The sequence below is a fragment of the Alnus glutinosa genome, chromosome 4 (assembly GCF_958979055.1).
Source record: "Alnus glutinosa chromosome 4, dhAlnGlut1.1, whole genome shotgun sequence".
NCBI classification, from domain to species: Eukaryota; Viridiplantae; Streptophyta; class Magnoliopsida; order Fagales; family Betulaceae; genus Alnus; species Alnus glutinosa.
This window is the reverse complement of record NC_084889.1, coordinates 30,787,493-30,931,671: the sequence shown is the minus strand read 5'-3', so window position 1 is coordinate 30,931,671 and position 144,179 is coordinate 30,787,493. Positions and strand designations below refer to the sequence as shown.

The 144,179-nt window shown below is 35.4% G+C and overlaps 6 protein-coding genes, 2 long non-coding RNA genes and 1 pseudogene across 8 annotated transcripts; 3 read left to right on the top strand and 6 right to left on the bottom strand.

The window, feature by feature from the left end:
* The first annotated feature begins 1,336 nt into the window (after window positions 1-1,336).
* On the top strand, window positions 1,337-2,068 carry LOC133866302 (cysteine-rich repeat secretory protein 38-like). The gene has a single exon (XM_062302828.1). It carries the CDS (start codon window positions 1,337-1,339, stop codon window positions 2,066-2,068), a length of 732 nt encoding a protein of 243 aa, XP_062158812.1.
* Window positions 2,069-9,387: 7,319 nt separating this feature from the next.
* LOC133866301 (cysteine-rich repeat secretory protein 38-like) lies at window positions 9,388-10,119 on the top strand. The gene has a single exon (XM_062302827.1). It carries the CDS (start codon window positions 9,388-9,390, stop codon window positions 10,117-10,119), a length of 732 nt encoding a protein of 243 aa, XP_062158811.1.
* Window positions 10,120-23,797: 13,678 nt separating this feature from the next.
* Window positions 23,798-25,381, top strand: LOC133866618 (F-box protein At5g07610). The gene has a single exon (XM_062303203.1). It carries the CDS (start codon window positions 24,068-24,070, stop codon window positions 25,271-25,273), a length of 1,206 nt encoding a protein of 401 aa, XP_062159187.1. The 5' UTR covers window positions 23,798-24,067; the 3' UTR covers window positions 25,274-25,381.
* A 773-nt stretch (window positions 25,382-26,154) lies between these two features.
* LOC133866826 (serine carboxypeptidase-like 13) lies at window positions 26,155-31,023 on the bottom strand. Its single transcript, XM_062303478.1, has 14 exons — window positions 30,766-31,023; window positions 30,176-30,321; window positions 29,605-29,681; window positions 29,374-29,496; window positions 29,183-29,285; window positions 28,413-28,450; window positions 28,145-28,246; window positions 27,952-28,038; window positions 27,729-27,860; window positions 27,439-27,510; window positions 27,236-27,354; window positions 26,638-26,751; window positions 26,454-26,508; window positions 26,155-26,364 (listed from the first exon to the last, which is right to left on the bottom strand). Exons 1-14 carry the CDS (start codon window positions 30,921-30,923, stop codon window positions 26,281-26,283), a joined length of 1,410 nt encoding a protein of 469 aa, XP_062159462.1. The 5' UTR covers window positions 30,924-31,023; the 3' UTR covers window positions 26,155-26,280.
* Window positions 31,024-32,205: 1,182 nt separating this feature from the next.
* On the bottom strand, window positions 32,206-37,789 carry LOC133865719 (uncharacterized). Its single transcript, XR_009899795.1, has 3 exons — window positions 37,751-37,789; window positions 37,578-37,644; window positions 32,206-32,430 (listed from the first exon to the last, which is right to left on the bottom strand). It is a non-coding gene; the product is annotated as an uncharacterized LOC133865719 (long non-coding RNA).
* Window positions 37,790-38,224: 435 nt separating this feature from the next.
* Window positions 38,225-45,226, bottom strand: LOC133866745 (serine carboxypeptidase-like 13). Its single transcript, XM_062303373.1, has 14 exons — window positions 44,976-45,226; window positions 44,675-44,820; window positions 43,757-43,833; window positions 43,504-43,626; window positions 43,287-43,389; window positions 42,350-42,387; window positions 42,080-42,181; window positions 41,301-41,387; window positions 41,048-41,182; window positions 40,187-40,258; window positions 39,841-39,959; window positions 39,167-39,280; window positions 39,009-39,063; window positions 38,225-38,516 (listed from the first exon to the last, which is right to left on the bottom strand). Exons 1-14 carry the CDS (start codon window positions 45,146-45,148, stop codon window positions 38,433-38,435), a joined length of 1,428 nt encoding a protein of 475 aa, XP_062159357.1. The 5' UTR covers window positions 45,149-45,226; the 3' UTR covers window positions 38,225-38,432.
* Window positions 45,227-48,167: 2,941 nt separating this feature from the next.
* On the bottom strand, window positions 48,168-49,031 carry LOC133865212 (uncharacterized). Its single transcript, XR_009899669.1, has 3 exons — window positions 48,784-49,031; window positions 48,573-48,655; window positions 48,168-48,467 (listed from the first exon to the last, which is right to left on the bottom strand). It is a non-coding gene; the product is annotated as an uncharacterized LOC133865212 (long non-coding RNA).
* An 18,075-nt stretch (window positions 49,032-67,106) lies between these two features.
* On the bottom strand, window positions 67,107-99,320 carry LOC133865674 (probable LRR receptor-like serine/threonine-protein kinase At1g56140). The gene is made up of 24 exons (XM_062302105.1): window positions 99,140-99,320; window positions 94,242-94,431; window positions 85,838-85,909; window positions 85,550-85,621; window positions 85,386-85,457; window positions 85,036-85,107; window positions 84,633-84,704; window positions 84,444-84,515; window positions 84,163-84,234; window positions 83,982-84,053; window positions 83,790-83,861; window positions 83,213-83,302; window positions 83,058-83,123; window positions 82,389-82,454; window positions 82,149-82,193; window positions 76,904-76,968; window positions 76,056-76,399; window positions 75,497-75,695; window positions 75,236-75,397; window positions 71,281-71,399; window positions 69,282-69,492; window positions 68,966-69,197; window positions 68,697-68,847; window positions 67,107-67,881 (listed from the first exon to the last, which is right to left on the bottom strand). The coding sequence occupies exons 1-24, from the start codon at window positions 99,285-99,287 to the stop codon at window positions 67,510-67,512; spliced, it is 3,108 nt and encodes a 1,035-aa protein (XP_062158089.1). The 5' UTR covers window positions 99,288-99,320; the 3' UTR covers window positions 67,107-67,509.
* LOC133865561 (VAMP-like protein YKT61) lies at window positions 73,989-74,583 on the bottom strand (annotated as a pseudogene).
* Window positions 99,321-144,179: the final 44,859 nt, after the last annotated feature.

The window sequence follows — 144,179 nt, the reverse complement described above, 5'->3', positions numbered from 1 at the left end:
CGATTTGTTTGATGCCTAAATTAGCTTACGAGAGAAAAGTATGCTAAATACATAAAATAATCAATCTTTCGTTTATACGTATATATGGGTTTATTTATAGACAAAGAGGTGGAGTTCAGCCTGAATTCGAATTCCTGCTCCTACTTGATTTATGAGTGCTTATCAGAGTCTGATTTGAACTTGGATTCCTTACCAAACCTGGAGTGTGATTCTTTCCTAATTAGTTTTGTAGTATGATTCTAATCCCGAATTTTCGGGAATTAAAATTGAATTGGAAGTCTTATCACAATTCAACTTGGAGTAGGACTATTGACCAGATTCTTCGACGAGTCATAATTGGACATGGATTGTGACTTCTAATCCAAATTTAATCCGATGACTGAGACCTGAGTTCCCAAATATGCTTGTCCCGAGCTTTGGCTAGCTGAGTTGACTTTCGGTCTTAGGATGTTTGCATTCCTGGGATCCAATCAGGATATACCTCCTGTCGCGTATTCTCAGAAATAGCTGCTTAGTGTCTATCTGCCAAAATAGAACTACCCAGGAGTCCTGTTGTTTCAACTTTACGGCCGACAATTCTCCTTGGGCTAGTACTGACCCGAGAGCCCATGATTCTTTAGATGGGTTGATATGAGTGGAATTATTTCCAACATTCTTCTATACGTCATTTTTCGTTATTGTGATTAGGTAAAATTGAATTCTAGGTTCGTAAGACTCGTCTACTCCATCTACCTCTTTACAACTATATATTTAGAGAAATGATCAATTATTGTACAACTCTTAACATAATTTTTGTCCAACTTTGATTACATACATGGCAGTTTTTTTTTTTTTTTTTTATCAAAAAAAATGATGAAACCACTGTTGAGAAAAATACGTACTATGTATATTTTTTTTAATGGACCTATCAATTAAAAAACCCTTTGCAGTGAAGTAAACCAATTGGCCATAAATGTTCTTTAATTTTTCCTTCTATACGAAGAAGGAACAATCCCAAAAGAAAAAATAAAAAACTGAATAATCACCTCAAAGGTAAATTAGTAGAACTTGGTAATTATATCTTTTTATTCGTTTATAATTAAAATAATGTTTTTAATTGTACCATTTCGACCTTTACCATAAGCCAATAAACCAAACATCATAATTAATCTAAAGCAAAAGTCAATTTCTCGAAACAGCTCTTCGTAAAAGAAAGAAAATATTAGATGTAAAATTAAAACAAATTTCAACCCAAACTATTGTTTTTCATTTATAATTTAATGCAACTCACTGCATATAAAATGTTGCATGCATGCATGCTTGAAGCCTGAACTACCATACCCACATATACTCGACAATGTCTTCCTTGAAACTTGCCTCCCTTTTCTATCTTCTAAGCTTTATTCTTCTTTTCAAAGTTGCATTTTGTGACCTCCCTCTCCATCACAGGTGTACAAGCCCTGAGAAGTTTACCACTAATGACCCTTTTGACAAAAACCTACAACAGCTCACAGGGAATCTTTCAAACGAAACACCAACCAATGCAGGTTTCAGTCTTGGCTCCAGGGGTCAGGGCCCGTATGAAGTATATGGACTTGCTCTTTGTCGCGTTTATGTCTCATATGCAGACTGCCGGAGCTGTGTTGCTAATGCAAGCAAAGAGATTCTCAACCGTTGCCCAAATAGCAAAGGTGCAACCATATGGTATGAGAAATGCTTATTTAAGTATCGAAATGAGAGTTTCTTTGGCCAACTTGACTTCCATGGCGTGGCTTTTTGTTCCCCGAATAATTTAAGCCAGTCCATTATACCATTTAACGAAACCAAAATAAATTTGTGGAGCCAACTTGCCGATGAAACTCTTCGATCGCAATATTTGTATGCAGTCGGAAGTTCAGAGCTCAACGGATCAGATAGACTGTATGGCTTTACTCAGTGCACGAGGGACATTTCTAGCTCTAATTGTGAGGTTTGTCTTCGTTTTGTACTCACGAAACTTTCCCAATATTGTGATGGGAAAGACGGAGGACGCATTTCGGTCGTGAGTTGCAGCGTAAGATATGAGATGTACGAATTTCTCAATGCTTGAGTGTTATGATCATAATCAAGAGTATAAGAATATCTTTAAGTATTATCACTTGTAAGGGAATGGACTATCGCCCAATTTATGAATCATCTACAGTATAACCATTCTCATGTACTGTTTAATGAAATTTCCAACATATCCCAATCGTCTATATCTATTGGGTACCGGCCATATCCATTAATTGTCTCCTCATCTCTCATCCAATCCTCGCCACATAAAGAAAATGAAGCGTGCGACTTGATGAGAAGGCATGGGATGCAATTGTTATATTGGGCTTGTTTGATAGAATACATAACAGCATAGTATTATTATTGTTTACATGTTTTTGTTTTATTATTTTTTTATACTTTTCATCACCAATCAACATCAAAACATTCTCATTTTTTTCACTTTTTATGTCACTTCAATAATTTTTTATTACTATATATTCAAATAAAAAAATTTACTACAATACAAATTTTTTTTTTCACTTTTTTATATAAATTCTTTTTATTTTATATCACATCATCACTTTTTACTAATTTCAAAACTAACAACTCACTACTCTGTTCTGTACATATCTTTGCTAAACAAGCCCATTAAGTCACCATCTAGCTAACATAGCAAATCACTCGAAATATCTCGTCCATGTCTCATAATGTTTTATCACACCAAATCAAACATCTTTAATCTCTCATGAATTTACAGCTCAAAGGAATACTCGACCCTGTACTATATCTAATATTCTCATAATTATATCAAAAACAAAAAGGACATAATAGCCTGGTCTATGAGCCATAAAATAAAGGTTTGCTTCAAAAAATCTACGTACGTACCCTCTAGATAGTCATGTCAATTCATTTAAACTTGACCGCTTCCCTAAACATGGCCCATGGGACCGAATTAATCATGGTCCTAAAATAAGATACTACAGTAGCGACGTCAAGTATCCACTTCATGACATAGTTCTAGGTTTAAATGGCATAAAAAATCAATAAATAAAAAAACCATCATTTTGGTTTCAGGACGGGTTGTGCAGAAGATTCTTGTTTCGCTGTTGTGTCCGGACGACATGTGGATGGGACTTCTAATAAGTCCTAGTTTTTATGCGTGTCTGGACAAACAATTATGGTCCAAACAAACTTACTCGAGAGCGGTAGCATGCACACTCGTGTCTGGATAGCCCACTTGTCTGTCCGGACAGGCTTGTATTAAAGTTGTTGGAGCGAGTTTCCCCGACCAGCTCACTTCTCCCATCTCTCTCTCTCTCTCTCATAGGGTTTGCCTACAAACCCTAAATTAATTTTAGCATTTTGAAGCTTTCAAACTCAAATCTGACATCAGAAATGTGATCCTCAGGGTAGAATCTACGTTTGCACCGATTAGTTTGAGGTAGATTCGAAAATTCTAATTCCATTTATATTTAGTGTTGATTTTTGAGAGTTTAAACTTTATCTCTCAATTTTCTTTAGGTATTAAATAATTTGAAGTGTTCTAGACAATCTCCAAGTGTTAGGTTTCAACTTTTGGTGAGAAATTAAGGTAAAACACAAAACCCTAAATTTTTCTGTGTTGTAAATTATCAATTTGTGTGTCTAATCCTAAGATAATCTTATGGGTTATTGTTTTTAGTTAATGGGTTGTCAAATAGAACCTTAGAAATTTCTGATTTTTCAAAAGGTCTTAGTTCTTGAGCAATTCAAGAACTATGTGGGAATTTAGAGTTTAAAAATATTATGTGTTGGTTTTGATGTGTTATACAATGTAATAATGCAGTGGTGCATTATAAGGCTTTCGTTGGGATCATTCTTTAAGCCAATTACCGAGCAGTTAAAGTGAGTATTTTACTCACTAAGAAAATATGTTATGTTTTAAGATGAGAAAATGTTATGTTTTACGTCTGTAAAATGGATATTCTAAAAAAATTTGTTGATATGGATCAGCTTTAAGATAAGGACGTAGGATTTTGTTGATATATGCATACATGCATATATTATGCATATCCATATATATAGTATTAATTATAGGTTTTTTAACTTTGTTATGTTGCATTTTTTTTTTTTTTTTTTTTTCTAAACGTAGATGGTGTACAAAACCAAACCTTAATTTGAACTATTTGGTTTAATTATATATATATATAGCACCAAATTTGGTTTAATTATGCATATAGTACAATATGTAAATTAGGTTAGGGTTTACGTACTTATCAGTATACCATATATATATATAAGGAACTTAACATGTAAACTCCAAGTATAGAATTTACATATAGCATATAACCCTAAAACCTAACCTTATGTGTATATGCTATGTACACCGTAATTATATATATATATATATATAGCACAAATTTAAGATTATGATATATAGTTAATAAAATAAGATTTTTTTTTTTTTTTAAAAAAAAAAATTTAATATATATTTGGAAAAAAATAACATTTGGCCGCGTGTAGTAAATACACGTGGCCAATTGTACACGTGTATAAAATACACATGTCTGATTGGACACGTGTACCAATAGTCATGTCTATTTGGACACATGTATTAATACACGTGTCTGATTAGACACGTGTATTAATACACGTGTCTAGTCAGACACATGTATTTTATACACGTATACAATTGGCCGCATGTATTTACTACACGAGGCCACTTGTTTTGCTTATACAATCAGCCACGTTGTCATCAAGAAGTACACGTGGCTAGTTGCCCGCGTGTCTACAATAACCGATATTGTAGACATGTGGCCGATTGCACCTTTTTTTATAGTGTCTCTTTATTCTTATCTCTTTGGGGTCTTTAGTCAGACACCTTTGAGCTAGTTACAAGCCATAGGATTTGGTTTAATGTATTTAGTCGGAGATTTGGGTAACTTTTAATGCACGTGAGAAAGGAAGCAAAATACCATGGTAAGGGGTTAAAAGAAAATTTAAGAAGGCATAACCTTACTAGTTTTTACTTCTCAAGTAGTTTTAGATACCTCTTATGTTGTGTAGCTTAGCTTGTAGCTTGTTAGTTTTTACTTCTCAAGTAGTTTTAGATACCTCTTATGTTGTTTAGCTTAGCTTGTAGCTTGTTAGTTGTTTCTGACTGCAGCCCAACAAAGACATTTGTCAATTCTCCCACCATCATAATGTGAGCACCAAGCTTAATTATTCCCATAAGAACGGGAATGATTTAGTTATTTATATAAAAAAGAAAATTACTGAGGAGTTCAATTCAGATTCGATTATTATATAATGATTTTAGTTCTCTAATAGAGTGTAAGATGCAATTTTATAAAATTTGTTTTTACTTTTTCGTTTCTTTTCGTATTAATTAGTGGCTAGCTGCATGTTATCTTATGATTTAGTATATGAATCTTGGTACATATTTATGAAGTTTGACAAATTTACTTTTTGATACACACATATTGTGTTAAAAAATAGTTCATTTCTATTTTGAATTGTGTTACAACTGGAAATTATCGTCCGATTAATTATCATCCAATTGTGCAAGATGAACACGTGCCGGCCACCAAATTGTGTAATTCTATATATTGTAATCATTCACAGACCGTGTCCATTGCAAGAGATTTTGAAGTTGGAGGTGCATTTTTCTCACATAATTGTGAGGCAAAATTAAAACACGGCTCTCATATGCTTCGATCAATAGTTTCTCGCAACTATTTATCTTGGTCTTTCCTTTCCGCATCCTACTTTGCTTCAATTGTTGCCACCATTTAGCTACTCGCCTCCCATCTACTAGCTAGCATTGTTTGGCACCAAGGGGCGTTCCCTTCTCGCTCTACGCTCCGCAAATTCGGTTAATTAATGGGCTCATCCTCAAGGCTAAAATTGTCATCCTCCTCCACGAAACGCAGATTTAGTTGACAGCTACACCCGTTAGCGCCCCCTCCCCCCATATTGCAAAAAATTGCTCAGTCTGTGCGCCTATTTGATCCCAAAACCGCTCAAACTGGGCATCTCATCATGTTATGTCCCATCGCGCTCATACACATTGCTAATGATTTCTTGTTTATTAACTCTTCCATGTGCTCCTTTGCGTGCCACATTAAGAAAGAAAACCTAGGCTCTGATGCCAACTAATTCAGTGTGCCGTAAAGGGTTTCTGAATCTACAAGCACACAACTCGATCACTTCTCATTTACAGAACCAAGAAAAAATCAAGGGATTGTAGGAAAATTGGAGAAAAATCACTCATAGTACGTGTTTCTTATTGAAAACTAACTAAGTACTAAAGTTTAGCGGCCAAACCTTCCTTTTTAGCCTTAAATTGAAGTAAAGCAGAAAGGAAAAAAAAATGTTACAAAACTACCCTGTCACAATCTCGTTCGAATGTGACAACAAATCTTACTATAGTTCGAATGACAATACAATCGACGCTCCTTGAAACAATGTCGTTCTAACGGTGTACGATTGCTCGAATTACATGCAATCGAGCTAGCGATTGAAGCTTTATGACCCAAACAATATCCCACAATGTTAGCCTCGTTCGAACGCGAGATGATGTCCTTCGAATGCTACCTTCTTTTTTCTCAAAACTCTTAATGTAATTATGGGCTATTCGATCTACATCACCGGGTATTATGGACATAGACCTGGGCAAGTTGTAAATTGTTGGTACAATTTTCTAATGGTGACGTGTCAACGTACGAATGGTCTTTGTTTGGTCGGGTGTTCGAGCAGAGCTTCTAAGCTTTGTTTATTATGACTTACAAAATAATAAAGGCTTGCCGGGGGTTGGCCGACAATACTTCCTCCAATATATGGTAAAGTCAGTGAGAAATTCTTGAGCATAAGAGTAAATGCTATCAGATAAGTTAGGTGATACCAGATTCATGGCTTTTATTTATACCATCCATCTTTCATTATTTTACATGTGTGAGCATTTTCAATCTCCAGTCTACTGTTCACTCAACGTGGATAAACAATGGTTCGAACATGACATAAACGATTGCCATTTATGGTGCTCTGACCTTTCGGCATGATGAACCGGCCTATAGAACGGTGCATGATACTGCTATCCATCCTGTTTCCTGACCTGATTTGACCTTCTAATCTCGTCTAATAAATGCTCAAAGATCTTAATAAATGCGGGATTCTTCCATCTTGGACTCTCCATGACGACCTTTATGAGATACATACTCTTACCCTCGGCATAATCTTGGAGTTCCGACCACTAAGACAATTGTAATCATTTGGTGTCAGCTTCTCCCTGAGGAGCAGGTTCACCATCCGAGCAAGATCTCACCTTCTGGCCAACCTGTTGGCCCTTGTTGTGCTGGACCATTTCATGGACTCATATTCGGCTTGTGAAGGTATAATTACCCAACATAAATATTATGCGTAAAAGTAAAACTGCCGCTGAATACGAGACACATTTCAATCTTGATATATGAATGAATCAAACTAGCTAGCCTGTTCCGAAATAAGATTTTATATAACATTCAGTTTTGCAGTTTAAATATTAAAATTTTGTTTGGATACATATTTGCAGTTGTTATTGTGATTAGTAAGATGTAACCCTACTGTATCCATGCATCCCCACCACACCAAAAAAGTCACCCCCAAAAAACTATTCAAATTTTTTATTTTATGGACAATTGATCAGAGGTATCAATTAGTTCAGTCGTAATAGAAGTTTTTTTTATTTAGCCAGCTTTACTTAATTTCTGGAAACACTCCTAAAGCCTTCTTCTTTGGTTTCTGATATTTCTCTCCAAAGATTTAAAGTTGTGTCTAACAAGACTTGAGTCCATCAATGGGGTCATGCGTCCTTTCGGGCTAATTTAATTATTTGTAGTTAAGTGTCCCTTTAAATTATAAAAAATTACATTTCTTCTGGGGACCTTTTGGTTTTGGTGGAGTTGGGCAACAATAAAGTAGAAAAAAATAAAAAATAAAAAATAAATCTGAATAATCAAATTCGTATCATCTTATTTTTTGTTGGGACAGTTTTCGGTATGGTGTAAATTGCATATTCTTCAATGTTCTTCACGCTCCCTAAGAAGGGTGTTGATCTGATACTTAAATTAGCTTATGAGAGAAAAGTATGCTAAATGCATAAAATAATCAGTCTTTCGTTTATACCTTGGTATGGACCTATTTATAGGCAAAGATGTAGAGTCGAAGCTAAATTAGGATTCATGTTCCTACTTGATCTAAGAGTGCTTATCAGAATATTTTAGGCTCGAATTCCTTACCAAATCTGGAATGTGATTCTTTCCTAATTCGTTTTATAGTATGATTCAAATCCCGGATTTTCGGGAATTAGAATTGAACCGGGAATCTTATTCCAATTCAACTTGGAGTAGGATTGTTGACCGAATTCTTCGAGGAGTCTTGATTGGACATTGATTGTAACTTCTAATTCGAATTTCTTAGGATGATTGATACATGAGTTCCCGGGACATGCTTGTCTCGGTCCCGGGGTGTCTGCATTCCTGAAATCCAATCAGGATATACCTCATATCGCATATTCTCAGAAATAGCTGCTTAGTGTCTATCTCCCTGGATAGGACTACCCAAGAGTCCTGCTGTCTCGGCTTTACGGCCGCCAATTCTCCTTAAACTAGTACTGACCTGAAGGCTCATAATTCTTTAGATGGGTTAGTTTGAGTGAAATTATTCGCAACATTCTTCTATACGTCATTTTTTGTTATTGTGATTAGGTAAAATTGAATCCTAGGTTCTTAAGACTCGTCTACTCTCTCTACCTACCTCTTTACCACTATAATTTAGAGAAATGACCATTATTGTATAACTCTTGAGATAATTTTTGTTCAATTTTGATTACGTGGTAGTTTATTTTTTTTTCAAAAAAAAAATGATGAAACTACTGTTGACAAAATACTATATATATATTTTATGGACCAATCAATTAAAAAACTGTTTGTAGTGAAGTAAACCGATTGGCCATAAATGTCCTTTAATTTTTCTTTCTATACGAAGATGGAACAAATCCCGAAAGCAAAAATAAAAAAACTGAATAATCACCTCAAAAAATTCGTGCCATCGGATTGCTACTTCTTCACGTGATTTTTGGTAAATCAGTAGAACTTGGTAATTATATCTTTTTATTCGTTTATAATTGAAACAATGTTTTTAATTGTACCCTTTCGACCTTTACCATAAGCCAATTAACCAAACATCATAATTAATCTAAAGCAAAAGTCAATTTCTCGAAACAGCTCTGCGCCAAAAAGAAAATATTAGATGTAAAATTAAAACAAATTTCAACCCAAACTATCGTTTTCATTTATAATTTAATCCAACTCACTGCATATAAAATGTTGCATGCATGCTTGAAGCCAGAACTACCACACCCACATATATTCGACAATGTCTTCCTTGAAACTTGCCTCCCTTCTCCATCTTCTAAGCTTTATTCTTCTTTCCAAAGCTGCATTTGGTGACGACCCTCTCCTTCACATTTGTTCAAGCCCTGATAACTTCACCACTAATGACCCTTTCGACAAAAACCTACAACAGCTCGCAGGGAATCTTTCAAACGAAACACCAACCAATGGTTTCAGTCTTGGCTCCAGGGGTCAGGGCCCGTATGAAGTTTATGGACTAGCTCTTTGTCAAGTTAATGTCTCATATGCAGACTGCTGGAGCTGTGTTGCTACTGCAAGCAAAGAGATTCAGAACCGTTGCCCAAATAGCAAAGGTGCAACCATTTGGTATGAGAAATGCTTATTTAAGTATCGAAATGAGAATTTCTTTGGCCATCTTGACTTACATGGCGTGGGTCTTTGTTCCCCAAATAGTGTAAGCGAGTCCATTGTATCATTTAACGAAACCAAAATAAATTTGTTGAGCCAACTTGCCAAGGAGACTCTTCGATCGCAAAATTTGTATGCAGTCGGAAGTTCAGAGCTCAACGGAGGATCAGATAAACTGTATGGTTTTACTCAGTGCACGAGGGACATTTCTAGCTTGGATTGTGGGGTTTGTCTTCGTTTTGTATTCAAGAAACTTTCCCAATATTGTGACGGGAAAGACGGAGGACGCATTTCGAGCGGGAGTTGCAGCGTAAGATATGAGATGTACGAATTTCTCAATGCTTGAGTGTTATGATCATAATCAAGAGTATGAGAAAATCTTTAAGTATTATCACTTGTAAGGGAATGGACTATTGCCCAATTTAATTATGAATCATCTACAGTTCTCATTTAGTACTATTTAATGAAATTTCCAACATCTCCCAATCGTCTATATTGGGTACCATGTCAATTAATTGTTTCTTCATCGATCTCTCATTCATCCAATCCTCTCCTCGTACCGTGTAATTTGAAGAGAAGTTCTAACATATGATTGAAATTAAAAAAGAAAAAAAAAGAAAAAAAAGAAAAAAAAAAAAAGTGAAAGATGGATACACTAAATTGACACTTTTTAAAGTTTGATTTTTTTTTTTTTTAAAAAAAAAGATGAAAAATTAAGAGTTATAAGTGAAATTTTCTCTTATTATTTTGAATTGTGTTTATCATATTTTAGTTTGCCTGCGTAAAAAATCAATTGTTGACTCCGCCACTTATTATCATATGTGATTAAAACTTCCTTTTTATGGACTACCAATTATAAAAAATAAAAATAAAAAATTGCTTTGTTGCGAAGTAAACCGATTGGCCGTAAATGTCCTTTCTCTTTTTTTATCAAATTCATGCAATCGGATTGCTTTCTACACGTGATTTTTTGGTAAGATATTGGATAAATCAGTCGAACCCTTGATTAAACATTTTCATTCGTTTATAAGTATAATAACTTTAATTTTAAATTGTATTTTTTTCAACCTTTACCAAAAGCCAGTTAACCAGAAAATCATAATCATAAGCCAGTAAACTATTTCGTTAACACATTTAAGCAAAAAGTCAAATTTTCTCAAAACAGATCTTTGTAAAAGAAAGAAAATTAAAACAAACCCCAAATGCTAGCTCAATCAATTGGGAACCACGCCTCATGAAGCGGAAACCACTAGTTCGAATCCCTCTCCCCCTCTTGTGTAGTGTGAACATGTTAAAAAAAAAAAAAAAAAAAATTTAAACAAATTTCAACTCAAACTATTGTTTTTATTTATAATTTAATCAAACTCACAACATATAAAATGTAGCATGCATGCTTGAAGCCTAAACAAACACACCCGGATATTCGACAATGTCTTTGTCGAAATTTCCCTCACTAATAACGATTCTATCTATCATTTTTGTTGAAGCCCTAATAAATGCTTATTAAAGTATCGAAATGAGGATTTCTTTAGGCAGATTTGTTAGGAAATTAATCTATTTTTCAAGATCTGAGAGAACGAAAAAATAAGAAAAAAGCGTAATGAAAGACTTACAGAAAATCATACAAGAACTCAAGATTTATGTGGTTCACCACTAAGGGCTATGTCCACAGAGTTGTAGCAGATTTCACTATAATTGAGAAATAATACAAAAGACTTTTACAATCTAGAGACGTTGATTAAACTACTCAACTCTCAAACCACTTATAGAAAATCTCTTTAAAAAACCTAAAAAATACCTCTCAGTGTTTATACAACTTTTTCATAACAACAGAGTCTCAAAATAGGTCTTTAAATAGAAAAATCGGAATTTCCAGGTGGTTGTGTCCAGTTGCCCTCGCGGCATGTCTGGACGCGACTAGGGTTCTGTAGCTTCATGCCCCGCGTTTCTAGACACGCCAACGCGTTGCCTAGACATTCCTCAAAACTGGTGCTTTTTGGAACTCCTGTCTAGACGGGCCCTTCTGCCTATCTGGACGAGCTTGGCAAAAAATCACTTCCTGGGGTACCTGTCTGGACAGGGTGTGCTGCCTATCTGAACCAAACTCCACAAGCCAACAATCTCCCACTTGAAGACTGGTCTGCTTGCCAACTTCGTGCTCCGCATCCCTCCATGCCTTAGGCACTGCTGCTGCAACTCTTCCCCTTGTCCTCAACCTTGAAGACTAACTAAAGTTGCGCACAGCTTCAGTTTCTCAATAGTTATACCTTTTTGTCAACATGTTTGTCGGATTCTCCTTTTCATGTACTGCGAATCCCTGTAGTTGGCGCATGTAACTATCCTCCTCCAACTCATCATGAAAGAATGTTGTCTTCACATCTAGTTCCTCAAGATGTAGATCTTCTGCTGCCACAATCCTCGTCACTATTTTGATTGTTGTCAACTACACCATTGGAGAGATTATGTCTGTATAATTAGCACATTCCTTCTGCTGAAAACCCTTGACAACCAAGCTTACCTCGTAACCCGTGATATCAGCATGTTTACCCTTTATTTTGTACACCCACTTGTTATGCAAAGCCTTCTTTTCTCTTGCTAGCTCTGTCAACTCCCTTATTTGGTTAATCATCAATGAGTTCGTCTCATTCTTCATGGCTAACTCTCACTTGATTGAATTTTGAACTTGCAAGGCTTCATCATAAGTCTCTTATGCGCACCTCCTCACTTAGAATCAAATCCTGAATATCCTCATGCTTGAGTTTACTCTTCCCTGCAAAATTGCTTACAGCCATTCTCATGGCCTTCCAACGCAGAGAATGACAAGGTTTAAAGAATGTATAAAGTGTGAAAAAATTCAATATACGAAGACAATGTCTCTAGATGTTCAAACAAGATTGAATTCTGCGTACTTAATGTTGAGTGCGGTTGAGAAATACCAAAAAGCTTTTACTCGACTTGGAAAGGAAGATGGTAACCCTTTTATTGTTCCAAGCTATGATGAGTGGGAAAATGCTAGGGAATTTGTGAAATTTTTGAAACCTTTTTATGAAGCCACATTGAAGTTTTCTAATGCAACTCATGTCACCTCCAACTCATATTTCATTCAACTTTGTATTATTATAAAGACATTATCTGATGGGTGTATGAGTTGTAATCCTATCCTTACGTACTTAATGTTGAGTGCGGCTGAGAAGTACCTAAAAGCTTTTACTCGACTTGGAGAGGAAGATGGTACTCCTTTTGTTGTTCCTAGCTATGATGAGTGGGAAAATGCTAGGGAATTTGTGAAGTTTTTGAAACCTTTTTATAAAGACATTATCTGATGGGTGTATGCGTTGTAATCCTATCCTTAGTGCAGTGAGTTGGGATATGAAAAAAAAGTATGAAAAGTATCGGGGGACTATAGAAAAGGTTAACTTATTGTTATATGTCGCTCATGTTCTTGACCTGCGTACCAAGTTGAAGGAGTTACAATATTACTTGGTAAAATATAATGCAGTGGCTCTAAGTGGGCAAAACAAATCGAGACAAATGTGAAATACTTCTTAAACCGTTTGTGGGAGCAATACAATAAGTTATATGGAAGGCGTTTGTCTAACTTTGATACAGGCGTGGAAAGTTCAATTGTTACTTCTATAAATGTTAGTGTTGGTGATGATGATGATACACTTACAAAGACGAAATATATGAAGGGTTTCATCTAACACCTTGAGGAAGAAAACAACTTGGAATGTATGTCGGAGGCGTTATTTTTTGGATGGGTGTGAAGCATCAACAAATGAATTTGACATTTTACTTTGGTAGAGGGTTAATGCACCCAAATATCCTATCCTCGCAGAGATAGCCCGTGATATATTGGTCATTCCTATTTTTATAGTTGCATCTGAGTCTGTATTCAGCAACGGAGGACGTACATTGGATCCCTTTAGAAGTTTATTATCTCCATTGACAGTTGATGCCTTAATTTGCACACAAGTCTGGTTAAAGAGCAATGAAGACTTGGAGAATGAAAATATTATTGAAATATTTGATGAGCATGGTAAATATTTATAAATTCAGTTTACTTTTCATTATTATTAATTCATTTTAGTTATTTATTCATTTAACTAATTCTTCTTCTTCTTCTTCTTCTTTTTCCTTCTATTGTAGTTATAGTCTTATAGATGATTGAGAGCAGAGCTACAAAAAGCCAGAAATTGGACCATGCTGGGATATGTTTAATATTTGTTTATGAACTTTTTTAATGTGTATAGACTTTTGGGTTTGAACTTTTTTAATATGTTTATGGACTTTCGGTTATGAACTTTTTTAGTATGTTTATGGACTTTTGGGTTTGAACTTTTTTAATATGTAATATATTTATGAACTTTTGGGTTTTTAATAAGTAATTATGTATGGATGTGGAGTTTTCAAGTTCAAATCTGCAATTGATGAGTCTCAAGATGGCACAAATGAGAATATTTTTTCTTCTTTGTTATAGTAATTGAAATTTATTGATTGAATTAGGTCCAATACCTAAAAAAAAAAAGGGCTAAAACGTTTAAATTAGCCCAAAAAAGTTTAAAAAGGTAGGTCCAATACTAAAAATAAGCCCAAAAAAGTAATTTTTTTTTTTTTTTTTTAAAATTTTTTTTTTAAAAAAAATATCACCCGACCCGGATAACCGGTTTTACTCAGGTAACCAGGTAAAATCCGGTTAACTGGGTTAACTGGGGTACCCGGGTCCTGGTTTGGGCCCGGTTGTTGAAAACCAATAACTTGAGGCCCTGGAACCAATTTTCTATTATTATCCAAGAATCAAAAACTGGCTTCGGGTTTACATCCCTATTAAAAAAAAAAAAAAAAATACGGTGATAATTTTGGTTTGAATGAAAATTTATAGTTCTGTATCCGATGTGATAATTCTCATATACTATTTAATAAAATTGTCTTTATTCCTTAATATGCTTCACACGTCTTGATAGATGCGTGCACGCGTGGATTAACATCAATGGAGTAGATGTCATGTTGTCAGAAATTGTAAAATATGGATCCAGCTTGCATGCAGTAAGAAAAATTAACAGCAATTTGCTGTGCTGTAGTTATTTAGACGGTGGAGATTTAGTTTTGCCTTTCTAAATGAAACGTCGTCGTGGGTAAAACGAATAAAAAAAATCTCTCGCTCCTCTCTTTCTTTTCTTCTGTTTTCTCTCTTCCTTAATCTCGATTCCTCAAACAAAAACGCACTCCACAACTAAAATTGAGAAAAATCAGTCTATTATTTTGGGATCAACTCCAAAACAATGTCAGCCCAGAGAAATTATCAGTCGCTCAACAATATAATTGGTAAAGCATGGTCTCTGAGTCTGAGATGTTTGCGCCACAAACCCAAACATGAATAAACCCATCCTCAAAGGGATCAAAAACCCACATATCGGAAAACCCATATCAAATAAAAGCTACCGGCTTCAAATGTATGAACTTCTAGTGAGAGAGCACTGGGTCTTGGAGGAATGTCTTGGTGTTATCTTGACTGGGTCTGAAATGGGTTTTTGATTTGTGGGGATTTCCTGAACGGCTTTGAACGTCGACACTATTCTTGTTGGTGGGGGCCGGGGGATTTGATTGAAATCTCTAAAACTTTCATTGTTATTTGTTGCTCTCTCTCTCTCTCTCTCTCTCTCTCTCTCTCTCTCCAGGAACTGTGTATGGAACCAAGATAAAGGAAGAGAAAAAATAAAAAATAAAAGAGAAGAGGAAGGAAGAGAGAGAGAGGAGCGAGAGTTTTTTTTTTTTTTTTTTTTTAATTGTTCATTTTACCCACGACGTCGTTTCATTTAGAAGCCAAAACCAAATCTCAACCGTCCAAATAACTACAGCAGATTGCTGTTAATTTTTCTCACTGCATGGAAGCCGGATTCGTAAAATATAACATATACCGTTGCCTTTGGGTACCACAATTTACAGAGAATTTAGAGGCCCAATCACCGCAAATCATTTTCATATTGACATTCATTGTTATCACCAAACTGTGTGTTTGGTAAAAAAATTTGACGTGAATTTTTTATGTTATTAGTAGTAAACCGTGATCGATATGATATAAAATACAATATATATATGAATTTTTATAAAGAAAAGTGAAAATTTTTTGTTTTGTGGTGCGTTTTTTTTTTAATTTAAAAAAAGTAAAAAAAAGTTATTAATGTGATATAAAAATATATATATATATTTTTTAAAGTTGACTTTTGTTTAGAGAAAAGTAGGGGTAGGAAAGGATTTACCAAGAAAATCAATTATGTATGTCCTAGAAGTTGGTTAGTTGCCTCTCGGGTGTGTTTTGGTAAATGTATTATTGGTGAATGTTTTTTTTTTTTTTAAATAGTAATAAAAAATTATTAATATGATAAAGTAAAAAAAAAATTAGAATTTTTTTTTTTACAAAACAGTAAAAAAATTTTGTTTTGTAGTGTGTTTTTTTGCTTGAATAGTAATAAAAAAATAAATGGAGTAATATAAAAAGTGAACAAATTAAAATGTTTTGAAGTCGACTTCTAAAGAGAAAATTGGACATGGAGGGCAAGGTTTGTCAAACAAGTGCTCATGCAGATGTAGCAATTGGAAAAATGAATTGATTGTGGGTTTTTTTTTTTTAAAAAAAAAAAAATTAACAAAAAAAAAAAATCAAAAGAATAAAATACTAAAATCTATTTTTACCTTTATGTCACATTAAAAGATATTTTTCAAATAAAAACAAAAAGAAAAAAAAAACGCAAAAGTCAGACTGATAGGCAATGCTTTTAGCTAATATATGAGGTAATTTATGTTTGGGGGTGGTTAGATATCGTTCCGTTGTCCATCCCAGTTCATCCCTCTTGGAAATTTACTGTACGAAGATGTAGAGCAAATGTATAGCGGAATGATTTATATTATTTTTCTTTATGTTTATGTGAACTCTATGTAAGGGGATCTGAATGGCAGTACAAACTGTGAACATTAAAAAAAATGTGTTAGTTTGATGTGAACATTACAAAAAAGTGTTAGTTGTGGGTGGTATATATATATATATATATATATATATAAAAGATTTGATAATGCGTTTTGAAAAAACTTCTTGTTTTTTTAAAAACTAACGAGTAACTTTAAACACAAAATACTCAATAAAATATAAGAAAAATTACACTTTAGTCTTTCAAATTGTCAATCATTTTGCAAGTAACCTTACGAATTATCAAAGCTTAGACTCTGCCCCCAAACTACCAAAACGTTTCAAAAATGCTAATTTTGTCGAAATGTGCCTATAATACCCATGTCATGTGTCATTTTTCAATAAAAAAACTATAAAACTATAAAAAAAATTAAAAAACTAAAAAAAAAACTAAATTTTGTTTTTTATTTTTTATTTTTAAAAAAGAAAATAGGTGTATGGGGGTGGTCGCGCGGCCACCCGGCCCACCCCCGGGCCTCGCAACAACCCCCCTAACGCCCATTTTTCTTATTTATTTAAAAATAAATAAAATTTATTTTATTTAAGTTTTTAAGTCCTTTTTAATTTTTGTTATTTTTTAATTAAAAAATAACGCATAGCAGGAGTATTATAGGCATATTTTGACAAAATAAGTATTTTTGAAACGTTTTGATAGTTTGGAAGGTCAGAATCTAAGCATTAGTATTTTGTGAGGCTATTTACAAAACGACCGAAATATAAAAGGTTAAATTGTAATTTTTTCACGAAATATATATTTTTATAAAAGTAAGTACTTTAACATTGTTTTTAGGCAAATGCTTCCCCACCCATCCACCTTAATTCAAAGGAATGACAAAAGAAGCACAACTCTCAAAAGCCGAACTGATGAGAAGGCATGGATGGGCCTATGAATTTCACACGAAGAAAGGACAAGAAATACGACAACATATATTATAAAGTAAGATGCTGCTTTTCTCAAATTTCATGACTGCAATTATTGGACCTCACAAGCTTCCAAATTGAATAATTATTACGACCAGACAACAATTAAACTTGCATTTGAAATTGTGATTTCGTAGATAATAAGTGAGATTTTAAATTAAATTGTAGAATATAAATCATTTGAAAATTGCATTTTTAAAAATTACAGGTAAGATGGTACTTTTTTGAAAACGCAGAGTTTTAAAGGCTAAACTACGATTTTGTCAAATTCTTAACTGCATTTTTAAATTTTTATTTTCAAATCCACATTTTAAAATTGTTATTTTAAATCGCACTTTTTAAAATCGCAAACTCAAACGAACCCTAATTATTGCTTATTTAATTCGTTTGGGAAATATTTTTTCTTATTGAAGAGGCTACAAAAATGGAATTGTTTGTGGAAAAATGCTATATACTAAATATTTACCTAAATTTTATCTCATTATATTGACGTGCGGTAGGATTTAGTAGTTATTGGATCAGCTCTTGGTTAAAAAAAATTTTAATGACTATTGGACCATATCACGTTAGAACAGTGTGATAAAAATAGAATAAAAATATAATATATAACATTACTCTTATTTGTACAGAAGGGTTTTACAATAGAGAAAATTATTAATTGCTAGCTGCATACTGTCTAAATTAGTTACCATTAACAATTTTAGGGGTAGACAGAAGGGATTAATAACCGTTAATTGGTTTATAATATATATATATATATATATATATATATATATATATATATATATATATATATATATATATATATATATATTAAATATAATTAAAAATAATAATAATATCCCAAGGTTAATGACTACAATGAATCAAATGATCACTACTCTCTGTATCTTCTTTTGACAGATCTCAAGCCGAATATAATTGTAAAATTTATGGACAGTGATATTCATTATTCACAATGTTGATTCAAGAAAAGGCTTCTGATGATGATGATGAATATTATTATTATTATTATTATCTTTTGAGTTGAATAGAGAGAAGATATCAGGATGATGTTTTGGTTTTTTTTCCTAATAATATGACATTTTAATTTTTTTTACTTATATCAGGAACTTTTGTTTTCGTCGTGCATAGAAGGTTCCTATATACATATGGCTGATGTGTTATCGTGTATTAAATAGGAAATGGGTACGAAGGTCTTAAAAAGAGGTTTGAATATGGCTCAAAACAATAAAATAAGCCGGTTACTTGATAGGCAGTTAGCAGTTGTAGTTTGGTATTCAATAATCACATAATCACCAGTTAGTGGTTAATCGCTTACCGGCCCTAGTGGAGTGATTGTGTTTACTTAAAAGTGATAACCGTCTAAAACGATTGTGATTGCGGTTAAGATTATATAACTGCAACCGCAACGCAACTACTTGTACCCCTAAATTAAATGATTGAATTATAAAGATTGTCAATATTTATTATTATTTTTTTTTTGCAGCATGTTAATTTCATATTGATTCCTTTATTAGATGAAATTAGATTTTATAAATAATTTTAAGTGAAAATTACATTTAAGCCTCCCAAACTACCAGTAGTTTTTGAAGTAGCTACAAACTACTAACCCTTGGACTTTGGCTCCCCAAACTATCAAAAAGTGCCAAAAAGATCCCATTTGTCAAAATATTCTTATAATATCCTTGTCACGTATCATTTTTCAATTAAAAAAATAATAAAAGTTAAAACAATTTAAAAAACATAAAAAAATTTTAAATATGAAAAATAAATAAATAAATAAAGGGGGTGGTCAGACACCCCCATTTTGGCCGATGGCGATGGCCGGCCACCCCCTTTTTTGCCAAGGGGATGGCTTGGTTTAGGGGTGGTCAAAACCACTCCCAAGAGGCTAACCACCCCAATTTTGGCCTGGGAGTGGGTTTGGCCACCCCAAGGGCCAAACTCTAATCTTCTCTTCTTTTTTCTTTCTTTATTTTTTTTTTATTTTTTTTTATTTTTTTTTTGATCCTTAGGGCCAAGGCTTTTGGGAATAGTCAAACCACTTCCATTTTGCTTATTGGGGGTAGCCGAACCACTCCCAAAGGCTATGGGGGTGGTTCGGCCACCCCAAACCGGCCTTGGAGCTACCTCAACCACCCCTTTGGTCAAAATGGGGGTGGCTATATTTATTTATTTATATTTCTTTTTCCTTTGATTTTTAAATTGTTTTAAATTTTATTGGTTTTTAATTGAAAAAATGACACATGACAGTGGTATTACGGAAATATTTTGACAAATTAAGTCTTTTTGGCATTTTTTAGTAGTTTGAGAAAGGGGAAAGAGTCCAAGTATTAGTAATTTAGATGGCTACTTTTAAAACGGCCGGTAGTTTTCGGAGTTTAAATGTAATTTTTTTAAAAATTTTAAATAAATTGAATTAATCAATGTATAGTGATAGAGAAGTGTAGCTAGCGTGATTGCATTGGGTGTGTAGATTTTCTATTTTAAATGAATAAATTAAGTAAAATTATAACTTTACTAGTATTTTAGTAATAAAGACACTTTCCTGTGCGTTAACAAACGTAAAAGACAAACCCAACTTTTTGTATATTGTCACGTTGCCACTTCCTTTTGTATGAATTTATTTTAACAATTCATTAATATTTCCTAGCGATCTGTTAAAGAGGAAAATTGTAAAATCAACTGTGAAAACAGACCAATAAAAACGAGGAACTTAATCAATTAATTTTTAAGTAACGTTAAGAGTAATATTTCTTGCACAATTTTTGAACTTCTATATAATTTTAACAATTTTTTTTAAAGATAAATCATTAAATATTTAGGACTCACATGTAAAAAAACAAATATAATAGTTAATCATAAAAAAAAAGGTTAAATACCTTTCTAGTCCTTGAATTTCAAATTGTATCACAGATCAGGGGCGGAGCTACTCTTTGGCAGGCCCCCCCCCCCCCCCCCCCCCCCCCCCCCCACAAGCCAAAGGTTTTCCTCAAAAAAAAAAAATTTAAAATTTAAAATTTTACCTCTTATTTTTTTTTCTTAGTTTTAGTCCCCCAATTTTTTTTTCCTCAATTTGGCCCCCCCAAATTTTAAAACCTGGCTCCACCCCTGTCACAGATGATTCTTCAATTTTGAAAAAAGACCGAATTAGTACCTCGATTAATTTTTCATCCAAAAACTAATGGTCGACTATGTGTAAACCTCATAGGTTAATACGTGACATTATATAAAAAATTAAAAATCTTTAAAAAATAATTAAAAAATGAAAAAGAAAAAAAAAAAAAAAAGGGGGTCCTTGGCCACCATGGGGTGGCCGGCCACTCCCACTTTGGCCAAGGGAGCCACCCCCTTGGCTAGTCTGGGGTGGCCGAACTAACCCCCAGCCACCCCATGAAAAAAAAAAAAAAAAAAAAAAAAAAAAAAAAAAAAAAGGCAAGATGGTTTTGCCCTTGGGGCCCACAAGGGCAAAATAAAAAAAATAAAAATTTGGAGGGTTTGGCCTTGGAGGGTGGCTGAACCACCCTTAAGGGCAAAAACCGATCTTGAATTTTTTTCTTTTCTTTTTTTTGTCAAGGGGGTGGTTCGACTACTCCAGATTGGCTAAGGGGGTGGCCAGCCACCCCCATGATGGTCAAGAGGAGTGGCTTAGCCACTCCCTTTTTTTTTTTTTTTTTTTTTTTTTTTTCAATTTTTTAATATATATATTTTTAATTTTATTATAATTTTAATTAATTTTTAATTTTTTTTATATAGTGCCATGTGTTCACCTCAAAAGTTGACATGTGACGAACCGTTAATTTTTGGACGGAAAACTTAATTGAGGTACTAATTCGATCTTTTTTCAAAATCAAAGTATCATCTGTGATGCAAATTGAAACCTAAAGATTAAAAAATGAAGTTTTCAAAACTCAAAGATCATAAGAAGATTTAACCCTACAAAAACAATAAAAATTATGCAAAAAAACATAGCTCCTCGTACTCTTTAAAAATAAAGAAAACCACTAAGATCTTTTCCTTTTCTGAGGAAAAAAAACAAATCATGTCTGCTCACACGTGAATGTGCCGGAAAAGATAATAGCCACCAGGCCCACCGCATTGGTGCTGCACACGTTAAAAGCAAGGTGTAGGTGACTGTTTAAATCTTTTTTTTTTTTTTTTATAAATGTGATTAATACTTTCATCCATTTCCGTTCAAAAAGTTAAGGCCCGTCACGTCAAATAATCGATTGTCACATGTTTTATATGTCAACATTATTATTATTTTAAATATATATATATATTTTTTACAAAAGAGGTAAAAAACAATTAAGAAGTGGAAGACCACCCAAATGATTAAATGGGAATGAACGAAATTACTATTTGACAAAATGGGGGTGATTTCTAGGCCAGCCATAGGGGTGGTAGAGCCACCGAAAGGTTTTCCCCAAAAAGGCTCCCTCAAGTTTCAAAGTTATCTCAAAAAAGTAAATTAAAAAAATAAAATAAATTAAAATATTACCCATATACTTTTTTATATTTTAGTTTTGCCCCCTAATTTTATTTTATTTTTAATTTTTTTTTGCAATTTAAGGGACCAAATTGCAAAAGCTCGGTCCACCCATGAGTATATAGAACATATGACAATCAATGATAGATTTGACATGGCAGCCATTAAATATTTGGACGAAAAATGAATAGATGTATCAATTGTGTTTATAAAAGTACTAGCAATAGTTTGTCTAATATTTTTTTTTGAATTTAGAGAACCAAACTACTTGTTACTTTTCCATTTAAATAAACATTATATTAGTTTCTCTTATTATTTCTCTATACTATTTAAATATTATTTCAGATAAATAATAGGGGAAAGAGAGATGGAAGAAATAAAAGAGAAATTCTCTTAGATTTTGTTGGAAATAATCATATTCCAAGTTGAATTGGAGTAGCTAGTAGTCTCGGTCCAGGTCCAATAAGGACTTTTTCAAGAATCAGATCAATAGTCAAACTCCTAGTTTTTTTTTTTTTTTTTGAAAATAGTCAAACTCTAATTGAATGGGGTTAAGACTCTTATACCAAATCAAATACCAGACACTCCTAGTTTAAGTAGGAGTAATAAACTCAATTCAAGTTTGACTCTGCATTTTTACTTATAAATAGGCCCATACCCCACATATAAATGACAGATTGATTATTTTATGCAATGAGCATATTTTTCTATCATAAGCTAATTCAGGCATTTGAACTAAAATTTTAAGGTTCATTTTGGTGCGTGATTTTTTTGTATTATATCATCTCTTTTTTTGATTATATTCAAAATTGTAAATACCGATAATTTCTTTTAAAAAAAATTAGGTTAGATGATTTAGACAACCTGAAATAAAATTGAAAAAAATTAGATAAAACTAGAATAAAATTTAAATTTAAAAAACCCACTCCAATATTTTTTTAAAAAATAATCAAAAATAAAATAGTACCCAATCATGCTTAAGTACCGAACCCTTTCCAATTACACGTGAACTTTTACCCATTGCTTTCAATTCACTTTCACTTGTGGAATTATCAAAGAAAAACCCCAAGTTGAATTTTGTGTAAATGCTAATCATATTCCATATATGCCTTTGGGCAGTGATACATGCACTATAAATACATTATAAGTGTACACTTAGGGGTGGGGTCCATACTTGTGGGTCCTTTCTAATGTGCATCAGAGTTGTACACTTGTAGTGTACTTGTTGTAATTCTAGTATTTTCCTATACCTTTTAGGCATGAATAAATATCGGCTTGATGTGATAGGACAACCGAAGACTATCATATCAGTCTCCAAAAAAATTTATTAACCATATATCTAAAAGGAGGTTAATTAAGTATACGTTAATATAATGCGAAATTTAAAATTTAATAGCCACACAAATGTAATGAAAACAATAAAGACAATCGAGAGGCGGGACATTTTGAATCAGCTTTTCAACGTCACCAAATTTGTTTCGATCAAAATTCGGAATTAACGGTTATATTTTGACAATATCAATGTTCAAAACATGCGGAAACTCGAATAATCATTTTACTGCTTAACCTTTAAATTAAAATTTACAACTAAATATGTTTTGACACTGGATTTATCAAATTTACCAGCAACCATCTTCAACATTCGATCTGATGGTTGTTGTCACTAAATTTCTCCGATTTGCGGTCGTGACCATCAAATCTCGGATGGCGGTTGGAACTTGGGGTGGGGGTAAAGCAGAGGGTGTTGCAATTTATTGTTTTGTTGAACAACATCAGCGGCAAAGGAAAGTGAGAGTATAACGTACGTACGGATAGCATTGCTCCGGTATAACCATAATAACCCTGTTGGTTCGGGCAAAGAGATGCTTTACTCTTTTCTCTCAACCATCTCGTTTGGTGAAAATTGTGAGAACAACAATGGTGAGCACTACCAATACTCAAAACAATGCCTCGGCAGCGGCTGAGACGGTCGGCGGCAACGATGACATCGTAACAGAGATCCTCGTCCGTGTCCCGGTAAAGCCTCTTCTCCGCTTCAAATGCGTGTCCAAGCGTTGGCTGTCCCTCATCTCCGACCCTCACTTCTCTCGCCGCCACCACCACCACAACCACCGCCGCACATCTCTCTCCGGCATCTTCCTCCGCAGAAGAACCCCATCACACTTCCAGTTTGTCTCTCTTGATGGAACCCATTCTAGCCCTCCATTCACATCCCTCGACTTCATTGCCCGCAACATCGATGACCCTGCGGGTATCAAGATTATACAGTCCTGCAATGGATTGCTCTTGTGCCGTAGCGTCAACAATATACTGACAGACCAGACCCATCATTACTACGTTTGCAATCCGACCACCAAGCGCTTCTCAACGCTTCCTCGTCTTAGTATTGAAGGACCCATTACCGTATTTGGCCATTCCTTGGCTTATGATCCCTCCAAATCGGCTCATTACCAAGTGGTTTGTGTTCACAGCAGTACTGCCTCAGTGTATGTTTACCAAATCGAGATATACTCGTCCGAGACTCGTGCTTGGAGGCCTTGTGGCTCTACGTTCGTCGCGCCGTTCGACATTGTGTTCGACAGCGGCGTGTTTTGGAACGGGGCGGTTCACTGGCTTAGTCCCTCGGGCTCTGCCCTGTGTTTTGATGTTGACAAGGAGGTTCTTCTACGAAAAATGCCGAGTCTTCCGGGTTCAGACGCTTGGGGAAAGAGGAGGTTCAGATATTTCGGAGAGTCTGGTGGCCATTTGCATCTCGTTGAGGTCTACGGTTCTCGCACAACCCAATTCAAAGTCTTTGAGATGGCGAGGGACTACTCTAGGTGGTTTGTGAAGTACGAGGTGGATCTTAGCTCAATTGTTGTCGCATTTCCAGAGATTGTTCGGGACTTCCTCGACCCACGTGACTCTTGTTACTATGCGTTCATTATAGTTTTTGTTGTTACCAATGAAGAGGAGGCAGAGCTCTTGTTGCACCTACCTGGTAAGATCATATCTTATAATCTTAGGGACAGGAGTTTCAAGAAGCTTTGCGAGTTAACACCCTATCATAATGAGACTAGGAGTTCGTTGCAATTTGGATGGCTCGATGCATATCAATATTTCGAAACTTTGGCTTTTGTTTGATTTTTTATGTGACTGAAAGTTGTTTCATAGTTGTCACCTTTCAAGTCATTGTGGATTTCATTTGGTGCCCATTATTACTTGCATTTCCAGAAAATGTTGAATTGCTAAGTTGTGGATATGTATAAACTCGACTTGATCATGTAATGCTATGCTATTTGTATGTATGGAAAGGACCTGTTGAATGTGGAATAATATCTAATTAGGAAAATGAATTGTTGGGCCTAATTCATTAGATTCAGAAGATAGAATGTCGATTGGCTCCTTGGAAAATGATGTACTTGTCTAAGAGTGATAGGATTACCCTTATAAAGCGCACATTTTCCAACTTGCCTACTTATTTCTTGCCCCTATTTTCTCTCCTTGCGGGTGTTGCAAATTACATAGAGAATCTTCATCGTGATTTCTTATGGAAGAGTATTTGGCGGACTAAGGGTCCTTTGAGAGCAGCATTTTTTACTGGTCCGCGGCCTTTGGAAAGATCCTACCTATGGACAATCTAAGGAAGTGACATGTTATTGTCGTCAATAGATATGCTATTGTGTAAGCACTTAGATTTTCTTGTTCTTTTTTCTCTTTCTAGCTAGGTGTTTCTCTTGTATGCTGTCTTTGTACCTGAGTAGCGCTTTTCGCTTTTCAATGATATTTCGATTACTTACAAAAAAAATAAAAAATAAAAAATCATTAGATTGCTTATTGTGAACTGTGAATTTAGATATTCATCATTACACTTGTTAGTGATTGGAATATTATTAGACAGTACAGATTCAAGAAAGATAGCTTGTGTTGGCTTGTTGCTTCAGTCCTAAACTGGATCGATATCATTGCCTGCAATCACTATGGATGTGTCTTTCATGGTTATGATAGGACTAGAGAGGGATAAGTGAGCCGAGAGAAAGACTTTTCAGAGTTTCTTTATTCTCAATCACTATTGAAGTGCTAAAATTTTCAATTGAAGCAAACGTGCTTCCACAATGTCACTTCACCAAATAAATGTCAATCAGTCACACTTAAATGGGGAAATAAGCCATCCACCTATCTATCATGGCAGCACACTCCTTAACCATGTATTCTGCTGCAAAGTGGCCTGCTCCCTGCACGAGGAAGAAGAATATATGAAACTTTGTTTAGATTTCCACTTGTAGACATTTAGATTGAGGAATCAAGTTCAGGATTTTCTTGCCTTTACAGTCACAAATGTCAAAGTGAAATACTCATTGATCAACTTCTTTGTGTATCTGCAATTCCATGAGAAAGAGAAAATGTTTCAGGCTACCGACATCTTGAGATTGGATCATGGGAGAGAGAAAGTCGGGGGGGTGGGGGGTGGGGTTGGTCTTAAGGAATTAGCTACTTGAGAGACTCACCCTGTAGTTTGACCACCTAGTGACCATACTCTCCAGCTTTCATCTGTAGACAAACCGAGAGAATTTATCCATTCTTGTGTGCCAATGTGTGGAATTGACATGTCGTGATCACCGCTGTTGGAATTAAAAGATTGTATTAGCCAGTATTGTTGGTAGCTTACATTTGCTTGCATATATTGTTGAAATTTTGCTTGGCAAAAGTAAATAAAGAAAGAAGAATGTTGAAGTTTTGCTGCATATATTGGGTGTTCAAAGTTTAGGCATTAGCTATACAATCATATATATTTTACTATGTGATTGATGAAGGAAAAGGCAGGATTATGCAGTCCCAAGTCCTAGATGTTCTTGATGTGAATGGACTGTCTAAAGATGTGTCAAAAAAAAAAGGCCATGCTTGATAGATGTAAGTAGAGGTTTAGAGTCGAAATCGATTAAGAGTTTTCATGCTCAAGAAATCTATGAGAATAGCCCTAGATATTGAGAGATAAAACAATATTTGATGTACATTTTGTTGATTCTGCATATCATGGAAAAGTTTTTACATTCACTATCAACAAAAAAGTTCATGAAAAATGAAAACAGAGGTGCTACATTTTACCTGTATATCAAGAATCGTAGGTCAGCATTGGTGAGATTTCGATGATAGCCAACAACATTAGTGACATCCTTAGTATAAGCTAAAGTGGTGTTACAGTATTGCCAAAATGTTTTTGTCCCCTGGAAGAACATCGCAAAATAATTCTAGTGATTCTAGGTTATGACTGTTGGATACTATGATATATGTGATTCACTTGCATGTACCTGTCGAACACCAAGAGCCTCTTGGACACCTTTGTTATTCGCCCAGATGTAGCACAGCATATGGTTATAACTCTGACATGAGTTGAACAAATGTGTTAATCACTTGAGCTTGTATCAATTGAAATATTATTGGGATACAGTTTTCCTTCAAACTGAGTTGTGTTCATAATGCATGTGATTCTCGTCAGTTTAATAGATTGAGTTGAAAAAAATTTCTTTAACCCAGTTTAGAGAAAAACTTTGTATATGTTATTGCACACATAAAGAGAGAGAGGGAGAGAGAGAGTTACACGACACCAAAGCGAAGGGCTAGACACTTTCGAGAGGTATCTTTGGACCGACTCTACGTCTTCATTTGGCGCTGGCATTGCATTGCTGCAATATGGTTCCAAAATGTGTACCAAATTTATATCATTTGTCAGCTGCAAATTCAAAAGATCACCCATTATCAGTGGATATGGAAGTTGATAATGAAACAAGTCTAAATAAGGACAATTTTTGTGATCTTCTAACCTTACTAATGGCAGCAACGTCTGAGGTGCAGTCATAATTGGTAGCATCTATATTCACATAATTGCCGTTGCAACTTGTTTTGGCCGACTAAAAAGCATGAAAAATGACAGACTAGAGTTTAGTAGAAGATATTCATTAGAAGTAAGACAAAGAAAGATCAAAAAAGAAGAAGAAGAAGAGAACACCAAATTACCTTGTAGAGTTGATCTGATATGAGAGTAAGCCGATGAGCATAAGGGACTCTTGCATTCATGTCAGTGAATGAATCTGTCACTGGATTTCCAAGCACATACCCCTGATAAACCATTTAACATCATTTAATCAACCAAACTTTGAAGATTCAGAATCATAATGCTTGATTTTAACGTTTTTTTTTAGAAAAATGAAACCATAGAAATTTATTGTAGGAACAAGATTTAAAGTCATCCGGTTTAAATGAGAAAGATAGTTAGATCATTTACTTTGAGGTTAAGCAATGGCACAGTTCCACCTTCGTTACCTGCCACAGCATGATGAAATGAAATACCAATTTAGACAGACAGTATTTAGAAAATTATAAGTGTTTTATTTCAATGAAAAAAAAAATTGGTTCTATGGCTACTTGGGTTGTTTAGTTTGAATTAACTTACAACTAAAAAAAGAAAAAAAGCTATGCTTAAAAAATAAATAAATGGGTTAAATACACTTAATAAGCCCCCTGACCTATTAGCAATTTTTAAAAAACCCCCACGTATTGACATGTGTGACATTTGGATACATCAAACTATTATTTTGCTGTAATTAAGTCACTTTTATGTCATTATTTCAAAATTACCCCTATTTTCTTAAACAAAACTATAAAAAAAAAAAAAAAAAAAAAATTTCATGCAAATTCTTTCTGTACTAATCGAACCTTATTCTATGTATTTTAGCAAAAAAATAACATTTATTTATTTATTTAAATTCAATTACTTTTTTTTTTTTTTTTTTTTTAAAGAAAACAGAGATATGTTTAGAAGAATGACATAAAAGTGACTTAATTTTAACAAAATTGTATTTTGATGTGTCTAAATGTCACACTTGTCAGTTCTTGAGACTTTTTTGAGAATGATTGTTAGTTCGAGGGGCTTAAGTGTATTTAATCCTAAATAAAGATTAATAAGAATATATTCATTCCGAACAAAATTTTCCTTCAAAATGGATTGGAAAGAAATTCCTCAAACTCAGTCTATTAAACCGATACACGTATTACCTATCACTATTTGTTGCACAATCATCGGAATAGGTATTCCGGAGTAGGAGTCGCCACCGACATAGAGTTGATTTTCCAAAAACTGAGGGTGTAAATCCAACCACTGCAAAAAAAGTTTGAAATTAGCAAGACAATGAAAACACCTCAATCACTGCATGAAGTTTGAAACAGAGACATCTCTTCTCTCACACCTTTATTAGAAATTCATAGGCTTGTGCTACAAATTTATAGTCGTCCATTTCATAGCCTTCCTGGCTTTCTGAATAAGAGAACCCAGCTCCAACGGGTGCATCCAAATATATGATGTTGAGGCTCTGAAAATCATAATCACATTTCATCAAAATGGGGGAAAATAAAATAAAAAATAAAAAAAATAAAAAATCTATAACCATAAATTTACAAAAAGCAGTTAAATTGCACACCTGCGTCCATGCCCATGGGTTATCCTGAAGTGCTGGTAGGCTTCCATTGTAGTTTCCAAGTGTGAAAGTTAAAGGACCTATATAATAGAGACGTATAAATTTGGTTGTTCTTCATGAAGAAAATATTGTGTAGATTCACTAGTCATATTATATGTACTGCCACTTGGGCCTGATTGAAAACATGAATCCCCTGTAAATGTAGTCCGAACTAGTGTCGGCTAAAAATTAGGTTTGACCCTTATCAGAATTAAGCTTGGCCGCTCATTCATATTTCGGCCCGATATGAAAAACCATGATTCCGTCCCTGTTTTTCATACCCTTGTGAGTATGTGACAACCCAAGTCTAGAAATCCAACTGTAAGTCAACACAAATGTGACCTATTTTTGTGGGCTCAAAAAAGGATGACAGAAGAAAGTGAGAAGCTAATAAGGGGATGAGGGAAAAGAGAGGGAAAAAGTTCTTAATTTTCCCCTATTTTTGGTTGGGATTAATTGAAAGAGGGATACCATAATTAAATCATTTTTCTGCAATTTTTCACTTGATAAGGGAAAAAGATGAGTAAAAACATACCACTCTCAAAGAAAAACCCGGCGAGGCTAGAGCAACCAGGGCCTCCAGTGATCCAAAACAGGAGAGGGTCTCTCGAAGGGCTTCTTTGTGACTCAACAAAGTAGTAAAATAGCTGCACTGTCTCGTTATCTCCTACACCAATATATCTGCATTCACAAAAATCCAACGAAAAATAGATTAGTGTTTTTTATACACAGTTTTTTTAGAACTTAAGTTCTAATTGTATTTGAATCACATAGCGTTATTAGGTTGCTCTAATACCATTTTGTAACGATCCAAGAAGGCACTAGTCATGGACGGAATTAGCATTTGGAATTTGTAGGTAAAACTAAAAACAATAAAAAAAACAAATGGGAAAAACATAGTGGCTTGTGGGGTTCAAGCCGGCTTCACTCTAACGCTGGTCACATTTGCGGTATCACTCTCCCTAACAACCAATGTGGGACTAAACTGGCATATGTTTTTAGAGCACGTAATTCTTATATGTGAGAATCAAATGCTGTGATGATGAGATATATGAGTTTAATAGATTAACTCAACAAAATTTGAAACAATCAGTTGGTCTTAAGAGAGAACAACTCTTAACTCACCCAGTTTCAAGCGTGAAGGGTAGCTCGCCGTAGCCCGGTAGAGCGGTGACGATGGTTGAGGTGTTTGAGGCGGAGGCTGCTGCCACTGAGAAAACCAGTAGAAGAAGAAGAAGACGCAAAAGTGTTAGAAGTTGCTGTTTAGTTGCTTTCGGTGCCATAATTTCAAAATGCACCAAAAGAAGTTAAAACTCTGTTTTTGGATTGAGATAAAGCTGGAGAAAGATCCCAGAAGCTGGATTTATATACTTTTCTTTAATCTCTCTTTACATCATTTTCAGAATCGATATTTATGCTACCTGTAGCTGTAAGTCTCAAATCTCAGTTGTTTTTTAACTGTATTTAGCTAAAGGTCAGCGACCCCAGATGACCGTACGTTGAGCGTTGCGTTCAAGACATAAGGAAGAACCTTTGGTAACCATTTTTTTTTTTTTGGGTAATGATTGGGAGAAGCAATATTTTCAGAAATATTGCTTGTCCATGGCAAAATGGTAATATAATAATATTAGATTTTTTTGGTATTCAAGGGGTAGCTCAATCGGCTGGGGATCACGCCTCGTGAAGCGGAAGTCACTAGTTCGAATCCCGCTTCCTCCTTTTGGGTGGACATGTCAAAAAAATAAAAATAAAAAATAAAATAAAATAGACCTTTTTTGAACTTCTTTCTATAGCCTATTTTAGAATTTTTTTTGGGCATTTATCTTTGGGACAAAGATCCTCTCCAATTCAAATGAATTTGAAAGGATCCAATTAATTTTATTTGAGGGCTAAAATTGTCTTTTTATATTTTTTATAAACAATTTTGCCCTTTAAATAATACTAACCAGATCCTCCCCGGTTCAAATCCTCCTGTTCATTTGAACCGGAGAGGATCCAAATGCTTGTCTTTGGGTCATTTTTCACTCTCTCTTAAATAGATTCTCAGACAAACGTTTCTTGCAAGCCCTTTCCTTCTAATAATATTTCTAATCCTGCTTTGATCTTCTCTTAAATTGACTGTCTTATTTTCATGAACAACATTTTATAGGCTAATGTGACGACCGGGTCCCATCACTAACCTGTATATATATATAGAGAGAGGTTGTTATAATATGTATGGAACAAGGGTTTATCAATCTCTGGGACAATTAGCTAAAGCAGTGGATGTTGTAACGAAACTGATTGAAAAGAATGTGGAATTGGCCATATTAAAATTACCTTTTTGGGAGGTCCATTTGATGTCCAAAAATTGCTCGGCAACAATCCAATCAAGTGGGGGAATGTTTGGGTGGAGCTGGATTTAAATGTTGGCTAAGAAGAGTAGCTACGAACCGTGTGGACCATCCCCATAGAGGTGGTGAAGGGAGGATCCCAATTGATAGAAAAAAAAAAAAAAAAAAAAAAAAAAAAAAAACCCTGCACTTCGAAGAAGTAGAAAGATGAATAAATATAGTGATAATTTGATTCTTTGCGGTTTTAGTAAATATGATAGAATATTGACTTGTGACAAACCACGTGTGTTGGTACAATTTTCGATATGAAGACATGTCGTCTTTAGATGCGCTCTCTCCACAACCTACAAGACAAAATGATTAAACATAGGAACTTGTTGGGTGTGTCGACGGGGTTTCACTCCGAAGCCTAAGCAGTATGGTGATGTGTCGCCTTTAGATGTGCTCTCTCCACAACCTACAAAACAAAAAGATTAAACATAGGAGTTTGTCGGTTGTGCCAACAGGGCCTCACTCCGAAGCCTAAGTTAGATTTTAGTAGACAAATATCAGGGAATGTGAGTGCATAGTAAAGTCATAGAGATCAGAGAATTTTGATACCTGGGGTAGTGGCATATTTATATGCACGTAGTTCTAATACATTTAGAAATACTCCGATCGTAATTCAATTAGGATTCTAATCCTAGATTGTGTGGGATTATATCTTATCTATTGAAGAGTCCAGTTCGAGTAAGACTAGTCTTCAACCGAATTCAAACAAGTGCCTTATCTCATATCTTGTGGAATAAGAGATTATCCCAGAAATTCAAGGATATAGTCTTTTTATCCCCTTTTAGGGATTATGGATCGGATCTTCCCATAATTCCTTGCGACAATTCCGGGATAAGTATTCCAGCGTATTCCATCCATATCTTCTCGTGGTGCTCATGAGAAAGTCGTTCCCGGGACTAGTAATGTCCCGAGACTTATCAATTGTGCTTATCTTCGACCCTGATAGCCGAGGATATTCATTAGATTCTATAAAGAATATCTGAGGTAGTTATGACCGACCTGATCTTCATGGGCATTTCTTCGAGTCGGTTGGGCCGATTGGGTCCCCAAGCCTGACCGTGAATTTGTTTGGGCTTTGAGAATGATAATTTTCCCAACAACATGATATTGTTATGTCAACTATAATCAAATTTAATTATTTAGTTATTAATGTGATAAGTGTCACGTGAACTTACAAAATTAGTGTGACAGTTTACGTGAAACTATCACGTCAATTACAGTCAAATTTAATTAATTAGTAATTAACGTAGTAAGTGTCACATAAACTATCATTTCAATTTTTTTTAAAAAAAAAAAAAGAAAAAAGAAAAAGAAAAAGATGTAGAACATCTAAACAGCAATGCTGCGTGCATTCTTATGGAAGAAGATTAATAAATCACTAAACAAGTGGATTTCTAGGTGGTGATTTTTCTGTAAGAAAAAAAAATATATAAAAATCACCACCTAGAAATTGAATTGTTTAGTGATTTATTAACACATTGGAATTCCTTGTCTGGTGAAGACCTGACTATGCACGTGCCATGTGGAGAAGGACAAGACATTAGCATATGCAGTAGTCCGCGGGTGGTTACTGGAAAAGTTTATTAGTTAGAAAATTTTGGTGTGTGTATATATATATATATATATTGTTGACCTGCTGTTCACCTGCTGTTCCTAAAATGAATTACCGGTCGACTGGGGACTAAACATAATTTCGGCCTTTAAAGAAAGATCCTACAAACTCATTATTGAAAAAAATTATAAAAAGATATAATAAATTAATTAATACTATGACATTTTTTTCTTCTTCATGTTTTTGGTAAAATCGAAAATACTTTCAGTGAACCAGGAAAATCTCATTTAAGCTGCGTAAAATGGTTTCCTTTTTTTAATTTTTGTAAACCATTTTTTGAGTTTTAACTTCTTCTTCTTCTTCTTCTTGCATGTGCACTCTCTCGCAATTCATTGTCGCCAGTTTTTGTCGTCTCCACTGTTGTTGATTTTCCATACGAGCCAAACGTTAAAAGATGTTAAGCTGAAATCATTTTTCAAGATAAAATATTTTACGTCCAAAAAAATGAAACCTTAGTGTCATTTCTATCTTGCCAATAACATGGTTGCGAGATGTCCCTTCTTTTACTAGGCATCCCATAATCTATCTAGATTAATACTGTAAATCCCAATGTCAACTTGTCATTGGATCATGAACTTGTACATTTGTTTGGTTAATGTTTGTTGGGAATAATTTTATTCAAACCGGCCCATATGAAGAATCATGGGCCTTCAAGTTAGTACCGGTTCAAGGAGAATTGGCGACCTTAAAGCCGAGACAGTAAAACTCTCGAAAAGTCCTATTCTGGGAGATAGACACCCAAACTAGTCATCCTCGGAAAAGCTATTCTCAAGATTACATGACAAGAGGTACATCCTAATTGAGTTTGAGAAATGTAAACATTCTGAGACTGAGAGTCAACTCACTCAGACAAGGCTTGAGATAAGCATGTCTCGGGAACTCAAGTCTCATTCAGCCGAAGCGCGAGACAAGCATGTCTCGAAAACATAAGTCTCATTTCGCCGAGGCCTGAGACAAGCATGTCCCGGAAATTCAGGTATCAACCTCATTCAAAAAATTTGGATTAGAACCCTACTCGAAGTTGAATTGAGGTAGGAGTCACAATCTAAGTCCAATTAAAATTCCTTGAAGAATCTAGTCAACAGTCATATTTCCAGTAGAATTGGGATAGGACTCACAATTCAAATCTAATCCCTAAAGATCCATGAATCCTTAAAGATCTAAACCATATCCTACGTCTACTAAGGAATCCAAGTCCAAATCATACTCTGACGGCACTCCTAGGTCAAGAATGAGCAAGAAATCTAATTCAGGTTGATTCTACTTCTTAGCCTATAAATAGGCCTCTATACCAGGTATTAACACATACATATTATTTTATGCATAGAACATACTTTTCTATCAGAAACTGACTTACGTATCGAAACAAGACACTACTAAAAGCGTGAAGAACATCAAATAACACGTCATTCACACCGTACCGAAAACTATCCTAACAATGTCTTTATTGGGGATTAGGACCAGTGCAATACCCCTACCTTATTTGAACAATTTAGAGGGTAGGGTTATGTAAGTGTAGAGGAGGGTCTCACTTGTTTGGACATTTTGAGCCCTACTTGCTTCACCTATTTGAACACCCCTCCAAATAAGTAGAGTCTTTTCCTACGCTCACATATTCCTACTATATTGTGGTACAATAAGGCAGGATAGGATATATTCCTAGTATATCTCTAACCCTTTATTAGACCCCCTATTTTATGAGCTGTTTTCATTATTATTATTTCAAACTCAACCGCAATTCATCAAGCATATACCATGTACTTTTTAACGCAAGGATAACAGATCTTTTATCACTTAAAAAGATAAAATAATGGCAGAAAACGAATTTGCTGGCGTTTAATTTAGTCACGTTCTCCTTTTCTTTTTCTTTTTCTAAACAAAAAGGGTAGGTGGGAGAGGGTCGGCACTTGGCACCATCATCTATAAAAGAACAAATGTGTTTTAAAAAAAAAAGTTAGGTTGGAGGTTCGCTTACTTTGGGTGTTCAATTTTTTAAATCTAAATTAAACTATTATTTGGTGTGTGAATTTCGAGACAAATAAAAATTTTTGAATGATTGATAGAGTTTAAATTGTATTTAAAATCATATTTTGGTGATAGTTGTATGAGAATATTTTTTTTTTCACGGAAAACAATTGTAAAAATAATTGGAGGTATGAAAAATTGTATAGAATGATTAGAGGTATGAAAATTAGTGTAGAATAATGATTAAAATAATTAGTTTTTAATATGAATGTATTATAAACAAATAATTATTAATATAAATAAATATGTATTTTTAATCTAATAAAAATATGATTTTTTTTAAATCCAAGAAAAATCGAACACCAACACAAACTTCCAACATGTTCTCCAAGCTTCACTCTCTCGCTCTCTCCCCTGTTTCTCTCTCTACATTTTCTCTTTCAAACAGTCAACTTGACCAGATCCGAGCGGCAATGGAGGAAGCATAGGAGTTGGTACGCGAAGGACACGAAGGAGCGGATGGCGGGCGTTGAGCACCTACACGAGGTGCTGGAGGGCTCGCGGAAGAGCCTTGAGTGAGGCAAAGATGACAACGCTGGTGGACTGTTGCTTGGATCTCCTCAAGGACAATAACTTCAAGGTCTCTCAAGGGGCTCTCCGATGACCACCTCAAGCTCCACTTCAATGCACTTGTCCCCGCTATCATCGATTGCCTTGGCCAGAGACGTCAATGGAGTTACGAAGTAAATTTTACACGTTACTATAGATTTCAGTAACGCGACAAAGAATTATTACATTACTGTAATTACTCATGTGTAAAATTTAACACGTTAGTATTCCCATGTTTTTTTGTAGTGCAAGCAACCCGTCCGCGTGAATGGAAAGATCGGTGAAGTGAATGTCTCACACGTGCTCAACAACCTGACAGATGGGTTGCTTTCTTAGCTCGTTTGCCACCAAAAACCGCCGTAGCCAGAACCTCGCCAGAAACCTTGCCAGAAACCACACCCAGCATTGCCGGAGCTCCAGGCATCCCATTAGCAACAGCGTCGATGCCTTAATAGCGAGGGAGGAGGCCTTGGACAAAACAATAGGGGTGGGCAAATTATCCGCCTACCGACCGCTTACCGAACCGAACCGCCATTGACCGCCTACCGACTTTAACCGACTAATTTCGGTTCGGTAGTCGGTATAAAATTTTATTCCGAAAGTCGGATCGGCAGCCGAACCGAATCAAACCGCCTTTTAAGCCGCAGCCGAACCGAACCGTCTTTTAAGTGGTAACTGAACCGAACCCGAACCGAATGTTATTCCAACCGATTAACCGAACCGACATAAAACGAAACGATGTCGTTTTAGTAAGAACGAAATGTATGATCATTTTTTTTTTCCTTTAAAAAAATCAAAACGACGTCGTTTCATTACCCATTTTAACCGAATGTTAACCGATTTAACCGACTTAACCGACCGCCTATTAACCGCCTTACCGACTTAACCGACCGCCTATTAACCGCCTTACCGACTTAACCGACTGTCTATTAACCGCTTAACCGACTTAACCGACCGCCTATTAACCGCTTAACCGAAATAAATTCACCGACTACATTCTGACAAAAGTCGGTTAACCGACTTAACCGCCTACCGAACCGACGCGCGTTTGACGCTTTGAAGAAGTCATTGGCTGACTTGTGTTGGAATTAAAGAAGTGCCTTGGAATTTGGTGTGAATTTGGGTTAAATGGGATTATATTATATATCTGTCCTTATTTGCAAAATCCGAACACTATTGCAAATAGAATTCCAATTCTATTTGCATCCAAACATGTTATACACGTCTCTTATGTCTAATTAAAAATTAAAAAAAAAAAAGAAAAAAAAGAAAAAAAAAAAAAAAAAAGAGGGGTGGCTGACCTTGAAAATAATCACAGATTCACATATCAAAGCTAAAAGTTGAGCAAGAGAGAGGGAGAGATTAACCTCGAAGTGTGAGCTCCACGGGTCAATCACCTTAGTCTTTTGGTACGGATCATAGATATTCTTTGTTCTGGTTTGGAAAACATTTTCCAAAATCCCAACAAATATATGTTAGGGTTTGGTTTTTATCAAAGAATTGAAGAAGATAGGAAGAAAGGCAGAAAGAGAGAGCATACGTTGTGGTGGGGCTTGTATACTCGTGGAGGTTGTCATTGGCTGGCTCCAAAGCGGTTTTGTGAGAGCATATAGCTGTGGAACTGCCTCCAAATGGGGGTAGCCGGCAACTCCATTTTGTCCAAAGGGATGGCTGGAGCTACCTCCCTTTTTTCTCTTTTCTTTTCATTTTTTTTTTCAATCTTTTAAAGCCTTTTTCTTTTTTTCTTTTAAGTTTTATAATTTTTATTAGGCATAAGACATGTGTCGGTTTCTTAGAAAGTTAAAGTGGACTTCTGTCAATTTTTGAACTGAAGTACCATCTCTATTTTTAGCTATAAATTAATAAGGTACATGGCACAAAAAATAAAGTAGTTAAACAACAAAGGGTAAAGGGTTGAACGTATTTAACTATAGTTTAAAAGAGAGATGTACCAAAAAAAAAATAAAAAATAAAAAAAAATGTATGCATATTAGGCCTCTTTCAAACAATGAGCTAGTTGGAATAATTCGGATTTAGCCTCTTTATTGATAGCTTCCTCCTTTCAATAGAAGTACATGTAGAAATAATATTGATTACACAGAAAGGCTAGAATAACGACTAGGACTCTAACTAGAATGATAATTAGGACTCTGACATAATATTGGACTTAACCATGTTTTCTGCAGCAAAATAAATTACCAAATAAGTTGGATCAATCGCACCTAAAGAGGGAAATAAGCCATCCATCTATCTATCATGGCAGCACACTCCTTGACCATGTTTTCTGCAGCAATGTGGCCTCCTCCCTGGGCAAAGAAAAAGATTATATATATATATATGAGACTTCGTTTAGATTTGAACTTGTAGACATGATTTAAGATTGAGGAACTGAGTGCCGGTAGGGGTGAAAATGCGGTTATTATATTTTTATAACCACAATTGTCTCGCCTTTGACTGTTAGCAATTATTTAAAGCTATAACCATTTTTACAATTAGGCATTTTGGGCTTATTCTTGGGGTGTTGGACCTTCATTAGACCTCTTTTTTTGAGTTTATTTTTCCCCCCAATTATATGGTGTCATTTAAAATCCTATATGAAACGACGTTTGTGTGTGTATATGGGGGGAGGGGGGGGGGGGGGGGGGTGCTAGGGGGTTAGTAACTACCTCTGCCTATCCCTAAAATCGCTAACCACGGCTAGGCTAACCGCTTCGTCCTAGGTAATTAGTGGTTATTAGGCGGTTATTATTAACCAACCGCCTTTTCACTCCTAATAGTAAGTGGATGACTTTTCTTACCTTCAAGGTCGCATATATCAAAGTGAAGTTATCACTAATCAACTTCTTCGTATACCTGCAAGTCCATGAGAAAAGAGAAGAGATTTCAGGCTACTGATATCTCCAGATTGGAAAGAGGGGGGAGAGGGATTCTAAGGGATTAGCAACTTGAAACCCACCCTGCAGTTTGGCCATTAACAGACCATACTCTCCAGCTTTCATCAACGGTCAAATTGAGAGACCTTATCCATTCTTGTGTGCCAATGTTTGGAACAGTCATGTCATGATCACCACTGTTGAAGTTAAAAGATAGTGTTAGCTATATTTTAACAAGTCCTGGCCTTGATGCTATTTGTGGCCCAAATAGAAGAAGAAAAAAGAAAAAGAAAAGAGAAAGTCCTCCATGTGAAGAACTCCCTAAGATCTGTGAAAATAATGTTTTACTTGATAGATGAAAGAAGAGGTTTAGGGTCAAAAACATTTTAAGAGTTTTCATGTTCAAAAGTTGCTGAGTCTATTGCCTTAAGATATTAAGAGATGAAGCCAATTTTGATCTGCTTAATGACTAAAACATTTTGTCAATTCTGCATGTTGAAACATATAATAGGATATATGAAAGATAAAGAAAAGAGAGCGGAAGCATAGAGAGAAGAAGACTGATAAAGACCGTACCGTTAGGACTACATCTTGAATATATTGGTGTGTGATAAAATTGTATTACAATGAGTGATATTTATAGAGGGATTAGGAGTGGTGAACAAGAAAATTATAGACTAAATAAGGAAGAGATTAATAAACCTAGCCTAATTGAGAATGAAAACAGAGGTGCTTAAGTATTGTGCTAAGATTTTACCTGTATATCAGACATCTTAGGTCTGCGTTGGTGAGATTTCGATGATAACCAACAACACTTGTGACTGTCGAAGTATAATCTAAGGTAGTATTACAGTATTGCCAAAAGGTTTTAGTCCCCTGCCAAAACAGAAATTTCTTTGTCATCCTATGTTTTGACTGGATATTATGACAGAGAATTGCTGTTTTGTAGGCTGCCATACGACTTGGGTGGCATGACAGTAAAAATCAGTCATTATTGATTTAAATGCTGATTTTTATTGTTAGGTCAGCCCAATTATATAACAGTCGTATAACAGTCTACTAAATAATGTTACTCATTATAATATATGATACAATGCATATACCTCTCGAACACCAAGAGCTTCTTGGACACCTTTGTTATTCGCCCACACATAGCTGAGCATGTGGTTATAACTCTGATAAAAGTAGAACCATTGTGTTAGTTACTTCAATTTCTTTCAAATGAAATAACTTTGCTTGTTGATACAATATCCCACACACCCCACACATACACACAAAGTAGTTTGGCTTATTTCTAGTGTGAAAATCTATGGAGATCCTCCCGTGCAAAAATTAACAACAAAGATTATCTACCACAAAAAGAAAATTGGAGTTGTACCTCGTCTTTCTATTTTTACAGTTAATTTTTGCACAAGAGATCTCCAGTAATTCTTAGGAAATCTTCATTTACAACCCCAAATTTTTCATCACTTTTGCAATCATAACCTCAAACTTTAACAAGTTTCAATATATTTAGGGTATCAATCTTTTAATTTTTTTCAATTTCAGCCCTATGTTAGAATTTTCTATTAAATCCTATTAAAATTCTCAAAATACCCGTCATTTTTTTAGGAAAAAAAAATTGCAAGGATTTAGGTGTTGGTAAAAATTTAACGGAATTTGTAAAAATACCTATGCATGAATCTTTGAAATTTTTTGTAATTATTTTATTATTTTTTTTTTTAATAAAAAGTACTTTGGGAATTTTGACATAATCATTTAATGGAAAATTCTAACCAATGTTGAAATTGGAAAAAAAAAATAAAAAAAAAATGAAAGATTGACACTAAATTAATACTTTTCAAAGTTTGAGGTCACCAGAGGTCACCAAGGATTATAAGCGAAGTTTTTCCTTTCCTCTTTTACTGAAAGTAAGCCAAACTTGAGAGAGAGAGAGAGAGAGAGAGAGAGAGAGAGGGGTTTACCCGACACCACAAGGCAGAGGTAGACTTTTCTGAGAGATATCTTCGGACCAGCTCTACGTTTTGATCATTTGGTTCCGGGGATCCACTCACACAATTTGGCTCCAAAATGTTTTGGGTGTTTATGTCTCCAATCAGCTGCAAATTAATTAAATGATCACCCGTTTGTCAGTGCTTATTAATTAATTACAAGTTTTGATGATTAAATAACTCTAAAAAAAAATAATATTATATCTCTCATCTGTGATCCTCTAACCTTGTCGATAGCATCAATGTCTGAGGAGCATTGATAATTCCCAGAATCTACATCCACATAGTTGCCGTTGCAACTCTCTTTTGCCGACTACAAATTATGAAATATGTAAAGGAGTTTAATTAGAATCAAATACATTTAGTACAAGATCGAAATCTATCACAGCTAAGAAAAATTGTATTAATATTCTAATATAATATTAAATTTACTTTATAAATAATAATTTAACATAGCATTAAAACAAAGTTTACGAGTTTAAACCATGACTTTAATTACCGTTTATTCTACATTTTATTCGAACCAAAAACACCAAAGAATATTTCAAAGTTATATTAATAAAAATGCTTTACCAAAAAAAAAAATAAAAAATTGACTATTAAAAAAAGTAACAGCATATATTTCCTCGTGAAGCCCAAAATTTAGGTTACTTTAGTGATGGTTCAATACATACAACTACTGGATCTACCTAAAAAGTATCATATGATCTAGATCAAATCACTCGACTGAATTATCCTAACCGTACGTTTAAAATTGAATGGTCATGATTAGATCGCTCCGATATACTACATTCATTTACTCATTACTTCAAAGCAAATACTTGAAGTGTGTGGGTCTTTTAAATACCAATTTGATTTTTTCTTTTTTCCATGTGAGTCTCTTTATTCATTGCTCTTTAATACCTTCAATTTCAAATATTTTCCAAAACACAAAATATATATATATTAATTTTGAATTTGTATGAATTTCTTTGTAGAAAATTTTGTTCATTTTCAAGAAATTACCTCGTAGAGTTGATCTGAGATGAGAGTCAGCCTATGGGCATATGGGATTCTTGCATTCGCATCAGTGAATGAATCTGTCGCCGGACCCCCAATCACATAGCCCTGATAAAAGTTCAACAATATCACATAATCCTAATAAAATATTTAAATATATATATATAACTTTGAAAATTGAGAATTATAATGCTTCCATGTTTTCTGAGAAAAGAATAGAAAGTTAGTCAAAAGTCCATCCTCTTTGATTGAAAAAATATTGTTAGATCCCAGTACCTTTAGATTAATCAATGGCACGCTTCCAGCTTCGTTACCTGCAACACCGTGATGAAAATCAAATGCCAATTTTAGAGAGACAGTGCTTTTAGGACAAGTAGAGAATTTAACAAAGTATTAGAGTCAGACGTTTTAGGTTCGAATCCTAATTCTGTTAATTCACCTCTCATTTAACTAAAATATCCCATATGTCCGGCATTACCTATTAAAAATGAGTTTGAGTCACACGTGAATAATGGTGTTAGTATTAATGATCAAATGATGAGATTTACCCCTTCTTATGAGCTTAAATTTTTAGAATAAATGGTGATTTAATTGACATAATATCAAAGCCAGAGGTCATTTGATTATTGATCAAATAGTTCACACCCTGACTTCGTTATTTCAATTAAATAATCAACATGTTGGACCTCACCTATTAAAAATAAAGTTTGAGCCCGTATACGTGAGGGGGAGTTTTAAAATATTGATCAAATAGTTAAATTTACATCTTTCTATCAGCTTAAACTTTTGAGATAAGTGGTGATGTAATACAACACCATAATGAAAATCAAATGCCAATTTTAGAAAAACAATACTAAGCAAATTCCGAGTGTTCCATATCAATGAAAAAAGAATGATAGGATCTTAATTATAAACTAACGTGTGTGGCAGTCTACCCAATACTTACTACGTCAGCATGCAGTTAGATAATTAATAATTATATTTGATTATGATTGACATGACGATGCCATATATATGAACACTACCACGATATTTATCACGTCAACCACTAAACGACTATTGAATTTGTTTGTAGATAACGTAGCAGTGTTATTTGGCTTTGGTTCGTAGGGAAAGGAGTGGGTGGAGTTAAGTAGCTAGCGGTCTACTAAAAACATGAAGATTAAAGAGAAGAGGTAATAAAGTTTTGGTTCCAATGAACTTATATAATTACCTATCACTATCTGTTGCACAATCATCGGAACAGGCTTGCCACCGAAGGACTCGCCGCCGACATATAATTGATTGTTCAGAAACTGAGAGTGTTCGCTCAGCCACTGCATATATATATAAAATTTGAAATTAGTTAAAATAAATTTATAAGTTTGAAATACCAGACACCTGCTCGATCTTAACGAATCTCTTATATATTTTTCCATTTTATCTCGCACCTTTTGAAGAAATTCGTAGACTTGTGCCACATATTTATAGTCATCCATTTCATAGCCTTCCTGGCTTTCTGAATAAGAGAATCCAGCTCCAACGGGTGCATCCAAATATATGATGTTGAGAGTCTGGAAATCATAATCACATTTCATAAAATAAAAAAAAAAAATGAAAAAAAAAAATGAAAAAAAAAAAAATAAAAAACTCTCCAAATATTAATCAAGTCCCCATAAAATGAGTGTGCACTTAAATACACACCTGCGTCCATGCCCATGGGTTGTCGTGAAGTGTTGGTAGGCTCCCATTGTAATCTCCAAGTTTGAAAGTTAAGGGGCCTGCATAATAGTCAGGTATATATAAAATGAAAATTAAAGGATTAAATTTATTATTTTCTACTAATTTCAGTTTTTTTTTAAATAATTAATAATTTAACATGATATATTATAACAGGGATTCGATCCTCGAAAATTAAGTTTTCACGGAAATTTAGACACTTTAAGAGAGAGGAGTTGTGGAGTTCACCACCTCTAGGCAAGTAGGCTCGATATATATAATATAATGTCTTGAGTAGTAGGTGGGCTTGATACCCTAGACTACTTCGGGCAAGTGGGCCTCACAATACCCTTTTTAAACTATTCAAATTTTTATGAAATTCTAATAACCTAATTGCACAGAATCCTCATCCATCAAGACAAAGATTTTGAATTTAACTCTTGACTTCACAGTTTATCGTTTATTTTAATTAAATATTTTACGTATTAAGTCTCACAGGTTTTTTATAAAAAAAAAAATGACCTCTAGTAATAGGAACTTAATTCCTCCAACGTTAACGTACATAATCTATAAATATGTCATATGTTCTTACATATGAAAAACATATGTTTTTTTAATTGTAAGAATAAAATATATTTACTCTTCCAACTTTGCCTTTGCAATAAAAAAAATAAAAAAAATAAAAGTTGTATTTTTCACATGCAAAACAAAGCATTTTTATAGAACAGGTCAAAGGAAAACTATGTCCAAAAGCAAATATTGGGCAAGTCATTTATAACATATGCCCATTATCCCTAAAATGAATATATATATATATATATATATATATATATATTAAAAAAAACAAAAAAACAAAACAAAACAAAACAAAAGAAGAAGAGGAGGGGAGGAGGAGTATTATACCACTCTCAAAGAAAAAAGGGCCAAGACCAGAGCAACCGGGGCCTGCAGTAATCCAAATAAGGAGAGGGTCTCGCGAAGGACTCCTTTGAGATTCAACAAAATAGTAGAAAAGCTGCACCGTCTCATTCTCCCCTACACCAATATATCTACATGCGCAAAAATCCAACATTATATATTTCTTTTAATTAGATCAATAAAATTCCAACATATATATATATATATATGATTTCAAACAATCTGTTGGGTCAAAGAAAACGCAAAGTTTTATAAATCCTTCAAGCTAAGAAAGAGAATCACTCACCCAGTTTCAAACGTGAAAGGAAGCTCGCCGGAATAACCCGGTAGGGTGGTGACGATAGTTGAGGTGTTTGAGCTACAGGTGGCTATGGCGAAGAAAGCAGCCGAAAGAAGAAGTAGACGTAAACCCATCCAACAAGGTTTAAGCAAAACTCCTGCTTTTGTTGCCATATTCATTTTATGACGTCTCACGAAAAGAGCAAATCTTTCTTAGGACGTTGCCTATATAATTACAGAAATATTTCAGAAGGGATTTGGTTTGGATCCTGGGACGTTGCCTATATACGTATATATTCATTCTTTTGAGCATCATAGTCGGTGCTATTGCTAACGGTAAGTCCCCTCAGAGACCTACAAGACTACCAACCATTTGGGTAGAGAGGCAATAGTCAACGAGAAAATAAATAAAGGAATAGCAGCTGGTTCTTTTTTTTTTTTTTTTTTTTTAGGCAAATTCTTTTTTGTTTTTTTTCTTAATCAAATAAGGGAAAGGGAATACAGGGATTCTAGGCAAATTCGTTGTTCCTATTTATATATGATTTTCATATTAGACAGGCTGGACTTTTTTTTTTTTTTTTTTTTTTTTTATTAAAGAAATGTTACTTTTCATAATGAAAGTGTTAAAATATTACTTAATATAAATAGTTAAATTCACATTTTTTTTTATTAATTTAATCTTTTAGAATAAAAGATGATTTACCACTAATTACTTGTGAAAGGTTGATGCCACCTTGACCTGCAGAGTCGAACTGAAGGTCTGGTGAGAGGTTAAATTCAAATTAGATAGTATTATTGTCACTTGTATGTTATTTAGCGTCGTAGTCATAATAGGTTGGGGAGGTTGGGGGGGTTGGGGGTTTCGATTCAAAAAAGTCACGTGTCCCTAAATTTACGGCAACATAAAGAGGCAGAAAGTATATTAAGATAATTTAAAATTATTTGTCTGAATTTGAGAGAATTCGAACGGGTAATTGTGAGAGACTATTTATGAAATTCACCTGACCGAATAAATGATTGAACAGTCCAATTTTTATTTGGTCAGGTAGGTCCATTAAATGGTATTTCACAATTACCTGCTTAAATGTTCTTAAATTCATATAAATAATTTGAGAGATCGTTGTCCAAGATAAACTGCAGAACTTCACTTGGAGTGTATCTTTTGAAATCTCAAGGGCATTTTGGGGTTCAAGTTGAATATTTTAAATAATTATGGGCATTTAAAATTGCCGCCAACGAAAAAGATGAAGATAAAAGTTAGCGTCATTAAAATATTATGAGAGATGAAAGTTTATACGTAATACACATCTTCATTCTTCTTAATATACTCTTGAATTGGCCAGAAAAAATGTATTCAAATTTATCAATAAAATTTGAGTTTAAATTTGAAAAATGATGGGTTCAATTTTAAGGCTAACAAGAAAAGTTAAATGGATAAAAAGTTTCATTTTATGAAATTTTGTTTTTAGAAAAAGTGTTCTAATATGGGCTATGAGTTCGAACACTTTTTTTTTTAAGAAAAAAAAAAAGGTTTTAATATGACATAAAAAAAAAATTATTAGTATTTAGAATATATATTTGAATTCATAGTGTGTTGTAGATTCGTTGCCATAAACATCCACTTATGAATGTGTTTAGACGTTATTTAAAGTTTATTATGTTTTGAAATTCAAATTTTATTATTATTATTATTATTATTTTAATGTTTGCCGGATTTGTAATCCATGTTTTTTATATTTGTTGGATTTGTAATGTTGTTGAATTTCATTGCAAGAAAACTCTTCTCATTTAATTGTCTTATATGTAATTCCTTTATTATTATTCTTATTTTTTTCAATTTCTTTTTTCTTTACCAACTACAGATAAATGGTGCAAAAAGTTAAATAATGTATAAGATAAAAATTTCATGGCAAAATAATTAGCAAGTAATCTAAACAATAATGTTCAATTATAGATAATGCTTTTTTGTATTTACTAGATACAGGAATAAAAACTTCAATGCCCAAAACATCTATTCTCTCGTATGCAGATAGTAATTATATAATACGAATATAAATATAAATATTTAAAAGTGGTAATCGTATTATGCGTATATAGATATATCGTTAATTTTTTACCATAGACTATGTAGCTTTAATTTTTATACAATTTCAATCACTCACTAACTGCAAGAAGGTACAATTATTACAATATTCTCACAAAGGCCTGTTACAATTGTCTCCTTGAGCCGCGAAACAGACAAAATGAATTAACATGACAATAATTGTGCGTAGTCAACAGTCATGGTATTGCTACTTGTATTTCCACGGAGAATTATGGGCCTGTTTGACAAACTATTTCTAACCTTCGATTTTTTCTTTTTTTTATTTCTTTCAAAAATATCAAATTAAAAATATTTTAATTTTTTTATAATTTTTATATTATATCAATTATATTTTAATACTATTTAAATAATAAGAGGCTGTCCAGTACATGCAGGAAGACCCAGTGAGGCTACATTTTCGTGAGCTTTCAGCCCACCGAAAGGGTTCATCGCTGTTATGTAATGCACAGTGTTCCTCCTTCTCCTAGAGTTGGCAATGGTGGTAGTGGCCGTTGCAGTAATGGTGGCTGGAGACAGAGTAGCCATTATAATTATCTGAAAAAGAGAAAGAATTAATTAAAACACTTGTAAAAACACTTTGGAAAAAGCAGAAAATAATTTTAAGGAAGTGCTTAGAGTGATATATAGGAATATGGGTTGCCTCTTTTGTTAAGTTTGTGAAGTACAAAGATAGAGTGAGGGAAGCAAAAGAGAGTTTGTATGGGGAGAGGGATAGAAGAAAATGGATAAGATGAAGATAGTATGATTGGTGGACAAGCACGAATTAAGATTAGAAAAAATATTTTGCACCTAACAACAATTTGTAAATCTATATATTTATTCAATGAATACTCTGTTTTGTAAAGTTAGCCAAAACAGCTCAGTTTCTTTCACCATATATATGAATCTTAGCAAACCTCTCCCAAAAGAAAATATGAGCTTTCACAAACCAGGGATGTATTGAATTTCTAAAATTCATGCATATCTTGTTCACTCACGAAAACATGCAAGAGACAGAACTTTCTCAAGAAAGCTAGTACCTTATATTCATGCATAAACCAAAACCCGAGAAACTCGTGTACTCATGATAGAATTGAAATGATCAATGATGTACAATTGAAATGCATCTACTAAGCCAAGAGATTACAACTGAACAGAGCATAATTCAAATTACAAAAAATATAAGCTATATCCTATTCTTTGGCTGTATCAGAAGCGGTGTGATCATCTTGAGCAACTGCAGGCTTATCCTCTGTTATTGGAATTGTATAGCAAACTGGAATTTGAGTCTCTATGTGGATACAATGGCTGATGTAGATTCTGAGTTGGAACATTTTGCGGCAGGAAGAGACGAGCTGGAATTTATGGGATTGGTCATCTTAACATAAACTGCCTAAGGAGTTGGAGATTGGACACCTACAACATTTCATATACGTGCACGGTCATATACTAGCGAGTTTTTAACTGTACACAAGACAAAAATCAAACAAACCAACAGAAATCCAACTACATAAACCTTACCCACTAAATAAATAAATAAACACGCAGGGAACAGAGCAGCTTGTTTCGATCCTCTGCGACTTACCACGTTCGTCAGTGGAATTCTTCAAATAAAGAGAAAATCACAGTTAATGAAGCACCCAATGGCTCCAACATGCAGTTGGGGAAATGAATGCCCGTTGGTTGGGGAAGGAGATGCAGAAGGTGGAATTGAATGGGATATGCGAAATACCTCATTATGCCGTTCCCACGAACTGAACCGCTGCCCAGTCATCCAGATCCGGCCGAGACCCCTCCTGAAACACTAGTGAGATCTGGAAGGTCATGAAGAGCAAGTACCTACCGAGAAGAGGGAGAAAGAAGAAGGGTTTCAACTAAGAATTGGAGTCTTCTGGCATCTTCTGATGTGTTCATCTGAGGGTCTGGGTGGAGAGTATGAGTCGTGAGTCTTTAATCAGGGTTAGATGCAAAGTTTTTAGATTTTGGCGGACAAGGTTTAAAATTTGAAAGATAATCTCTGCACTCATTTCTCATAATAGTTCCATAACAAGTTGACATGACTGGTAATATTTTATTAATTTTTTATAAAAAAAAAAAAACAAAGAAAATAATAAAATATTACCAATCACGTCAGTTTGTTGTGGGACTGTTGTAAAAAATGAGTGTATGGATCATTTCTCAATTTGAAATGGGATAGCGCAACTCCTCGATAACATACAAACAACTGTCATGCATCTTGTCCATTAAATGCAAAGGACAGTGATATTTGAGGGAATCCGGATCCGTGTAAGAATCTTCTCAGAAAAACAAAAACAAAAAAAAAACGTGCAAGTTAACATCTCCCTCAATTATTGTTGGAATTACTTGTAATTCAAAGCACCGAATTTAAAGTAGGAAAATATTAAATTTACAACACCAACACAACAACCACACAACAATCCCTCACATGAGGGTGGATCCCACACACTGGGGCCCACCCTCATGTGAGGGGTTGTTGTGTGGTTGTTGTGATGGTATTGTGTATAAATCAAATCTCTTTAAAGTATCTTTCTGAGACGTACTGGTCCCGATGCAGCGATGTGGACCACATCTCGTACACTACCTCTTGGGAGTTGGGAGACAAGACAAATGAGCTCTAAAGAGACGTCGAAATTTTTAGCAATTAAAATATTAAATTTATTATTTTTTATTATCTTAAGCTTTTAAAATAAATAATAATTTTTTCGTAAGTTTTTGCTACAAAAAAAATTTTAAATCCAGATTTAGATAATAAGATACACAAAATTTATTGTCATTTGTCTCACTGTCCAAGGTTGTGACTCATTATCTACTTGTAAATATAACTTATTTCATTTCATAAACTTGAAAATAATTAGAGCCTCAAAGACCCTAAATAACTAGAGACAGTTTTTGAGGATACAATATCTCAAATACTCTTCGAGATACAATTAATCTAAATTCTCCAACTCCGAAAGCAAAGGAAAACTTCTTGTATAGGGAAATGATAGATCTGTCCCATGTTCACCTTTTAATATTAAAATAATATATATCATTTTTTTTTCATTTATCCTTTTTGATTATTTTATTTTTTATTTATATAATACATTATTTTAATATTAAAAGATGGACAAATGACGGACAACCTCCCTGTCTATCATTTTGTATATCAACCAATATTTGCCCAAACGTGCACCAATTCAAGCCCACTTTGTTAAGAGCATTCACCACTATTAAGGAATCACCCTCCAAAATAATGCTAAAACTAAATATTAATTTGTTGAAAAGCATATACAGATATACTTGAAATGTGGGTATCGTGCAACTCGTGAATTCTCGTAGTATCCTACTTTCATGTCTTTATCAATGGAGCCGATTCCTTAATAAATAAATAAAATTGGAGATAATTTTACATTTTTCTTTTTGTTTTTTTTTTTAAGAAGAACCGGGAGAGGAGCCGGTTCGGCTTAGGGAACTTGGAATTACCAATTATTTCATGCATGAGGTCCACAACCACAAGGACCACAACCAGTAGCCGTACCGAGGGAATCGCGTGCGTGAACCAAACAAAGCCTTAGGGTTAGGGACGAAAATGGCGTGAGCAGAGGAAGAAGATGGAACGTGTTGGGTTTCGCAGAAGAGAGTGAAAACTCAATGAGAATCTGAAAAGGCTGTCAAAAGGTAGTTGGCATTAAGTGAAAAATCAGAAGCTTTTGAATTGGCAGCCAAATATTCAAACAAAAAGGTTCCACGTCCGGTTACGACCCATGGCCAAGGCTAGCAACCCACGGCTTGACCGTGGCTGAGCCAATTGGCTCTTCTTCAATTCGAATTTAGCAAAAAAAAATTTCTTAACCAAAATGTTTAATTAAAATGGGCGTTGCCATTCCTAATTAATATGGGCGTTGCTTATAAAAAAAAAGACTCCTAGATTCCCCCTACTGAATCTAGGTTCTATCTTTTCCTTGTTGTCATTCCTAAATGTTTAATTTTAGCTAAATAAATACTTTATATTTATGTGATCGAATATTCGGTTCAATTCAATTAAACCATACTTTTTTTTTTTTTTTTTTTTTGTGAGTTATGTCTTGTGTTTTGTTTGCTTGAAAATATTTGCTATTGTCTTTACGTCCATCTGGGCTTGTGTACCTATTATAGATTGTGTTTTGGGTTATATTTGGTTGTTAACTTGATGGTAGGGTGTAGAAGAAAGAAGAATTATGTTAAATATTGTAATCTATGTTTGAATATATTATTTGGTGTACATGCAGATTATGTTATAGGTTTTATTGAATCTTGTGCTCTACATTTCAACACCTTATTTGGTGTACCAGATAGGTAAAATCTCTTCTATATAAATATTGCATGGCTTGTCCTTTTGAATGGAATCTCTGTTTGGATTTTTTTTTTTTTTTTTTTTAATCTTCTTGTTGATTAAAAGAATTATTTGAATATATATATATATAATAATCTAAGGCTTGTATGACAAATATCTACAATAGGTGCCATTGAATTCAAATTTTAGAATGGAAGTCTAATTTTTTTATTTTTTATTTTTTGTCTTCATGATATTATTATTACTAAAATCAAACTACCCAATAGATCAAACAATGAATCAAAGTTGAAACCAACTATATCCGTTGGCTACAACATAATGATTCCAACTATTTTATCCAATGCCTATCATCAATGATCAAATATTACAAAGAGAAGAAACAACTGAGAGTGTTTCTTGTAAGTTTCACTAAGGTCAATAGTGCTAAGCATGAATTGTGTATCTAACTCACATGTCCAAATTACTTTGTGATTACCAAATGCATGAGCTATAGAGAAAATATTGGGAAAATATCTTGTATTGGCGGGCATTGGATTCAAATTTTGTAGTGCAAGTCTATCTTTTTGTTTGTCATCATGGTATCTTTTCTGCTATCTTGTTATTAGTCCAAAACAAAAAACACATCTTTATATGATTCATTTGCTATCTTGTTGCACGCATATTTTTCGTTCATATTCTCACTTATTAAGTTTCTTTACCTTGCAATTGTGTGTGATTCAATTAAACTATAAACAAAGTAGAAAAGTTTAGTTTTACCATTTAATTTAATTCATCTTATCATTTTGTTGAACCAAGGTTTTGTGCTAAATGTTAGGTATCATGAATAGTAGGTTTTAGTTAGTTATTTGGTTCTTCACTTCTTATGTTCCAACCATATTGATGCAAGGAGTAATTAGGTTTTCTTTCTTTTTAGTGAGTTTAGTTTTGCAATCATGAATTGGTCATGAAAGTAGTTTTTTCTTAGAGAAGTTTTATGATTTACTTGGTCTGCTAATGAAAATCATCATGTTTGAAAAATAAAGACTCCTAATTTAATTGTGATAAGTGTGTGATTAACAGTGCAACAAAATATTAAATGCGAAATTTAAAAGAGACAAATATTTTATTGATGAAGTGTAAACTCTTATCAAGAGAAAAATCATTTCGAGATAGCCAAACTCAAGAAATCCACTATTTAGAAGACAAAGCTAGTTACAAGACAGTAATACTCACATAACTCGATGCGGTAGTCGTACCTCTAAATCTGACACATACTTATGCGTGAACGCTTCCCAACCACACATCCTGTCTGAAGGGGTTTTCAATGGACTCCTTTAGCTTAGAGCTCCTTCCTAAGCTAGACTTGAAGCTAATCAAATCACACACACAAACTCTAAGAGAGCTAACCGATACAACGATCTCTGCCTAAACACCCTCTCTTAGCACACTGGAGTTTATATGATACTCCTTACAAATAAGCAGCCTATGAGCCTCTTTAAATAGGCTTCAGTATTCCTAATTCTACTCAAACTCGGATTTGTATAGGCTGTGTCCGGACCTGGTCTCTAGTGTTCGGACCTGCAACTAAAACTTCGAGAGAACACTGAAGCGCATTCGGACTTGCAACCCTAGCGTCCGAACGGTTGCATAAAGAACTTCTATCATTCGCAGTCAACGCATTTGGGTCTGGACCTTCTTGCAGGCTTGTGCTCTTTGTGGTCATGTCTGTTGGGCCGTCCAGACTCCTTTCCAGACTTTTGATCTCGGACTTCAGTGTCTGTTGAGCCGTCCGAACCTTTATAGGACTTTGATTCTCGGTGGTATCGGGGTACCAATTTTCCTCAGTTGGCAAGGCAGGAAAGGAGTAGTAGGCTTGGGGATTTTGCTGATAGGCCTGCGGATGCTGCATCTGGGATTCGGATGAATGTGTTGATTCCAGCCTTTGGTAGCACCAAGCAATGGTGTGGCTAATCCTACTACAAAATTGACATATATGCCGGGAAGAAGGAGTAGCATCATTGTTGAAGTAGGTTCCACGACCACGATTGCTAAAAGATGCGCCTCGACCACGAAAATATGTGCGTCCACCAGATGAAGAGCCTCCACCACGGTAGCCTCTACCTCTTTGCATGGCAGTCAGAGAGGCGTAATTGGCAGAAGGCTGAGCGAGGTCGATGGAGGGAAGTTGTTGATCAATCAGCATCTCATGAGCCATGAGGTGTCCATACAGCTCATCAAAAGATAAAGGATCCACTCGGGTTGTTACAGAAGTAACAAATGGATCAAACTCAGTGCCAAGGCCTTTAAGAAGGAAGGAAACACTTTCAAAGTCATTGAGAGGCTGTCCAGCAACAGCCAAAGTGTCGCTCAAGGTTTTGGTCATCTGGAAATACTTAGTGATAGAGTTATTTCCCTTACTGACCGTGGCAAGTTGAAAGTAAATCTGCATGACACGAGCCCGGGCTCAAGATGCAAACATGGTGACCAAGGTGTTCCACAAAGTGCTGGTTGTAGCACAGCCAACTGCTTGAACCACATGGTTCAGTGAGGGTGAAAATGAGAACGCTGAGGATCATTTGATCCCTTTGACACCACGCAAGAAAATCTGGATTGACCATGGTGACCGAAGCAATAGCAGCAATGTTGGTATGTGGAATAGCTTGGGTAGGAGGCTGAGAAGAACCATTCAGAAACCCGAAAGCATCTTGCCCTTTGATGTAGGCAAGGATATGTGTCCTCCAGGCCATGAAGTTCCCTTTGGATAGCTTGATATGTAGGGAATGATTCATGTTGGGGACGGTAAAAATAATAGAGTTAGAGTTGGTTGGGTGGGGCGGTGAAGCCATGGCAGACACAAAAGCAATGGAGATAATAGGAGAGGGAGGTTCAAAGGCTATGGCAGCAGCGGGCATGGTTGATTTAGAGTAAGACATACGAATCAAAACGTTGGTCTATATGTTGCTCTAATACCATAATAGAACACCCACAGAAATCAAACTTTTTGCTGAATAATTTCCATCGTGCTCATCTCAGTGAGCTGCTATTGATACTTATAGGCTTTACAGTATATTGTGTTAAGTATAACTCTAACTCTTTATTTTTTGAATTTACTCTTATCTCTTTATCAATACATGCTGGATATTATCACAACATGCGGGTTACATAGAAGTGTAGTATAGTTCTAGTATAACTCTAAGTTCTATCTTTATCACTAGAGTTTTGGATGGGATGATTATCCCTAGACTCACGTATAGGATGTGAGTCTTTAGGAGATAAGTCTTGTGTGTTAATACGAAGAAGGTATAATTTTGTCTCTTGCTTAAAAGATTCGAATGGTCGTCTGATTTGTGGTAGAGATAATATTGGTAATTTTTTAGTGGAGCTTTTCAATTCTCGTTTTACCTCTACTCATCATATTCTTGATAAAAATCTCTTTAAGTTGGTTGAGAAAGTAATTACTGAGGAAGAAAATGTTGAGCTATGCTCAATTCCTGTTGAGAATGATTTTTTTTTGGCTATTACTGAGCTTGGTCCGAATTAGGCTCCTGGCCCAGATGGTATGACAGGTCTTTTCTACAAATCTTACTGGCTAATTGTGAACATTAGTGTGATTACTTTTGTTCATTCTTTTTTTGGGGGTGGTTTCATGCTTAAAGAGTTCAATCATACTAATATTGCTCTTATTCCCAAGTTTGATAATCCTTCGATGGTTAATCATCTTAGGCCGATTAGTCTTACCAATTTCAACTACAAGATTATTTTGAAAATCTTATCTAATCGGTTTAAACCTCTACTACATAAAATTGTTTCTCCTGCCCAATCTGCTTTTCTTAAAGGTTGATCTATCCATGACAACACTATCTTAGCTCATGAACTTTTCACTCGATGAAGCAAAAGAAAGGTAATGGCGGATTAATGGCATTGAAACTAGATATGGAGAAAGCATTTGATTCTATGGAATGGGATTTTTTGCTGAAAATTCTTTATTTGCTTGGTTTTAATTCTACTTGGATTCAATGGATTCAACAATTCATTTCCACCACTTCCTTCTCTATTCTTCTTGATGGAGCTCCCTTTGGGAAATTTACTCCCTCAACGGAGCTTGTATTTCTATCTCTAATAGCTTGAATGTTTCTATTTGGAATATGCCTCGGGTTCCTTTGATGCATGATTTCATTCTTAGACCAAATCCTAACTTGGTTAATCACCCCTGTTTTTGTGTGGTAGATTTAGTCTTACCTAATGCAAGGGTGTGGAACAGGTTGCTTTTAGATGATCTCTTTGATTCTTAGTTAGTTCAATGCATTCTTAGCATACATCTTCCGCAGTCTTTTGGTTTTGATCGTTGGATTTGGGCCCTTTCTATTACTGGTCTTTTCTCAGTAAAATCTGCCCATGAGGTTTCTCTGTCTTTGCCTGGAAGAGTCTCTCCTCTCTCCTCAGAAGCTTGGCATAAACTTTGGGGGTTAAAATCCAAGTTAGACTTAAACATCTTCTTTGGAAGGTTGCTTGGAATATTAAAAATAAATAATGACTCATAACAAGTGTAATTAACCGTAAAACATGCAACCAAAATATAAAAGCGGAAAAGAAACAGACGCAGATATTTTGATTACGAAGTGGAAACTCTTTGCACCAAAGAGAAAAACCACTTCGGGGCAGCCAAACCCAGAAAATCTACTATCAGAAGAAATAACTAGTTACAAGACAGTCGTACTCACAAATCCTATTACAGTAGTCGTACCTTGAACTCTGACATGTACCTATACGTGAACGCCTCTTAACTAGACCTCCTGTATGAAGAGTTCTTCAATAAATTCCTTTAACTTAGAGCTCCTCTCTAAGTTAGACTTCAAACAATTGAATCAATACAACACCAAAATAAAACTCTAAGAGAGTTAGCACATCTAACCATTTCTGCCTAAACACCTCTCTTAGCACAATGAGAATTCTACTATGGAATTCTTAAAATTACACAGCCTATGAGCCTTTTTAAATAGACTTCAGAAATCTTAATTCTACTCACACTCGAATTTGCATAGGCGACGTCCAGATTTGCAACTAAAACTTTGAGTAATCACTGAAGCGCGTCCGGACTTGTAACCCTAGCATCTAGACGGTTGCATAAAGTACTTCCATTGTTTGCAGTCATCGCATCAGCTTCCGGACCTTCTTGCGGACGGGTGCTCTCTATGGCTCATGTCTGTTGGGCCGTCCGGACTTCTTGCAGACGGATGCTATCTATGGCACTGCGTTGTTCGGACCTTCATAGGACTTTGAGATTCTGAGCTAGACGTCTAAACTCTGACATTTGGGTGTCCGGAAGGGTTGTAAGGAAAACCGACTTTCTGAGCTGTAAAGTCTCCAGAATATTTCATTCAACAGGAAATTGTCTTTTTAGAGATATTCTGTGCAGATTCATGCCTTGATGAGTCATTTCCATGTTGAAATTAATATTCTGCAATATTCTTCTGGAAGACTCTGGAAATACGGTGTTCCTGTTAAGGAAGTCCTTGATATGGAAGCGTTTTTGTCAACCAGAAAGTAGCCAATTAAAAAAAACCAACAAACTCCTCATTGGCCATTTTGGGACAAAAATGACTTATACCCAAAAATAAAAAATACTCCCAATTTTTGTCTCAAAAGGACAAAGGGTAAATAGAGTAATAAAAAGCCACAAAAAAAAAGAAGTAAACCACATAAGCTTAATGTAAACAACAAATATTAGTGTTTAACAAAAGTAGTCAAGAAAAAACAAATGTTAATCAAACAACTGATAAAAAAAAAAAAAGTGACGTAGCACTTAATCTTTTGGCAGGTTTCTAAAAAAGAAGAGAGACAAGTAGAGTTAATCTTTCACACAGATAATCAGAAATTTTTGGAGAAAAATTCAGAATTTTATTTTATTTTATTTTTCCATAATGTTTAACTCTAAAGCACGCATGTGTCTAAAACTGATAAACCAGTTAAATTGCAAATCAAAAATATGCAAACATATAATTGAGAGTCAAGTAATTTATGAGCTAAAAAATTATCTGCAGATATGAAATTTAAATAGGTTACTCAACTCATGACATGCGTGTCGTGTGTGAAGCTTTCTCAACAAGGCATATGTTCACTAATAAGGTTTAAAACAATTAAATTTTTGGGATAATTACACTTAACCCCCCTGATTTATCCACGGTGTGGCGATTTACCCCCCAATGTACCAAAATTGGTACATGACCCCCCCGAAATTGCCAACGTGTGGCAAAATCAACCTTCCGTCCAATCGACTGTTCGTTTGGACGGAAAGTCGGTCACGTGCAAGTCACGTGACTTGGGGAGGGTCTCTGTCTTAAACGGTCACGTGACTTGCACGTGACCGATTTTCCGTCCAAACGAACGGTCAATTGGACGGAAGGTTGATTTTGCCACACGTTGGCAAGTTCGGGGGGAATATGTACCAATTTTGGTACATTGGGGGGTAAATTGCCACACTGTAGATAAATCAAGGGGGTTAAGTGTAATTATCCCTAAATTTTTTTAAAAGAGAAAATTTATTGTTTGATTAGTCAAAAATCAAACTTTATCTTACTAGGGCTTAGCTACCCTCATCTAATACACGCCCCTTAAGTTACAACACTTTTTCTTTAACTTAGTTCGTTAGTGATCGTCTATTTTCACAATGATTTGATCACTTACTCTTTCTATAGGGACAAGTGTAAGAACAGTTTAACAGCACATTCAGTAATGGATCTTTTTAATATCCATATTTTTTGAAAATTTATTTGCTTTTTATTCTTTGTGCTATAACCTAGAAAGAATGCCAGAATTTTTAGATTCTATGTTCAACTAGCGAGTTGGTCAATTTTGACCATCTGGGCAAAAATTTATCTCTTAACAAAATTTTCAGTGAAAAAAACTAGAGATAAAAGAATTGACCTTAAGGGAGCTTTGGATAGTGCACAGATTCATCGCATGAGAGGAATAAACTATCTAACTTTAAGATGCGGTAGAGAAACTCAGCAAATATCAGACTACAAATCTCAACTATATATAAGCATATTTCATTAATGCACAAAAGACTGAGATATCAAGTTAAGATACATGAGATATCTAAAAAGCTAAACAAAAGAAGAAGACGAAAAAAAAAAAAAAAACTTTTGTACTTCATCTGCCCCCCCCCCCCCCCCCCCTTTTTTATTATTGAAAAATAAAAACACACTTAAAAAGAAAAACAACAAAACACATGCTTTTCAAAGATGAAAACTAAGATACCAAAGCCTAAATTTAGCATTTATAGAAAACCAACCTGTCCTCATAGAGAGGTTTGAAATTACTAGAAAAGCAGCTGCCCGACGTGCTTTTCTCAATCCTGATGAAAACCTACAGAAAATTCTCTAAAGGAAACTAGAGAATGATGAGGATAAAGTTCCAAACAGAAATGCAAAGTAAGATCAAAGCAATATGACAATGAATATAAAATGCTACGCATAGATCCCGACATGCTCTAGGATAGCAACCATGATCCTAGGCATGCCAAATACTCACCTTACTACTAGGTGAGTCTACTCTCCCTCAAGGGGTGAATGGTCTCTTCCTTCCTTACCCATACCTTCTTGACTTTCGGGGCAGAGATGTGAGCCTTGTCCAGTGTGTCCAATCTGCTCAAGACACTCTTCATCATGCTGAATAACCCTTTATAGAGTTGATTATCCTTGGTCTTCTAAGGCTTCAACTCGAAATAGTTTTGCCTTGTTGTGGCTAGTCTTGCCACAGTGACGGCATGAAGGAGCAACCCTTTGGTGGCATTGTCGCTTTTGTTGGGAAGCATAATGAAGCTTGGAAGGTTTAGAGCCAGATTTACCTTGCTTTGGCTCTGGCTTCTTGATCCAAGGTTTCTGAGAGCGGATCTAAGGGCAATGCTATCTGATGTGATCGATGATGCCGCAGTAATGATAGGTAGGCAAGTTTCTTTTGTTGGAATGTTTCATGACAGGCTCTGCAAATTTAATGTTAGCATTCTCACACATAATAATGTTGAAACATAGAGGAAGAAGAATTATTGTTATTTCATAATCTCATGCGATTACATCGTTTAAATAGAGAAACCTTATGAACTAATTTGGAAAGAAAATAGGCAATACAATCAGAATAAAATCAGAGAATAAAATGCAATCAGGTAAGACCCAATATGGAAAGGTCCGCTATTTTTAACTCCCTCTCAAGCTGAGGCATAGATGTCTAGCATGCCCAGCTTGGATAAGGCTGAATGAAGAGTACCACTAGAAACACCATTTTTCAACATATCCGCCAATTGTTCTCCAGTCTTCACATATGGTGTGCAGATGATACCTTCTTTGAGTTTTTCTTTAATGAAGTGTCGATCAATCTCAACATGTTTGGTTTAGTCATGTTGGACTGGATTATGAGCAATAATGATGGCTACCTTGTTGTCACAATATAGTCGCATTGAGTCCTTGGAGTCAAACCCAAACTTTGTCAAGAGTATTTTCAACCATAATATTTCACACACTCCTTGAGCCATAGCTCTAAGTTCCGCCTCTGCACTAGATTTGGCAACCACAGACTATTTCTTGCTCCATCATGTAACCAAATTACCTCCCACAAATGTGCAATAACCTGATGTAGACTTTCAATCTGTAATCGAGCCAGCCCAATCTGCATCTGTATAGGCTTCTATTTTCAAATGATCATGTTGAGAAAACAACAGTCCCTTACCCGGTGAGGATTTTAAGTAGCGAAGAATACGATAAACAGCTTCCATGTGAGGCTCTCGCGGAGAATGTATGAATTGACTCACCACAATAACAACATATGCAATTTCTGGACGGGTATGGGATAGATAAATCAATCGCCCAACCAATTTCTGATATCTGCCCTTATCCACAAATGGGCTTTTGCCACATTCTCCCAGTTTAGCATTTACCTCTACTAGATTGTCAGTAGCTTTACACCCAAGCATTCCTGTTTCTTTAAGAAGATCAAGTATATATTTTCATTGGGAGATAAATATATCATGCTTTGACTTTGCTACCTCAATGCCCAGAAAGTACTTCAGAGTCCCCAAGTCTTTTATTTCAAACTCATTTGCAAGATGATTTTTTAAGTTCTGCATGTCCCCATCATCATTGCTTGCCAAGACATTATCATCAACATACACAATTAAAGCTGTTACCTTTCCTTGAGAGGAATGCTTGATGAAAAGTGTATGATCAACCTGACTCTACTTGTAACCAAATCTCTACATAGCCCGGGAAAACCGTTCAAACCATGCTCTTGGAGATTACAAAGCCTTCTTTAGTTTGCACACTTTTCCTGCTGAGGACAAATCTTCCAATCCAGGGGGAATTTTCATGTAAACTTCTTCTTCTAGGTCTCCATGAAGAAATGCAATTTTTTACATCAAATTGATGTAGAAGCCAATTTAAGTTTGTAGCTATAGATAATAGAACCGTAATTGAGTTCATTTTTGCTACAGGTGCAAATGTTTCCTCATAATCAATCTCATAGGTCTGGGTAAAGCCTTTTGCAACAAGTCTGGCTTTGTATCATTCCACAGAACTATCGGCCTTGTGCTTGATAATGAACACCCACTTGTATCTTACAACCTTTTTTCCATTAGGTAATTTGACCAAATCCCAAGTCTTGTTCTTGTGAAGAGCTTTAATCTCTTCACGCATCGCTGTCCTCCATTTTGGATCATTAAGTGCCTCCTGTAGATTTCTAGGAACAAACACAGAAGGCAATTTGGATACAAAGGAACGACATGGTGAAGAGAGATGTTGATAAGAAACAAAATCAGACATTGGATGGTGTGTAACGGGCAGACTTGTATCATTAACAACAGGTATTACAGAATTCATATCAAAAGTAGACGGAGTAGTACCAGAAGGAGTAATACCTGAGCCCAAATAAGATGTTTGGCATGTAACATTAAGAATGGTCTTAGCTTTCTGGCGTCTGGAGTAAACTCAACTCTTTCACAGGTGGTGCACATGGCTGATCAGTAGGTTCAGTTGGAGACTCCTTAGTAACATTTTGTTGCTCCAGCTCTGGCATAGGAATAGGGACAAGTAACGGACTCAAAAAATATCATCCTCTTCAATCGGACTCTCCCTCTGAAGATGAGTAGGGGTGGACGAGAAGTAGGATTGTTGCTCAAAGAAAGTGACATCCATAGAGACAGTATTTTCTGGATGGAGGGTGATAACATTTGTACCCCTTTTAAGTGGGAGAGTAGCCAACAAAGACACATTTGAGGGATCAGGGGTCTAACTTACTCCTAGTAGGACCATGAATATGGACAACGCAAGCACAACCAAATTTTTTTGGAGAAACACCTTTTGCAGTAAAGAGAGGTGGGGACAACACCTTGAGGGGTGTTTGGAAATCTAGAACCCGAGAAGACATCCTATTGATGAGATATGTAGCAGTGAGTAAGGCATCCCCCCAATAAGATTTGAGAACATGTGTGTCAAGCATAAGGGAACGAGTTACCTCTAACAGGTGCTGATTTTTCCCTTTAGCCACACCATTTTGCTGTGGAGTATCAACACACGTGGTTTGGTGGATAATGCTGTGTTCGTGAAAATAGGCCTCGAGATTATTAGACATTCGCCCTCATTGTCAGAGCGAACAATTTTAATCGTGGCATTGAACTGAGTCTGAGCCATCTTATAAAACATATGAAACACAGAAAACACATCACTTTTGTCCTTTAACAAGTAAATCCATGTGGTTTGGAAAAAATCATCAATAAAAGACACAAACCACCGATAACCAAATAAAGAAACCACTCGTGAAAGACCCCACACATCAGTATGAACAAGAAAAAAAAGGTGCATCACTTTTATTGATACTAGGAGAAAAAGACACACGATGGTGTTTTGAAAGTTCACAAGTTTCACATTGAAACTTAGAAACATTATTATGCAAAAATAACGCAGGAAACATGCGTTGCAAAATTAAAAACGAAGGATGCCCTAAACATTGATGCCAGAGCCACATTCTAGCTGCCGAGTTATCCGCCCGAACTGTATGATAAGCCTGAATGAGCCGACCATGTGTGTCAGGTTGAGAGTCCAGATAGTACAGGCCATCCTTCAAGCTACCACTGCCAATCATCTTCCTCTTGGCTAGGTCTTGAAAGAAGCAATAGTAAGAGTAAAAGATTACACGACAATTCAGCTCAATGGTAATATGTGCAATGGATAAAAGATTAGCAGCAAGGTTAGGGACATGAAGAACAGAGGCCAAGGTCATAGAAGGGCTCACAGAAATAGGTCCTTTACCCGATACTGACGACAGAGAACAATCAGCTATTCTAACTTTGTCTCTGCCTGAACAAGGATTATATGACAAAAATAAAGGAGACATACTAGTCATATGATCAGAGGCATCAGAGTCAATGACCCACGGATCATCAGGTGGAGTTGCAGATGCATCAGAGTAGTGGCCAAATTACCTGTAAGAGCGGAGGATGATGCTGTAGTAGCAGGTGTGTCCAATCGAGACATAAGTCGACGGAGTGATTCTACCTCATCTTTACTCAGTCCCCCTATATCTGTAGTAGAGGAAGACGTATCAAGTGTGGGAGTGGTCGTCTCAACTGTAGAAGTATGATGGGCTCGAGGTCTAAATCCTCCACCTGTGCGACCCCCACGACCTCGGGTAGGACGGCCCTGAAGCTTCCAACAAGTCTCTCGAGCATGTCGTGACCTATTACAGTGGTCACAGAATAATTTGTCTTTGTCATCTGAGGTCGCATATGCTGTTCTGTCCCTATCTCGAAATCTGGAACTATTGCTCGGAGTGCGTTGAGTTGCACCCACAAGAGCGGATTGGGACTGTGAACTGGAATGAAGTATAGTGCTACAACAACTATCCTCATTTTGAATGTAAGAAAACACCTCTTGTAGTGATGGAAGCGGCTCCTTCCCAAAAATCTGAACTCGCACAGGATCATACTTTGAATTCAATCCACCCAAGAACTCATAAATGCGTTCTTCTTCAATCATCTTCTTAATTTGAGCAGCATCAGCAGCGCACATAGGTTGCAAATTCAAATTCTGATAATGATCTAATTCTTGTTACAAACTGTGAAGTTTATGAAAATAAGTGGCTACTAGAGAATCACCTTGCGTAAGACCATGTATCCGGCGCTTCAAGTCATACTTCAGTGCAGCATTCCCCACTTTGGAATATGTCTGAGCAGCAGCATCCCAAACTTCTTTGGCCGTATGGAGAAATAAATACCCCTGACTGATTTCTGGTTGCATTGAATGCAGTAACCATGACATAACTGTGGAATTTTCTGCTTCCCACTTATTATAATCGGGGTCATTGGGTTGTGGTTCTTGAATTCTGTCATTTAAGTATCCCATTTTCCCTATGCTTTTAATAGATAAAAGAGCTGATTGTGACCAAGCAAGATAATTGAGCCTATCCAATTTGACAGTTGTGATTTGAAGAGTTGGATTTTCACCAAGGGAGGTCACCACCTAACTCACTACCCCTTTCGTCTGATTTGTCTTCGACATTTTTGAATCAGACATCCTACCAACTATAGTGCTCCAACACAACCGGTGGGTTTAAAAAAATTACAAGGAAAGATGGAACTAGAAATTGAACCATAAAAATAGATGATTCATTCTACAACTCTTTTTTTTTTTTTTTTGGTGCCTATACTACAGGTCGTTTAGCAGGGTGAACAACAAACCTAGAACCCCTTCTGAACGACATGTCGTTTTGTGATAAATGATGTGTCATTTAGTCAAGCCGAGGCAGAACCATCTCGCCGTCGCTGGAGCTCCACGCACCGCCGCTCATGTTCGCCGGTAGGCCTCAAAAACTTCAGGATGAACCAAAACTCGCCGAACAGAACAAGGAAGGCCACCTTGTTTGCAATTGGTCCATCAAACACACCGAGTAGTATTCGAGACTGATCGGTGTTCACCAAAAACACCGCTGTTTGTTGGAGGACCAGCCCAGAAACCGTCGTTAATACCTTCTATGGGTTGTGCGACCTAGATTATGGTGAGCCACGTCTAGTTGCACAATCCCAAAGGGAAGGCGCGGCAAAACAATGGTGTGGCAGAAAAAATTAGGAAACGAACAAAGAACCCAAGCACCCAGAAATGAACGAAACCCTAGGTTGGCTCTGATATCATGTTGAAACGTAGAGGAAGAAGAATTATTCTTATTACTTCATAATCTTATGCGATTACATCGTTTAAATAGAGAAACCCTACGGACTAATATGGAAAGAAAATAGGTAATACAATCAGAATAAAATCAGAGAATAAAACGCAATTAGGTAAGACCCAATATGGAAAGGTCCATTATTTTCAACAAATAATGCCCTTACCTTTTTGAGATAGATGTCTCATATGCAAAAGGACATATTTAGACTTAGAAGGCTCTTCAACTTTTCATTTCTTGGGAGCATCCTGCTTATTCCAAGGTCTTTGGGATTTCAACAGATAACAATTTGGTCTAATGTGACCAATAATCCCACAATGATGACATGTAGGAACAAACTTGGCTTGAGTTTGTTTTCCTAAATGATCCTTGGATTTAGACTTCACATAGTTATTTAAGCAAGAATTTTCACAATTATCCAAACAAGCCGTATTGACCTTTACTTCATCAACTTTCATTGGCTTAACAAATAGAGACTTGATTTCAAAATTAGAAGCATCCAAGTCATCAACAATCATACTAGGCTTGTTAGAAACATCTTTTTGCACACAAAGCATGCTTTTCAAATTATCACTAGAGAGTTTATTTAAGAGATCTTTAGATTCTTTCAATTCATTTTCAAGTGATTCAACAGTTTTAATAAGCATGGTATTCTCAGATTTTAAAGAGTCAATTAAAGCAAGTGATTCAGACAATTGAATAACCAAGAACTCTCTTTCTTGCTTAACTTCATGAAGCTCTCTAAGGGAATTAATAGAGAGTTTACCCAATTTCATAAAACCCTCAAATAATTCATCATTAAAAACATTATCACGTAACTGAGAAGAATTCATATCAAAAGGAGTCATGGATCACAATCAGGAATTTAATCCAAAAAAGAGTGAACCCGCTCTATTACCAATTGAAAAATAAATAATGATTCCTAACAGGTGTAATCAATTGTCAACTAAAATATAAAAGTGGAAAAGAAATTGACACAGATATTTTGGTTACGAAGTGGAAACTCTTTGCACTAAAGAGAAAAACCACTCCGAAGCAGCTAAACCCAAAAAATCTACTATCAGAAGAAATAGCTAGGTACAAGACAGTCGTACTCACAAATTCTATTGCAGTAGTCGTACCTTGAACTTTAATACGTACCTATATGTGAATGCCTTTCAATTAGACCTCTTGTCTGAAGAGTTATTTAATAGATTCATTTAACTTAGGACTCCTTTCTAATTTAGAATTCAAACGGTTGAAAATAAATTGGTGCATGATGATAATCAACCCGTTCCTACCAAGCTTATTAAACAACATTTTTCCACTTTGGGTCTTCACATTGAGGCTTGGAATGCTGCTTCTAGTCCCTCTCTTTGGACTCCTCCGAGGGTTAATGGTATTAAAGGATACTTTGATGTGGCTGTGAGGGACTCTTGCTGTTGTTGTTGCAGTCATTAAGGATTCTTCAGGTAATATTATTATAGTTGCTACCCAACGAATGCTTTCTACAAATAGTCTCGTTGTTGAAGCTTCAATAGTTCTTCTAGCTTATCGGTTGGCTTTATATTCGAGTTTCAATCATTTTATTATTGAAGGGATGCCATTTTAGTTATCCAAGCGATAAGCTTTTCAGTTCTCTCCCTTTCCTTTACGGTCTCTGTTCTTCCTCTCTTTGGAGTTTTTTCTCAAACACCCCACCCACATCGTTCCTTTAAGCCTCTGTTCCCTCAGCAAAATTCTGATTCTTCTCCCACATCTCTTTTTTTTTTTTTTTCTTCCCAGATTTTTCTGCACCTCACCCACGTCCTTGCGCCTCTGTTCCAGGACCAGAATTCTGCTCTTTCTTTTTTCCTTCTTTTCACGTTGTCTTCGCACCTCTGCTTCTTGTTCTTTTTGCTCTTTTTTTTTTTTTTTTTTTTCTCAGCCCAACACCCGCACCCCATGGCTGGCCGAATCTCCTTTGGTCTCTTCTCCCATTACCACAAATTCCCCACCCACTATCGACAGTCCCATCCCACAGAATCACTCACCCGCACCCCTCTCCAGCTTTGCCCAATCCATCACCTTCTACATCGATGACCCATTCACCGAACACCAGAAACCCACCGGAAAATCGGGCCTCTCTCACGGTTTCTGCCCATTTGGGTTCACGGGTTCACTACCGGCGGCAACCCAGTCCTCTAATCTCTCAAAATCTCTCATGGGTCTCAATGTTTCTCTCTCCCCTAAATCTCCCTGTTTCTCTCCGGGTCTCTCGCCCTCTCTGTGGCTCGGACGAGAAAGAAATAAAAAAGAATAGAAGAAGAAAAGAGAGGAGGGGAGGAAGGTTCGGGAGATTGGGAAAGAAGAAAGAAGAAAGAAGGAGAGAAGGAAGAGCGGGTGTACTGAAGAAAGAGAGCGACAGACAGGAAAGTAGAGCGAGGGAGAGGGAGAGGGAGAGGGAGAAAATATTAATTAAAAAATCTTAACAGATGAACAGTAAATAGGTTACCATTGCTTATTTACTGTTCACTGTTAAAAAAAAAAAAAACCTAAAGAACTGCTGAAGAGGAAAAAAAGGCAAAAATAGTCAAATTTGATTATTTTGAAGAAATTTAACTCTCCTGCTGGAAATGCTCTAATTAAACAGAGGACAGAAATGGAGTCCCACTCTGTTCCATCCATTCCATTTCCATCCAAACAATTTGTTAAAGAATTTCCAGACAGAAGATGGGCTTATTAGAACACAAACTTGTACTTTTAACCCCAGTGTGAAGGCTTTCTTGAATAGTGCCATAATGTCTGCACTCTATACTAACATGCAAGGAGGGTGCCAATACCTCAGAGAAAAAATAAAAATGAAAAATTTATTTTACAATCCAAGTAGCTCCAATATTATTATTATGCCTGGAATTGCAGAATATACAAAGTTTGAAAAGAAAAGAAAGAAAGACCAATTCTCACCTAACACCTACCCTCTTAGATAATCTCATGGAGCATGGGTTTAGAAGCATTTGCTGGTGAATTCTCTGCATCACCCACTATGCTTGTACTTGCTGATGGGTTGTAATAGCTTGCAGAGGTTCCTTTGTTCGCAACATCACTCATTAAGGTGGTTTCATCATCAAAATTCCAGTCAGTCAAATATCCAGGCCTTGAAGTCACAGAGCTCACTTCCATTTCTCCTGAAAGCATTGCCACCACACGCGACATTGACGGCCGTAACGTTGGGGATGCTTGTGTGCACAAAAGAGATACTCCTATCATGCGTTTTGCTTCTTCCTCATTGAACTCTGATAATGTGGAGTCCATAAGATCAATTTCACTGTTGTTTTCATGCAAGTGCCAAGCCTGAGAAGGATATGTGTTATCAGGCTTCAGAATATATTAGTATCACAAATTGTTACAATGAATCAACTTTGTAAGGAATATACTAAAGAGGTGGTGGATGTGAGCAGTCCAGTCCAATTGTTTCAACGAGTCTTTACGGTTCAGAAAATAGTACAAACCTGTTGGAAGTGAGTATTCTAATTGTTTCAATGAGGCAACTATATTTGCACCATATCTAGATAAATCTAGCCCATTTTCGAAACTCTTCCTCAGGCTCATTTTGTGATTCTAAGAAATCACTCTGTTTTAAGCACTCTTATGTAAAATGTGTCGTGGCATATGGATAACCAACACATCCAGATTGACATTTCACTATCAATGGAAGTTAGTGTAAACTCCATAAATCAGGATCATCACAAATTATGAATAAATGTGAAAGAACAAAGTAAAATAAAACTTCTGTCTTATCTTGAATTTCAAAAATAACTTTGACAGAGGCCATTTCATAGAAAATAGCGTCTTACTAGGGGAGATTTGGCTACAGAGACGCATTTCATTTCCTATTAAGTGCAAACTGGACTCATTTTTGGATGCTCTATATAAGCATATAAAATTATTCTGCTGCCTTGAGACATCCAGAATTTCCTCCTAATATGATCCAAGTTTTAATCTTGTTTCAATATGTATAGGTGTGGATGGTCATGACTATCACTAACCTGGAACCCATAGCTACAGAACGATAAATGCTACTGAACTTTTTGAAGTGGACTGAAAAGTCCATCTCATTAGAAGACAGATGACAATGTAAACACGGAGCACAAAAATATTGTTCATACCCATTCAAGAAGATAAACTTTTTCTTCCTCCAAGCTTGGGTCAGAATTTGGCCTCCCGCTAACAATCTCTAGAGCCACAACACCAAAGGCAAACACATCAGCTTTCTCTGTAAGGTGCCCACGCATGGCGTACTCCGGTGCAAGATACCCACTACATCAGTAACAATCATATGCACAATTTAGTACAAGATAACTTATAAAAAAAAGACAAAATAAAGGATTATATAGTTCAGAAAGACAAGGTGCCTAAATAAGCCTTATGATCTTACAATGTTCCTGCAACGCGGGTGCTTATGTGGGTCTTTTCATCATCATAAAGCTTGGCCAAGCCAAAGTCTGATATTTTGGGGATGAGATTAGAGTCAAGCAGGATATTACTGGCCTTCACATCTCTGTGTACAATTCGAAGTCTTGACTCCTCATGAAGATATGCTAAACCTCTTGCTACACCCAAGCATATATCATAACGTGTTGACCAGTCGAGATTTAAACTTCTTTTTCCTATAAAACTTAATCTGCTTAATACATAACACACACACACACACACATATATATATATGGAGAGAGAGAGAGAGATTCACATACCAAATAGCGCTTGATCAAGACTTCCATTCTCTAGAAACTCATAAACAAGTAGTCTTTGATCTCCCTCAATGCAACATCCGATCAATTTCACAAGGTTGCATTGTTGCACAGCAGATATAGTAGCAATCTCAGTTATGAACTGGTTATTTCCTTGGCGTGATGCTACAGATAGTTGCTTCACAGCAATTACTCTCCCATCTTTAAGTGTTCCCTATTTAGTACAAAGTTTCAGAAAAAAAAAAAATGCAACGGAAAATATTTTAAAAAACAATTAGTAGGATGATTTTGATCTATCAATGTAAATAGAAAATGATTGTCTGGCCGAGTAGGGTCGATGGCTTAAATACTTTTAATTTACACCACTTACCTGATTGATGGCCCAAGTACAATCTATGCAGAACCAAACCAGACAATATCCATTTATAGATAAAACTTATGAGGATAAAAGTCCAACATTGTAGTTGCTTATTTTCACCATGAAATTTTATGTCCAGTCTAATCGGTTTCAATTTAAGCCTCATACTTCAAAGGAGAAGTATCAGGCAGGGACGACAAGGTTACCCCATCTAAATGTTCTGCCAAGAATTAGCCTGCTTTCATTTGGGCCACAACTTCAATTTTTAAATTCAAAAACTTGTTTCCAGAGTATTTTTTTCCTCCTTTGATACACAATACATCTAGCAAACAATAAATTACCAAAAAGATCAATCTATAGATCTCATTGCATAGATCAGGTAAAAAGCCATACAAAATGTCCAGAAAAGAACAAAACAAGAATGAACCCAGTATCTGATGCTCCTAGCAAAACTTAACGAAAAATCGTCCTGTGTGTTAATGATACTCAATTATTCAGTCAGAACCTCCTAATACCAGAACATTTTGAAAATATTATATTCTCACCAGAAGTGATTCCTCAAAATTCTCTGCCCTCCATCAAATGTAATTACTCATCTAATGATTCCCACTGTTATCAAATCTAACATACATCGGCCAGGTGCGATTTTTCTTAAACATTCCATTTCAACAATCGAGAAAGAAGTTCCCAAACTTTACACCATGCATGAAAAAATTAAATTGCTGAGATGTTTAAAATTTCACTTTATATATATATATTCGCAATCCTTCACTCTCTATAAACTTTTTCTGTTAATCAATTATTTTTAATACCAAAGTCTAGCCAATTGAGATATAATGCTATATAATGGAACTCGTTTGTGCATAAAGTGCTTTCTTCTTTTAGTATCCTGAGTAAGAACAAGTTGCATTGAAGAGTCCTAAGTCCAAGGTAGCCCTAGAAAAGGAATAAAAACCATAATTTTGAGTATGTGTAACCAGATCAAAGAAAGCTAAAAAAAAAGTGTAAAGATTTTATAATATGGCAACTTATTCTAGTTTGAATTTGGGAAAATGACGTGAATCAGAAAAATAACTACAAAATATGTTTCTTCATTTGATTAAGAACTTTGAATATCTTTCAACTTCAAAAGATAACCATAATAGAAAATGCATGTGTAGTAGAACTAGTAGAAGAAACAGAAGGGCTTATGGATATCATAGGACAGGGAACCCCTGGCAATTGGGGATCCCTCCTTTTATCCTTACCCCCTTCTCTTTGGGCAAGGGAGCCCCTCTCACAATCTCCCTGTTATTGCCCTGCCCCCTCTTTTTGGGCAAGGAATAACAGGGAATCCGGATCCGGATATCGTATTATGAATCTTTAAATATTTTCGTATCACTTTACTTCTACAACAATTGCAATTTCCATCATCTTGCTAATCACAAGCACAAGATACCATAGTAAGGAGTGCATGCAATTTCACAAAACAGAAAGGCAGGAAATATAAGGAACATTAAATAAAAGAAAAGAAATGGTGAAAAGGTGATGTTGCTAGCTGTGCTTCATTACTTCTTGGAAAGTGCAATAGATATATAACAGCTCTAGATTTATATCAGATAGTCAACTAAATTTTTGTCCACTGACATACGTTCAACCACTTACCTTAAAGACAGGTCCAAATCCTCCCTCTCCAAGCTTATTAGCAGGACTAAATTCTTCTGTAGCTGTCTTTAGTTCAGCGTAGCTGAAAGTGAATGTTCTAACAACTATTTCCAAGAGCTCTGCAATTTCAACATAAATACAGGTTGATCTACTTATCAATTTGCTTCAGTGATTTGTGAGTGAAAATGCAACATAGTTTTTACATGTTATATCGAGGATGTCTCCTCTTGTTAAGCAATAATCATCAATGTGTTTTAGTCCAAAATGTTGTTGGACTGAAGATGGGAGATTCAGTAGCAAGAACATATATAGAAAGTTGTCTATAGAATGGGGCTTTATCGGCAAAGTGTTACGTGCCTACGTAACGTCAGATGAAGAAAAATAAAAAAAGATAGATTTTGATAGATTTTAGGGTGATTCGAGGTAGCCTGACCTCTCAAGAACAAACGTGAGTTTGCTAATATAATTCTTTTCATACTTTCAATAATCAAGCAACAAGTTATATAGACTTACAAGACCAAATAGAAACATAATTGAAAGACAATTCTTAGAGTTAAGTATGGCATCTCCTAATCTCCTGCATATGATACGTTTACAACTTCTATACAATTCTAACAACTTTTTTTTTCAAATTAATCATTGGATTTGATGATTGATTTTAGGGACGACTTCACAAAAAGGTATCGAACTATACCGCATTTTGACGGAAATGTATTGAATTATCATTTCTGTCGAACCCGGGGTTTTAACTATCAAAATGAGTCCCAAAAAGGCATTTCGTCTGGTCTTGACGTTAAAACATGACGGAAGTCAAGTCACGTGACTTCCACGTAACCTTTTTAATGCATTCTACCCGTTTTACCCTCACCTAAACAAATAAATTACGTCTCTTCCCACCTTCCCCGTTTACTCTCTCTCAGTTACACACACGTAAACCACAAATAACCCAGATGAAAGGAACGAATGGTGAGCTCGAGGATGAAGAGCTCGCAGGCCTTGGCAAAGAGGATGGGGGCCTCGGCAGAGATCATGCGCACGTTTGTGTCCTGCATGACAAGCATACGTGACTGGCCTAGGCACTTTCGACAATTTCACTGTTGCCGGCATCTTAGAATATCAGTCTTCAATATCCATTCAAAAGCTTTCACTCTTCCAGCCGGTTCTCCCCCCTCTCAACGGCACTTCCTTCGTCACAAATTTCATGGCCAAACTCCGTAGCTTAGCAAGTGCTCAATTCCCGGCAAATGTCCCCCAGAAGGTTGACAAGCGCTTTTTCTTCACAATAGGCCTTGGAACAAGCCCCTGCCACCAAAACCAAACCTGCCAGGGGCCTAACGGAACAAATTTTGCAGCTTCTGTGAATAACATATCTTTTGCAGTCCCGACCACTGCCCTCCTCCAAGCCCATTTCTTTGGGCAATCCAAATGGAGTTTATCGGCCTGACTTCCCGACCAGTCCGACATTTCCTTTTAACTACACGGGCAACTCGCCAAACAACACGATGGTCGGAAATGGGACAAAGCTAGTGGTTCTGCCTTTTGACGCTAGTGTGGAGCTTGTCATGCAGGACACAAGCATTCTTACTCGGCTTCTCGCTGTGGTTAAGAAAATAGAAATATGGTGCAGTTTCATATGGTGCAGTTTCAATGATGAGAATTTGTTTATAGTAAACTTTCTTGATCGAGTTGAGACTACTCTGTTCTTTTGGTGATCGAGATGCCAATCGTGTGTGTGTGCAGTGTGTTTTCTGTGTTCGTCCTGCGTCGAGACTACTTAAAGGAATCCATATTTCTTCTCTTTACCACGGTAACAACTAATTAACAATGGTACGTAGAGCTTAGAAATTTCATAATATTGTACGTAGTTGCTTTATAAGGCACGCACGTCCCAACTCCAAGCATGAAATAAATGGAGGGAGGTGCGCAACTGGATAGCCTTTGAATGCCATAATAAGTTACAAAAAAAACATTTGGGCTTAGCAAGGATGGATGGGTGAAGTTGGTAATGCCATAATGGCAGTTAATATGGGAAGCATGTTTGGGCTACCCCAGTTGATCGAATGGTTTCGAGAAATCTCAATCCAAATGGCCTTATCCAACCCCACCAAGAAGACTGGACCCATTCACGGTCAGACCACCTTTATCGGATCCAAACACAATAGACTTGTCAGTTATAGAATTCAGTAGTACTAGTACTACCACTTTGTTGTCATATATATATATGAATTAATCTCTGCCGACTCTTAATTGCCATTTACATATAATGACACTTTTCATATTAATTTACATCGGGCGAGAGATCAGAGGTGTCGAAGCTCATTGTTAAGCAGTGCAGTTTTCATCTTCTGGGGTGTGTTCGCTTTCTCATGTTACAGTAATCGTTTTTTCCTGTGGAGATGGTGCATCCAAAGACAAAACCCACATGGCTCTGTTACACTCTGTTTTAGGAAGCTAAAACAGAGGAGATTTCATAAATGAAAATTTGCTATTTAAAAGGCTCTCAGAACCATTCCTCAAAGCACAAAGATGGATATCTAACTTACAAATGATAATCCCATACTTGTTCCACGTACCAGCCCACACTCACCGCACCACTACTTCACTGCACCACCACTTGACTTCACTGCACCACATGTAGTCACAGCACATGTAGTCAGGCGTGTGGCCATGGGAAGCTACGGTATTGAAGCCAATGTTGAAGGAGTGGTTCAAGAACTTCGTGTACAACACTGAATTGTTTTCTTTTCCTGCTTGTAGAACATCTGTGATGCTGCACTGAGATTTGAACTCTTCTCAACTAAACTGTCCAGTTTCTCACCTCGTGAAAGTACACTGTCAATAGTTTTATGAAGGATAATTTTAGTTTCATCCAACTCCCTCTGAATTTTTAACAACTTGTCAGCCTCCGCAGGATCCTGGAATTTTGTCAAAGCTTCACTCAGATAGGGCCATGATTGGGTCTTATCTGCTTGTGCAGTCTTCCATGAATCACCAAAATTTTTCTGATACCCATCTAGCAACTGATTGAGCAGAGAAAAGGCACTTCAAACTGGGTAGTGATTATCCATAAAGCCCAATGCACAAAGGCCATTACTCTTCGTGCTGGACGGATTGGCGATGGGAGGGAGGGGTGCGCTTGGCGACGGTGCGAGAGACGAAGACGATGAACTCCTTCACGCTCGACCTTTGGAAGTACCCGAAGTGTCTCACGTCCAACGCCTGCGCCAAGATCACCGGATCCGACCCCTCCGGACTGCACTTCAGCACTGCCAACGCCGTGATCTTCATCTCTCTCTCTGTCTCTGTTACAGGTTTGGATGTTGATTGCTGTTAAATCGTCATATCTTGACTGGTTGTCATGGTATGAGGTTAACTCGTTCGGCTAAGAGGTGTTCTTGTTGCTGCTGCAGTTCTTGAATGTCATTTGTTCGGTTGAGATCGGGTTTTAATCTGGTCGGATTTGAGTTTTCAGGCCATTGAGTTTTCCAAACTCTCTTTCTTGAAAACGACGTAGTATGGTGAGTTGTTTGTTTGGACAGGATGGGTATTCTGGTTTAAATAAATCACGTGCATGCACGTGACTCGACTTCCATCACGTTTTAACGCCGAAATCAGACGGAATGTCTTTTTGGAACTCATTTCGATAGTTAAAACCCCGAGTTCGACAGAAATGATAGTTTAGTGACCTTTCATCAAAACGCATTATAGTTCGATACCCTTTTGTAAAGTTGTCCCTTAATTTTAAAATTTTTTTTTGAAGTTGTACAAGAGTTATATAAAAGTTGTAAATGAATCATATCTCTAGTACTTAACACAATATCGCAAAGGCCACCTCACTAATAAATAAATAATATAAACTCACACATAGGCATAAGTTCCATATTTCTACTATGTAGACTAAAAATTAATGAAGTTCGACAACTATCATAGATGTACAATATGATTTTTGACTTACCCGCATAATCATTGGTTGGAAGCTGTTTTCTTCTTCGAACAATATAGAAAGCCACAAAAACAGACAGAAGGCTTAAAACTCCAGCACCAACAACGACACCTACGTACAGACCAGTCCTATTCTTGTTGCTTGGGGGTTTGTTACTAACCGTGGCCCTAAAATCTATACAAAAGCAAGGCCATCAATAACAATGGTACTAGTGTGTGAAAAAAGCAGTTCTTAATCCTCTGAATTGCAACTACAATTTTTGCACTATATTACCTGCGGTAGCACTGATGGCTGAAATTGAAGGTCCATAAGTACCTTGAGTAGGTATGCAGCAAGTTCCTTTCCCAGCCCAAAAGAGATGGACTTCAAGGTAGTTTTCTGATACCTGGACCTGAAATACCTTTGGAACGGGTTGCATAGAGACTCCACCAGCCTCCCTTCTAATGTCAAAATCCTTTAAAACAAGATTCCCCTGGAATAAACAAAGTCAAACCTTGAAACAAAACACAAATGATGTCAATATTCATCATATTCAAGGTAATTTCTTGATTGATGTATAAGACGGTCACTAAATTTGTTAAGACAGTTTTTTCTGTTTTGGTTGAGAAATATCCATCATGATCTCTTAAAATTGGCATTCTGCTAATAGATTTTCTTAAGTATTGATGAGGATTTTGTTATATCAGTATTTATCACTTATCATTTATCATAAAAAATAAAAAAGGAGAGAAAAATAATATATATTGGGTTGAAAGAGCTTAGCAGGTAATGAAAAATGATTTCAAAAGACAACAGTTTTGATTCTAAAACAATTCAATAATATGATTCTGACCTGGATATAAATATCGAAGACACGCCTCCCAAGACTTTGCCATGTGGAAGTGTCTGGAAAAGCTGTTTCTACAAACTGGAGCCTTACAGTGTAGTTTCCGTTCTCAAGCCCCAAGCCATAGTACCTTAATGATGAAGCAGATAATCGAGTTGTCTCTGTTAACAAAGTACTTGTGTACTGAGGATTTCTGCTCCCAGTGAAATATCCAACATTGCTAACAGCCCACCTGTATGTGTTGGTCACATAATACGTGGCTGGACCAAGTGTCTCGTTATCCCTCTCATAGACAATACCATCAAAAGATGGAATCTGAGGACCACCACACTTAATTCCAAAGTTATAATCTGAAATCCAATACAGAAGAAGCACTTAATCAATGTGTAAGCTTAGAACAGGTGATTAAATGTACAAGGTTGGATCATGTATATGCTGATGTGTTCATAAGCATGTTATGCATTTCAACACTGGATATGGTTGAAGTTAGAAGCCTAATTCAAGTCTACTAGTCCTTTACTATGAAACTAAAATGTCAGGTGTAAAATTGTTCAGTTCATCTTTTAAGTTCAATTTTTTTTTTTTTTTTGTTGGCAAATTAGTTGTGATGCATAATTGCCAATGTTAGCCCTTTAAAAAGATATGTCCAGTCCATTTTTCGTAACTATTTAAAGATTAGGAATGCTTCCTGATTGTACTGTATCCATATCAATGTTTGGTGAAAATTTGAAGATGGATCACTCGTATTCTCCTTAGAAACACCATCCTAGAGTAGAATCTTCTCCTTGTTTACCTTAGTACCTACTAATCCTTTCCATTCTAGTAATCAAGAGTATGCTTTTAACTGTACTTACATATTCCAGGGCCTCGATTGCAAGGAAAGCTCCGTTGTAGGCAGCTCAATCCTGAAGGCAAACCACTAATGCAGAAGGAAATGAACTTAGACAAAGAATATTGAATTTAATGTTGCACATGAAATGCAAATTATAAGCAGCATATCTGATTCATACAAAATTTTCTTATTGGGATTAAGTTTAACTCCTGATAAGAGAAATGCTCCCTTGGTGATATGCAAATAAGCATTCTCTTAATAATACTAACTCATGATTAGGACTGTCAATTTTTTACATGACTCACGAATCCGACATGAAGTTAAATGGTTAGAGTTAAGCTTAAAAGGGTTGACCCGTTAGACCCGTTTAATAAATGAGTCATTAATGGGTCAACTCATTTGACTCACAGGTTGACCCGTATACTTTTTTTTTTTTTTTTCCAACATTAAAAAGTAAATATAAACAATCACGTTACCTCTTTCTTTCTCTCATTGTCTAAAGAGTAAAGACTAAACTAAAAAAATTTCACAAAATACAAAACAAGTCTTGTTTTTTATTGAGTTAGAACTTCAACCAAAAAGACAAAGACTGAAAGAAAAATAGTCGAGTGTTTTTCTTCTTCAAGTTTTCGAACCCAAAGTTGAACCAAAACAAGTAAACAATAAAACGCTTCATACTTTCAATTGTGGAGTAATATGATTATTCAAACAAGATGTTTTTTTTTTAGTTTATTTTTGTGTTTTTATTTTTATTTTTATAGACTTTATTATATAATGGGTCAAACAGGTCGTGTCAAAGTTGACCCTTAACGAGTTGGCGGGCCAAACGGTTTGACCCGAACCCAACATGTGAACCCATTTTGCTAGCCCTACTCATGATATCCCCATGATGAAAGAGGGTTCTTTGAATGGAAATGCAAGATAGACTAGATAGTAATTGCAATCACTACAAGTAACCAAGATATTGAAATTGATCCTCGACAGGACAACAAATTTCCATGAAGAGAAATGTTAAATTTAGGAAAAATTGATTTTATATTTGTTGTTAAATCTAACCTTATCTTTTTTTCTTTTTTCTTTTGTTTTTTGAGATAGAAATTATTTCACAGAGTAAAGTTTCCTATATTTTCCATGTACTCAATTGGGATTTGATAGTCCCCCTTGCTAGGTATCAAATTGCCTAAATGCTCTAGATTAGTTCCCAATGTCCTGTATTAGGAGAATATAGATTAGATGCTCAGGTAGGACAGACATTGGACCGTATAAATCTCATTAAGATGACATAACCTGGCTTGACCCCTTCTAATTCATAAAATGAATTCTTCAATTTGCATATTTTGGTACCTGATGACTAGTTAGCTGTTGAAGTTTGTGACGGAATCTCCCTCAACAGATCTAAGTTTGAAACAATGTGTAGATATAGGTACAAATATTTAGGTATCACATATTTTTTCTCCTGGCCTTTCAGTTATCCCATATTTAATACCATTGATTTGGCTATCACATGATAATATTACACCATGGCACAAGAATACCACAAAGGTAAAGGGAAAAACAAAAACGCATAACAATCTGAAGCATGGGATTGTTCTAACACATAGAAGTAGTGGCATGGGGAAGATTAGGGATGATGTGATTTATTTATCTGTAAGCTTAACTATGCTTAATAGACCAGTTTGGCTTCTTCTCCATCGGATACTTCCTTACCTTGCCATGTCACGCTCCCACTCCAATAACGAACCCCAGTGGTCCACTCCTTTTAATGGACATCATATATATATATAAAAGCCGAGTTTTTCCTTAGAATGGCATAGAATAGTGACATGTGGCATGAACCCATACTTTTTAGTGACTAAACCGGTTCTTTAAATACTGAACCGGTCTTTTAAATATAATCTCTCCCTCTCTCTCTCTCTATTAATGATACAAGTAGCATATTTCTCGCAATTAATGATATAAGTATGACTCTTTGGTATTTTTATATTTTTGGTTGAAATCTAAATATAACCGGTCTATTTAATCTCTCTCTCTCTCTCTCTCTCTCTCTCTCTCTTAATGATACAAGTAGCCTCTCTCTCTCAATTAATGATATAAGTATGACTCTTTGATATTTTTATATTTTTGGTTGAAATCTAATTATGTTTCCATTTTGTTTGTGAAATTTGTGATTGAACAATTCTTCATTTGAATGTTTATGAGATTTTTTTTTGTTCATTTGCTTTTTCGAATGTTCAGAATTATATAGGATTGGAATATAATAGGTATCATACCAACATTAAAAAAAATTTCTACTAATTTTCTATTTTATATTTTGATAATCAAAATCGTGGTTTTCTTCTTGCTATTTTTCTTCTTCATACTTATTTTCATTCTAAACTACACCTATGGAAACAAATATTTTAACATGTTTTAATTTATATGAATTAAACTAAAAATAAGGGTCTTATGTATTAATTCATTTAAATGTTTTATGGGATATTTGTTTTTCCTTTATGTGATTTTTACGATTTTCATTTATTTTTTTTTAAGTGTTATTCAGCTTTTGAAAGTCAAAAAAGGCAAAATTTTATTTGATTATTGTGCACAAAAGGAATATAAATGCTTTTAAAACACTAAAGAGTTAATTAAGCATTAAATTTGAAATGTTTTTTTTTTTTAATGTTCAAAATTATATGGATTTTATTTTTATTGAAACATATCATATCATATCATATCATATATATATAAAAGTCAAGTTCCAACTTAGAGTTGGCCTAGAATTAGGACACGTGGCATGAATCAATACTTTTTAAACATTGAACCGGTCATTTGAGTAAAAAACTTGTAATTTAAGTAAAACTAAACCGGTCTGTGTATTTCAAGTAAAATAAATGGTGCATTTAATATGACTAATTAACTATCTTATATTGAATAAAACATGAATAGAAACGTCAAAATTTTTTTGTCATTAAATCCTCATTAATTTCTACTTCTTTCTCTTCCTTTAAGTAAAACTGGAAAAAAAAAAAAAAAAAAAAAAAAAAAAAAGTAAAATTGAATTGCTCCATGTATTTGAAGTGAAATAAACGGTGCGTTTAATATTCCTAATCAAATCTCTTCCATTGAATAGAAAATGAATAGAAACATTTAATTTTGTTGTCATTAAATTCTCACTAATTTCCACATCTCTCTCTCTTCCTTTAAGTAAAATCTTTTACTCAAACACCGTTTCCCCTTCCACTAAATGTCCGTTACAAACTAAACCTCAAAGTGTCAAATGTCAGTTTTTTTTTTTTTTTTTTTTTTTTTTTTTTTTTTTTTTTTTTTTTTTTTTTTTCCTTTGGGAAATATAAAAAGTCACTCCAATATCTCTCACTTTCTCAAATAAATATATGGAAAAGTAATAGTTTGTGGCTATGCAAAACTGCAATGTTGTTTACATTACCGGAGAGTGGTGCTCAAAGTAAAGAGAGCGAAATTTTTGCTATTGTTGGAATCTTTTTGTTTGTAATACTGCTATAACCTTTTTTTTTTTTTTTTTTTAGTTTGCCTTTGATCAAGTTTGTCGGGGCTTTGTTCAATAGAATTGTAAATAATATGTTTGTATTTATTTTATGTGTTTCTGTTTTTCTGATTTGATTTTCTATCCTTATTTTTGCATTGATAATTTATATTATTATTTTTTTTTATTTTTGTTGTAAAAGTAGTTTCTTTTACGCTATATATAAGAATGATGGTCGAATTAAAAAATATCTATCTAACTGTAGTTTCTTCCTATACCTACAAATTTCTTTGGAACTGGAAAAAATATATAAAAAAAATAGTTATTTTCTATTATATTAGTAGTTATCATTTTACATTTTTTTTTTTAACTTTATTTTCTATGATTTTGTTCTTTCTTTACATTTTTTTTTTGTCCCTATTTCCTAATTTATATTATTTTTTTGTTACAATTGCTTTTTTTTTTTTTTTTTTCTGTTTTTTTTTTCTTTTTCCTTTTCTAAATTTTACATTGAATTCAAGGAAACCATGGAGAGAGAGAGTTTACATTAATTGTTGTTTTGAGTACGAGGTATGACGATTTTTTAATTTACATTGTTCACTGATTTTTTTTTCCATGCATAATGCACATTGTTAACGTGCTTAATTGACAAACAATATTGATTTTCAAGGTTTCATATGAACCGGAAAAGTATATGGAAAAGAAAACTCTAATTTATTCTATTAGTATTTTTTATTTTTCATTTTTTGCCTATATTTTCTATGGTTCTCTTATTTCATTTCCTCTGTTCCTCTTTTTTTTTTTTCTTTTTTTTTTTTTTCCTTTATTTTTTATGTAATTAATATATTATTTTTCATTCAAATTGCTTATTTTATCTTTTGTAAATTTTACACTAAATTCAAGAAAAATGATGCTGAGAGAGAGTTTCCTATGGTTGTTTTTTGTACAGGGTATAATGATTTTTTAGCGTATTATGTTTATTGAGTAGTTTTTTATTATTTTGTGTAATACAAAAAAGATAACACTATTATATGGACAGAAATTTCCTACAAACCGGTTTGTAAGAAATTTCTTACAATCCACATATAAGATTGATATGTGTCATTTGGCATGTGAGAAGCATATGATATTTAAATATCATGTACTTCGTACATGCTTTTTTAATAGTATTAATAAATAAAAATGTGTTTCTCACATGTTTAAAGGATATGTGTCTTTTTTAAATGTGAGTTGTAGAAAATTTCCTATAAACCAGTTTATAAGAAATTTTTGTCCCTATTATATTATATTAGTGTTTTTCAGTTTTCATTTTTTATCTATATTTTCTATACTTCTCTTCCATTTTTTTTTTATTACTATTATGAACTAAATTATAAGGAAGAATCCCGCGAATAGCACGGGTTACAAGCTAGTGTTAAGTAATTTACAAGCTAGACAACAGCTAATTAGTTTCTATTTATAATTTAATGCCAGTAAAACATTATAATTATCAGAAGAAAAGAGTTAATGATGATATGTGCCCCACAGAAAAAATTAAAATATGAAAACTTTGTTCCAAAATGTACGCGAGGACAAATTAATTAGCATGTTGAGAGGCTCATGATTTATCTGTTTCGAACACCCTCATGGCCATAATTGACAGCTTAAGTAGTTTACAAGAGCCATATTACAATGAGAACAATAACATTTATACCTGGATTGGAAACAACAATTTGTTTTGTTCCAGATTCATCTGGGCAAAAAATTCAACCACTAAAAGTAGAAAATATAATATGGAAAGATTTACCTGCTGTTTAAACTTTCTATTGTGAATTTGTTGGAAACTACATTGCTGCATATATGATCTAAATGTCAATTTCATCATTAGTGAAAGCAGAAGCCCATATGAAAAATTCAAGATTTTGTACGATTGTTAATAAAAAAAAAAATGTTATTCCAGAGTAGCAGGTTATAAATATTGGAAAAATAAATAGAAAATAGATAATATTCAAATATAATACACACTATCAAGTAAACAAAAACATACAGTTGTAAATTTTGTTCGTTGATCCAATCAGGAAAGCTTCCCAATATATTATTGTACGACAAATCACTGCAAGCATAACATTACAAGGATGTTAGGTACATGCTCCATCCAATCAGTAAACAATGCCATGAATAGTAGTAATTAGGCATTAGCCAAGTGACATTAATGCATTGGAATAAACTTTTGACCCCTCAATTTTAAATTCAAAACCTCTATTTTCAATTTTTTCTCATAATGCCACACTTGTTTATGCTATTAGCTAAATCCATATATCTAGATAAAGTTGTGATAGTTCAAATAGGTAAATACAAGAGTTCCAAATAGGGAAAATCCTATTAAGAGTTTCAAGTTTTTAGTTGAAATGACTCTGCATTCTCTCCTATAATAATTTTTTTGAAATACTATAAAATTAAGCCAGTACAAATCAATGTAGTTGTGATCAGAATTTACTCTATAATTTCTTTCAGAAAAACTGAAAATCCAAAAGAGAAAAAGGAAACACTTAATCTTTTAGAATAAACAATAATTTATTGCATAGAGATCAAAACTTGTATTAACTTGAGAGCAGCACCTAGATTTATGATCTCCCAATGTAAAAGCACCTTCTACAATATGATTGGTATATCTCACTATAATCTTGTGAATGCACATAATGTCTTATGCACTTACATGTTGAGAAGATTCTCACTTTTGTTTACAGGCAGTATGCCATGTAACTTATTATTTCCAAGAAACCTGATAACGAAGGAAACAATACATGCTTCAATACAAAAAGGAGTATGTTGGGATGTATACTGTGCAGCTAAGCAAATGAGGGATATTACAAGTAAGAGAGCAAACTCAAATTGAAAAGGGAGTCCGGAATCTGCCCTGCTATATTGTTGAAGCTCAAATCCCTGGAAAGATATATAATACTGTCACATGGACTGATACAACAGTAACTATCACATGGTTGTGAGATATATAAAACCAGTTATCTACAAGAAGTAATTAACACTTATGATCTTCATGCAACTGGAACGGATAAAATTTAAGCCTTATGCATCATCTAAACAATATAGAAGGAACAAGAAAAGGACGGAGAAAGGATAAATGAAGATGAAAAGAAATCGGATGAGTTTTATATACTATGCAGTGGTCCTAAGTCGATTACAAACAGGTTAAGTTCAAATTTTTTAAGCTGGGAGAAATAACCTGATAATTATGTCAAAACTTGAACAGTCTTTAGATTTTAGTGCAGCAATCATTACAAATTTCTTTTTTCGGGTTGAGTTGGTCCAATCTAACAAAAAAAAAAAGAGGTTCCTGCTTTCATAGCTTTGGATACAATTAAAATTCAATCTAACACGGTACAAGCCCTGCATGAATCTAAAGGGTTACCAACCAATGGCTACTACTTACAGCTGTGTCAATTTTTGGTATTCTCCTATATTAGGTGGAATTGAATCAGAAATGTTATTGTTCCTCAGCACTCTGCAATGCATGTAAGTAAAGTGTTATACCATATTCAGGAAGAGCAACAAAGAAGGGAAGAAAACATATATATTCATCTTTAGGAATTTCTGAATCTTAGCCTCTATGATATTGCCTTACAAGATACTTAGAGACTTCATATCCTTTATGAATGCCAGTGAAGAGCTCCCATTAGACAACTCACTTATTCTCCTACATAAATATAAGACATGAAATTGTTAAGATCTGCAAAATGGAAAAAATAATAAAAAAATATATACAATAAAAAATAAAAAGTTCACTAAAAGATGTAGACACTCACAACTCAGTCAGAGAAGTCAAATCGGAAAGCGTTGAGGGTATTGGACCTTGGAAAGAGTTTCCTTGAAGCCTCCTAAAATAGAATTTGGGAGTACTTAAATCATAAAGTGTGAATAATGCATCTTTTATGTAGAATAAACAAGTAAAGTTCAAAATTTGCTCAATCATAAGTCTTATAACAGTAATGTTTCTTATTGACATTGTGGTGTAATGAATGCTTGACCCTTGTCAAGGATGATTAAACAAAGACAAAAAATGATAAGGCTAACAATATCATCTTACAAGACAGAAAGCTTTGACCAATTCCCTATGAAGTCAGGTATCCTGCCTGTGAGTTCAGTGTCTGATGCCCACCTGATACCAAAAGAAGTATTTCCTCAGACAATTCAATTGCAGCTTTTGTTTTTATATTTAACCACATGTACATTTTAGAAAGTTTTCAATTGGAAAAAAAAGACATGAATTTCTTACACGGTTTGGAGGTTTCGTAATTTAGCAAATGTGGAAGGAATCTCACCACTAACTCCAGAACTATCAAAGTAGCTGTCAAGGGAAACAACTTACATGAATCTACTGATAACAGCCTATCCTCAGCTTATATGAAAATTTAAGTAATATTAGATAATGGATTTAACAACCAAAAGAAAGGTTGCAAGCTATCTTAAGAAAAAAAGATAAAAGTCTTGCATAAGCAAAACCGTTTATTATGGCATTTTATAAGATTGACTGTCACAAAGTTCTTATAATCTTGAGCCTCAGAGTAGTAGCTTTATTAGAACCATTTGCAAAGTCTTCATCACTGCAACAAATTGCAATCTAATGGTTTTGCGGACTGACAGTGAAAAAAGAAATTCAGCATTGTACTAGAACTTACATTTGTTCTAGATTCACTAAATTCCCAAGCTCAGATGGCAGAGAGCCCGAGAAGTTGTTTGATGAAAATGACCTGCAAATTTAACAAGTGAAACAATAAATGAATTACAAGCAAAGGATTTTATTCTCTTTAGGGTCAGATAATCAAGATCAGGTATATGAAATGCAGAAAGCAACAGAACAGACATGCTATTTTGTGAAAACACCTATTTAAACCTACTACCATATAAAGACAAAGGCAACAGGAAGAAATGAGTCTCATTTTAAGAAGATCACAAATATCTGTAGAAAAGCAACAACAAGAAGACGCCACATAGATGAATTAGGAAATTGACAATGAGTATGACTTACAATGATATTAAATTGGTAAGCTCTCCAAGTTCCTTTGGAAGCTCCCCTGATAATGCATTAATGCCAATACTCCTAATGCGTTAAACATCAGAAAAAGAGGAAAGGTTAAATAATATTAATGTACTATGTCCTAGGAGTTTCAAATGAAAGTAAGTTGAGCTTACAGGTATTGCATGCGAGTTAGATTGCGGATGGATGCGGACAGGTTACCTGTCAAGTAATTTTGGCCCAAATTCCTGTAAGAAATGGAGGAAACTTAGCATATTTCACAGTGCCCAATGCAAATGGACCATTGCGGAAAACTAGCACAACACATCTAGCATAAATTTCAATTCATTGATATTGTGCACCACAAATTCAAGGTCTAATTTCAATCCTAGCTTACATGAGAAAGAAGGAAACCAAAACTATACAAAACCCAAGTAAACAAACATATAAAGAAGAAACCATACAGATTGGTGAGGAAAGTTAGAGTCCATAGCTCTTCTGGGATTACACCGACAACATCCAAGGCATAAACCTTCCTGCAAAGAAAATAAAATTCCAAAAACAAGCAATCAAAAATAATGGAAGATTCATACGTACAAGATGTTCAAGATACTTTGAAGTGTAAGGTGTCTGCCATTACATAAACTATCTGTCGGTCACTTAACATAATTTTACTGAACTTTTCAAGGCTATTTAAAGCCAAAAAGTGGATTATCATATAGAAGGATTGCACTTCAATTTTGTATTGAAATTGCTCATGTAACAACCCACCCCCAATGACACAATATTGTCCACTTTTGGCTCCCCAAATAGAACTTCCCAGGAGGTCACCCATCCTGGGATTGCTCTCGCAGCAGCACGCTTAACTGTGGAGTTCTGATCGATTCATGGTCATCACGACTTTAAAACGCGTTGTGTCATATAGGGTGCATTTATACATATAAGCACATCCTCATTCCCAAGCGATGTGGGACGTCACAATCACCCCCCCTTAGGACCCAGCGTCCTCGCTGGCGACCCTCATGGGATCACCCCATTCTTGGCATCCCAGCGAGTGCCCGCCGGCAACCCTCTTGGGCTTGTGCACGCTCCCACCATCTCAGGCTGGGCAATGGCTCTGATACCATTTGTAACAACCCACCCCAATGACACAATATTGTCCACTTTTGGCTCCCCAAACAGAACTTCCCAGGAGGTCACCCATCCTGGGATTGCTTTCGCAGCAGCACGCTTAACTACGGAGTTCTGATCGGTTCATGGCCATCACGGCTTTAAAACGCGTTGTGTCATATATGGTGCATTTATACATATAAGCACATCCTCATTCTCAGGCGATGTGGGACGTCACAGCTCACATTTGATGTGAATTTAATTTGTTGAAGTTCAAAATTGTAAGTTTAATCTAAGGTGGTAGATGAATGCCTGCTCAAGAATATTAGTAACTATTGTCACAGCAAAAAGTTTTGATACTAGTTTATTATAACAAAATAAAAATTTGGATGACAACCTAGCAGAGAAGAGGGAAAAGAAATAGATTAATCACACTCAAAAGAAATTATTTACATAGTTCAGCATAAAAATCAACTTCCACAAGCAAAAAAATAAAAAATTGGGAAAAATTACACTAATAAAGGATGCAATATAAGAGGTGGTGAGAAATGCTCAAACTTAAGTCCCAATATACCAAAGCCCAACTCATGTGGGCACTTTCAGCCCCAAAAGTTACGAAGCCACTTTCCACATAAGCGGAGCACTTTAGGCTAAAGCCCCTCTTAAACTTGTGCTAACCAACACAGCTATGTACACATGGTGGTCACGAGACTCACGACCATATGGCATTGTTACCAGCATGGGCTACTCGGGGTCAGACCCGATCGCTAGTTTGTGCATATCGGTGTACCGGTGTTGCACCAGAGGATATTTCGAAAACACACAAACCCTATCAGGAATGGGTAAGTATTGAGACAAGAGTTACAAGAACTCAAGAAACAAGATGTATAAGATGGTATGTGTAAATTAAATTAATTGTTGTTAACGTATAAGCTGAAGTGACATGTAACATTCAGACTCTTTTCTCTATAAATAGAGTCGTCTTATATACAATCAAATCATCAAGGAAACATGTAGTTAAGCAAAGGCTTTGACGTGTAGATGTATGCCATAGGCCAAATCAGCTTAATTATGTGTCTCTCTTTCTTGTTCTCAACTCTTCCCTAAATTATGAGCTTCTATATGGTATCAGAGCCCTAAAAACTCATGCAAGTATCGATCCTGTGCCAATTTTTTTTTGGTTTCTCTCATCCCTTCCGCATCTGCAACCACAACCAAAATCCATAGTCTCACAGAATCATAACCGCAAACAGACCTCAACCTCTGTCATCTTCCACCATAGTACTCAACATGTTCCTGTAAGTGATCTTTAAAAGGAAATTACTGCTTTAATACATTGGCATTCTCTTCTTCAGAACCCCTACCCTTGCATTTTATCATTGCATCTTTTTAGATTACTTGATCTGAAGATTCCAAACCATTCGCATCATCACCATCACTTTCTTCATCAGATTCATCAGCTTCAATTTCTTTCCCAGAATGATCTCTTTTTGACAGCTCTATTTCACCAACTTGCTCTACAGTTTCAAGATAATCTTTTGCATCATTTTGAGCCTTTGACAACATATTAAGCTTTCGGCCAAAAAGGCTAATGAAGCTCTTTTCTAGTCGAGGCCGGCCAAAAAGTAGCCAATGTCCATGTTCCGGCAATAGTTGCCGATATTGGCCAAACAGTCGTCAAAGTCCAAATTCCGTTCATAGCAACCAATGTTCCCATTCAGGCCATAGTAGCCAATTTTTTTTGTAGCCTGTTCAAGATCCAAGCTCAACGTATGTGATCTATCATTGGGCTTGAGACAAGAGCTACAAGAACTCAAGAGACAAGAGTTATAAGGTGGTTTGTGTAAATTAAATTTATTGTTATTATTGTAGAAGTTGAAGTGATGTGTAATGTTCAGACTCTTTCTCTATAAATAGAGCTTGTATATAATCAAATCATCAAAGAAATATGTAACTAAGCAAATGCTTTGACGTGTAGATGTAAATTACAGGCCGAACCACCTTAATTGTGTGTCTCTTTCTTGTTCTCAACTCTTCCCCAAATTATGAGCTTCTATAGTAAGGGTCTGAATAAAACATATGGAGTTGAACAATGATAGTATGATCAGAATTTATCATGTGCATACTTCTTATTGATATCAATTGCCTTATATGATGATATATCTTAATGCGAGAAAACCTTTTCTTTAAAAACTATGAGTTCTAAATTCTTTCATTTGATTTTATCTCACTGAATCGTGAACTTCCACTTGATTTCCTTTCCACCTGTGAAACACACTTGTGTTTTGCAGTTAGTCAGTAACTAGATGGTGAGTCCTTTGAGACAATATGTACTTGTGGATGATATAGTCAAGATCATCTTTGAGGAGCTAGACTCAAAGTGGTTAGAGAGCATGTGGGATAGTGATGGAGATACGCGTAGGGAGATGATCAAGATTCTCTATTTGATTTATCTTTTTAAGACTAGATCTTGATCTTGATGTAATTAGGGATGTTTGTTATGTTTGGAGTTTTGTTTACTTATCAATGATTTGAGGTTATTTTGAGAATTGTAACGCTTTGGTTTTAATTTTATCACTTTTGGGAGACTTAGTATTGCTCTGAATATTTATTAATTTATGGAATTATTTTAGATACACTATCTTATATTAAGTTTCAATTATTTATGTTGTTCATTTTATACAGAGTTAACAGATAGATAGATCCTTTTTGAGTTATTTATGATGTAAATAGGTCTTGGGAGGCACGCCGAGTTAACTACATGTTAGTTAATTCTTGGGGGTGTTACACTTTAGGATCATGTAAGACAAATTCTTAGAATGTTGTCTTAGCTTGGTTAAGATGAGAATTATAGGCGGCGCACATGAAGTTTTTTACAACTTCATGAAACCTAAATAAAGCCAAATGTGAGATCTTAGACAGGCACTCGACAAGCCACTGTGCAAAGAAACTCAAGATAGGACGCCTTTATGGCGACTAGACTAAGATCGTACAACATTTGAGTGTGACAAGCCAATTGAGTGGGAGTTCCACCATAGCAGACATTTCATATTGTATGTGTTATAGATGACCAATCAAGGGAGTGACTGGATGGATCTCTCCTCCATCACTATGACGTGTGAGTAATTCACATCTCATTAAATGGCCTGAAAAAAGGAAAAGGAAAGCACAAATTTAGGGCAGTTTCAAACGCTCACCTAATCCCTTATGACATTTGTGTACACCCTTTTTATATGTTTCCAGCAAAACCATACACACCGCCCCTAGTGCACCAAGTTTTTCCATACTCTCACTCACACACATGCACATGCAGTCTGTCCCATCAAATACCAAACTCTATTTAGTTTTCTTCATGATTCCTTTTCTCTCTAACTTACAACCCACTGAGGGCCAAACCCTTTTCAGCTTCTAGCTACATCTCCTCCCAAAAGACAAGCACACAACTCCAACTAGCTGATCAATATATAGAGATGGAGAGAAAGGTCATCCCCACCCACGTGGTCGTCATCTACTCCCTTTCAACCAGAAAGGTCATCCCCACCCACGCTCAAGCTCTCTCTCTCTCTCTCTCTCTCTCTCTCTCTCTCTCTTAGATTTCTTGGATAATTTAAGTGGGTCGGATTTTTAGCTTTAGATACAATTTTAGATTTATGGGTTTTCTCTGTATTCATGAAAAAGCATAGTTCAGATGGTGGTGTTGTGCTTCGACATGTTCGTCGTCGCTCACTACAACAACAAGATGCTCCTCCCCCGGCCTTCAATGAGGGTCACCACTAATTCTAAAATAAAACCCCAACTCCTTGTGTTGGTTATTAGGATTGCTATCTTCTTATCAAGAGAAGTCGCCTCTATTCACTGATTAAATTTGTTGCAATTATGTTTTGGCGGAGACATTGGAAATGAGTGAGTGACTAAGGGTGGGCAACTAAAGAAACTCTACTATGTAATGTATTTCTTATATTCTTTAACTGTGATTGTAAGGAACTGTATGGAATTGATAAAATGGATGGAAAGATAGAATAGAAAGATGGAATAGAGCGAAATGGAAGAAGATGAAATCGAAAGCTAGACCTTCGAGGGAATCCAGCACCTCCAGGCTTTACTAGAGAAAGCTTAAACTCCAAAAACTGATTAAATATTTGACAAGTTTGATATAGATTCATTCGTGGACCTGGGTTATATACAAACTTGCAACTGTAACTACCCATAACTACTAACAACCCAACCCACTAGCTCTAAAACTAACTTCTAACAGTTCAGCCCATCAGGCCATCTTAACCTAATTAACCCTATTAAGCCCACTATATTATTCCCTTACATACTGAGGCTGAAGAAAGTTTTAAGCAGGTCAGAAGGGGCAAACCCCTGTTGGCTCCACCTCTAGGAGGAGATGATTAGATGAGCTATCAGGAGGAAACAGTTTGTTAGTTCATAGAATATTGGTAATATTCGGTGCAGAAAACCTTTTGGATATTTTCCAAGTGTTTTGGGTTTGTTTTGGCTTATTATTGGAGCTTTTGTGATCCCACGTTAGAAGCACGTGAGAAGGCCGTTCAAATGGCAGCTGCTTGGTTGAAGACGAGTCCTCTTTGCCTTCCCCTGTTAGAAGGACGTTGGAAATCCAATTTAACGGGACGCCTATGACAAGAAGATTTCTTACTCCCTTCCTCCGTTCAAACGGAATTAGAGCTGTTCTAATGGCACACCACTGGAAGACGATTTAACCTCTCTGCCATCCTTCGTCAAAAGGGCATCAGAAGCACATTCGAGCATCAAGCTACAATTGGCTCTCCATGAGATTTTGTAAGATCCTGTCTGAAGCCCGTTCTAACGGAAGCTAGACTGAGGAACTGACAAGTGTCAAAAAGTTAGCGATGGAATCCTAAGTTTTTTTTTGTTTTAACGGCAGCTAGACTGAGGAACTGACAAGTGTCAAAAAGTTAGCGATGGAATCCTAAGTTTTTTTTTGTTTTAACGGCAGCCTGCGGAACAGTTGATAAAAATTAGATTTTTAGCTTATTCAAAAAAAGCTTGAAGAGACATTTTTCCTGGAGATTTTCATAAGCTCTAAAGGGGTTCTTGGGTATTTGGTAAAAGTGTGTAGGATGATCCTAGGGAGTTTATAGATTCATTTTCCATCACCAAAATAGTGTGACCAAGTGTGTATGTTATGAAAGCTTTGAGCTTTGTTCACACTTGAAGTGTTCTTGAGTTTTAGCCAACAAACCATATACAAAATATTGTCTGAAGAAGAGTCTACCGAAGGATCTGTAAAGAGATGCACTGTAAGAAGATTGGAGGGCTTAGAGGCTAGCAGGTGGTTAGTTGTATTACATGAAATAGGATATCACAAAGGATTGTAAGTTTTATCTTATCTTGTAGTCTGGATCTTCTCTATAGTGATTTTCTGGTTTTGACTGCATTAGAGTGGTTTTTAAACATTTGATGTGTTCGAAGAGTTTTTCCAGTTGTGTGTTTGTATGATTTAGTTTTCAAGTAATTTTATTACTGTGATAATTATTGCTTGATTGTTTTTTATTGGAGTTAGAATCATTCCTTGAGTTCTTTCACAGCTTATGGATATGGTACCCAATATGGATGAGTGGGAGATATTGGAAATTAATTTGACCCAGAGAGTCCACATGGATTAGTGGAATTTTATTTCTAATTAACATAATCTTTTAAGGATTATTAAATAGTGGGTGAAGTGCTAAAAAGACAACTTTAGCACACTTCAATATGCCTTGAAGTTGTGCACTAGTTGTGCTAAGGGTTGTGCATGAATCACAACCCCTATTTGATAACTACCAACTACCTTAATTAGATTATAATAAGCTACTATATTGAGTTGCTAAAATTTTTGTCTACTAGAACTTCTCCCTTCTTAGGACTCTAATAGAGAAGACTGAATATACGTTTTAGAATAGCACTCAGAATATTGTTCATCTCTCTCTAGAGTAACCATCACTATCCCTAGAATTTGAAATGTGAAAATTATAAGGAGACCCTAGTATTGCTTCCTAGTTGACGAAAAAGAGCTCTAGTTCATTATATAGTGCATTGAATGGCATGGGCCGTAAGGTAAGCAACAAATCCAACCTGTGGAAGATCCGTTTAGAGTAAGTTATATAGAATAGCCCTCGATTCAACGGTCATGATAGGACATCTTTTTGCTAAAAAATTCATAAAAAGTAAAATAAAAAGATATGTGGCACCAAACGGCTATGTGGCAAAAGAATTGCCATATCAGCAATTTTAGAAATATAAATTTATATATATACATATATAAAAGGGAATATTTAATAATAAAAAAAAACTGAAAAAAAAAAAAAAAAAATTGTTGATATGTTACTTCTTGTGCCACATGGCCTTTTATTGCCAATTTTTTTTTTCTCATTGAAATTTGGGTAAAATATGCATTGTTTTGTGACCTAAATTTGAAAGATAAAATCTATTTTGTTTTTTATTCTTTTCAAAGTCTTTGTTGTCAACTAGTTTTTATTTATTTATTTATTTATTTTGTCGACCGTTGTCAACCTGTTACTACTATAATAGAGAATGGAGTAGCAAGAAATATGAACGTAGGAGTTGGTCCAAAAAAGATGGCCGAGGTAATCTTCGTTCAAATGTGTGTTATAGGGGCTTACCTTGGACCATTGCAGTACCAGCCAGACATAATATCGAACAAATGTCATGCAAATCTTTTTTTCTTTTTCTTTTTTTAAAGTTTTTTTACCATGACCAATAAAATTGATGCGACCCAATTGAATGGGTGAAACGATCAATAGACCCCATATATATAGAGAAGAGAAACAGTTATCCAAACATGAACACGAAGCACTTCAGGTTTTCGTTTTGGGAATAACTTCAATTCGGTCCTGGCAAAAAGTGGGGTTTTTTTGCCTGCCAATGATAATTTGACACGTGAGCTTGAAATAAAAAAGCAAATAAATGCAATACACCCGATTAAAGACCCAAGATGAACGCTGACTCCTCATCTGATACGAACCGAATTGAAGACCCAAGATGAACGCTGCCGCTGCCCGATTGCCGACACCAAAAAGCCGCCGCTCACGCCGGGACTTTTGAGAAAGACCGATCATCGGAGAGAGAGAGAGCCACCGTGAGAGAGAGGATGCAGATCGAGAGAGAGACTGAAACTGAGAGACCGAAAATGCAAAAGAAGAAGAAGAAGATGGTTCTGGCCAAGAGGATGGTTTGGGGGGATTAGGGGCGGACGGACGGGATTTGGGGGGATTAGGGGTGGACGGCTTTGGCGTCGTTGTCCAGTCCGGTGGACGTGCGGTGATTTTGGGCGGGCGGGATTTAGGGTGGATTAGGGCGGACAAGATTTGGGGCTAATTAGGGACGGACGGACGGACGGGATTTGGGGCAGATTAGGGGTGCCCACGCCGGGACTTCGGCGGAGTGCTCCAGTCCGGGCGGACGTGCGGTGATTTTGGGCGGACGGGTTTTGGCAAACTGGGCGGTGGTTTTTCTTTCTTTTGTTTAGAACATAGACTACTTCAAATCAGAATGGGAGAGAGGGATTGGGTGCTTCACTAACTTTTCAGTTTTTTGTCTTTAACTAATGTGTCAAGGGGCTATTGGTGGGCAGAAACCCACTGCTTTTTGCCAAGACCGGATAGAAGGGGCAATCTTTGGTTTTTATGTATAAAATTGTAATTTTAAACAAAAATAGAATTGGATAGAAACAGAGAGAGACAGAGCGAAAACAGGTAAGAGAAAAGTACGTACAGTGCCGTAATGTGACAAGTAGTGCCATTGTCGTATGAACAGTTGCATTTGATAAAGGGATTGTGATCTCCATCATCGATGGTGGGGAAAGAGCCGATGGCCGCTCCGCTGCATGGTTGCCCACTTATATTCCATTGGCCTAATGGTGCTGAGATTCCCCAATTTTGAAATATTGAATTGAAAACCCTTACTGCAATAAAATTCACAATTATATATCATTGGAATTAGCGTGGAAAACAAATACTGACTCTGTCATGATTGCACTCAAAAGAAATCTCACCTAGTTAGTATATAATTTAGGGTGTACAAGCATATTGAGCGGTTAATAACCGTTAATTGTATAATCACTTTTGTATGAATTAAGAAAAATTGTTAATCCCTTAAAGTGGGGCAGTTAGTAAATTTAAGGGTAAACGGAAACGGTTAATAACCATTATATATATATATATATATATATATATATATATATATATATATATATATATATATATATATATATATATATATATATATATATATATATATATATATATATATATATAAAATGCCATGGGTTTGGTGCATTTGATATGTGGTTTTTGTTTGAATTTAATGAAATTTATCTTTATTTATAAAAATAATTCTTGAGCTTTGTTATATTTTGAAGCATTCTACTTATTTAAAAAATGGATACTTGCACTATTAGTCCCTGGGGTTGGCCTAAATTACAAATCACTCCCTGTAGTACAAGAAGTTCATAGATGGTCCTTGTGATAATTAAACTATAATTATGAATCACTCCTTGAACCTGTTTTTTGTCCACCAAGTTAACAGATTCCGTTAGTTTGTCACGTTATACCCAATAAGAAATCGACACGTGTCTATTACAATAAAAAATATAAATAAATAAAACTTAAAAATTATTTTATTATATATATATATATAGTGAAGGGGTGGCCGGGGCGCGGCCACCCCCAAAGGCAGCTAGGGGTGGCCCGAAGGCCACCCTGAGCCCCTGAGGGTGGCGTGCGACCACTTTAGGGGTGGCCGCTCAACCGATAGCCACCCTTTAACTATTTTATTTTATTTTATTTTTTTAAAAAAATTAAGTTTTATTTATTAATATTTTTTATTGTAATGGACACGTGTCGATTACCTATTAGGTATGACGTGATAACTAACGGATTCTGTTAACTTGGTGGACGGAAAATGGGTTCAGGGAGTGATTCGTAATTATAGTTTACCACAAGGACCCTCCTATTGGGTATGACGTGTCAACTAACGGATTCCGTTAACTTAGTAGACGAAAAACGGGTTCAGAGAGTGATTCGTAATTATAATTTACCACAAGGACATTCCATAAATTTTTTGTACCACAGTGAGTGATTTGTAATTTAGATTAACCTTAGGGACCAATGATGTAATTATCCATATTTAAAAAATGCCTAAAGTCATCGAAAATAGGCCCTTAAAAGAGGCTCAAGGAATGCCTACAATACCAAAATACACTCATTTCTAAAAACACGTTTATGCGGTGCGGTTATAAGTTTCAATAACTGTTAAACGACGGTTATTTTAAAGCGGTTAACCGCTTAAGGTGGACTAGTTACGGTTACAAAAATTAGATAACCGCCTAAAATAGTTACGATTAACGGTTAGAGACAATAACCACAAAACACAACCGCATACACCCTAGTACATATTTTGAGTGTTTTTTTTTAAAAAAAAAAAAAGTTAAATTGCTACTGTTGGTGGCCTATCAAGAGGAAATTACACTTTTTTTTTGCTTCTATGCAATATGGAAATTACATTTAACTAACCTAAACCGACACCTATGTTAAAAGACATTTCTATATGATTAAGAGTGTTTGGTTAGAATAAAAAGTTGAATAAAGTTGAATAATATCTTATTTTTTTCAAAAATAAATCATATTTTATTTAACTTTTTTTAATTTTTTTTAAATTTTATCTCACAAAGTCAAACCTCGTAATTCGCGCAGTATATTCGAATAATATTTGGATTCAATATCCAAACGGTTGATGTGTCAGTTCCAATTAACTTTTGATTTTTTTTTTAACACGAATTAATTTAAAAATTAGTTTGCACTATCACACCTGCATTGCAAGTAAGTTGTGGAATAAAATATATTATATAACATTATGATATATATATATATATATTAATTCAAATCATTTACCCTCTCCCTCTTGATTAGGTGCAGCATAAAGTTGACCAACAATTGCAGGCGTGGCAATAAACAGATCATACGTTTCAAACAAAGACACGTACGGCCTTTTTGATATGTAAGGATAAGAATTATCTTTTTATTTTTTTAAGTTATTGTGGCAAACCACGCGCTTCAAACAAAGACATGGCCTTTTTTATATGTAACAATAGGAATTTTTTTTTTTTAAAAAAAAAATTATTATTATGATTCGAGATAAATCATTATTAAATTTTGATTCAATTTAAACCATGCATATTAATTATAAAAATAAATAAATGAATAAAAAAAGATATTTAAAATTGCTATTTGTACATCGTAGAAAAATTCATAACTCCCACCAAGCTATTGATCAGCCCCTAAGTTGTCAAGGTGGGGGGTCAGACGATTGACGGCTTGGGGGGTTGCGTGTGGTGGGGTGCCTGGATTGATTGTGTGGACGTCAGACAAGAAAGAATAATTACTAAGAGAGAGGAACTGGGAAGGGCTTTGATTGATTTGGGTTGAAATTGAAGACCCAATTAAACCACAACGAAACCAAACTACGTGGCATTTTTTTGCTCTCTAAAACCTAGTTGACAGTGAATACTAACCAACTAGGCAAATCATACATATACACACTTTTTAGTACATATTTAATATATACACTCAATACATTTAGAGAAATGTTACATATACTTAAACTTTTAAAAATAAAACTTTATTATGATGATGTAGAGCTTATTTATTGGTACCCATAACATTTCTTTTCATTAATTGTTTTAATCATGTCTAATGAATGAGCTCAACATCAGTTAGTAAGGTTCTCTTTATAAAAATTTAAGTACATGCATGTAATATTTTTCATACATATTTAGTGTGAGATATATGCATGTGCGACACATCTTGTGTGCATGAATTTTACACCAAATATAATTGGATGTACAAAATGTATGCATGCAAATAATACACCTCAACCAATTAACTAACCTGTATTTTATTCTAAACCTGCTTGTGTGTACGGTTGACTTATCCGGTTGTATAAAACATTTAAAATTAACTGGTATCTACTAACCTTAGCCTGTTTAATTTTTATTTTTTGTCACGAAAGCAATTTGTCGAAAGTTTATCCAAATCTAGACGACAATTTTTTAAACACTTAACCAGATTATGCTTAAGTTCCTTCAATTTTCTAGTCACTTAACGCCACAAAACGCTGTTTAATTAATTCTCTTTGTTATTTTTTCCCTCAAAGGAAAATTAAAGAAGACGACGAACATAATTTTAAGGATACGAAGACTCTTTGCATTGGAAGTTGGAACCAGAGTAAGGCAAAAAGCAGGCGGTTTTCTTAGGAATAGTATTCTCTCCATTTTATTTAAAATAGGGACTAATCATTTCATAATTAAGATTTTGGTCGTATTTTATTTTGTGGCATCTGAAGGTCTATCAGCGTTTTCTTGCTTCTTTTTTTCTTTCTTTCTGGATAAGTAGGGTTGTATTCGAGCCGAGCCGAACTTGGAACTGTCAGATTCGGCTCGAATACATTATTGAGGAGCTCGAACTCGGCTCGAGCTCGAGTCGAATTTGAAATCAATGTTCGAATTCGGCTTGTCAAGTACCTAGCCAAGTTCGAGCTTGGCTCGAACTCGGTTAGGTTCACAAGCCGAGACTTCAATCGAGCTCGAGCGGCTCGAGCTCGATTGGAGTTTCTGTAAATCTTTTAACTTAAAAAATAGTAAAACAAAACTTTTCCAACACCCAACCGGCACAAAACCACTGCACAAAAGGTCTGTGACCACATGAGACGACTACTCCGACATGCTCCATGGCCGGAGACCACCCAGCAATGAAGACCCACCAAAAACCTTCCTTAGATTTTCATGCTCACCCCATTGATCCACTACAATGACCGCACGGCGACACTCCCTTAGGCCAAAGACAGCGGCCCACTGCCACCAAGTGGTGCAATCGCCACTGACGCACCAAGGCCACAGCGCTGAGCGAGCTCTCTCTGCGTTTCCTTTCTTCTCTAGTGTTTCTTCTTCTTTGTTTTTGTTTTGACAAAACACGTCTTGTCTCTCGTGCAACAAAAGAGGGAGAAGATATTTCTTCTCCCTCATTCAGCCACAGCCACACACGTGGCTGTGGCATTATCCAATTATAAATTTTTATAATATATGCAAATATAAATCATTAATTTGTATAATCCCATTCCAGATTCTTCCAAATAAATTAAATTTTTTAGATAAAAAATTATGACTTTAAATTAAAAAATCAGAACTTCAAAAGGTTATGTAAATTTAAATGAATATCTCATACTTATTACTTAATAACTAAAATGCATACTTATATTATAAATCCCATTTTTATCAATATAATTATATGTATATTAATAGATATGTATATATATAAATATATACGAGCAAGTTAACGATTCGAGCTGAACGAGTCGAGTCGAACTTATATAAGCCAAGCTCACGAGCTTTATTCGAATCGAGCCGAGTTTATACGAGTATGTCTCGTTTAATATTCGAGTGGATTATTATGTTCACGAACGGCTCATTTATTATTCGAATCGAGACCGAATCGAGTTTAACCGAATCGAATCGAACCGAGTTCACGAGTAGCCGAACTCATCTAACACCCCTATGGATAAGTAAATAGTAATAGAGAGAGAGAGAGAGAGAGAGAGAGAGAGAGAGAGAGACATACCTTCAGCAGGATCTGTGACAGCGTTGGCTCCATTTTGAGCTTGAGCAAGCTCAGGTAGGCCAAAGATGCAGGCAGCATAAAGAGCAAAGACTAAAACTGGTGATGATTTTGATCCCACCATGTCTGAGACTGATCGATGGAGCGCCATCCACCAGACTGACCGCTTACCGCCTGACTCAATGCATTTCCTCAATATATAAATCCTGCCTTCTGCTCATCCACTGGGTTGTCTATGATTTTATTATGATAATATCAGTCTCAACATCGAAACCATGCCCCACCCACGCGCCTCTGTTGATAGAGGCTTGCAAGTTGCAGTCGCCTTTCGGGTCAACCAATTGTGTAATTTTCAAGCTTGGTTGGCCCCCGTACAGTGACATCGATCACTGACATATTTACCATTTAGGAATGATTCTTGCACTATTATTAATACAACTTCAACGCAACCAGTTTCAGTGTAAAGTATTATTTTTTATTTTTTTTTTGGATTGAAGGCAGTTGTGTTGGAGTTGTGTAATGTTAGTGTAGGAATCATTTTTCTTTAACATTTAGGTCTTCCGCGTCGCCAAAGGGCAGCTTCCATTTTTGACTTTCAGGATTACAACTGCCTTTAATGTAATCAAACTCTTTGAGTTTCTATTTCTGACTTTCAAGAAATATGTTGGGCCATATTCTAAAGCGCTCGTAGCATTTCTCTTGTTGGGATTTGTTAGCACCTAATAAGTCCACATAAGGCCCGTTAACTGTTAGCGACATGTCAGCCGCGATGTGGGCATAGCGTGGCAAATCAGGTTGTTGCGAAATGTGCATTTCGCAACGTGGCCACGCTGTCCCCGTGGCCCAGTACCCACATGGCACAGTGGCCACATGGACTACCATCCACGTGGCCAAAAATTGACAAATTATTTAATTTTTTTTTGAAAAAATAATTCATTAAATTCATTTTTTTTGCAAAATATTTAATAATTTACAATAAACGCAAATTTGAACAATATTGCAATAAATATGAAGCAAAAGAACAATAAATTATTTATAAATAAATGTTACTCTTGTTGTTTTATATACAAAAGTACACTACAAAAACTCTACAAATCTTCACGGCAGTATTTTTGGGAATCACAATTTCCTTTACCAGGCGTCGACTCGCCAAAGGGCGACTAATGCGCAAGGGACGGGTAGCAGGTGAGGGTATCCCAGCGGGAGAATGCTGGCCCAGCGATGATGGTGAATACTGCCGTCAAAGGGGCGAGACTGGACCCTGGGGCGACAGTGGCCCAATCGTCGTTGCATTATCTGCAAATAATAAAAAGATTGAAAAACTAATCTATATGCATATTAAGTCCATAACATTGAGGAAAAATAAACAGTTTACACAATTGTAATCATACCTGCAGAGGTACTACCTACGACAGACGACGTACTACCTCCGTTGTGTTGTGGAGAGTGCTGAGCAACCGGGCTCGTATGTAGTGCCCCCATGGAGGCAAGAATGGACTCGAAGTGTCTCATACGCTGCTCTAATGTGTCATTCTTATCAGTCTAAGCCCGTAGCAGTATCTCCATCGTGGCAAGCCTACCCTCGTGTATAGAGCAGCTCCCAGGTGTACACTGTGATGGACCTGCATGTGAACGGGTGCGGTAGGAATAGGATGTCCCCAATACAAAAGTAATGTTCGGCCCAACTTACCGAGCCTTCCCCACGTATTTAGGCTTTCCAAGCGCCTATTTGTTCGCGTCATTTGATGTCCAACGCACCCTGTCCTCTGAATTTTTTATTGTAAATGGTAGACGATGAAAAATTTGTTTAAACTTTTTTTCCAAAAAAACAACACAATTTATATATATTAGTAGCACAATATATTTTTTTTATTACAATTTATATATATTCATAACACAAATTATTGATTACAATTTTCGATTTTAATTTTAGTTTGTCATTGTTGGTTACGAACATATTTTTATAAAGTTAAAATGTTGGCGAATTTGTTTATTTTGTTTTTTTCCTAAAATTATCAAAATTCATAATAGCACCACAAATTCATAATAGCACACTAAAATATATCACAAATCTTCTCAAATCAACAATTAAACCCCCAAAAAAAAATACAACACAAAAAATGATAGTAACATAAACGACAAAAAAAAAATCACGTTAAAAAATTACAACACCTAATGACCAACCACAGCAAAACCAAAAATATATATATGTCATTTATATACAAACCCAACAAAATCAATAACATTGAATAAAAAAAAAAAAAAAAAGTCTACAAGTATAGATTCCATATTTCCACGTACTGGAAAAGAAAAAAAATTAGAAAAATATCAAAACAAATACATTAAAATGTACAAAGTTCATTATAGCAAAAAAATCAAGAAAAAAATGTAAAAATTACTCATAGTGGATTTTGTAGTGTAAGGATGGTTGCCTAGCCTGTGTGTACCTGCATTTTTGGAGGAAAAAAAAAATCGTTAAAAAAATTGTATAAACCGAGAGAGAGAGAGAGAGAGAGAGAGAGAGAGAGAGAGAGAGAGAGAGGGAGATTTTATGAAAGACCGATAGAGAATATGAGTGAGAGTGAGAGGGAGTGGACGGTGGAGACGAACGCCGGAGGGGAGGCCAAACTCGCGATGGTGGGGCGGGGGACGGTTATGCTGAGAGATAGAGAGAGAGATCTGGGCGAGGGGAATTGTCCCGAAAGGAAGCTACCCATTGAATTTTATTTTTTTTTGGTTTAGGGCAGGTGGCGGGCGCGAAATTGTCCCGTGCAGGGCCTCTGGCCCAGTATTTGCCACGTGGCTAATGGGCAACGTGAATTAGTAATACACGTCAACCATTGTGTGACATGGTTGTAAACACGTGGCTATTATGCCATGTGATTTAGTCACTCACTGTATAATATTTTAAATAAATTTATAATATGTATATTATATTTGTAATACACAAATACAAACCCTAACCTTAAAACTAAACCCTAAACTCTAACCCTAAGTATATATATTACATATAGCACAAAAATAGGGTACGTTAGAGTTCAATAAATTAAATATACTCAAAAAAAGTATATAGGTTGAAATGTATAAAGTAATATAAATTTTTTAACGTGAATAATTTAAAAATGTATATATATATATATATATATATATATAGTACACAAAAGTGTCATTTAGCCACGTCACTCACTGTATAATATTTTATATAAATTTAAAATACTATATATATATAATACGCAAATGCAAACCTTAACCCTAAGTGTATATACTATATATAGCACTAAACTAGGGTACGTTAGATTTCAATAAATTAAATATACCCAGAAAATGTATATATGTTGAAATATATAAAGTAATATAAATTTTTTAACATGAATAATTTAAAAATGTATATATATTGTACACAAAAGTAAACTTTAACTATATATACGTACGCATACTATATATAGCACAAATATAAGGTTAGGGTATATAAATATTATATGTACAATATTATGTATATATGCCAATTAATTAGAAGTTAATTCCATATATTTTTTGAAGTATTTAAATAGTACACAAATGTAAACCCTAACCCTATACTATATATACTATATATAGTATTAAACTAGGGTTAGAGTTCAATAAATAAAATATGAGTTGGCTTCAATATGTGGTAATCGGGATCAGTGTCAACATTTTAAGCATGAGGACGTGGACGACCATAAAAAAAAGGGACAGAATTTAGACAGAATTATCAAGTGATTTTTTTTTTTTTATTAATGACAGGTACCACTTGTAATACTTTTTGAAATCGAGATATCTTTCTTATTTCGGCCCTAACCACAGCTACCTTTAGGGTATTTAATCTGAAAAATTATTATGAGAATACGTGTAGTATTTTCGTATCTGTTTGAGACATACCAATTAGAAAGAGAAAAAAAAAACCATGTGGAAGTAAGTTTCATGGGGTTGGCCTAAGTTACAAATCTCTCATTATGGTACAAAGAGTTTATGGAGGGTTCTTGTGGTAAACTATAATTACAAATAAGTTCCTGAACACGTTTTCCATCTACCAAGTTAACAGATTCCGTTAATCAGCCACGTTACACCCAACAAGAAGCCGACACGTGTCCATTACAATAATAAAATATAAATAAATAAAACAAAAATATTTGTTTTTTTTTAAAAGAAAAAAATACTGAAAGGGGGGCTGTGAGTTGGGCAGCCACCCCTTTGGCCACTCCCAAAGGCATTTAGACGTGGTCGGGGGTGGTGTGCGGCCACCGCCAATGGCCGGAGGTGGCCAAGGTGGTGCGCGGCCACCTCACCCCACCGGCAACCACCCCTTCAGTATTTTCTTCTTGTTTTTATTTTTTATTTTTAAAAACAAATATTTTTGTTTTATTTATTTATATTTTTATTATATTTTATATTTTTTTCATTATAATGGACACGTGCCGGCTTCCTATTGAGTGTGACATGGCCAACTAACGGAATCTGTTAATACAGTGGATGAACAACGTGTTCAGGGACTGATTTGTAATTATATTTTACTACAATAACCCACTATGAACTTTTTAAACTACAGGGAGTGATTTGTAATTTAAGCTAACATCGTAGACCAATGGTACAATTATTCTTTATTCTTTTTAGTTTTGACTGCTTCAAACGCGAAGACGAAGGTCACATGATTACCACAGAGCTTTTCAGATCCATACCATGCTTTCATGTGTGTCCGTCCTTCAAAGTTCAAACCCATTTCTCTCTTTCACTTTTTTGTTTATTTTTATTTATTTTTTTGGAAAAAGTACACATAACCCCTTCAAACTACCAACTCATTATTAATTTACCCTCCAAACTACCAATTGTGTTAATGTCTCCCATTAAACTACAAAAAAATGTTAATGTCTCCCTAATGACAAAAATGCCATTCATAAAATTATTAAAATAAAATAAAAACTAAAAAAAAATGTAAAATAACAAAAATTTATTCCAAAAAAAATAAAAAATAAAAACTTTTTTTTGTTTTTTTTTTTTAAAAAAAAAAATAATTTTCAGTTATTTTTTCCTTTTTTTTTTTTTTAAAAAAAAAGTCTTTTTTCGTTTTTTTTAATTTAATAAAAAACTGGTTTTTATTTTTTCTTTCTCGTTTGTTTTTTATTATTATTTTTTTTTTTGTTTTTTTTAAAATTTTTTAGTTTTAGTTATTAGTACATTTTTGTCCTATTCAAAAAAAAAAAAATTAGGCTCAATTTTGTCCTTTTGTTAGTCTTAGGGAGAACATTCACATTTTTTTGTTATTTGAGGGGGGGGGGGACATTAACACAATTGGTAGTTTTAGTAGTATATTGACAATTGAGTGTTAGTTTGAAGGGGATATATCTACTCTTCCCTTATTTTTGCCTTCTATAAGAATCTCTCCGCATAAGCCATCGATGTTCATATAGTTTCTGGTTATCTTTAAATCTCAATTTTTAACCCTAGATATCTGAGAGAATATGAAGGGATAAACCACCAACCCCATATCTCTTGTTCAGCTCCAATAAATAAGTTCTATATTATCTTGGTACTCATCTCTTAGTAAAAGATTTAGGGTCTGTTTGGGTTTGCGATTTCAAAAAGTACGATTTAAAATCACGATTTTAAAATGAGCGATTTGAAAAAAGTGATTTTTAAAAACGCAGTTAAGCGTTTGGCAAAATCGCAGTTTAGTATTTAAAATCACAAATTAGCCTTTAAAATTCTGCGTTTTTAAAAAAGCACAATCTCACCTGCGATTTGAAAAAGCAGATTTTCTGCGTTTTCAAATCGCAATTTTTAAAAACGCAGTTTCCAAACGATTTATGTTCTACGATTTAGTTTAAAATCGCACTTATTGTCTATGAAATCGCAATCCCAAACGCACCCTTAGTACCCTTAGCATTTCTCTAGAACATACCATATATATCATCAAACCAAATCTAAAGATTTAAAACTTTTAAAACTATTTGTTTAAAAGCTAGAAAAACTATAATCAATCGTGAACAGAAATAAAGATTAATTCAGGATTAATTCACTGAAGCAAATATATGGTCAAACCACATAATCACATAATTAAGAATTTTGTACAAGTTTTCACATTTGTTTCGAATTAAAAATAAATAAATAATAATAAAAAAAACTTACAAAAAATTCTTTTCATAAATGATTTAGGTCCCATGATGTGATCATCATTTACACAAGATTGACACAAGTCAATGCTGATCACAATGAAGGAAATAGCTTCCACTTGTCTCGAATGTGTAACAAAAATTTCAAACCTCCACAAAGATCTTTGAGTGAGGCTACTTATCACATGAAATTGGATAACAAGTCCCAAAAATCAATAGATGTCCATTATTGCTAGACAATCGAGCCACCCTTCTATAACTATCTCTCCTCCATCCTTTGCCCCAAGAATTTTTAATTGACCAAAATTTTTTATTATTCTTGTCCGTACCAACCCCAACTACTACATTGAGGAGCATTCGGTTTTTGGTCCATATATATGATCCTGTCACATGAAAACCAAAAAATAGAAAAAGTAAGAAAATAATAAAGGACGATCGCGTACGCATTCAATTACGACGCTTAATTTGTCCCAATATTCTACGATCTCAACGTAATTCAAAAATACTGCATTCTTTTTATAGAATGACAAAAAATAAAAATAAATATAAAAATAAAAAAATGTTCCTTAGGGTTAGGGACGAAAATAACGTGAGCAGAGGAAGAAGATGGAACGTGATGGGTTTCGCAGAAGAGAGTGAAAACTCAACGAGAATCTGAAAAGGCTATCAAAAGCTGGTAATAAGTGAAAAATCGGAAAGGTAGGTGAGAACAAGTAATGAAGCTTTTGAATTGGCTGCCGACGAGGAAAAGCCAAAAATTCTAACAAAAAGATTCCACGTCCGGTTACGACCCATGGCCAAGGCCAGCAACCCACGGCTTGACCGTGGCTGAGCCGAGGCTCGTCTTCCATTTGAATTTAGAAAGAAAAAAAAATACAATTTAGCTCTTCAAACTACCAGTTATTTTTCGGATAGCTCCCGAACTACCAATACTTGAACTCTGACCCCCAAATTACCAAAACCTTTGAAAAATACCCATTTTGGCGAAATATCTCAATAATACTCATGCCACATGTCATTTTTCAATTACAAAATAATAAATAAATAAAAATTCAAAACAAATTTCAAAAAAAAAAAAATATTATTTCTTAATTTTATTTTTATTTCATTTTATTTTTTTCCAAAAAGATAGGTGTTTGGGGTGGCGTTATTCCCAAACTGCGACCTGATCTTCCAGACACCCCTCCGGCCACCGTCCGTTTGCAACTCCGTGATGGCCAATTTTATAGCTCGGCTCGGCAAGTTTCAATTTGCAATCATGAGAAGTTTTTTCATACAAAGAAGTAAGTGCCTGATCACAAGAAGGTGAAAATCGCAGCGCTGAAGCTTTTACATATTCGGTAATACGCCGACCCCTTGGGCCTAAAACGAACTGAGAGGCCGGGGTAAAAAATAAAAGAGGTTGCGTTCCCCCGTTCGAGAGTAAGAATCCTAGCCAGGTGAAGATCCATTGGATGGCGGGCAGAGTGGAAGCAGAACCGGAAAAGGCAGCAATTCCAGAGAGGGTTGACCGAGCGGAGGCATCAGAGGAAGCAACACTAATGGAAGAGGCATCACCCGGACTAGAAACACAAGGGCAAAAGCTTTTCCGGTAGCGAGAAGGAAGGCGCCGAGATAAAGAGAGAAGTCCAGCTGCAGAGCCAGCACCGAGAGAAATCCCCTTTAGAGATAGGGGCGAGTACCGGGACCATTATCGAGATAGGGCAAGAAGCGGTAGATCGCAGTTTGAGAGGGACTCGTAGAAATAAAAGTGTTTTAGGGCTTTCAGTCTTCTTTAAGTCTGAGACTCTCTTTCAGTCACTCGTTTTAAAAAGATTTGAAGTGATTCTGTTATTAAAGTGAGACTTAGAGAAAACGTTCCTTTCCGTCAAGCACTGTAGTCAAATCAATCTCTTGCGTAAAGCGAGGTGCTTCTCTTCGCCAGTGTTTTCAGAATCTTCCTTACGCTAAGTCTTCCTTGGCTCTCCCCTATATCTTTTGTTTGAGATGATTTCAACCGGGCTCAAGCTCATCCCACTTGCTCGTCGTTTGCAACAAAACAAAATTCAAATTGGAATCATTTATAACCTTCGAAATATCAATATCATAGACATCGAAGGATAGAAAATTAGCCATGTTTGCGTTTGGAGAGGCAGGGACGAGTTTGCCGAGCTGCAGGCGTGCATCGTGATCAACGACGATGCTGGAAAGAAGCAGTACGTCCTCCGAATGATCGCAATATTTTGAAAAAAAAAATAAAAAAGAAAATTTTAGGTTTTTTTTTTAGTTTTTAATTTTTTTTGACTTTTTTTTTTTGAATTGTTTTTTAAATTTTTTATTTATTTTTTGAATTTGTTTTAAATTTTTTTAATTGAAAAATGATACGGTAAGGGTATTATAAGAATTTTTCACCAAAATGTGTCTTTTTCAAAGGTTTTGGTAGTTTGTGGGACAGAATGTAAGCCTTGATAGTTTGGGGAGCCATCTGAAAAAAAAAAAAAAGGTAATAGTTTGGGGTCTAAATTGTATTTTTCTCAAAAAAAAAAAAAAAATTCTAACAAAAAAAATGACATTTTAAAGTTAACCACTGACATTGAAAATTTTTAAATTGTAAATATATAACTATAAAAGCGCTGAAAAATCATCACTCATAAGTAAATTACAAAAAAATATATATATACAAAGTCAATGGCACTAAAAACTTCTAAATGGTAGATTATCAATAGCATTCAAATGGCTGGTTAAAGAAAAAACTTGAAATTGGCCGGTATATATGTCACTTAATATTCAAATATTGGGTTTCACAATAACGGATTTACCACCATAAATAATGATTACATTTAATATGGGCCTAATGCACATAATTTCAAACCTCAGGCCACGAACATCTAAGCTCACCCAAAGAATTTTTTTGTGAAAACTTCTTAATTGCACTCCCTTCGGCACCATTCGGTGGTTGGTACAAAGAAAAAAAAAAAAAAAAAAGTCAGAAAATAAAACAGGAAGTGTGGTGATCTAGTGGTGTAGTGTAAAAGACATGTGTATGAAGATGGTATAGTGTAAGACGACGTTTGGTTAAAAAAAAAAAAGTTAAATTTAAAGCTTCGTTATTTTTACAATTGATTTCATGCTATAATAATAAATAAAAACTTATTACCTTCTTTCCCAAAACCTCCCATTCATGACTTCGTTTTATTTAAACCAAAATTCCTTTCTTGTCTCCGCTGTGCCCTTCATCTTGGTTTAGAGCGGTCGAACAAGTGCTTTCACAAATCGCAGCAAGGGTGGAAAAAATGGAAGAATTAAAGGTTAGATGTTGTTATCGGATGGTTGATTGACAAGACAATGGTCTTTGTTGGGGGTTGTCTGTCGAAATCTGTGAGTAGCTGGAGGTAGACGAAGTCTAATATATAAAGGGTGAAATGTACAAAACAAATCTCTTTATTTTTTCTGCTTGAACTGCGAAACAAAGAAATGAATTAACATCACAATAATTGTGAATCTGAAGGTACTTTACAGTTTCTTTCACGTGAATGTTGAAACTACTTCCCTCCACTAACTCAGTACTCTTTAATTTACAGTCTTTTGTCAGGCGAATACAATTCAAGTAAATGAATCACGTGAATTGTAGGCTTTGCAGCCGTACTGAGGAATCACGTGAACCAAACAAAGCCTTAGGGTTAGCGACGAAAATGGCGTAACCAGAGGAAGAAGATGGAACGTGTTGGGTTTCGCAGAAGAGAAACTCAATGAGAATCTGAAAAGGCTGTCAAAGTTGGTATTAATGCTCCGTCTGTTTCGACGTAAAATGATTTCCGCCGTAAAATATTTTCGACGAAATCATTTAAAAAAAAAATAATTTTCTTAAAATATTTTCCGGCGTTTGGTTCGCACGAAAAAATTACGAAATGAGAAAATACAACTGTCGTCGAAATTTGACAACGCCTGGTCGCTGTTGCCGGATTCCGGCGAGCATGTTTGGCCGGATTCGGCCAAAATTGCCGGATTCCGGCAGAACTCCTCTGGATCCAGTCAAATCCGGCCGGATCCCGGCCATTTTGGCCAGATCCGGCCGGATCCATCCAAATCCGGCCGAATTCTGGCCAGATCCGGTCGGCTTCTGACCATGGCCGGAATCTGGTCCACCGGCATCCGGCGACGGTGGCCGGATGTCACCGGATTCCGACGCCGGCAGTGTTCCGATGGCCGGATGCCGGTGCCACCTAAATTTCGATGATTGACCATTGCCGAATTCCGACAATCGGATATCAAACGTGCGTGTAAGGACGAAAAGTTTAATTTAGAAAAACGATTAGTAAATCGCTTTTCAAAAATTAAAGAAGGTTTTACGGTCAAATCGAAAATGATTTTTGTTGACCATTATTTTCGCTTCTATCAAACACTATAAAATGTCAAAATCATTTTACGCCGAAACAAACAGAAACCAAGTGAAAAACCGAAAAGGTAAGTGAGAGCAAGTAATGATGCTTTTGGCCTTGGTTGGCAACTCTTACTTTTTTTCTTTTCTTTTCTTTTCTTTTCTTCTTTTTTTTTTTTTTTTTTTTTAAGTGTTTATAAAAAGTGGTTGATGTGATATAAAGTATAAATAATTTATAAAAAAATTTGTATTATAGTAAATTTTTTTATTTAAATAGTAATAAAAATTATTTATATGAAGTAAAAAGTGAAAAAAATTTAATATTTTTAAAGTTGATATTTTTTGCTGTTTCTTTCACGTGAAAATATCTCCCTCCACCTGCTCACCACTTTTTACGGTCTTTTGTCAGGCGAATACAATTCATGTGAATGAACCTGAACTGATTTTTTTCTTGAATTTTTCGTTTTTGAAAAGCATTTATTATTATTATTTATTTATTAATCTAGTCTGGGCAGATTCCGATTGTCCAAAAGTTCTACAAAGGCTTCAGCTAGTGTGCCACTATTGGGCGTCTCATAGCTAGGGATGTAATCGAGCCGAGCCGAGCCAAGTCGAGTTTGAAGATTTCAAGACTGGCTCGTTTATGAGTCGAGCTTAAATAGTCGAGCTCGAATTCAAGCCGAGCTATAAATTGCATGTTCAAGCTCGGCTCATTTAAAACTCGAGCGAGCTCGAGCTCAAGCTCTAGTTCGTTGAAAATGACATTCGAGCCGAGCCGGGTTACTGGACAAGCTCGGCTCAGCTAGAGCTCGATGTAGACTATTAAATTTTTCAATGAGTGATCAAAGCATAGTTCAAGCCCCTAACTATTTAATATTGTTATATTGTTATATACTAACTATTAATAACTTAATATGTTAATTTAACATACTAAATATTGTTATCAAAGTATTATAATTAATATGTAACACTATATATATTATACTATATTTACTATTTACTAATATATATGTAAGATATGAACGAACTAACGAGCCGGGCGAGCGATCTGGTCAAGCTTTAAAAGAGCTAAGTTCGCGAGCCCCTATCGAGTTTTGTCGAGCGAGTCGGGTATGTATCACTTACTAATCGAGCGAGTTTCTACAGTAACGATCGAGTTTCTACAGTATCGAGCTCAAGTTTGGATCGGGCTAAACTGAGCGGGTATCGAGTGGGCTGTTGAACGGATTGGTTTATTTCCATCCCTACTCGCAGCCATCCGAATGACTAAAAAGAGTACTAAAATGTCAAAACATTAAAAAATAATTTCCTTTACAAAATGCTCTACAAAATCTTAAAAGAAAACAAAGCATACATATCAATTATCATCCCATTCTCGATATGCTCCCAAATTACTAATTGTGTCAATGTCCTTCCTCAAATACTAAATAATATCAATGTTCCCCAATAACAAACATACTATTCAAAAAATTGTAAAAATTCTTAAAATTATATAAAAACAAAACAAATAAACAAAAAAATTATTTAAAAAAAATTGAAAAAAATAACAACCAAATTTTTTTCTTTTTTTTTTTTTTTCTTTTTTTTTTTTAGATTTTGTTTTATATAATTTTAAATATAAATGAGGGCATTTTTGTCAAGTTTCGTCTAAAAAGCACACATGTGGCGCACATGTTTTAGTTTCCGTCAGGTGAGACAGAAAAAGCTAATGGAATGGCTACATTGCAAATTTTTGTAACTTTGTTGAGGTTGATTGCAACTTTTCTCACTTTGGTTTCTAAATTGCAAATTTGGTAAAACTTCATGGGATAAAGTGTAATTTTCCCTAAAATAAAATACTTGTTGGTAGAAATGTTGGTGGTGGTGGACATTTGTAACTCTTGCCACATATGTAAGAGTAATTCTATATGTATATTAAGTGTTTATCAAGTGTCCATAAAAAAATGAGGTGGTTTTTAAAATCACAATTTGATCAAAATTATCATTTGATTAATCACAAGCCTAATAGTGATTTTAAAAGCTACTTCATTTTTTTATAGACACTTGATGGACACTTAATGTACATATAGAATTACTCCATATGTAAGTCACATTACTTTTTTTTTTTTTTTTTTTAAATGTAGGGTACAAGCGGTTACAGTTGCAGTCATTACTTCTTAATTGCAACCATCTTAGACAGTTATCACTTTTAAGCAACTATCGCCCCACTAAGGCTGGTTGGCAGTTATTGAAGGCCAAACAAATCACAATCGATAACCGCATGTTAAGTAATGACCCCTTTGTGCCTCTTTTAGTGTTTTAGACATTTTTTTAGCCTTTTTAGTAAGGTTGACAATTTTTGATACGACCCGCGAATCCGACATGAAATTATAGGGTTTGAGTTTAGGCTAAACAAATCCGGGTCATAAACGGGTTGACCCGTTTATGGCATGTTTATAAGCGGGTTATGGTTGACCCACCAACCCGATTAACTAAACGATTTGGCCCGTACAACTCATTTAGCTAATCGTGTCGTGTTTGGGTTGGCAAGTCAACCGGATTAATCCAAACCCAATACAGCAATCCGAATTGCCAACCCTGCTTTTTAGGGTCTATTTTAAATCGTTGTGGACATGTTTTAGTGTTTTAGAAAAGAGCTTAGGCCTTCTTTTTAAGGCTTATCGAGTATATTGCCAAATCTTAATATATAACATGATCATACCGTTCGGAAGTTTTTCATAACCTTCCCTTGGGAGAGTTCTGAGGATGTATAAGAAATAGTTCGGAGTTTTAAGGGGCACAACAAATTTAGAGTAGTTACACCACTCTTAGCACCCCTGTTAAAGTAGTTTTTTAGTTATTTTGGTGAGACAATTTGGTGAAAATACACAAAAATACATTTAAGCAACTTCATTATTATAACGAAAAAGTTTTGGTGAGTGAACAGTACTCACTAACAATATTGAAGTACTGTTTACTCACCAAATGATTAAAATATCATTAAATTCGTTTTCTATCTCCCTTTTAATATATATATATATATATATATATATATATATATATATATATATATATATATATATATATATATATATATATATATCGTTTATCTCCCATACTGCCCATTCTTTTCATCCCTCTCACTTGTAATGTTAATTGCTGAGTAATGCCTTGATAAGAAAATTGAAGAAAAACTTGATTTTTTTTTTAATCTTTCAGTTTTTGAGGTCTTGGTTCGTTTTAGTTAATTGGGTGCCTTTTTCCTAAGTTTTCTTAGCATCCAAACATAAATGTTTTGAAATTCTAATGAGTAGAGTACATTTCCGTATTCATAAATATGACCATTAGAAAACAAACAAAATTTTAAAAATATGACCATTAAGAAAAGACAAATATTTAAAAAAAAAAAAAAAAAAAAAAGAGTATAGAAAAAAATAAATAAATCTGAAAAAATATTATTTCAATGGAATAGTAATATTTGTCTGATAGTTAAAATGGTGAGATTGCTATGGTGCTTTAACAAATTGATGGCTAAAATAGAAAAAATTAATTTTTAGCTAATAAAATTTAATTAGGCTACTAGAAATTCTGTTAGGAATCTAGCTACTGAGATAAGTGACAAATATAGATTTGGCTTTTCTTTTGATGATGCTTGGTGAAAAATGAAACACACTGGTGCAATAGAGAAACCCTTGGTGAAACAGGTACCTGCATCGGGATATAATGGATGCCTATTTTTTTAAATTCATTCAATTCACGAAAACCTCTTTAGGTGAATATTAAAAAAGAAAAAAAAGAAAAAGAAAAAAGGCTGATTTTAGAATAGTCCCTTTAATTTTAAAATGCACTAATGTGACCCATCAAACTACTAAAGTGTGTCAAAAATACTATTTTTGTCGAAATATTCATACAATACCCTTCTTCTCTTAAAAACAAAAATAAAAAACTATTTTCGAAAAAAAAATAAATAAAGAAAGAAATTTAAAGGCCACCCAGCTTCCTATAAAGGCCACCCAGATCCACCATTGGAGGTGGCGTGTTACCACCCTAATGGGCTGGGGGTGGTGGCGGGCCACCTCAGCCACCTCTTTTCTTCTTGTTTATTTTTTATTTTTTTGTTAAAAATTTTATTTTTTTTTTTTGAACTTTTTTGAACTTCTTAGTTATATATGTATTATTAATAATAACACGTGTCGTCATTTTATTGATGCTAACGTGGCATATTAATGAAATCCGTCAAATGTTTTGACGGAATTTGACTGTTCGTAGTGATTTAGTTTTATAAATATATATTTTTAATATATTGATCATATTTTTTATAATCTGTAATTTAATATTATATCAAAATATGTGTAATGAGTTCAAACCTTTATATGATGGAAATATATCCACGGTTATCTATACGCTAATATTGAATGTGAAACAGTGGTTATCACAGTATGAGAAAATCTCAGCAATTTTGAGGGAGGATTAGAGTAAGAGAGGAATGTTATCCACATCACACACTTCGGTACAAATTCTTAATTTTTTTACTTAACTACTTTATGCATCAAACTTGGGAAGAGAATTCAACATCAATCGAACTTAGGGAGTGTCATGAAGTCACAGGGAGTAGTGGCCTTTCAATTGATTTGGTCGGTAATTAGATGAAGCACTATGACGTTTAATTGTAGTCTTTCATTTGAGAGCTGATATATGGGGGATGAAAAATCGTCCTCCACCCCCCTTTTGTGTTTTAAAAACAGAAAAGGGGGGGTGGAGGACGGTTTTTCGTCCCTCACAAATCATTTCCCCTTTCATTTAATGTTTGTTATTTCATTTGAGTAAGACACTAACGTGCATGGTAATCAGTGGCGGAGATAAAAGGGGGCGGGCAAGGGTGCTTGCTCGCCTTAAATGTTTAAAAAAAAAAAAAAAAAAATAGAAAGCTTAATCCAGCCCTAACCCAGCAGCAACATCCTTAAAAAATAGAAGTTACCCTCAAATTTGGGCTGATATTGAACTAAGAAAACCCAACCCAAAACCAAAATGAGACACCATGAATGATTGACACGTCTCAAATCTTCCTCTACACGCTACTACGGTACTTTTATATATTATAATAAAAATATAATATATAAAACAAAAAAACAAAAAAAACAAAAACAAAAATATTTGTCATTATATTTTATTATTTTAATTCTACCCTTACTAAGACTGATTCATGACTCCGCCACTGATAGTAATTGTCTTTTAATTGATGTTGTTATTTAAATAAAGTACGAGAAGGATTCTATGGATCAATATCCAGTCTAATATCTCGAGGACTTATCTCCAAAGTTTTGTAGTTCTCATAGGAGACGTTATCACCAAGTCGTTAGTTTTCTTTATTAAAAGAGTTGAATGTAATAAGAAAAGGCATGCAAAATTAATCTTAAACCTTATGTTTGAAAATGTCTAAGTTCCCTTAAAACCTAACAATCTATCAAAATAGATAGGAAGAAGAATTTAGATCCAGTTTTTTTTCTTGTTGAAAGACGTGTTATAAGACCTGTTACATATTCACCTAACAGGGAATACATGCTGTTTTTGAACGTCTAACCTTTTATTGTTATTGGTTTTCAGCAGGTAAGTGTTACTATGGTTACGCTCACGTAAAATAATCATAGTTAGTTGCCCACTCCTACCCTCTGTTTTAATTAGAAAAAAAAAAAAAAAAAAACCTCTAATTCTATTCAAGTCAATATATATTTCTCTATCTTATTTCCAAGGCAGATGGTATACTTTAGTTTTTAAGGTTAAATACCTTTTTGCCCCATGTGGTTTAAAAACTTTATTTTTTACTCTATAAATATTCATTTTTTTTTTTACATAGATGGTATATGTGCTATGGGAAAAGACGAAGATGGTACCTCTGTCCAAAATTGACAGATTTCCACGCCAGCGACACATGACACCATTAAAATTGTGACATGTGGTAGCCATATTTTTTTAAAAAAATTTGATGCTTTTTTTTTTAAAAAAAAATAAAAAATAAAAAATAAATAAAATTGTAAAGGTGGCTTTTGTGCCACATGGTGGTGGCCGACCATCTCCATTTTAGCCAAGGGTTGAGCTCAGCCATCCCCAAGGCCAGTTTCGGGGGTGGTCGAACCACTCCCAATGGCCAAAATGGGGGTAGCTGAAACCACATTCATTTGGCTTGGCCATCCCCCCCACTTGGCCTAGGAGTAGTTCGGCCACCTTCAAATCGGCTAGTCTGGGTGGTCGAACCACAGCCGTGGCTCGAACCATCCCAAGGAAGAAAAAAGAAAAAGAAAAAGAAAAAAGAAAAAAGAAAAGAGGTTTTGGCCCTTGGGGGTGGCCGAACCACCCTAGGCCAAATCTGCCACCCCAAGCCACCCCCATTTTGGCCATTGGGGGTAGCCAACCCAACCCCAAGGGTTATGAGGGTGGTTCGGCCACCCCAAAACTGGCATTGGCCACCCCCTTGGCCAAAATGGGAGTGGCTGACCATCTCCATGTGGTCCAAAGGGGTGGCTCAGTCACCCCTACAATTTTTTTTCTTAGCAAAAAAAAAAAAAAAAAAAAAAAAAAAAGCCCTCAAAATTAAAATATATATATATATATATATATATATATGACAGCCATTTTAATTGTGCCACGTGTCGCCGACATAGAAATCCGTTAGTTTTGGACAGAAAAATGAATGGAGGTACCATCCCCATCTTTTTCCATAGCACAGGTACTACATATGAAAAAAAAAAAAAAAATGAAAACTAATGAGACAAAAATTAAGGTTTTCAAACTACAAGGGGTGTAAGGTATTTAACCCTAATTTTTATTATATTTAGTTTTAGAACTTTAAGCATGGTTTTTTGCTCTTCCTTGGAGAAAAATTGACTCATAGATCAAGACAAATTAATCTGCATCCAACGACCCACCACATAATCAAGTTCAATAGCAATGCAGAACCAAGAAGTCATGTAAGAGCATCCTTGGTGAGCTTTTTATTTTAAAATTTTCATAAAAATTTAGTGAAAAACTTAAAAAAAGCTTACTTCAACAAACTCTCTATAATTTTTTTTGTCTCGATTATTGTTTGAATTTCATTTCAAATTTGGCTCACAAATTTTATGAACTATTAAATATTTTATCATTTTTCGTTTCGTTTTCCGCCTTTCTCACTGCTTCACTTTTCTCTCTCTCCCTTCTTCACTTTTCTCTCTTGTTCACCTCCTTCCCCTCTCGTGATTCTTCTCGACGCTCCAGCATAACAGTTACACAGTTTATTATCCTTATGAAAAGAAAGGAATTCCCTCTCTCTCTCTCTCTAATTTTACACACCGCCATATATACTTCTTTCCGGAACTTTCCAATCCCCCAACATCCCTACGTACTCAGTGCATGACACAGTGAGAGAGAATGTTCAAGAAGGCAGTGGAGGCGAAGTCGCACCAGAGACTGTCAGGGGCATACAGGAAGAAACTTAGAAGAATCGCAAAAGGCCTTTTTTTTTTTTTTTTTTTGTGATTGACTACAATTTTGAATATCCTTTGGTAGTACTAGTGATTAAAGTTGTTAAAGTTAGGGGTGTACAAACAGAGCGGTTATAACCGCTTTAAAACCGTTAACCGCCTAGGCAGAGGCGGTTAGCGGTTATAGGATTTGGAAAAGCGGTTAATAACCGCTAAATACCTACCCATATATATATATAAACCTCCATTTAAACCTCTAAAGGAAAATGATTAGGATCATATCTATTTATAACTCTCATTCGTATTTTCGCATGAACTACTCCAAGATTGATGATAATAATGATATAGTAATATTTAAAAGGCCCCTCTAAAAGTCTATGGTTTGGTCAACTCTTTTCTATTCTCACACCCTCCTTTCGTTGCATTCAGACTCCTCTGTTCTACACTATTATTAATATATAGTGTAGCTCTCCAACTCAACAACTCTACGCAGCTTCGACCGATCTCCTGTGATTGATTACATTCGATCTCCTACCTTTTTCTTTTCGCGTATATGGGATCCGTCGTGATATTGATCAAGAAAGGAATTTGAAACAGAGGACTGAGAATTAAAGATGCAGGGGGGGGGGAGGGGGGGGGGGGGGGGGGGAAGAGGGACAGAGTTTGGGTATACCCCCACTTGGGTTGTCGCTGTTGGCTGCAGTGTTATAGGCCTCATCTCTGGCTGTCGAGCGAATCCTCCATTACCTTGGCAAGGCATGCACATGTTGGTCTTTCAAATCAATGCCTGGAAGCTTTTAGTCCCACATCGAAAAAATAAGAAAAGCTGGAAGTGAACACTGGCTATAAAAGAAAAACCCATAAGCTTTGAGTCCCACATCGAAAGATGAAGAGAAGCTGTAAGTGAACACTAGCTATAAAAAAAAAACGAATGCACTCAACAAAGGTATCCTAAAAGTGGTCAAAACAGGCCACCAAAATTAGCTAAAATCTTAAATTATAAAGCGGTTGTATAACCGCCGATTATTTACTCAATAACCAACAGGTGGTTATATAACCGCCTTCGCTTAGGTGGGTAGTGGTTACGGTTGGTAAAATACAATAATTGCCTAGGCGGTTAAAGGTTTTAGCTAATAACTGTCGGTTATAACCGTTTGTACACCTCTAGTTATAGTTAAAGTGGTTGCTGTCAAAACTAATAAAAAATAATATATGTTTAAAATAAAATATATATATATATATATATATATATATATATATATATATATATATATATTTATATTTACAGAGCTTGATGTAAAAAGCTTTTTAAAAGTGATAGATAAAATAACAAAAATAGATTGTTTAGCTAAAATTTGAACAAAATTTAGTGAGCTCACTAGGAATGCTCTAACCTCCTTAATTATTATATAACAATTTAAAAGTACTATTACTATTTATTTTTCTTTTTTTCTTTCTAAATTAACATTGCATTATCCAATTTTCATAGTTAAAAGTATAGGTGACGATTCGTGTTCGCGTGTTGGGTTGCAGTTATGTCGAAATATGGATATAAGACTATATAGGACAACTCAAGTTAACCTTTCTGATTAACCTGTAAATTTCGTGTTGAGTTCTTGTATTGAATCAATTATTGTCAGCCTTCAATATCACGTGTTGGATTAGAGTTGTATCGAAATATGAGAATAATAGTATATAAATCTATTCTAATCCGATCCATTTAATCAACGAAATTATGCCCATTAACTTTAACTTTTTAATTTTATATTCGATTCGCATATCAAAAGTTGTTAGCGTGATTAAAAGGATGCAGTCCACGATTATCCTTATCACAACAATTATGATCGTTATCCAAGAGTCAACTTTCTTAAAGAGCACGTAATGATTTATGCACAAAAAAATACGATAGTTCCATTTTGTACATTCGCTCTTCTTTTTCTGCTCAAGCGGCTGTCATCAAAAATTTCTCTGGAGTTGTTATACATTGCAGTTCTATCATCAGCTCTTCATGCTGTGCACTTATTGGTGAAGCCCGAGCAACCCTTTTAGCTGCTCAGTTGGCCCTCTTTTTGTGGATCTCTTCTTTTATCATAGAAGGAGACTCCCTCACTGTTACTCTGGCACTCCAAAATCCATCTATCACTTAAAACTGGCGTATTGCTTCTACTATCTTTCACATATATTCTATTATCCCTCCCACATCTAGCTGGTCAGCTAGTCATGTTAACCGAAGTGCAAATTTTTGTGTCCATCATGGGCCGCAACCAGACTTCACTCTGGCTGCATTCCCATCTCCTCTGCTCTTTCAGTCAAGGGGTAGATCAATTAGATGGAGACCACGTCTTATGAAGCGAAAGTCATTAGTTCGAATTCCTCTTCCCTCTTGTATGAACATGTTAAAAGAAAGAAAAAAAAAAAAAAAAAAAAAAAAAAAAAAAAAAAAAAAAAACTTATCCTGTCAGTACGCATCAGGGAAGAAAAAGGGGGAGCTGTCTGTATCGGCATCTCTGCCATTCTTCTAAAGATGTGACACCAACGTGTAAGTTAATCTTCTAAAAAAAAAACGTGTAAGTTAACATCTCCCTCAATAGTATTGTTGGAATTACTTGTAATTCAAAGCCTCTTTTCTGGTCCCGATGTGGCGATGTGGACCACATCTCGTACAGTCCACCATTTGTGGGACAGATGACCTCTAAAGAGTCATCGAACTTTCTAGCAATCAAAATATTAAATTTTAAAATAAATAATAATTTTTATGTAATTCTTTTGCTGCAAATAAAATTTTAAATCCAGATTTAGATAATAAGACACACAGACTTTGTTGTCATTCGCCTCACGTTCTAAGGTTGTGACTCCTTATTTACTGGTAAGTATAAATATTAACCTTCATAGTTTATTCTGGAATTAGTCGGAAGTTAAAAAAATTCTAGGTGTTGGCTACACGCGGCATTTATAAATTTACACCATGGGTCAGTACAACTAACTTTATTGGCTTCATTTCTGAATCCTTTTTCTATCTTGAAAATTCTCTCTGAAACATAGTGTTGTTTTATTTGTCTTTGATTTGTTTAAATGATTTTTTTTTTTCTGTATTGTTACGAAGTTAATTATAGTTCTTTTACTCATAGATATATATATGGTTCAAACCTTAACATCACAATTTACTCCCATTTCAAAACTTCGAATGAGGGTCATGTGCAAATTTATGCTCGTTGAAATTCATGGAATTTTTTTTTTTTTTTTTTTTTTGGAGAAATATCACTGATTTCATTTCATAAACTTGAAAACAACTAGAGCCTCAAAGACCCTAAATGATCAGAAACGGAGTTTCTGAGGATACAATGTCTCGAATATTCTCTAAGAGACAATTAATCCAAATGCGAGCCGTGACATGTTGAACTCCCTCTTTCACGAAGCTATGTGCTGCTGAGTTGGCCCTCCCTTTTGTATGATATATTCTCCGACTCCGAAAGCAAACATGCTTCAATATTTGCCCATATTTGCCCAAACCACGCTCCAGTTCAAGCCCCTTTGTTAAGAGCATTCACCGCTAGCTACTAAGGAATCAGAAATGTGGATATTGTGCAACTCGTGAATTCCTTAATAAATAAATAAAATTTTGGAGATAATTTTACTTTTTTTTTTTTTTTTTTTAAAGAAGAACCGGGAGAATAGCCGGTTCGGCTTAGGGAACTTGGAACTACCAATTATTTCATGCGTGAGGTCCACAACCACAAGGACCACAACCAGTAGGCAGTAGCCGTGAACCAAACAAATTAAGCCTTAGGGTTAGGGACGAAAATGGCGTGAGCAGACGAAGAAGATGGAACGTGTTGGGTTTCACAGAAGAGAGTGAAAACTCAATGAGAATCTGAAAAGGCTGTCAAAAACTACCTGGCATTAACTGAAAAATCAGAAAGGTAGGTGAGAGCAAGTAATATTGAAGCTTTTGAATTGGCAGCCAAAAATTCAAACAAAAAGATTCCACGTCCGGTTAAGACCCATGGCCAAGGACAGCAACCCACGGCTTGACCGTGGCTAAGCCAAGGCTCGTCTTCCATTCGAATTTAGCAAAAAAAATTCTTAACCAAAAAAATGACATTGTAAAGTTGATGAAAGTACAGGTGTATAAGTTGATGAAACCTTTGCTTGCCTACATTGCCAAAAAAAGATGTTGCACAATTATCGTATACATAATATACTTGCAAATGCCTTTTCGTTAATTTAGAATATGAAATGATCAAATTTAATACTTTTAACATCAATCTCTCTAAATTTTTTCTTTTATGTTTCATCATTTTATTTTAGATGTCCAGTGAAAGTGGAATTACATGATGCAGGTGGTTCATTGGTCGCATCTTTGTTTGGAGAAGATATAGAAAAATTCTTGAAATGCTCTATAACAAAATTAATGTTATATATTACTGAGATAGGAAAACAAATAAGAAAGAGAAAAAATTTATGGTAGCTCAAAATATTTTTGTTACTCAATTCTATATTGAATATAATTATATTTCTAACAAAATTAATATAACAGTATGACAAGACTGAATCTAGGTTCTATCTTTTCCTTGTTGCCATTCCTATATGTTTAATTTTAGCTAAGTAAATACTTTGTATTTATGTGATCGAATATTCGGTTCAATTCAATCAAACCATACTTTTTATTTTTTATTTTTTGTGAGTTATGTCTTGTGTTTGTTTGCTTGAAAATATTTGCTATTGTCTTTACGTACATATGGGCTTGTGCACTTATTATGAATTGTGTTTTGGGTTATATTTGGTTGCTAACTTGATGGTAGGGTAGGGTGTAGAAGAAAGAAGAATTGTGTTAAATATTGTAATCTATGTTTGAATATATTATTTGGTGTACATGCAGATTATGTTATAGGTTTTATTGAATCTTGTGCTCTACATTTCAACACCTTATTTGGTGTACCAGATAGGTAAAATCTCTTCTATATAAATATTGGCTTGTCCCCCCCACTTTTTTTTTTTACATTTTTTTTTTTAAAAAAAAATCTCTTGTTGATTAAAAGAAGTATTTGAATATATATATATATATATATATATATATATATATAATAATCTAAGGCTTGTATGACAAATATCTACTATAGGTGCCATTGAATTCAAATTTTATAATGGAAGTCTTTTTCTTTTTTTTCTTTTTTTGCCTTCATGATATTATTATTACTAAAATCAAACTACCCAATAGATCAAACATGAATCAAAGTTGAAACCAACTATATCCGTTGGCTACAACATCATGATTCCAACTATTTTATCCAATGCCTATCATCAATGATCAAATATTACAAAGAGAAGAAACAACCGAGTGTTTCTTGTAAGTTTCACTAAGGTCAATAGTGCTAAGCATGAATTGTGTATCTAACTCACATGTCCAAATTAATTTGTGATTACCAAATGCACACTACAAAAAAAAAAGGTAATTGGCCACGTTCAGTTAGCCACGTGTACGGACACTGTACACATGGCTAACAGGTTGCCACGTGTCATTGGCGACGTGTTCCGCGCGTGGTAGATCCGGTTGTAGCTAAATGCACATTTAGCCGCGTGTACAGTAATACACGTGTCCAATTGGACACGTGTATTATGATACACGTGGCCAGACTGCCACGAGTATTAAAATACTTGTGGCAGACAGCTTGCCACGAGTATTTAAATACTCGTGGCAAGTCTGCCATGTGTATCATAATACACGTGGCAGACGGCAGTCCTTTTTTAAATTATATTTTTTATTTAAATAAAATTATTTCATATATTAAATCTAATTATTTAATATAATTTTCGAATTAATTAAATTTTTATTTTTATTCCTTTTTCAAATTTTAATTGTATTTTTATTTCATTTAATTTTTAATTGTATTTTTATTTCATTTTATTTTGTAATTGTATTATTTTTTAAATACCTAATTGTATTTTTATTTAGGCTAATTATTTTTGAAATTTATTTTGTAATTTCTTTTTTTGCAGTAATTTTGTTATTGCCGGCCTAAAATATCGCAAAATCTATTTTACCCCAAAATAGAAAAAAATGAAATTACACATATCAATTATTAATAACATATTTGTTAACTATACATATCTTCACAAACCAAAAATAATTACATAAAATATCTACGACTCGGAAGGGCGTCTCTGCAGTACCGTCGTAGGAGTATACTGGCCACCCAGCGATTGTTGCACAATGGACGGTGTAATAGGCGATGGTGTCCCGACAGGGGAGTGCTGGCTCAGCCGTCTACTGAGCACCTCCTGTGCCATGCATGCGAGGCCATGAATGCCTCGAACCCTTGCATGCGCTGCTCCAAGATGTCGTTTCTCTCTCGCTCGGCACGTAGCTCCGCCAGCAAATCCGCCACCTCCCGGATATTTTCAGCCAAAGCCTGGGACGTGCTAACTGATGGAGCCCTCTGTGAACGAGACCTGTACGCGAAACACGTCCCATGAATAGGAGTAACGTTCGGCCCAACCTGCCGAACCCTCCCCGCGTACTCAGGCCTCCCAATCGCCTGTTCGTACGTGTCGTTCGGTGCCCAACGCACCGTGTCTTGTGAGACGCTCTGCGTGGCAGCGAGATCAGTAGATAAATTCTGCGCCATCCTCTCCTGTACGTCATCAACATAAAATACACATATATTAAATAATGTCATATCACACACATAACTTAGGATCCGTGTGCGTTCATTCGGGTAAGTGCCGTCCTTCCTTGTGTGCGTCTTCACGAACGACTCGGCGCGGGTGGGGGGTGTGCCAGATGTACATGCCTGTCGCCATCCAGTTGAAATATATAACAAACAGAGAGCAAGAAAATAGTGGCAATTAGCAACAATTGGCAACAAATATTGTATTTACATATATTTGTTCATACCTCCTCGTGATTAAATCTAGCATAACTTTTAGATCCCGTACAATGGGGGAGGTCATTCTGCTCGTGCAAACGCTTCATCCGTTCAGAGGTCGCCTACGCATTGAACATGATGGTAAAAATGTAAGCATTGACACAATTAAATTAGTAATCAAAATTAAATTAACTAATTTACTAAAAAACACAACATTTTTATGTCATACAATCAAAGACCTACATACCCTTTTTTGCTCAGTGCACCAGTCGGTCAGCAGGAACTCCACATCTTCTGCGTCATACTTCTCCAAAAATCTGACTGGCACTCTCGCACGTATAATATCGGGTGTGTCACCGTCTCGAATTTTTAGCTTGGTTTTGAACTTTGACTTCCACGAGCGGTGCTTGCGGCCAATATCATTCAACGCTTTCTGTTATGCCCTGCGCTCATCTACTGATACAGGTAGATGGAACTCCTCCTGCACATTCAATGTAAGCATTAATTTTTAAACCTTCAAGAGAAACTTAATCTTAGATTTAATTTAAATAAATAAATTAGATTCATAACCATACCATCAGCGCGTGCCACATAGCCTTTTTAATCTGCTTATGTACTTTGGCCCATTCGTCCCGCATATGTATGAATGACCCACTCCTAATGAGCATGCCCTCAGCCCACCTAAACCGATTGCAAGCTCGCCCTACAGGTTGTATCACAGCATTGTACTACAATACAATCTTCTTCCCCCTCGGGAGCACCCAATTTCTCTCTGGGTCCCTAATCACCTCATAATAGATGCTCCCGTCTGGGTTGTACCCTAATAAAAAAAATATACAACATTTAATTGTTTAACACTAAAAAACATAATTATATTAATAAATTGAAAATTCAATTTATTTTTCTTCCAAACTTAATATTTATTTTCGGTAACATAATATGAATTTTAATGATGTCTAAATATGTACTTACCCATCAACCGAATCTGGTCAATCTCTATGTGCTGGGTCGCCTGCGACCTCCTCGCCAACCCCTCCCGCTAGGGGAGGCTGCTCATCATCCTCTGAAAGCATATCATGGGGGCTATCGGGGGCCAAATCATTGGGATCCAACATCGCAACGTCCCCCTCATGTGGAAGCTGGCTCCCCCCCAAATCTGGCATCTGGCTCTCACTGGCTAGTGGCACCTGGCTCTCACCAGATAAAGGCACCTGTCTCTCACCAGATAAAGGCATCTGGCTCTCTCTAGGCTCCGGGCCCTGACTCGTTGCCGATGTTGGTATCTGTCTCAACCCCATAATCTGGCCCTGCATCGCCAGATGTGCTGGTATCTGTCCCAACCCCACATCCAGCATCTGCATCTCCTCGGTCTGTGACAGGAGAACCCTATCATCCTGTGTCTCACTATCAGGGTTACACGTCGTAGGTGGAATATATGTATACGGAAAGTACAACGCATAACCATGTGGCCCCATCCCCTCTCACAGCCACCATCGAGTCACGTTACCCGGTGAAGTGAACCCTATCTGAGATAATGTCGGGAGCTCCGAATATGGAGAACTGGAACATCCAGCTGTGCTGGTCTGCCCGTGATCTGACGTGGGCACGGCCACCGTACCCAGCATCAACGGTCTGTAAGCGGCATTTGGGTGGTGTGGCCACGCCGCAGTATATAATGCCGTCGAATCTGTGGCCGTGGTCATGGAGGGCAGGGGTGGGCGGGGTGCCCGATATGCACAAGGAGGCGGTCTCTGGGCCATCGATACCTGCGAACAAATGTAGACAAATTAATTAAAATTTGTATTTTATATATTTTTAATGAATATGCAAATTATACAATGAAATTTATGCAAATAAAAAAAATTGTATTGAGTTCAAGCGAATTGTACTAACAATAAATATATCAATCATTGTATCAGATCAATGTTAGGCCTGTTGTACTCGAATTCATCATTCGTATTGGGTATGTCATCAGTGGCTAGTACGAGCGGTACGCACTCATGATAGGTTGTACCTGTCTCATTACTCCCTTCCCCCTGACCAACGTCGTATACGTTGCGCGGTTTGGTCTTAACTGCACAAACCCAATTTGGGTTCCTTCCATCCTTGATGTAGAATACTTGATCTACCTGAGATGTAAGCACGTACGACTCGTCCTGAATCAATTCTCCCCTGTGGACGAGGTGATTGAAGTTGACAAGCACTAGGCCATACTCGTCTATTTTGAACCCTATGTCCATCGTAGGGTCTGCCCAATTGCACTTAAACAAGATGTACGTAGTCCTGTCATAGTACTCGACCTCAACTATATCGGTTAACTGTCCGTAGTACGTTTCGTCGTCAACGGTTGGAACACATACGCCGCTGTTCTGTGTCCTCCCCACATCATGGGCAAGCGTGCGGAACAGTTTCCATTTACCACGTACCTGTTGTACTTGACTGCTGTCTCCTTCAGCCCTCTACAACGCATAACCAATTTATGGCCCAATTCCTCCCTACGTTGATCGTCCAGGCCATCAACCTATGTTATATTTACATATATTAAAGATGACATTGGTTAATTACACCCAACACAGGTAAATTTTTTCAATTTCAAATTTACCACTATTTCCTTACATATGCACGGTACCATTCACAGAACTGCTCATGATGTTGTGCTTCAATAAGAGCCTCCGTGATGCGACCCCTAGTGCATGATCGCCTAAGCGCGTCTTTGTGCATCCTACACGCAATGTATACAATTACGTAATAATAGTTATTAATATTTTTAATAGAAATTCTATTAAATATATAAACACTACTTACATCCGCAAATTGTGAAACTCGTCAGAGTTGAACACAATATAACGATGAATCTGGTGCATTGTCAACCGGTTCAGGGTAACTCGCGTGCCCGCCCCCTTGGATCCATCAGGATTTCGCTGAGGTCTGTTGTGAAAGGTTGGTGCGTTATTCAGATACCTAGAACAGAACGTTATCAGCTCCGTTGCTATGTACCCCTCTGCAATGCACCCCTCAGGAGCTGCTTTATTGCACACATGCACGACGATAAATTGACATCGTTTATTGAACCAATTAAATCAACGAAATTTTACTAACAAAATTTTACCTCTCTGCCGGGTACATCCACCTATACTGCACGGGTCCGTCGGGTCTACACTCGCGCACAAGATGCACGACCAAATGGACCATGCTGGTAAAAAACCCTGGAAGAAATACCTGTTTTAGCTTGCACAACGTTATACAGACGTCACCCTACAGTCGGTCCATCTCATCTTGTGTTAGCTTGGTTGAGCATATGCCTCTAAAAAATGCAGAAATCTCCACAAGAGGTCTAACCATTTTTTCTGGCAATGACTGACGCAATGCAATTGGGAGAAGCTGTTGCATCAGTATGTGACTATCATGGCTCTTCAACCCCGAAATTGTACGGTCCTTGAGCCGAACACACCGTGAAATGTTCGAGGCGTATCCATCCGGGACCCTCACATTTCGAAGAACCTTAAAAGAATTTTCTTTGTCCTCCCTAGACATGGTGTGACAGGCGGCAGGCATATATGTCTTACCATTTGCGGCTGTGAACGGATGCAACTTAGGTCTCAACCCCATTTCTTGCAAGTCCAGCCGAGCTGCCAGGTTGTCCTTTGTTTTCCCTTTGATATCCAAAATAGTGCCAAGTATATTATCCATGACATTTTTTTCTATGTGCATGATATCAAGATTGTGCCGAAGCAGATTGTCTTTCCAATACGGCAATCTAAAAAAAATACTTTTCTTCTTCCACAACACATCATCAGAGCTTGCTGCACCCCTCTTCCGCTTCTTACCCGCGTTCTCATCCCCAAACGCAACTCCGTCTAACCGTTGGATTATCTCGTCTCCACTTGGCACGTTTGGCGCGCTGTCAAATTCTTCAGTACCGTCAAATGTTCTTCTGTTCAGCCGCCACAGAAGTTCAGTTGGCAAGTATCGCCTGTGCCCCATATAGCAAAATTTCTATCCGTTCTTTAAATATTTAGAACGTGTCGAATGCATACAGCAAGGACATTCCTTCACACCCTTGTTAGGTCAGCCTGATAAATCTGCATACGCTGGCAGGTCGTTTATTGTCCACATCAACTGAGCTCGCATATTAAAACTTCCCATCTTTGAAGTATCAAATGTCTGCACCCCAACATTCCACAATTCTAGCAACTCATTAATCAGTGGCTGAAGGTAGACATCAATATCCATACCAGGTGAGTTCGGTCCAGGGATAACCAGTGACAGGATGAACGACGTCTGTTTCATGCACATCTAAAGAGGCAGATTGTACAGCACAAGAATTACGGGCCAGGTGTTGTGGGATGTGCTCATGTTCCCAAAAGGATTAACTCATCGGCTGTCAAACCAAGCCGAACGTTCCTGCTGTCTGCCATGAAATCTGGATGTAAAATGTCAAACGATCTCCATGCCTCATCGTCGGCCGGGTGCCTCAAAACGCCATTCCTAGTGCGACCTTCTGCATGCCATCTCATATATGGTGCAGTATGCTCAAACATGAATAGCCTCTGTAACCGTGGGATGAGTGGAAACCACATCAACGTCTTCACTGGGCATTTTTTCCTCGATGTTATGACCTCACCATCCTCATCTACATGTGTATCAGCCCTCCACTTAGATTCTCCACAAACGTCACATGAATCTAAGTCTTTATTGTCTTTCCAGAATAACATACAGTCATTACGGCACGCTGGAATCTTCTCATACCCTAGACCCATGGAACTTAGGAACTTCTTCGCCTCATACGTACTAATTGGCAAAGTCTCATCACAAGGAGACAATAGCTGATTGATAAACTCGAGAATGTCTGAAAAAATTTTGTTTCTAATACCTCCCACGCACTTCAAATTGTACATGTGTGCAGTAGCACTCAATTTACTGTGCTTGGTACCAAAGTGAAGTGGCTTCTCAACAGTCTTTAACAACTCTTGGTACTTCAATGCATCCCTGCAAGAGGTTCCTTCGTCAACTTGTTGCGGATCCGTACTGAAGGCTTCAGGAACATCGTGCATGCCGAAGGCGTCACGCAACATGGCGTGCATGTCACCCCCTTGTTCTGTGAATTCACCATGTTCAGTGCTACCGACAGCCGGATCTATGCCACTAGGATGACTCGAACGCTGACCAGGAACAGTAGACCCGGCCGTGGTCTCACCGTGCATATACCACAAATTGTATCCCGGACTCATCCCCTTACCTCCTGTCAGGTGGGCAAGAACGTAATCTGGAGTGTGACGCTGGTTATTTCGACAATACTTGCATGGACAGTAAATTTTGCCATCGATAGCCGTACATTTACTAATGGCAAATGCAACAAACGACCTACACCCGTCGTTATACTTTGTCGTACCCCTACGTGTTGACATCCAAGACTTGTCCATATTTCTCTGTGTAGGAGTAAGAGACTAGACAAATCATATTTCTTACAGTATAAACTTGTAAAAAAGGAAGATCATGTGTTACAATTTGGCGGTTATGGTTTTAGGGTTTAGTGTTTAGGGTTTAGGTTTTATTGTTTTTTTCTTTTTAGGGTTTAGGGTTAGGATTTTAGTTTTAATTTTTTTTTTTTAAGGGTTAGGGTTAAGATTTTAGTTTTTTTCCTTTAAGAATTTCGGGTTTAGGGTTAGGGTTAGGGTTTTAGCTCTTTTTTTTTTTTTTTTTAAGGGTTTAGGGTTTAGGGTTCGGGTTTTAGGTTTTAATTTTTTTAGAGGGTTGAGGGTTTAGGGTTTGGGTTGTAGTTCTAGTTCATTTTTTTTTTTTTTAATGGTTTAGGGTTTAGGGTTAGGGTTTTAGTTGTTTTTGTTTTTTTTTTAAGGGTTTAGGGTTTAGGTTTTAGGGTTAGGGTTTTAGTTATTTTTTGTTTTAAAGGGTTTAGAGTTAGGACTTTAGTTGGTTTTTTTTTTGAAGGGTTTAGGGTTTAGGGTTCGGGTTTTAGTTTTTTTTTTTTTTTTTTAGGGTTTAGGGTTTAGGGTTAGGGTTTTAGTTCCTTTTTGTTTTTTTAAGGGTTTAGGGTTTAGGGTTAGGGTTTTAGTTCTTTTATTTTAAAGGGTTGAGGGTTTAGGGTTAGGGTTTTAGTTCTTTTTTTTTTTTAAAGGGTTTAGGGTTTAGGGTTAGGGTTTTAGTTTTTTTCCTTTAAGGATTTCGGGTTTAAGGTTAGGGTTTTAGTTTTTTTTTTTTTTTTTTTTTTTTTTAAAAGGGTTTAGGATTTAGGGTTAGGATTTTAGTTTTTTTCCTTTAAGGATAGAGGGTTTAGGGTTTAGGGTTTAGGGTTTAGGGTTAGGGTTTTAGTTCCTTATTTTTTTTAAGGGTTTAGGGTTTAGGGTTAGGGTTTTAGTTCTTTTATTTTAAAGGGTTGAGGGTTTAGGGTTAGGGTTTTAGTTTTTTTCCTTTAAGGATTTCGGGTTTAAGGTTAGGGTTTTAGTTTTTTTTTTTTTTTTTTTTTTTTTTTTTTTTTTTTTTTTTTAAAGGGTTTAGGATTTAGGGTTAGGATTTTAGTTTTTTCCTTTAAGGATAGAGGGTTTAGGGTTTAGGGTTAGGGTTTTAGTTTCTTTTTTTTTTTTTTAAGGGTTTAGGGTTTAGGGTTAGGGTTTTAGTTCTTTTATTTTAAAGGGTTGAGGGTTTAAGGTTTGGGTTTTATTTTTTTTCCTTTAAGGATTTTTGGTTTAAGGGTTTAGGGTTCGGGTTTTAGTTATTATTATTATTTTTTTTTTAGGGTTTAGGGTTAGGGTTTTAGTTCCTTTTTTTTTTTTTTTTTAAGGGTTTAGGGTTTAGGGTTAGGGTTTTAGTTCTTTTATTTTAAAGGGTTGAGGGTTTAGGGTTAGGGTTTTAGTTCTTTTTTTTTTTTTTAAAGGGTTTAGGGTTTAGGGTTAGGGTTTTAGTTTTTTTCCTTTAAGGATTTCGGGTTTAAGGTTAGGGTTTTAGTTTTTTTTTTTTTTTTTTAAAGGGTTCAGGATTTTAGTTTTTTCCTTTAAGGATAGAGGGTTGAGGTTTTAGGGTTAGGGTTTTAGTTCTTTTTTTTTTAAAGGGTTTAGGGTTTAGGGTTTAGGGTTAGGGTTTTAGTTTTTTTCCTTTAAGGATTTCGGGTTTAAGGTTAGGGTTTTAGTTTTTTTTTTTTTAAGGGTTTAGGATTTAGGGTTAGGATTTTAGTTTTTTCCTTTAAGGATAGAGGGTTTAGGGTTTAGGGTTAGGGTTTTAGTTCTTTTATTTTAAAGGGTTGAGGGTTTAGGGTTAGGGTTTTAGTTTTTTTCCTTTAAGGATTTCGGGTTTAAGGTTAGGGTTTTAGTTTTTTTTTTTTTTTTTTTTTTTTTTTTTTTTTTTTTTTTTTTTTTTTTTTTTTTTTTTTTTTTTAAAGGGTTTAGGATTTAGGGTTAGGATTTTAGTTTTTTCCTTTAAGGATAGAGGGTTTAGGGTTTAGGGTTAGGGTTTTAGTTCCTTTTTTTTTTTTTTTTTTTTTTAAGGGTTTAGGGTTTAGGGTTAGGGTTTTAGTTCTTTTTTTTTAAAGGGTTGAGGGTTTAGGGTTAGGATTTTAGGTCTTTTTTTTTTTTTTTAAAGGGTTTAGGGTTTTAGTTTTTTTCCTTTAAGGATTTCGGGTTTAAGGTTAGGGTTTTAGTTTTTTTTTTTTTTTTTTTTTTTAAAGGGTTTAGGATTTTAGTTTTTTCCTTTAAGGATAGAGGGTTTAGGGTTTAGGGTTAGGGTTTTAGTTTTTTTTTTTTTTTTTTTTTTTTTTTTTTTTTTTTTTAGGGTGTAGGGTTTATGGTTAGGGTTTTTGTTTGTTTTGAAGGGTTTAGGGTTGTGGATTTACGGTTTAGAGTTTTTGAAATTTTGTAAGGGTTTTTATTGGTGTTTTTTTTTTTCTAAGGGTTTGTGTTGGTTTTACGGTTATGATTTTAGGATTAAACTCTAACCCTAAACTTTAAGTATTTAAAGTTTAGAGTTAGAGTTTAGCTATTTCTTAACGCGTAGACGGTCAATTTTATTTATTTTCTTTAATTCTTATTCAATTTTTTTTTTTTTTTAATTTATCATTTTCAAAACTGTCATCGTTGGTTTATAACGGGAAACTAATGGCGGATATTGTTTGATTTTTTTCACTAACAAAAAAACTCCTAAATTCATAATAACACATTAAAATATATATATAAAACCTCTCAAATCAACCATTACAAAAATCAAATTATAAACACTAAAAACACAACAACATAGTGAAAAATTTCGTGGCTTAAAAAAAAAAGTAAATAAATTAAACCCTAATCAAATTTTTTCACATGCAGCATTGTTAAAAAAAAGAAAAAAAAAAAAGAAAAAAAAATTAATTAACCAAATTAATACTTATGGACCGAAATACCTGGTCCATAAAAACAAAAAAAAAAAAAAAAAAAAACCAAATTATATGTATACAACTTTCAACAAGTCAGTAACATTGGAGCAAAAGAAAATGGGAATAATAAAAAAAATATTACAACCTTAGCATATGCTCAACAAAAATACAATCCTCAACAATATATATATCACAAGGAAATGAACACAGTCGGATATACATGTAGAAGGAAAAAATAAATACAAACAATGAGACACAAAATACTCACAAAAAATTTCAGGGTTTATGGATTTAGGGTTGCTTATATATATACACACCTGCATATATGGAGGAAAAATAAGTTAAAAAACAGAGAAAAATATATATGTAGAAACCGGCCGGTAGACAGAGAGCTAGAGGAAGAAGAAGATTACCTGAGCAAATTAACGCACGGCCGTGCCCAGCTGCCGGAGAGTAGTCCCAGTAGAGAGAGAGAGCTAGAGAGAGAGAGAGAGAGAGAGAGATAATTAGATCCGGTACCCGTGTATATATACGTGAGAGAGAGGGAGAGAGAGAGAAACAGCCGGTGAGAGAGAGAGGTGATCGATGGTGGACGGTTACCACGGCAGAGACAAGGCCGGAGGCACAGTAACGGGCTGAGCTCGACGGAGAGAGAGGGAGAGAGAGAGAGAGAGAGAGAGAGAGAGCTACCCATTTCTATTATATATATATATATAAAATATTATATTAATATAAATTTAAAATAATATGCACGGATGGCCAGGTGGCGCGCGGGAGAACTCCCGCGCAGTACACGTGTCCAATCGACGACATGTTATTATAACACGTCTTCAATTGGAGACGTGTATTTAATTGTATTATATATTTAATAAGTAAAATATATTATAATTATATATAAATGTGTGTATAAGTTATTCACGTGCTACAAATACAAACCCATGCAACCATGCAAACCTATTCATAATAAAAAAAAAAAAAAAAAAAAAAAAAAAAAAAAAAAAAAACGTACAACCCTAAGTGTATGTAATGCACACATTGCTAAACCCTAAGCTCTAAAACTAAACCGTAAACTATAAATCAAAACTAAATCCTAACCATAAATTTAATCACTAACACTAAGTATATATATATATACTATACTAAACCCTAAATTAAAACTAAACTCTAACCCAAAAATTAAACCCGAAAACCACTAACCTCATCGTGTATATACTATATATACCTATAAACGACCATAAATGTATATACTATATATATCTATAAACCCTAACCATAAATGTATATACTATATATAGCTATAAACCCTAACCATAAATGTATATACTATATATATCTATAAACCCTAACCGTATGTACGATATATAGCTATAAACCCTAACCCTAAATGTATATACTATATATATCTATAAACCCTAACCGTATATACTATATATAGCCATAAATCCTAACTCTAAGTGTATGTACTATATATAGCCATAAACCTAAGTGTATATCAATTATATATAGCCATAAACATTTATTTTTAAAGAATGAGAAATATGAATATTTAGCTTTTTAATTTTTAATTTTGCTATTGTTTGAGGAGATTCTCTCTTTAACTTGATTGAATAAAATTCGACTGAAATGCCGTAAAAAAACTATAAGATATACGCTATAGTTTTTTTCAATTTTTCAACTGTTTAGATTTAATATTACAATCTTTCTAATACAAAATTAGAGTAAATATACTGTACTTTTTTGTAACAGCACATAAGCCAAATTCATTCGAATTTCTATGATATCGGAACAATCTAATTATAATAAATCTAGGATTTAAAGTTATATTTAAAAGTGTACAATAATGACACGTGAAAAAATATTGACATTATTATTTATAAAATGTAAAATCAAATAGGTTATAACCCATAACCCTAAGTGTATATATTATATATACTATAACCCTAAGTGTAAATACTATATATATCAATAAACCCTAACCCTAAGTATATATACTATATATAGCTATAAATCCTAACCATAAGTATATATACTATATATAGCCATAAACCCTAACCCTAAGTGTATGTACTATATATAGCCATTGACATAAGTGTATATAGCTATATATATAGCTATAAACCATAGTGTAAATACTATATATAGCTATAAACCCTAATCCTAAGTGTATATACTATATATATCGATAAACACTAACCCTAAGTATATATACTATATATAGCTATAAACCCTAGCCCTAAGTATATATACTATATATAGCTATAAACCATAACCCTAAGTGTATGTACTATATAAGGGACTAAACCATAAGTATTTAATTTATTATGTAGCACGTAACCCTCAAAATAATTGCATTTACTATATATAGCCATAGATAGCAAGGTTAGGGTGTATATATATACAAGTCATTATAAATGTATATATAGAGTATATATATAAATGCATGCATATCTATATATATAGTATTAATTATAGGTTTTTTTAACTTTGTTATGTTTGAAATTTTTTTTCTTTGGTTTCTAAACGTTGATAGTGTACAAAACTAAACCCTAATTTGAAGTACTATTTGGTTTAATTATGCATATAGTACAATATGTAAATTAGGTTAGGGTTTTTTTATATATATACTTCATAAAATAAGGAGTTTTTTTTAAAAAAAAAATAATAAAAAAAATGAATGAACAGAAAACAATTTTTTTTTTTTTTTTTTTTTTTTTTTTTTTTATGTAATAAATATTTCTAGGGGAAAAAAAAATAATAACATTTGGCCACGTGTTCTTTATACACGTGGCAAAATATGGACACGTGTAAAATACACGCGTCCAATTGGACACGTGTATTTTTACACGCGTCCAACTGGACGAGTGTATTAATACACGCGTCTATATACACACGTGTAAAAATACACGTGTCCATATAGACACGTGTAATAATAAACGTGTCCATATGGACACGTGTATTAAATACATGCGTCTATGGACGTGTGTATTTAATACACGTGTCCAATTGGCCGCGTGTATTAAATACACGCGGCTAATTGGGCCGTGTATACTACTAGCCACGTGTCATAATGACACGTGGCTAGTTGGACGCGTGTCTACAGTGACTTGTACTGTAGACAAGCGGCTAATTGTCGGTTTTTTAGTAGTGGCATGAGCTATAGGGAAAATATTGGGAAAATATATTGTATAGGCGGGCATTGGATTCAAATTTTGTAGTGCAAGTCTATCTTATTGTTTGTCTTCATGATATCTTTTCTACCATCTTATTATTTGTCCAAAACAAAAAACACATCTTTATATGATTCATCTGCTATCTTGTTGCACGCATATTTTTCGTTCATATTCTCACTTATTAAGTTTCTTTAGCTTGCAGTTGTATGTGATTCAATTAAACTATAAACAAAGTAGAAAAGTTTAGTTTTATCATTTAATTTATTTCATCTTATCATTTTGTCGAACCAAGGTTTTGTGTTAGATGTTAGGTATCATGAGTAGTAGGTTTTAGTTAGTGATTTGGTTCTTCACTTCTTATGTTCCAACCATATTGATGCAAGGAGTAATTAGGTTTTCTTCCTTTTTAGTGAGTTTAGTTTTGCAATCATGAATTGGTCATGAAAGTAGTGTTTTCTTAGAGAAGTTTTATGATTTACTTGGTCTGCTAATGAAAATCATCTTGTCTGAAAAATAAAGACTCCTAATTTAATTGTGATAAGTGTGTGTTCAACAGTACAACAAAATATTATATGTGGAATTTAAAAGAGATAAATATTTTATTAACGAAGAGAAAACTCTTATCAAAAGAAAAACTATTCCGGGATAGCCAAACTCAAGAAATCTACTATTTAGAAGACAAAGCTAGTTACAAGACAGTAATACTCACATAACTCGATGCAGTAGTCGTACCTCTAACTTTGACACGTACCTATACATGAATGATTCCCAACCAAACATCCTGTTTGAAGGGGTTTTCAATGGACTCTTTTAGCTTAGAGCTCCTCCCTAAGATAGACTTGAAGTTGATCAAATCACACACACAAACTCTAAGAGAGCTAGCCAATACAACGATCTCTGCCTAAACACCCTCTCTTAGCACACTGTAGTTTATATGATACTCCTTACAAATAAGCAGCCTGTGAGCCTCTTTAAATAGGCTTCAGAAATCCTAATTCTATTCAAACTCAGATTTTTATAAGCTGTATTTGGACCTGGTCTCTGGCATTCGGACCTGCAACTAAAACTTCGAGAGAACACTGAAGCGCGTCCGGACTTGCAACCCTAGCGTCCGGACGGTTGCATAAAGAACTTCCAACATTCGCAGTCAACACATTTGGGTCCGGACCTTCTTGCAGACTTGTGCTCTTTATGGTCACGTCTGTTGGGCCGTTCAGACTCCTTCCAGACTTTTGATCTCGGACTTCAACATCTGTTGAGCCGTCCGAACCTTTATAGGACTTTGACTCTCGGTGGTATTGGGGTACCAATTTTCTTCAGTTGGCAAGACAGGAGAGGAGTAGTAGGCTTGGGGATTCTGCTGATGGCCTGCGGATGCTGCTGCTGGGATTCAGATGAATGTGGTGATTCCAGCCTTTGGTAGCACCAAGCAGTGGTGTGGCTGATCCTACCACAAAATTGACATATAAGCCGGGAAGAAGGAGCAGCATCATTGTTGAAGTAGGTTCCACAGCCACGATTGCTAAAAGATGCGCCTCAACCACAAAAATATGTGCGTCCACCAGATGAAGAGCCTCGGCCACCGTAGCCTCTACCTCTTTGCATGGTAGCCTGAGAGGTGTAATTGACAGAAGGCTGAGCGAGGTCGACGGAGGGAAGTTGCTGCTTAATCCACATCTCATGAGCCATAAGGTGTCCATACAGCTCATCAAAATATAAAGGATCCACTCGGGTTGTTACAGAAGTAACAAATGGATCAAACTTGGCGGCAAGGCCTTTAAGAAGGAAGGAAACACTTTCAAAGTCATTGAAAGGCTGTCCAGCAACAGCCAAAGTGTCGCTCAAGGTTTTGGTCATCTAGAAATACTCAGTGATGGAGTTATTTCCCTTCTTGACCGCGGCAAGTTGAAAGTAAATCTGCATGACATGAACCTGGGTTCAAGATGCAAACATGGTGACCAAGGTGTTCCACAAAGTGCTGGTTGTCGCACAGCCAACTGCTTGAACCACATGGTTCAGTAAGGGTGAAAATGAGAACGCTGAGGATCATTCGATCCTTTTGACACCATGCAAGAAAATCTAGATTGACCATGGTGACCGAAGCACCAGCAGGAATGTTGGTATTTGGAATAGTTTGGGTAGGAGGCTGAGAAGAACCATCCAGAAACTCGAAAGCATCTTGCCCTTTGATGTAGGCAAGGATCTATGTCCTCCAGGCCATGAAGTTCCCTTTAGACAACTTGATATGTGGGGAATGATTCATGTTGGGGACGGCAAAAATAATAGAGTTAGAGTTGGTTGGGTGGTCGGTGAAGCCATGGCAAACACGGAAGTAATGAAGATAATAGGAGAGAGAGGTTAAAAGGCTATGGCAGCAGCGGGCGTGGTAGATTTAGAGTCAAACATACGAATCAAGACTTTAGTCTATATGCTGCTCTGATACCATAATAGAACACCCACATAAATCGAACTCTTTGCTAAATAATTTCCATCGTGCTCATCTCAGTGAGCTGCTATTGATACTTATAGGCTTTACAGTATATTGTGTTAACTATAAATCTAACTCTTTACTCTTATCTCTCTATCAATGCATGCTGGATATTATCATAGCATGCGGGTTACATAGTAGTGTAGTATAGTTCTAGTATAACTCTAAGTTCTATCTTTATCACTAGAGTTTTGGATGGGATGATTATCCCTAGACTCAAGTATAGGATGTGAGTCTTTAGGAGATAAGTCTTGCGCGTTAATACGAAGAAGGTATAATTCTCTCTCTTGCTTAAAAGATTCGAATGGTTGTCTGATTTGTGGTAGAGATAATATTGGTAAGTTTTTGGTGGGGCATTTCAATTCTCGTTTTACCTCTACTCATCCTATTCTTGATGAAAATCTCTCTGATTTGGTTGAGAAAGTAATTACTGAGGAAGAAAATGTTGAGCTATGCTCAATTTCTGTTGAGAATGATTTTTTTTTTTGGCTATTACTGAGCTTGGTCTGAATAAGGCTCCTGGCCCGGATGGTATGACAGGTATTTTCTACAAATCTTACTGGCCAATTGTGAAAGTTAGTGTGATTACTTTTGTTCAATTTTTTTTTTGGGTGGTTTCATGCTTAAAGAGTTCAATCATACTAATATTGCTCTTATTCCCAAGTTTGATAATCCTTCGATGGTTAATCATCTTAGGCCGATTAGTCTTACCAATTTCAACTATAAGATTATTTCAAAAATCTTATCTAATCTGTATAAACCTCTACTACATAAGATTGTTTCTCCTACCCAATCTGCTTTTCTCAAAGGTTGATTTATCCATGACAACACTATCTTAGCTCATGAACTTTTTCACTCGATGAAGCAAAAGAAAGGTAATGGCGGATTAATGGCATTGAAACTAGATATGGAGAAAGCATTTGATTCTATGGAATGGGATTTTTTGCTGAAAATTATTTCTTTGCTTGGTATTAATTTTACTTGGATTCAATGGATTCAACAATGCATTTCCACCACTTCCTTCTCTATTCTTCTTGATGGAGCTCCCTTTGGAAAATTTACTCCCTCAACAAGGAGCTTGTATTTCTATCTCTAATGGCTTGAATGTTTCTATTTGGGATATGCCTTGGGTTCCTTTGATGCCTGATTTCATTCTTAGACCAAATCCTAACTTGGTTAATCACCCCTGTTTTTGTGTGGTAGATTTAGTCTTACCTAATGCAAGGGTGTGGAACAGGTTGCTTTTAGATGATCTCTTTGATTCTCAGTCGGTTCAATGCATTCATAGCATACATCTTCCGCAGTCTTTTGGTTTTGATCGTTGGATTTGGGCCCCTTCTATTACTGGTCTTTTCTCAGTAAAATCTGCCCATGAGGTTTCTCTATCTTTGCCTGGAAGAGTCTCTCATCTCTCCTTAGAAGCTTGGCATAAACTTTGGGGGTTAAAATCCAAGTTAGACTTAAACATCTTCTTTGGAAGGTTGCTTGGAATATTAAAAATAAATAATGACTCCTAATAGGTGTAATTAACAGTAAAACATGCAACCAAAATATAAAAGCGAAAAAGAAACAGACACAGATATTTTGATTACGAAGTGGAAACTCTTTGCACCAAAGAGAAAAACCACTCCGGAGCAGCCAAACCTAGGAAATCTACTATCGGAAGAAATAACTAGTTATAAGACAGTCGTACTCACAAATCCTATTACAGTAGTCATACCTTGAACTCTGACATGTACCTATACGTGAACGCCTCTCAACTAGACCTCCTGTATGAAGGGTTCTTCAATAGATTCATTTAACTTAGAGCTCCTCTCTGAGTTAGACTTCAAACTGTTGAATCAATACGACACCAAAATAAAATTTTAAGAGAGTTAGCACATCTAACCATTTTTGCCTAAACACCTCTCTTAACACAATGAGAATTCTACTATGGAATTCTTAAAATTACACAGCCTATGAGCCTTTTTAAATAGACTTCAGAAAGCTTAATTCTACTCAAACTTGAATTTGTTTAGGCGATGTCCGGACCTGCAACTAAAACTTTGAGTAATCATTGAAGCGCGTCCGGACTTGTAACCCTAGCATCCAGACGGTTGCATAAAGTACTTCCACTATTCGCAGTCATCGCATCAGCGTCCAGACCTTCTTGCAGACGGGTGCTCTCTGTGGCTCATGTCTGCTGGGCCGTCCAGACTTGTTGCAAATGGATGTTTTCTACGGCACTGCGTTGTTAGACCTTCATAGGACGTTGAGATTCTGAGCTAGGCGTCCGAACTCTGAGCTGTAAAGTCTCTAAAATATTTCATTCAACAGGAAATTTCCTTTTTAGAGATATTTTGTGCAGATTCATGCCTTGATGAGTCATTTTCATATTGAAATTAATATTCTGCAATATTCTTCTGGAAGACTCTGGAAATACAGTGTCCCTGTTAAGGAAGTCCATATGGAAGCGTTTTTGTCAACTAGAATGTAGCCAATTAAAATAAACCAACAAACTCCCCATTTGGCCATTCTGGGACAAAAACGACTTATACCCAAAAATAAAAATTACTCCCAATTTTTGTCTCAAAAGAACAAAGCCCCCCCCACCCCCAAAAAAAAAAAAAAAAAAGTAAACCACAGAAGTTTAATGTAAACAACAAATATCAGTGTTTAGCAAAAGTATTCCAGAAAAAACAAATGTTAATCAAACAACTGATAAAGAAAGAAAAAGAAAAAGAAGTGACGTAGCACTTAATCTTTTGGTAGGTTTCTGAAAAAGAAGAGAGACAAGTAGAGTTAATCTTTCACACAAAATTTTATTTTATTTTATTTTTCATAATGTTTAACTCTAAAGCATGCATGTGTCTAAAACTGATAAACTAGTTAAATTGCAAATCAAAAATATGCAAACATATAATTGAGAGTCAAGTAATTTATGAGCTAAAAATTTCTCTGCAAATATGAAATTTAAATAGGTTATTCAACTCATGACATGCATGTCGTGTGTGAAAGTTTTCTCAACAAGGCATATGTTCACTGATAAGGTTTAAAACAATTGAATTTTCTAAAAAGAGAAAATTTATTGTTTGATTAGTCAAAAGTCAAACCTTATCTTACTAGGGCTTAGCTACCCTTATCTAATTCACTCCCCTTAAGTTACAACACTTTTTCTTTAACTTAGTTCGTTAGTGATCGTCTATTTCCGCAATGATTTGATCACTAACTCTTTCTATGGGGACAAGTGTAAGAGCAGTTTAACAGCACATTCAGTAGTGGATCTTTTTTATATCCATATTTTTTTAGAATTTATTTGCTTTTTATTCTTTGTGCTGTAACCTAGAAAGAATGCCAGAATTTTTAGATTTTATGTTCAACTAGCGAGTTGGTCAATTTTGACCATATAGGCAAAAATTTATCTCTTAACAAAATTTTCAGTGAAAAAAACTAGAGACAAAAGAATTTACCTTAATGGAGCTTTGGATAGTGTACAGATTCATCGCATGAGAGGAATAAACTATCTAGCTTTAAGATGCAGCAGAGAGACTCAGTAGATATCAGACTACAAATCTTAACTATATATAAGCATATTTGATTAATGCACAAACGACTGAGATATCAAGTTAAGACACATGAGATATCTAAAAAGCTAAACAAAAGAAGAAAAAAAAAAAACTTTTGTACTGCATTTGCCCCCCCTTTTTATTATTGAAAAATAAAAACACATTTAAAAAGAAAAACAACAAAACACATGCTTTTCAAAGATGAAAACTAAGATACCAAAGCCTAAATTTAGCATTTATAGAAAACAAACCTGTCCTCATAGAGAGGTTTGAAATTACTAGAAAAGCAGCTGCCCAATGTGCTTTTCTCAATCCTCATGAAAACTTGCAGAAAATTCTCTAAAGGAAACTAGAGAATGATGAGGATAAAGTTCCAAACAGAGATGCAAAGTAAGATCAAAGCAATATGACAATGAATATAAATGCTATGCATAGATCCCGACATGCTCTAGGATAGGAACCATGATTCTAGGCATGCCAAATACTCACCTTACTACTAGGTGAGTCCACTCTCCCTCAAGGGGTGAATGATCTTCTCCTTCCTTACCCATACCTTCTTGACTTTTGGAGTAGAGATGTAAGCCTTGTCCAGTGTGTCCAATCTGCTCAAGACACTCTTCATCATGCTGAATAACCCTTCATAGAGCTGATTATCCTTGGTCTTCTGAGGCTTCAACTTGAAACAATTTGCCTTGTTGTGGCTAGTCTTGCCACGGTGACGGCATGAGGGAGCAACCCTTTGGGGGCATTGTCGCTTTTGTTGGGAAGCATGATGAGGCTTCGAAGGTTTAGAGCCAGATTTACCTTGCTTTGGCTCTTGCTTCTTGATTTGAGGTTTCTGAGAGCGGATCTGAGGGCAGTGCAGTCTGATGTGGCCGATGATGCCGTAGTGATGATAGGTAGGCAGGTTTTTTTTGTTGGAATGCTTCATGGCAAGCTCTGCAGATTTAATGTTAGCATTCTCACACATAATAATGTTGAAACGTAGAGGAAGAAGAATTATTCTTATTTCATAATCTCATGCAATTACATCGTTTAAATAGAGAAACCCTATGAACTAATATGGAAAGGCTGAATGAATGAAGAGTACCACTAGAAACACCATTTGTCAACATATCTGCCAATTGTTCTCCAATCTTCACATATGGTGTGTAGATGATACATTCTTTGAGTTTTTCTTTAATGAAGTGTCGATCAATCTCAACATGTTTGGTTCGGTCATGTTGGATTGGATTATGAGCAATACTGATGGCTACCTTCTTGTCACAATATAGTCGCATTGAGTCCTTGGAGTCAAACCCAAACTCTGTCAAGAGTATTTTCAACCATAATATATCACACACTCTTTGAGCCATAGCTCTAAATTCTGCCTCTGCACTAGATCTGGCAACCATAGACTGTTTCTTGCTCCGCCATGTAACCAAATTACCTCCCACAAATGTGTAATAACCTGATGTAGACTTTCGATCTGTAATCGAGCCAGCCCAATCTGAATTTGTATAGGCTTCTATTTTCAAATGATTATGTTGAGAAAACAACAATCCTTTACCTGGTGAGGATTTTAAGTAGCGAAGAATGCGATAAACAGCTTCCATGTGAGGCTCTCGCGGAGAATGTATGAATTGACTCACCACACTAATAGTATATGCAATATCTAGACAAGTATGTGATAGATAAATCAATCGCCCAACCAATCACTGATACCTGCCCTTATTCACAAAGGGGCTTTTGCCACATTCTCCCAATTTAACGTTTACCTCTACTGGATTGTCAGTAGTTACACCCAAGCATTCCTGTTTCTTTAAGAAGATCAAGAATGTATTTTCATTTGGAGATAAATATATCATGCTTTGACCTTGCTACCTCAATGCCCAGAAAGTACTTCAGAGTCCCCAAGTCTTTTATTTCAAACTCATTTGCAAGGCGATGTTTTAAGTTTTACATCTCCCCATCATCATTGCTTGCCAAGACAATATCATCAACATACACAGTTAAAGCTGTTACCTTTCCTTGAGAGGAATGCTTGATGAAAAATGTATGATCAGCCTGAATAGCCCGAGAAAATCTCTGCATAGCTCGAGAAAATCGCTCAAACCATGCTCTTGGAGATTACAAAGCCCTCTTTAGTTTGCACACTTTTCCTACTGAGGATGAATCTTCCAATCCAAGGGGAATTTCCATGTAAACTTCTTCTTCTTGGTCGCCATGAAGAAATGCATTTTTTTACATCAAATTGATGTAGAGGCCAATTTAAGTTTGCAGCTATAGATAATAGAATCTTAATTGAGTTCATCTTTGCTACAAGTGCAAATGTTTCCTCATAATCAATCTCATAGGTCTAGGTAAAGCCTTTTGCAACAAGTCTGGCTTTGTATCATTCCACAGAACCATCGGCCTTATGCTTGATAGTGAACATCCATATGTAGCCAACAACCTTCTTTCCATTAGGTAATTTGACCAAATCCCAAGTCTTGTTCTTGTGAAGAGCTTCCATCTCTTCATGCATTGCTGTCCTCCATTTTGGATCATTAAGTGCCTCATGTAGATTTCTAGGAATGGCATGGTGAATAGAGATGTTGATAAGAAACAAAATCAGACATTGGATGGTGTGTATATGACCTAACTCCTTTACGTTGTGCAATAGGCAGACTTGTATCATTAACAATAGGTATTACAAAATTCATATCAAAAGTA

Coding starts and splice junctions, on each gene's coding strand:
- LOC133866745 (XM_062303373.1), bottom strand. CDS start 45,148: ATGAATATGGCAACAAAAGCAGGAGTTTTGCTTAAACCTTGTTGGATG. Junction 43,834..44,674: donor CCCTTTTTTCTTTGAGAGTG/GTATAATACTCC, acceptor ACTATTATGCAG/GCCCCTTAACTTTCAAACTT. Junction 43,627..43,756: donor ACCCATGGGCATGGACGCAG/GTGTGTATTTAA, acceptor TATGATTTCCAG/ACTCTCAACATCATATATTT.
- LOC133866302 (XM_062302828.1), top strand. CDS start 1,337: ATGTCTTCCTTGAAACTTGCCTCCCTTTTCTATCTTCTAAGCTTTATT.
- LOC133866826 (XM_062303478.1), bottom strand. CDS start 30,923: ATGGCACCGAAAGCAACTAAACAGCAACTTCTAACACTTTTGCGTCTT. Junction 28,247..28,412: donor TGCCATTGCTTAACCTCAAA/GTAAATGATCTA, acceptor ATGGTTTATCAG/GGGTATGTGCTTGGAAATCC. Junction 27,861..27,951: donor ACGTTGCTGCCATTAGTAAG/GTTAGAAGATCA, acceptor TTGAATTTGCAG/CTGACAAATGATATAAATTT.
- LOC133865674 (XM_062302105.1), bottom strand. CDS start 99,287: ATGGCGCTCCATCGATCAGTCTCAGACATGGTGGGATCAAAATCATCA. Junction 85,458..85,549: donor CTAACTCGCATGCAATACCT/GTAAGCTCAACT, acceptor TTAACGCATTAG/GAGTATTGGCATTAATGCAT. Junction 84,054..84,162: donor TTGACTTCTCTGACTGAGTT/GTGAGTGTCTAC, acceptor ATATTTATGTAG/GAGAATAAGTGAGTTGTCTA.
- LOC133866301 (XM_062302827.1), top strand. CDS start 9,388: ATGTCTTCCTTGAAACTTGCCTCCCTTCTCCATCTTCTAAGCTTTATT.
- LOC133866618 (XM_062303203.1), top strand. CDS start 24,068: ATGGTGAGCACTACCAATACTCAAAACAATGCCTCGGCAGCGGCTGAG.